Below are 144,179 nucleotides of genomic sequence, written 5' to 3' on the forward strand. Positions count from 1 at the left end.
GGAGGTGAAGGATATTCCTATGAGAAGAAGGGATGTTTTATGAATATATGAGTATGAGGAGGTTTCTTCAGGAGGAAAATAGCCAAAACTCTTTAGATATTATCCTGCAGTTTCAGAGACTGTGTCAAAATTGAAATTACCTTGGGGGACTGGCTTAGTGGTAAGAGCGCTTGCATAGCATGTGTGAGGCACTGGGTTCAATTCTCAGCCCTGCATATAAATAAATAAAATAAAGATCCATCAATGTCTAAAAATATATATTTAAAAAAATTGGAGTCACCTTGGAACTAAGGATATATACCATTGCATCATTTTTCTAATAGAAAGGTAGAATATTATAGCTGCAAGGGATAAACATTTGAATTTTATAAATGAAAATATCCAGGTACAAGGAGGTGACCTGATTAATTTAAGTTCATACTCATTTCAGAGTGGGCATTAGAATCTGTCTGCCTTTTAAAAAAAAAAAAGTTTAAAGAATTCTCTGCTTGAGGTGTGTAAACATGAGGTCCCTCAGGTCTTATTTACATAATTGAACCAAAAGAAGGAGCACACAGTGGAATTTCTACTTTTACAGATGACAATAAGCTTTTCTGAATTATGAAATATCTAACCAATAGGGATTTGCTCCAGGGAAACTACACTAGGATACATTAGTCATCAGAAGATTTGTAGGTGCATTTCTTTGTGGGCAAATACAAGGTCAAGTATTAAGGGGATATTAGGAAATTCCGTAGGATGGTATTTTGTTGAGAAAACTCGGGGAAGGGCTCTGAAAATACTTTCACAATGTTGTCTCAACTTGTTGAGGAGAAAATGGACAGGAAATGCTAATCTTCACCAAAAAGATTTGGAAAAAACATAAAACATAGTCTAATTCAGTTTCCATTGTACTGTGTTCAAAGTCATGGGCATTTCAGCTTAGGAAAGACTAATGTAATACCTTGAAGATTTGGATGTTCCTGCTGGAATGTAAGCTCCACAGGACAAGATCCATGCCCGTGTATTTCTCAGATAAAAACATTAGCATTTCCAATATCTGGAAGTAGTCAGCTAAGATGATATTGCCCCTGAAACTGCCAGGTTAGGGACACAGGAAGCCTTCTTGATTGTTCACTGAATTCCAGTAAACCTGAATTATGGCATTTTAATTGCCTGCCTCCTTGTCTCCATGTTCTTAATACTCTTGTCAGTGTGGTGAAGGTAGGGACCTATCTGTCTTTTTCTCCTCTGGTTTTCTAATGCCACACACGGTACTCTCTCCCTTAGTATCTGTTACCTAAATAAATGAAAATGTTTATTTTAAAGCTTTGTAAGACATGAATTCAGGATGAATGCAATTGGTACCATATTGGTACCAATTCTTGTGAACAATGGGTGGTGTCAAACTCAGTCTGGGGATTGTTTTTAAAATATATATGTCCAGACCCTTCCCCATGCCTGTGAAATCAGAATGAATCTCTGGAGATTCTGAAATTCTGGAGGCAGAGTTTTGTTTTGAAAAAAGTCCTTTCTCTTTCCAAATGATTCTGATATCCATCTAAAGCTGAAAACCAACATCTTTATGTTGTTGTGCCAAAAGGCTACACAGTGACTGAAAACACCTTTTAAAAGGTGTTGAGACACTTGTGTCTGACAGTCCCATGAAGGGTTATTAAGACAAACAAGGAGTTTGAAGGAGGCATCAGATTCCTTAGAGGATGCTGATTATGATAGCAGGTGGTCCACAGTATGGCCCTTGGTGCCTCCATGAGATAGTGCGGGCTTGATGGGATGGCAATTCTCAGTCCGTTCTTGAGTTTGTGACCATAGGGAAATCTTCAGAGCACTGGAAATTCTAACTTTTGATTTCATAGGCCAGTAAAATTTTAGAAGAGAGACTGTCATAAAATTGCCAGGTTAAAACTTGACCAAGAAATAACACCAAAAATAACACCAAACCCACCCACAGTGAGCCCATGAGGATAGTTTCACCAGCCTGTGGAATAATGAGAATAATAAATATGATGCAACAAGCTTTTCAGTTTAAATTTCAGTGCTAAGTTTATTCAATTTAAAGGGTCTTTTTTGTTTGTTTCTTTTTTTTTTTTAATATTGGATTGTCCTTTCTACTTTGAGGGTTTTTTTTTTTTTCTTTTGTGAAAGGATGGTGATTGTTTGATTTTTGGTGTTGTTTCTTGGTCAAGTTTTAACCTGGCAATTTTATGACAGTCTCTTTTCTAAAATTTTTCTGGCCTATGAAATCAGAAGTTTGAGAATTTCCACTGCTGTGAGGATTTCAAGATGTTTATTTCCTCCCTTGACACCTGCTATTGGAAGAGGCTCACAGATATGGTGCTGGATTCCATTAAAAGCATTTCTTTTCATAAAGAGGTCCCCCCACCCCAGCCCTCTGTTTGCTGGCAAGAGTTAGGAACATTGTCAGAGGAGGCTTCATTCTCCCAGCAATGCACAAATCCTATTGCTGAATGTTAACATCAACAGACATCAAGAACTGCAGTGAATTCTACAGAGCAGGGAGAAGAGAATGTGCCAGACACCCTTCTCTCTCTGCTGGTGGCCAGAAAGCCACCTCTAGTTCTCACTCTGAAGATGGAACAGAAGGCATCAGTCAACGTTCTTTTCACTGATTGTTCCCAACCCAATTCTAAGAAATGTTAGAAAATTGGTTCACGGCAAAATGACCCTCTTGATGCCTATTGAATGAGCTTTGAAAATCAGTTTATACTCAACTATAACTGAGAAAACTTATATGATCGAGAAGTAGTTGTACAATTTATAGGACACCCAAAGTTCTCAGTAATAACAAATAATTCATTTATTGTCTTAACCTATGCCTTGTAATATACATTCATTCTCATTTAATCCTTAAAACAATCCTAAGTGAAAGGAGAACTTATTCCCTCTGTATAGATGTAATGGTGAGGCTGGGGAGGTTATGTAATTTGCAAAAATATCACATACACATGGTGGAGGTAGAAGTTGAAACCAGCTTGTTTTATTTAAAAGCCTGTTCTCATATGCACTGTACTTTGCCTTTTCAATTCTTCACTATGTCTCTGTATTTATTTTATAATTCTGATACTATTTCTGCTAAATAAAAAAGTGATCAGATTTTGAAGTGGAAAGGAACTGCAAAGCTCATGTAGTTCCTGCTTCTTATTTGAAGGGTGTGGTGGTACTGGTGCCCCGGTGTTCAGGTCTCCAGGCCACTGTTGTTTTCGTCCCACAGTGGCTTTAGAAAACACAACACTTGGGTGACTTGAGAGCTAGTTTTAAATCACTTAATTGTTTTGGTGTTTTCTATAACCTTTTTTTTTTTTTAAATCATGTACTGATGATAGAAATGCCACAGTAGTACACATTAAGCACCTTTCTCCTAGTTAGATTGACCCTATAGCAACTAAATATACTATGTAAATATATAGCTGTTTGCTAAGGAGTCAAAGCTGAATGCATGCTATAATAAATATATGTAATAAAACAATCATTTCCTGTATCCTCAAAGTAAAAAAATGAATGAATGAATAAATATTCATATATCATATTCAGAGTGTTCATTTATGTATTTATTATACTCTAATAATTTCAGTGCAATAAATTCATTTGGTTGAATTTTCTACTTTTAACAGTTCTATTTTTCACATTAATATTTAGCTAATAATAAAGTGTAAGCTGAGAAGTTGTAGGTTCAAATCTTTGCGTACATACACTCCCGTTCTATACACACACACACACACACACACATTGTGTGTGTGTGTGTGTGTATAGAGAGAGAAATTTTTCTTGGTACTGGGGATTGAGCACAGGAGCTCTATACTTCTGCAATAGATCCCCACCCCTTTTTATTTTTTTTCTATGACAGAATCTCTAAGTTGCTCAATGTGGCCTTGAACTTGGCCGTACTCTTACCTTAGCCTCCTGAATAACTGGGATTACAGGTGTGTGCCATTGCACCTGGCCCTTTAACTTAATTCTTTTTTTTTTTTTAAGTGCTGTTTCTTTTTTTTTAATATTTTTTTTTTTTAGTTGTAGTTGGACACGATACCTTGATTTCACTTATTTATTTTTATGTGGTGCTGAGGATTGAACCCAGGGTCTCACACATTCGAGGCGAGTGCTCTACCACTGAGTCACAACCCCAGCCCCTAACTTAATTCTTTTGAAATAATTTTCTGTCATAAAATAAGTTCCTTTTTTGCTTAGTTCTAAATTATTTTCCATAAAATTGTACCTGGAAAATTCTAAATGAAGAAGAGATTTTATTGCATCTGTAATCTTTGTTTTAACTAGAGAGAAAAATGGATAGTAGCTATATCCTTGAGGTCTCAGAAAATACAAACATTGCCTGAAGTGGGCTTCACATAAGATTATTTATGGCAGCTGGTAGTCCAGCCCAGGGCAGGGTAATCAGGAGGGAGTTGAGTGGGGGCTGGGCTGAAGTAGAAGATGGAGGTCCTGTCTATAGAGGGTCTGTTGAGCAGCTGGTTGTTGCCCTGTGGGAATATGGGCCAGATATTCTGATTTTTCATTGTCAGCCAAGAATCTAGATGATTATGTAAAATCTGATTTTAAAAGGTTGGCTAAATTCAACATTTTAAATAAGAACTTCCTTTCGACTAAATAAAATAGCTTTGTGGGCTGGATACACCTTGTGAGATTAGGCTTTTAAAGATAGATAGCCCTTTAGTGGCCAGATAAATGGAAGTATAGGATTTGAATAAAATCATACTACACTTTAAAAAGTCAACGTAGACTGGGCGGGGTGACTTGAGAGACTGAGGGAGGAGCATCACAAGTTTGAGGTCAGCCTTAGCAATTTAGTTAGACCCTGCCTCAGAATAAAAAAGGGCTGGAGGTGAAGCTCAGTGGTAAAGTGCCTCTGGGTTCAATCCCCAGTACTGGAAAAAAAAAAATGTCAATTTAAATAAATCAAATCAAAATTTGATTTGAGGGCTGGGATGTAGCTCAGCATTTGCCTAGAACTTGTGTGTAAGGCCTTGGGGTCAATCTGTAATACCATAGAAACAGAATAAAATTGGATTTGATTCTTTTGTGATTCCCTCCCATACACAAAAAGCAGAACAAAACCCCATATTTACAAATATGACAATTTCTGACCTTTTAAATTTGGAATGTTACATCTGGAGTGGATGCATTTGAAGAGTCTGTCCTCCCTGAGGAGTAATAGGTTCAGGGAGAAATAGGTAGGGAGTGAGGGCAAAGGGCACCCGAGAGATGGGCCCAGTGCTAGGGAGACAGGTAGGAGCCATCAGGAGTTGAGTGGAAATCAGCTCCTCAGGAGGTAAGAGAAGATTTGCTCCTACCTTAAAATTGATTTAGGGGTAAATGGAGACAGAAGAGAGAGAGAGAGAGGAATAAGGAATCTTTACACAAGAAAGGGAAAATTGGGACTCTGGAATTTAGAATCCATGTAGGAAGGGCAAAGAGTACTATTCTTTTTCTATATAATAGTGCATTTGTGTTAATTTGTGTGGCTTCTGCAGAGGGGCATTGGAATGAAATGGAAGGGATAGGATTTGGGGCAGAAAGGAGAATATGGAGTGAGAATAAGAGAAGGGGTCCATAGAGCAGGCAATGCCAAAAAGTAAACCAAGAAAGCTGGAAAAGGTTTGCATGTGGAGAGTTTGTTATGTTAGAGTACAAACCAACCTCCACCCCAACAGAACCGAATGACACTATTGGTTGAGAGTCTGTTTACAGCGGTCCCCAAGGAAGTGATGGTTCAGAACATCATTTTGTTCTGTTTGTGGAGGGCCGGTGTGCTCAGAACCATGGTCCAGCCCACATATTATGTCTTGTGTGACATAATGTCAGCGAGGCTGCATCTCTTTTGTTGAGTACACTGCTGGGGGAGCAATGTCCCATGAGTTTTAACCCCTCGCACCCGATGGCTGACCCTGTGCACAGGACACAGCCTTGCCCCAGTCATTAGTTTTATCTGCTTTGGGAAAATCTTAAATGTGGTTGAAGTGTGATTTGTTATACATATGCCCTCTCTGAAAGAGAGGAGGGTGATAGTATTTTAGCAGATTTCTGTATAGCTAAGTCTAGAATCCTAGTATAAGAGTATAACAGTTTTGAAAAAAATATACATATATGCACAAACACATACATACATTTTTCCCCTTTCCCCAACCATCACAAGTACCTAGTCATTTTTTTTTAGGAATTTCAGCATCTTCTGGAAAAGTAGTTTTTGGTTCATCAGCAGGTTTTATCCAAGTCTGTAGGATAGACTTCATGCTGTGAGCTGAGCTGAGTTTTTCCCAAGAGGTATAACTAAATTTTTAACACTTTAGTTGCTTTTTGAAGAAATGCATTTAAAAATATGTCAGTACATTAGTTTATACAGTAAGGATCTTGTTTTTTTTTTTCCCCCCTCATTATGGGAACTCATTTGTGGTATTGGGTAAAATGGTACAGGTTTCCTTGCACTGTTGAGAAGAAGGAAAATTCTTCAGATTCCATTAATTGGCCTTCCAGGGACTGTGGTCCATGGATGGAAATCCTGGAAGATCCTATCAGGAAGTGAAACTTAAAAATAATCTTTGGACTGTGTTTTGTACAGTATGAATTAGCAAGTTATATAAGAAATGTTCTTCAACTTTCTTATAAAGTATACTTAAAAAAGAACTCAATTCTAATGACTAATCTGGAAGTAATAACAGGAAATGCTTATGGAGTGCTCCCTCTGTGCCAGGCATGGCTTGAACCCTTTACATATGCATTAGCTCAGATTTTCTCCTCACAACAGTCCCATTCTGTAGAAGAGGAAACCAAGGCTGGCTGTCCAGTCTGGCTGCTCCTCCCAAGCACGAAGAACAACCAGGTGATTCAAGGTCACATAGCTTGACGTGTAGTTAAGTGGCAGAGCTGTGATTGGAACCCAAGCAGCCTTGGCTTCAGGATCTCTGCATTACTGGTCCTTGAATCTTCATAACTGTAATCACAAATTTGCTTTAGAAATTTCTTTTGCTTCCACATTACTTGAGTCTCAAAGTCAGCATCAAAGTTTGATTTACAAAAGAAAATTTTACTCCCTCCCTAATACTTTCTCCCCAAACCAATAAGCAAATAAAATTGTGGCAACAGTGTGCATCCTGGAACAGAGGGCTGATATAGGGACCTTTCTGGAACACTGCACTAAGATACTGGACTGATCCTTATGAAAGCTGTTGTGAAAGCCTTGTGACAACCCTCATCCTTGGCACCAGGATTGTTTTCAAGAAGACAAAACCTGCCTTGTTTTACCTTTACCTTTACAAGTAGTGCATTTGGTGAGCTTCCAAGAGCGTTCTTTAAATTGCCATTTACAGTTGATACATTGCTGTGGGAGAGACCTGGGATTTGGAGCTTAGAGAACATGAATTCTGGTCCTGGCTTCTCTTCTCAGTCTTGTTTGCATTTCTCAAGACTTGGGTTTCATGTCCTGAGATTGGGGGAGGGGATAATAACTGCAGTGTGATTGGTTCGGTGAGTATAAGGAGCTATTCTATTTGATAATATATTAATATTTTATTAACAACAAAAGCCGCATGCATTAGGCACCAAGCTGACCAGCATGTCCTTTGTGTGTCTTGGAACGCATTTCCCATGGGTGGGCAGGGAGGTAGATGGGTGGGATGGGTGGTGCTGGTCTGAACTCTCTTTCTTGCGCTTTTCTTACCTGTGTTATAGCATGGGCCATAGTGTGGGTGTCAATTCAGTTTTTTGGCTGAAACTTCCTTTCCTTGTTTTTTCCCCCTCCTACTTTGGGCTTGCCTCCAATTTCCTGACAAAGTGCTATTTGTTGTAAGGGAGAAGCAGGCGATTCTCTGGGCAGCAACACTGGCTGCAGGGAGTCACTGTAGTTCAAAGCAGAAAGGCAGGCTGGAGTAGGAGGGACACTGACAGGGCTTGTTCCTTAGAATTTTGTACATTGATTTTTGAGGGAAAGAAAGGAACGTAAGAGATCACTTTTCAATAGAAATATTATGAAATGTCCTTCATTACAGAACAAAATTGAATAAGGATAAAGGGCTTTTAAGAAGTCACTGTTTATTACATTGAAATTAAAATGCTTGTTTTTGTTTTTTTTTTTCGAAAAAGCAAACACTTCTTAAGCATCGACTATGTCTGCAGTGCACTCCAGTAGGATGGGAAGCAGAAATTGATAATAAATAATAACAACAACATTAGCAGTCGTGTTGGTGCATTTCAGGTGGTACACAGTGGGCCACTGCTCACGTCTTGTTCTCATCTTAATCTTGAAGATTGGTGTCATTAGTGTCCTGTTTCAAGGATTACAAATGGAGGCTCAGTGTGCCTAGGGTTAGAGGGCTAGTAAGTAACTGGAAGAACTGAACTTTGAGCCTGAGTCTGTCTCAACCACGGTACAAAAGATGAGTCTGATATGCCCCTGGTCTGAAGGCGTGGCCAGCACGTAAGCAGTGTGGGGTGATTCAGCACACTGTGCGGTATGTGCTACGTTCTCATGTGAACTAAATTGTTTGGACATTTTCTCAAAGGAAAGAGAGGCAGATTTTGACAAGAAAGATCAGAGATAACTTGATCAGAGCCTTGAAGGATGAGAAAGATGGTGGCAGAGAACTGGGGACAGTTGAGGGGACATTGGAGCAGCAAGGTATGCAGACCCAAAAGTAGGAAATGAATTTGGGAAATGTTGTGACAGACTGAGGGCTATAGGAGAAAGGGGGGCCAGAGGAGCAGTTTGGGACAGAGTACAAAGGACCTAGCGTCCTGCTCAGGAATTTGGACTTCATTCCATTGCCTTTGAACAAAGGTTATTCCATTGGAAGTTCTTGAGAAAGGAAATAATTCATTCCAATCTCTGACTTCAGGGATTCTGGTCAGGGGTGGACAATGGAGAAGGACATCTGCAGCAGGGGTTCCCTCACCTGAGGGTTTCTTGAATGTACAGATTCCAGGAGCACATCCTATGTCACTACTGTGGTGCTGCAGATCTTGGATAGGCCTGGGAAAGTGTATTTAAAGCCCACAAATGTCTCTGTGAAGCCTGGGGAGGGAAGGGTTCCTGAGGGTATTCGGATATGGGGAGAAAAGTCTGGACTGAGTCTGATTTGGGGTCTGTCATTGTATGGATGCTTTTAGATCACGAGAGGGAGCCAATTATCAAACCTTGGTGAAATATCTACTTAGGTTTTATGGTTTGCTTTTTATTCCCCCTGAATAAACAGTAGTCTCAGAGCATTGTCATTTGACTGAAGTTTTTTATACCCATTTTCCCCTTCATATCTAAAATGTAGTATGGCTGATCCTTATGCCTCTGTGCCTGTTTATGCCTCTTTTTTGTTTATTTAGAAGGAAATGGGATGTATAAGATTTCATTGTTGGCTGTCTTCCTTGACAGTCTTCATAAAGCATGAGGTTTGGAGTCTGCTGCCTGGATTTTAATCCAGTTCTGCCACTTGCTAGCCATGGTACCATGGGAAAGTTAGTTCATTTTCTACAAAAGGAAGAAAGAGTAGTGTTTACCCACTAGAGTTAGTTGTGAGGATGGTTTGTATAACAGGCATAGAATGGTTTCTGGCACACAGTTGACATTCAGAAGGGAGTTGCTGCTCTGGTTGTGGTCAGTAATTCTGCAGATGCCCAGGGATCCTCCTTGCCTACACTGCTCGCACATAAAGAGCTTCACTTTAAAATGTAACCATGCAAATTGCTGTGGGGAGTAATAAGGATGACACATTAGGAAGCTTTGATTACTCAGTGTTCCTCTTTCCTTTCAGGGCTTTTTATTTTCTAGAAATGTGCTTTTCTCTCATAAACAAGCCTGGTAAGATGCAATGGGAGCCCATCACTGGGAAAGAACCTTTCCATACATGTTGACCACAGAGGTATTAGTTGCTTTCTTTACTTTCTTAGGAGTTGCTTGATGCTCACTTGCACATTTCCTTGGACCCAGCCTGAATACAGACCCGCTTGTGTCAGATGTTTCCGCCCTGTCTTAGCTCCCATTTCTTGAGTTCTACTACTAACTTTTAAAAGTATAATTTTTTTTTTTTTTTTTTGCTGGAAAGATAAACACTTCTACCAAGGGAGCGGCTATTTCTCAACATTAAAGAAATTAGAAATTACAATTTATGCTTAGAAAAATAACGCTGGTCCAAGTTTGAGCTCCCTACTGTCCCCCTTCCCTGCCGCTCTTTATCCTGCCATGAGCTTGCAGAGCATTCTCATGACCTTCTGCCTGTGTGGCATATTTGTAGTGGGGCCAGATTATACATACACCACTGACTTGTTCAACTGACTTGGTCATCAGCCTTTGAGCCCCAGCCCCTTTTTTTCCTTTGGGTTTTGCTAACCAAGTCCTTTACTTGAAAGGAATATTATTTCCCATGGAACCTTATTTGTAACATTTGGATTAATGGGATCATACCTTGTGAAGTTCAGACTGTAGGTCCTAAAATTTTAAACATATCCAATTTGCTTTTGCTTAGTTCAGTCTTGGCATTTCAGGTCTAGAAGTGGTTTCCACCTAAGCCCTTCACTGCAAATTAAAGGGAACACAGAAATGCAACTGAACTTCTTGTTTTCCTTTACCTCTCTGTTAACAACTAAGTCCACTGGCTTGTCCTCATTTGCCCTTTTCATACCTCACAAATTAATGTTATGTGCAGATTTGATTATAACAGTGTGAATAATTTCTAAATTACTTTCGAATGCAGATTGAGTACTCTTCCTTGTGGCTCTTTCTCCATCACACTAACAATGTATCCAGTGTTTTTCTTTCTAGTCTGCGAGAAACTGCTGTGTGATTCTTGTAGCCACGTTTCGGTTGATTTAGCGATCCTGACTCCACAGGGCACTGTATCAACTGTTTCACCAAGATCAAAGTACATAGGGTTCGCTGCACTCCCTTCCGTTGCTAATTCAGTTGTGTGGTAGCCAGGCAATCCGGGAGCCTTGAAATCTAGGATTCTGGTCAAGGTGAGGAAGCAGCTCATCTTCCTGAATTTTCCATTCTGCATTCTTTTTTTTTCAGTTCAGTAGTAAGTTTTCTGTCTAGTGCCCCTGTGACCAGTGAACATTAGATTTATTAATGAACATTCGATTTATATATTCTTGCTATAAAAAGGGAAATATTAGAGCCTTTCACCTCACTTCTTTCTTTCAGCCACATCCATGGCACCATACCATATTCACTTCTACACTAAATAAAGCAAATCCCATTCAGGTTGTGGTTCTGTTGATTAAAAGTAGACTCTGACCATCCAGGCCACCTGAGTACTGGGATTTACTAGCAGTGTAACATTTTTTTTTTTTAATAGTAGTGTAACTTTGGGCAAATCACCTAACATCTCTGTTTCCTGATCTATACTATCAAGATAACCTCATAGGGTTGTTGTCAGCAGTGAGTGAATTAATACCCATAATTCACCACATAATTGTATATTCATGAGGATTTCATGCATCCTAATCTTTTCACCAAAGATAGTTTAATAATAAATTAGATTTAAGTAATAGACAATTAAAATACAAAAACTTCACGAAATGGTTGTATTCCACTTTTTTTGCAAAAAAAAAAAAATTGGCGTAAAGTCTGTGGTGATTATGCAGTGAAATATGGTACATGTGAAGTGATTAGCATTTATGAATTAGGATTAGTTTAAAAAATGATGAATAAGCTTTCAAAAGTTAATAACAAAAGTTTTGGATTTTCCAGGCATTTTATTTTCCTTTCGTGCTATCTGCCATGACTGTTCCTCTGCAGAGCAAAGAAGGAATCTAAAAAAAATCAAACAATCCAGTTTTGCAACCTTAAATAAGTCATGAATTGTATTTTTTCTTTGTGACTGTGTTATATGGATAATAGAGAATTGATGTACTCAAGATGGTGACATATGTGACTTATTCCCTATCAACTCCTATATTTTACTACTTCCAGATGTATGTCCTTACGTGTGTGTGTGTGTGTGTGTTAATTTTCTGGTATTAGAGATTGAACCCAAGTTCTCATACTGAACACATGTTCTGCCACTCAGTGACACCCCCAGCGCTAAAGTCATTTTAAGAGCATTTTTTTCTTAGAAATGAACATTAGATTTATTATTTATTTTTAATTTGTTAGGACCAATTCTTTGAATTGCTACACTTTTAAATATACTATTTTAAAAAATAAAATTGACCAAATAGGATTAAAACAATTCTTTAAAGAAGAAGGCAGAGATAGGTACCGCAGAAGATGGGCAGACAAAAAAAAAAAAAAAAATGCCTTTCAAAGAGAAAGATCCTATTCAGTCCACACACTACACATGATCAGGGACATTTTGGCCACTCTTTTCTCTGTATACAGATATTTAGCCCAACTTTTGTGGTATCCTACTCTTCTCTCATGTTATACTCACATAATCACACAGTTCATCAGCCAGCATGGTCTACTTTCCGTGCATAGTTGCATATTAACTGAAAAATGAGAGGGGAAACTTAAAAGACATGTAGCACAGAATAATAAATCCTCAGCCAAAATGCACCCACTCATTCTTCTCCAATTAAAAGGAGGAAGAACAGACCAGAGTGGATTTTAACTCTATTACCCATTGCTTTGAGAAAATCACTTCACATCTGTGAGCCCCCCTGCTTGTGCTGTTACATGGTGATAATGGCTTCTCCCTGTGAAGGCAGAACTCTGAGGCAGAGTGGGTGCAAGGCAGTAGGTTCCTGATGTGTGTGTCTGGAAGCTAAGGACTCTGAGGCCCTGAGCTTTTAGGGAGATGCCCTCTCGGCCCTCAGCCACCTTGGTGCTATGCTTCTTGTGGCTACCTCTTCCAGGTTGTGCTGGGATGCTCTGAGCAGTGCTTTTCCTTTGCTCAAAACTAGGAAACTGTGCCCAAGAGGGAGCCCAGGCCCTCGTGGTACAGGCAGATATTTTAAAAAGATGATTGGCAACCGTTGCTGCATGGGAAAAGGCACTTGCTCTGGCTCCCTGAAGATGGCTAATGATCCTGTTTGGGAAATGCCAGTCAAGCCAGCCAGTTGGCTCTGAGAAAAGCTTCCTTGAAAGCCATGGCCAAGGTTTTACAGAGACCAGGAGGTGAGCTTGAGTGCCAGAGACCTCCTTTCCAAAAAATCCTGTTGTGTGTGGGGCATTAGGTGATGGCCGAGACAGGAACATTATGCTGTGAAGCCTGCTAGTGCAGAGAGGCCATCTCTTAGGTAACCAGACAGATGGTTATCTTTCATTTTCTTGTTTGTAAAAATCTATAATAACCAGGAGTACATGTGATATTCACACAGAAATTTTGTGACATTTTTAACCTGCAAAGTAAGATCTTCCTCTTTTAAGATGAAGAAAGATAAGCAGCATTGCTTGTGGAGATGAGTTGTATCATCTTATAACTTAATATGGAGCCTCTACAATGGCTTTCACAATGTTGCTATCTAAGTACCACGGATTGTGATACTTAAGGAGTGGAGACTTTCAAAGAAATCTCCCAAATGCTTCCAAAATCACTTTTATTGTTCATAGAATCATTTGTGCCTTCCTGGGAGCATATTGCTTTCTTTCCTGATGAGATTATGATTTTAATTTTTTTCTGCTCAGCAGCAGTAAGGAAGAAACGCTGTTCCACGAATCAAAGAAGGAGCAGGTTTGCCAGACCATGGGGACAGATGATGTGGTGCTGAGGCCTTCTGGTTGTTGGGATTAGGAAACATCATGGACTGTGTTGTGCTTTCCAAACTATAAACTTTGGGATCCATATACAGGATGAATGCTAATAAATATTTTTTGATAAGGAAGAGGATTTTAGTTATGGAAAGCCTAAGAAGGAAATGGGGTTGTGTTCACCCACTTCAAGGGCAAGGGCCTTCAAGTACAGCAGGGCCTGAGAAAGGGGCCAGAAAAATCATTTACTTGCATTTCTATCCTTCAAGCACTAAGCATAGAAATTATTTGTTATTCAAAACCTTCGGAGGGGTCTTAGCATCCTGTAAGGTCCTGTTGTGCCCCCATTTCCTTCTCTCAGTCCCTTGCTTACTATGGCCCTGTCAGTTCTTCATGTGTATTTTGTTACTTACTAAATTGTATAAACTTTGTATCAGAAAATTATCACTCAGCACAGTGTGAGGACAAAATAGGAATGGTTTAGTATTGACTGTTTTTTACATAATGACTTTGAAGTTTTCAGAACTAAGGGAGATTTTTAAAATTTTTTAATTAGTCTAATCCGTCACAGAGACCTGAAGTTCTCAAAGACAGAAAGAAACTCAGGATCTGCAGGTTAATTTAAACACATTACCTTTTAACTCTTCTTAAAAGAGTTTTATTTTTCTTCAGAGGTTTTCCTTCTGAACACTTAGAATTATAATGAGTAGCAGAAATGAAGGTAGGGATATCAAAAGATACTCTAAAATAGAAGTTTATGTTTTTACAATATGATTGTTAGCAGAGCTTTTAAAATGAGCATGTTTTGAGCTAAATGCCCTCCTTCAAGCTGCCCCTCTCACTGGGTACTTTCTGGGAAAGGAATGGTAGCTCTTTGGGAAAAAAGCATTAAGTTTGTGAAAAGACTTGAAGAACTGACCGGGCCTTGGTAAGCAAGGGACTGAGAGAAGGAAATGGGTGGCAGAGGAGTACCTTAAAGGATGCTGAGTTCCCTTAGGAAGTTTTGAATAACAAGGCCTTCTTAGTGCTTGACGGATAGGAATGCAAGTTACTGGTTTTTCTGGCCCCTTTGTTCAGGCCCTGCTTTACTTGAAGGCCTTGCCCTTGCAGTTCAACTGTGTGCTCCATAACTGGAGTCTGTGCTGCTTTTATTAGGGTGATGGGGAAGGGCAGGTGAGATGCAGTTCATGTCTCCTTACTCTGAGCAAGGGTCTAGAGGTATTGCCGTTGTCAAGACTCCTATCCACCTTTTTATACAGGCTATTTCTTTGCCTGCTTTAGGAGGTCACTATAGCCAGCATGCTACTCACAAGTCACTGTAAACCAAGTCCTAAGGCAAAAGCAAATGGAAAATGAGAAATTGTCAACAGTTTTACTAGAAGTTGAAGCCATGTGTTTGTTTTTGTAAATAGCATTTACCTTCTTAAAACAGCCTGTTAGGGGAAAAAAGTTTTTTTAGGGAACAAATATTAGCTGATTAGGTCCTGAACTGGATAGACTTTGTACCTTGACATGTGAGTGGCTGTCCCAGCACCTTTTGAACTTTTACCACCAAGTAATTCTGAAAAGGCTGACAGCCAATAATAGATAACCAAAAGAGCACAGTGTCCTCTGATTCAGTCATCAAGGTATCAATGGTGAAGAACCCAGCTACCTCAACAGTGGTAGCTTGTAAATTGCAGGATCATTCTCAGGTGGAGGGGATCTCAGATAGTCTCTGTGCTTGACTTTTCCCCTAGAATTCACTATTGTTTTAGGAATTTAGAGTGTAGAGGAAATAGCCTTGATATTTTCCTTCACAAAGACCTGTACTTGATTCTCCATTTGATCACTTTCCAGCTGAGACATTGGGACAGTTACTTGACTTTTGTGAACTTATTTTCTCATTTGGGAACATGGGAATAGGATTTGTGTGAATCTCCTGAGAAATGCTTCTAAGCAAGAGGAGATTAAAATGAGATGTTGTCTAACACTTCTGTAGGAGCTTAATATGCATAAATTTCTGTTTCAAAGTTTAGCTTTTTACGTAGAATGAGTCATTCTTTATATTCTGTTCTCCATTTTGAGCTTAGAAACAAGGATGACTTTTCTTTAAGCCAATAATTTGATGATAAAAGGAGTGGTTTGTCAGACAGTCCTGTTAAGTGCCTGTAACTTGATAGATTCTGGGTGCAAAGTCAGGCAGGTTACAAATTCCAACTCATGGGGCAGGCACCCTCTCTCTTTACACACAGCAGATTCTTAAACTATCATCTGTTTACGTTTGTTTCATTTTTCAATGCTGGGCATTTACTATTTTTTAATACTACTCTGAAAATTCACTAAGTCAGAGTTCAGCAAATTGAAGGTAATCCTAGAACTTGAGAATTTCTCTGTGATTCACACGCAGAGAAATACAGAATCGTTTTTTTTTTTTTTTTTGGAAGAATGCACTCAGAGATTATGTTCCCTGAAGATTCAGTATATGTAAATGTTGGTGGATTGAGGCTGAGGCTGTTCCGAGTAGAGACCCTAGTAGGAACCCATAGTACTGGGTAATTGGTGGTCTCTCCCCACCCCCCCCAGTTCCTGACAACTCAGTTTGTGGTAGCGTGCACGCTTTCTCTTTTGAGTCAGCAGGGCACAAGACAAGTAATTTCCCATTCTGAAGCTTTCTCCCGCTTAGCTGTAGTGGATGTACTGGGATGTGGCTATTAACTTTTAAAATTTGCATAAATCCAGCCTTTCCGCTACGCTGGAAAGGCTGAGTCTTGTCTTTACACCTTCCCGGAGGTGATTCTTTTCAGCGGGCGAGGGCGGGGGTGGGGAGATGAGAAAAGGAGGAAAAGGAAGGCCGATTACTGGGGTGCCTACAGGGGTGCCCACCGGGAGGAGGCGCGGAGTCCACGGATGTAGGTACTCGTGGGGAGCGGAGAGGCCAGATGGGCTGGGGACGGAAGGGCTGTGCGCGGGGCAGTGGGCGCTAGGCGGCCGGCAGGGGGAGGCCGGCTGAGGTGGTGCTGGAGCCGGAGCCGGTGTGGCCGGGTCTGGCCGGCGCGGGAGAGGGCGGACCATGGCGAGGCGAGCAGCAGCTGGGGCCCCTGGTCTTCCCTCCGCACTGCTCTGCGTCCTTCCCTCCATGCCGCTAACCCTCGGATCTCTCGCTGTTTCTCTCCCCTGTGTTTTCAAACAGGAAGTGCACGGCTGTCTGTAACGTGCTGCCTGGTCCCAGGATGGAGGAGTGAAGTCCTGCCTCGCCGCGGTTCCAGCCTCCGGAGCCCGCCGAAGCCGAGTCCCCGGAGAGAGTACCCTGAGGGAGCAGGGTGACCTCCTGGTCCAGGTGCGCGGGGCCGGGCCAGGGTGGGGACCCCGTTGGGGGGAAGCGCCGGACTGGCCCTGCAGCCCCTGCAGCCCCGGAGAGCCTTTGAGCCGGCTCTCCAGCTTGGCACTGCAGCTGCACTTGGGTGGATTTTCTTGATCGCCTGCCCCTACTACAGCTTTCTCATCCAAGGGTTTCTGCTAAACTCTCGATGCCACCGCCCAGGTGTCACACGGGCTGGATGGCTTTGGGCATCGCTGAGCCAGAGCTAGAACCTTCAGTGGCGCTGTCCTAGGCAGGCGCTTTCCCTGCTGGGTTGCCCCAGGGCAGGGTTGCTCGCGTACTGCCTGTGGCCGCTTCCTAGTCCTCAGCAGCCCTGGCCGCACTTTCCTCCTCTGGCTGCTGCCTGGAGCAGCTGCTTTTTGTTCCTCACTGCTGACCTGGGGTTGTCTACATAAATGTTCTGGGAGGCTTGAGACAGTAGGGGTGTTAATGAGGTTGGTGTGGGAGCAAGTGTAGGGACCTGGGGAGAAACAAAAGGATGAGTTGTGGGTGAAGAGTAGGTGGAAAGAGGAGTCTTTGTGTCCAGGCCCTGAAACTGAGGGTCCTGGTTTCTTGCGTTTTTATTTTGGAAGAGCCATGCCATCACTGGCTGAGAGAATTGGTGATGCAGACACACACCGGAAAGGTAGAGACCAGAAGTGAGGGAGAGCAGTGAGTTCGGAGGTGTTTAGTCTGGTGTCTGGCTTGTTAACTCCACTGTGGTTTCCACTGTGCTGAGACAGAGGGTGCTTTAGAAGTATGAACCAGCCGTCTTCATTTATTAAATTCTGTTTGTCACCAAAGTAAAATTGAGAATGACTTTTCTCAAATTTATTAGGTGGATTATAATTTTATATCCATATCTCGTTCCACCTCAGATGTTCATAGGAGAAGAAAACACTAGGGAAAGGTTGGTTTATGCTGCAGACTTTTTGCTTTTTCATTTCCCTGGCTGCTCTTCACTCTGCAGACTAAGTCAAATTGACTTCTCCTTCAGTGAAGTCCTGGCCTTATTATAATGCCTGTATTTATCCACCTGGTGAAATACTAGTCTTGGGGAGGGAAACTAAGGGAGGGATGCTAGAGAAGATACAGTTTTTTGGCATGATTATATGAGGACAGATTAAGTGTTTGGACAATATGCAAGTCAATAACATTTTCTTAGGCTATTTATTTTGGAGAAAGTGATAAAAACAAGCGACTAGAGGGAGGAAAGTGAGACTTTGAAAAAGGGGATCTTTTTCTATAACAGGGAGAGTGTGTAATCACAGTAATACACATATCCACTCATTCACCTCATTGGGTGGTCAAGCCTTCTCAAGAGGCAGGCTTAGTTGTAGAATTCATGATGTGCAATGTTTATTAAACCATTCTGATACTGAAAAAGTTATAATAAAATATATTTCTATGTAATTAATTTGCTTTGAAATTAATTTTATCTTTTGTACTCAGGTAGACTGATACATTTATATTACCCCCTAACCTTCCTTTGTTTCTGCATACATAGTATGGAGATAATTTGAATTATAAGATTCTATTGTACCAATATTCCTTCAGAACTTTAATCTCTTTTAAGATGTAGCTGCTTTGAGCATTGTGATATGAGTAATTGGCATAATCATATTAGCAGTAAGTAGCCAAGACATAGTATAAAAACTGAAGCAGTTAATCTCATCCTTACTGAATAGGTAGGTGGACTTAAGTATGATTTAAATTGTTAGATGTCTGTATTATGTCTCTTGCCAAATACATCACAAGCTGACAAGTGAAAACAAGTCATCAAGAGAGTTTTTTGTTTTGTTCTGTTTTGTTTTGCAGTGCAGGGGGTTGAAGCAGGGCCTTGCACATGCTAGGGAAGCTCTCTACCACTAAGCTATATTCCCATCCAGCGTCAAGAGAAATTCTTTGATTTATATATTCATTCATTCATTCTAATTTGTTATACACGATGCATAATGCAGTTCATTTCATATTACACATAGAGCACAAATTTTCAAGTCACTGGTTGTACACAAAGTATTTTCACACAATTCCGTCTTCATACATGTACTTAGGGTCCAAGAGAAATTCTTGAAAGACCTTTATAGCCTTATTGTCTTGCCTCTGTCTTTATACCCAGATATATTCCTTGTACTCTGGTTTATTAGTTTACTTAGGAACTTTCTTCAGCATCTGTCACTCTGCTCTAAGATACAGTAGGATGGTTTCTTTGACCCTCCAAACCTGTTCCCTCTTTAGGAACAGGATCTACTCCCACTTTATTAGGATTTAAATTCAGGAATTATAATACAGGCCTTTAAATTGTTATAGTAATAGGCCTTTAAATTGTCATATTCTATTTGCAGAGTATATTTTCTATATCTTGTTTACAGTTGTAAGAGAGTGGTAAAACAGAATTCATTTACTTTTACTCTAGTTTATGGAGAGATTCCCCCATGTCCAGGTCTTTTCCCATTCCTCTCTTCTTGGCTTTGGCCCAGAGCTTTGGGTTTTGTTGTTTTTTGACTTGCATGCTTGTCATTTACACCTTCTCTACATCTGTGTCTAGATTTAAATGTGTTTGCGTCAGTGTGATTTGTATTCTGTTGCCAAAGTTCTAATGGTATATTTTCATTTACAGATATACCATTTTTGGGGGGTGTGTGTGGTAGTGTCTTTTGTGGTGTCTCAGTGAGCAAGTATCTTTTTGTGGATACTTTAACATTTTAGAATTAACAAAAAATATCACTGGTTTACCCCTTTTATAATAGGTGATATATATGGCTCTTCCCATATCCCACCAACACCGTGACCATACATATCCACTACTTTCCTGCCCCAGTACAGGATAACCAACTAAGAAATTCACATTACTGGGAAGTGTGAGCAAATCCACATGACTTTAAGTTATATAGTAAATATTTTTGTAATATTGCCTCTATAGAAATAGATTTATTTTCTTGTCTTTGCAGTACTTAAAGTTGAGGCTCTCTTTAGTTATAATTTTAATTTTGCATTTTAAAGAATATAAATTAAAATTGGGTATATTTTCACTGGAAAATGCTGAATAAAGTATTTATTTTCTCTTCAATAATTGGAGTATCTTTAGTGGTCTGTAATTCCTCCTCTATAATATTATGTCAAAATGTAAAGGGTAGGAGAAGATAGGAAAGGGAGGTAAAATGAGGGCTCTTTCTTTTATATGGTAGGAGTGAAATGATTTCATGTATGTTTCCTTAATACACAACTCACTGGCCGTTTCTGTCTCTCCTGGTGAGTTTCAATGGCTTATGAAGTAGCTGCGTGTCTCTTCCAACAGAGAGGCTAAGAATTAAAGGGTAACTAGCTTTGATGTTAAATGCCAAGGAAAAGTTAATGGTCAAGAGAGAGTGGAAAAGAGGGGAGTGGAAATAAAATCAAGTTAAGCTTTTCCTTTTTTCAAAACCTTCTTTTTTCTTCATGTATATTATAAAATAAAAATTGCCATCTCAGTCAGAAATTGTAAGCAATTTTTAAACTATAAAGCAATGTTTCTCAGCCCTTGAAAACTGAGAAAATGTGTAATACTAAAAGATTTTAAAACTCTTGTCTTTAGAGTTTTACTTTTTATCTCTGAGGACTGCAAATATTTTATAGAAAAGCTACTTAATACCACTCTACTGGGTATATGTTAGTGATAATAGCATTTTCTGCATTTGTAAGTAGTAGTGCATGTCCACGTGAGATGGGTTCTGTATTTAGACTTCTCCCAGTACCTCTAGTCCACAGGTTGCAAATCAGGGCCAAAATAAAACAACTGCTCCAGACCAGAAATGCTGAAATGGTGATTAACATATATAGTATGTTACCCTTCCGGTCATAAACACTTCCAGGTGGAATTTTTCCACTTTGTTGTACATTAAATGAGTGGTATGTGAAGTTCTGACTTTGGATCTAATCTTTTTTCCAGGCTAATTGTTTTTCATGGTCAACTTTGCAATCTTTTCAGTTACTCAATCATGGATAACAGGATTTCTTCTAAGAACATTTCTGTGAACATCCTTTCCTTATGTTTGCCAGGACTCTGACACCAATCTCAGAATCACCAGTGTCATAGCAGTTACCACATCCTTGTATTTGTTTCCCAGAAGCTCAGAGAAGCTTCCCACCTTTAACCTTGATAGTTTGCAGTAAGTATATGGAAGGGAAGATATATTGTTTGTCCCTGTTCTGCGGTGGGAAAAAACATAGTTCATATGGAGCCAGTCTCTGTTTTTTTTTTTTTTTTTAATATTTACTTTTTTTAGTTTTCGGCAGACACAATATCTTTGTTTGTATGTGGTGCTGAGGATCGAACCCGGGCCGCACGCATGCCAGGCAAGCGCTCCGCTTGAGCCACATTCCCAGCCCCCAGTCTCTGGTTTTTACACCTACCGTTAAAACTGTTCAGTCTGTATTCTGCTTAAGATGGGTTAATCAGAGCAACAGAATAGTTCTTTTATCTGGTAAAAAAGAAAAAAATGACTTCCTATTTTTCTTATTTGTCAGACTTTTATGTGGATTATGTTTAATTTTCTTGATATTGTGCAGGGTGGGTTATAACCTTGTTTTATGTGAAGACACCGAGGCAGGCAGAGATGACTTACTCAAGTCTCAGGGACAAGGCCTTGATTCATGCCCAGATATGTGCCACCCCCAAGCTTAACATTTCCTTTGCTGTGTTTCCTGTGTTCTGTATCCTTAGCCTAATGTATGAAAAGAAGTGATCTTGGTTTAGTCTTATCTACCTTTTCAGCAAAGGTTAACTTAATCCCATAGAGAAAATGCAGATGTTAGGAACATTAAAGAGTCAACTTTTTAAAAAATTTGTTCTTTTTAGATGTACATGACAGAAGAATGAGTTTTGACATATGGAGTATAATATAATTATTCCTATTCTTACATTTGTACATGATGTGGAGTTACACTGGTTGTGTATTCATATATGAGCACAGGAAAAAGTCAAAAATAGTAAATATTTTTTACTTTCATGTGATACATTTTCATTTTTTTCCCGAAGAAATTTAGGTGTATGGAATTTATTACCCCTCATGAGAGATTCTTGAGATAGTTGCCTACATGCATAATTAATTGCTGGATTATAGAATATATACATACTAATTTCACTAGGAATTGTTGGCAAGTTTATACTTCCACCAATATTTCATAATGATTTCTTTTTTCCTGGTGTAACCAACTGGATAGATGCTAATTGTACCTCATAGTTTTTTTTTTATTTTTTAAATTTTGTTTAATTTGTTCTCAGTTTAATTTTGCTTTTTTCAGATTACTGGTGCAGTTGAGAGATATTTTCATTTATTCAGTTTTCCTTTTCTGTGAATTGTTTTCATATCTTTATTCCCCTGCTTTTCTGTTGGCACTCCTGCCCTTATTGCAAGAAGTTTCTGGAGAGTTTTTGTGGAGTTCCCTGACTAATCTAGATATTAATTCTTTGTTGTCTTTAGATATTACGAATACTTGCTTCTGGTATGTCACTTCTCTGATAACTTTGTCTGGGGTGCCTTTCAGTAACAACAAAAATCTTTAGCTTTAATGGAGTTGATTCCATTAAAAACATTCTTTTTTCTTTCTTTTTTTTTTTTCTTTTTGGCAGTGCTGGGATGGGACCTAGGGCTTCACACATGCTAGGCAAGTGCTGTACCACTGAGCCACATCCTCAACCCTGAACTCAGCAGTTTTTAATATTACTGTGGTCTGTGCATTTTGAGTCATTTAAGTCATTCCCTGTGACTGGTTTCACTTTCTTTCATTAACTTTATAGGTTTAATCTTATCCTTTATCTTGTAAAGTTATTTGGGATTTGAGTATCTCAAATTTCAAATAAATAGTACAAGTACTATTCCAATTTTTAATCTTAAGAAACTGGTCATATTTTGAGTCATTTTCCCAGCATTGTCAAATAATTCATTCTTTATAGATTTTTAGCACTACTGTTAGCATGTAAGTGGTATGTTGTTCAGTTGATTAGTTTGTGTGCTCCTGGGCGTTTGATACACTGCCATATTAATAAATATTATAAATAATGGTATATTAAGGTATAAATTTTATAAATTTACAGATATATTTATATAATTTTTAGCATGATTTCATATTACATGTGCCATTTATATACAAATCCTATTAACATGATTGAGATACTAATGTATATTAAAAAGTTCAAAAATGTTTAAATTTGGGAAGTTTTTTCTGGGGGGTGGGTGTCGAGTACTGGAGATTGAACTGAGGAGCACTCAGCCAGTGAGCCACATCCCCAGTCCTATTTTTTTTTTGTATTTTATTTAGAGACAGGGTCTCACTGACTTGTTTAGTGCCTTGCTTTTTGCTGAGGCTGGCTTTAAACTTTCCATCCTCCTGTCTTGGCCTCCTAAGCCACTAGGATTACAGGAGGGTGCCACTGAGTCTGGCTTAGTGTTAAGTTTTGTGTTTTGTGTTTTTTTGTTTTGTGATGCTGGGGATAGGACCCCCCCTTTTTTTTTTTCTTTTTCTGTTTTTTAGTGGTTATGGCTCCTCTTCACACATAGTTCTCTATGTAGGGCAGTGTTGTCTCACTTCAAAGACTTCACTTTCTTTTTTCAGTGCTCCATATGGGCTTATATAGCTATGGGTACATTCTGGGTATGGCTTTGAATGAATGTTTTATGAGGTGTGGTGCTCTAATACGTGGGTGCATACTCTTGAAAGCCTGTTAATTATAGATGTCTTTTTATTATTGGGAAAGCTTCATCAGTTTCAGCCTAGTTTTGTCCAAGTGTACTTTGCTCCAATTTGTTCTCAGTTCACTGGGTCTCATTCTTCCTCCTGTCTCCACTGAATGCGATGTTACTTTATTTGGTACTAGGTATTTGCATGCCTGTGCAAAGTACAATGTATATAACATGACTTTTTATCAAAATAAATTAGAAATCACTATGAGAAACAAATTACAGTCTCAAAATAGATGGCTTGACAAGATTTGTGTAGGCCAAAGATGTTACCCTTAGCTATCAGTTTTAGGATCATGTGACTGATAGACTGTATTTTTATTTCTTCTTTTATCTGCTTTATAGATATAGGAGAGAGTTTTAGTGTTTTTCATTAACTACTGAGATTTACTTGCATTAAATTAAGTATGATAAAATTATAATGTAGGAATGTTGCGGAGTCCAAAATCTGCTTATGCAGGTAAGATAGATACCTTTGGGCTATGGAAATGGTTCTGTTTGTGCTTTAGATACAGTTTAGTAGGTATTCACCTGAGTTTGATTATAACAGCCTAAGCTAGTGATTTGATTGAACTTAAATACTTATTAAGGACTTTGTAGCATGGATGTTTCCCAGTTCTCATCCAGATTCTTCTGTGCTACCCTAACTAGCTGTGAGATCCACCTGTCCTACCAACTTCCTCTCTTATTCAACTCTTCTACTATAATTGACAGCCAAACTACTTATCCAAATTGTTAAATCTTAGTTTCTCCTACCTCCTGTGTCCCAGGCATTGTTTTAAGTTCAGAGGATACAAAGTAAATATCATAAGGTGGCTGACCTCAGAAAATACAGGCATAAACCATTAACTGGAATTTAGAATACAAGACATTTTTCCAGAAATATATTCTGATAAGCAGTAAAGAGTGGGACACAAAGGAAAGAGTGGTATGTTCTTATTTGTGAGGAGAGAATTCCTAAAGGAGGTGATATTGGTGCCGTTAAAGGGTTAGGATTATTTACCAAGTTAAGCAGAAGAAAAGTAGCCCAGATAGAATAAACAGCTCAGATTCAAAGCCCAAAAGAGCTCAGTGTGTGAGAAACATGAAATATGAGTGATTGGATCAGAGAGGTTGTGGTGCAGAGAGAAGAAGTTGGAGGCACCTCTGGGTTTGAATTCTTGGTCCACACCTGCATCTGGGACCATGCATTACACTTCTGGAAATGTGAACTTTATCCTTACAGCATTGTGGCTTCATCAGAGGTAAAATAAATGCCCAAATCATTGTCTTAAGATATGTGGAAAAGCTGAGAACAAATTGGAGCAAAGTACACTTGGACAAAACTAGGCTGAAACTGATGAAGCTTTCCCAATATCAGGGAAGTCCAGGGTCAGCCCCAATAATCTAGGCAGAATTAATGAGGACCAAAACCGAAGCTTCAGTTGTGAAAAAGGAGAGGAGAGGATGGACTTAAGAGATGTTTAGGAGAAAGAATTGGCTCCTAACTACATAGAAAGTGGGAGAAGAATAAGAGGAAAGAAGAAGTAGGATGACTGTTGGGTTTTCTGGTTGGAAGATTCACTGTCTAAGGGTGTAGCTAGTGAGGATAAAAACTTAAAAGGAACAAGATTGGAGAGAATAGTGGGTCCAACTTGAGGTGAAGTTGGGGCATCTGTGGGGTATTCTGTTGAGTTTCAGAAGTCTGGGTCTCAGGAGAGAAAGTCAGGTTTAGATGTGAGTTGGGAAGTGACTGAGAGTCCTGAATGTGGTTGAGAAAAACTAAAGGATCAAAGACTTTGATCTTTGTAGGGACCACTAAAGGATCAAAGACTGAGCAGACACATGGAGACGAGTTAGCAAGAATCAAGAAAATCTAGAAATAAAAATAATATTCAGCACCCTATATTTTAAATTTTGTTCCCATATTTTATGTCGTCATTCCCCCCTGAAGTAATCATTGTTACTGTCTTTTACGGACCCAGTATCTAAGCTCAAGTAAGCAACTTAACAAGTCACCCAGGTAGAAGTAAATAGGGAGCAATTGCCACATTTGTCAGAGGACTCAGAGAGGTCAGTTAGAGCGAATAGAATAAAGGACATTGGATCTGGCAATCAGGTATTCAGTTGCTAGTTAGGTGAGGTCTAAAGTCTAAAGCTGGATTGTCGGGTGATGAAAGTAGGAGATGAGAAGGGGGATCAGAGAGTGTGTACGTTTCCGCATGTGCATGTTTGTGAAGAGAGATTGGTGTGTTGGGTGAGATGGTGACTGGAGCTTACACTTTGGTTGAAAAGAGTGAAGAGGAGGTGACCACAGGTAGAAGAGGGAATAACTAATAGAGGACTTTTAGAAAGATAAGGAGGCCAGGTTCAGGAGCACAGACATGCTCAAAAGGGGTTGTCTCGGGAATTGGGACATTTACTCCTTTGGAACGGTTGAGGAGAAAGAGTCTGCATGACTATAGATGAGGGTACAGATAGTGAGTGGGAAGGAAGTTGCAAGAGTTCATATCCCGAAGGCTGGGTGTTCTCAGTAAAGGTGGAGATGAAATGAGCTGAGGATGAGGTAGGTGCCTTGAGGAGGCTGCTGAAAGTTAGTAACAGTTAACTTAGGAAAAAGGAGGCTACAGATGGAGGATGAGAGTTGTGTATAGCTGAGGGCCCCTTGGAGCTCTGTCAGTGGGAATAGATGTTGATGGTGGATTTTTTTTTTCCTGCTTGATAGAGTAATATGATTAATATGAATGAACTTTTAAAATAGAACACACGGGCCTTGCCTGAAACATCAAGTTTAAGTCAGCAATTCAAGGAAGCTTAAAGTTCTGGGGGGAAGGGAGGAGAAGGAGGACAGAGGAACAGGAGGTTGAACATTAGAAAACTTGAGTTCTAGTCTTAGGAAGGTGATCTAATCTTTTGGGCCTCAGTTTTCCCATGTTTCAATGGAAAAAAAATTACACTTCGTGTCCTTTCAAGTCTCCTATAGCTCTCAGAACTTCTGTGAGATGTGTATATCATTAGACAAAAAGAGTGCATAAAAAAGATGAGCTAGATTGCTATCATTTATTTCCCAGGGGTTCTTCCGATAGCAGCTCTTGGGTCAGTTTCAGCTGTCAGATAATGGTGCCCAGGTGGATGCTTTGTGGCTGCATGTGGCAGTTGGAGAGAGGTCAGAAAAGGAGACAGACAAGAGTGGGAAGCTGTGGTAAGAGCTGCACTTGAGGTGAATGAGTAGATCTGCCCTGCACCCCACCTGCTGTGTGTCACGTGGTTCCCTGATAAATCACTGGTCACAGGTGACATTTTGTAAGGGAGGGGATAGTTTTACTTTCATCTTGGTCTTGTTTTCCTCTCACGGGCTCCATTTTCCCTCTCCATTAAAAGTGTGCTGTTGTGAAGATAATTGACCTATTATTGCAGAAGCCTGAGTATGTTCAGCACCTTCCTTAAATCACACACCTAGAGTTTCTTTGCCCATAGAGAAATCAGAAAAGTTGGCAAGACTTCCTCTCTCTGTTGAGTTGGGTCTGCTCTGCTCCTTTAGAGGGTGTACTCTTCAAGCTGTTTAACCATTTACTGCTCTTCAAAGAATAGGAATAACACTTTAAAAACCCCAGAGGTGTGGCTGGCATTAAAAGGTAAATCCAGGTCAGGTTAAGTGGCTCCCGAGATCCCTGTAATAATTTAACAAGCCTAGGCAGGTGAAAGGGCACTCTTTTAAACAGTGGGCCTCGAATCTTTGTCCATACTCTCACAGATTCTGAGAAGCCTCAGCATTTCCTTTTTCCCTCATTCCGGCTATGATACAACTTAATGCTTGGAAAAATTTTCACAGGAAGTAACAGGGTGTCATAATTTTTGTGAGACATTTTCTACAGAATTCACCCTCTTCCATCTGAGAATACTATTCTCTCTTCACCCACCTGCTCTATTTTCTTTCTGAAAGTCTTAATTTCTCCACATAATTCGATATTCTTCAAAGTAAAACATAGTTTAAAAATTAAAACCCTTTAAACTTGAAGTTAAAATGTAGTCTATAAATGTGTTCTTCCATTTCCTGAGAAACAACAGGAAGGATTTGCTTTCTCAAAATAAACGAAGTAGCCTGACTATGAACTCAGAGCAGTAGAGATCAAAGATTCCAGCATGATCACATAATGGGAAATTTTCAGTCATTTTTCTAACCCAGAAAACCAAGTCTAATGTAGTTTTGTTGTTGTTGTTTTTTGGGTATTAGGCATCAGAAAGTATATGTACAACTCAGAAATGCACCTTGAGCATATTTAAAATGGACTTAGCATAAATGTTGGCTATTTAGTCTTAAATTCCAAGAATCTGTTGCCAAGGTGTATTTGATTTGTATGAACATGAAGCAATGGAAAATACCCTTCTTGAGCATTAAATTTAGGAAGAACAGAGGACAACCAACTGATTTCCTACATCCATTCACCACCTAAACTTTAAATTCACTAGTTCAGTAAATTATTTCATAGCTGTGCTAGTAGGAGAAGTTTAGCAGCTCAGACACTGAACTGCATTGAAAATAGAATCTGCTACAGGAATTCTGTTTGTGTGTGTGTGTGTGTGTGTGTGTGTAGAAATGTGCACATTAATATTCATCTATTTCTAGAAACATGATAGGAGAGCCTGTTTTAAAGAAAGGAAGTCAATTCTGTTATAGTTGGCAGATTCATATTTGTAAGGAACAGGCAAGATGAGGGAGAAATACATGCATTCATTTTTCATCTGTCATTAATTTGTGCCAAACAATATGTGATTCTTTTTTTCCCAAATGGTGTAAAATAGGTCAACATTTTGAAATATTGGACAGTGTTTATGTTGGGAAGATTCTGAATACATTGAGAACTTTTAGAATTTCTTGTTAGAATATTTTTTTTTTTTTTAACTAGTCTTTCTAGAAAAGGTAGAGAGCTGGGAGTGTAGCTCAGTGGTAGAGTATATGCTTAGCATGCATGAAGCCCTGTGTTTGATCCTCAGCAAAAGAGGGATGGGGGTAGGGGAACAAGGAGAGAAAGAGGGGAAGGAAGGGAAGAGGGAAGGGAGATTAAAGGCAAGAGAGCAGATTTAATGCAGTGTAAGCATGAAGTTTAGGATCTGTGTCTTTCTCAGTCCCTTTATTTTAACCTAAGTCTTTATATTCAAAGTGGGTCTCTTGTACACATCACATATTTGAGTCTTTTTATCCTGCCCAACAGTCTGTGCTTTTGGTTGATGTATTTAGATGATTTGTATTTGAAGTGACTTGATATAAATGAATTAATATCTACTGTGTCTGTAGTTGTTTTCTGTTTATTTATTGCATTTGTTCTTTGTTTCCATTCCCACACCCCCATCTTCTTCTGCCTTCTGTGATTTTTAAGTGAATAGTTTATATAATTCCATTTTATCTCAGCATACCAATTATACTTACTTTAAAAAAAGTTTTAGCTCAGTGGTAGAGCACTTATCTCAAATGTATGAAACCCTGGGTTCAATCCCCTGCACCAAAATAAAAAAAAAAGCCAAAAAACAAACTTTTAATGGTTGCCCCAGAGTTTTCAGCTGATTTCAGTTTTTCAAAGGAAAAAAAATAGTAATGTTTGTATATATATTGCATAGAAAAAAATTGGAAGTATGTACACGAAGATATTAAGGGTGGTTATCAATGATTGGTAGAATAATAGCTGATTTTTGCTTTATGTTTTTATAGTCTTCTGTATTATCTGATTTTAAAAATGTAAGTGTTATCTGATTTTAAAAGCAGGCCTTACTTTTGTAATCAGAAACAATAGAGCTCTTTTCGTTTTGAAAAAGAACCAAGAGGCAGATTACAGCAAAACAAACTGAAAATGTCCTCTGAATCTAAACTTTACACCCTGATTCTTTCTAACTTGGAGTAAGCACATAGTCTCTCAATAGCCTCCAATCCCCGGCAGGGAAGAGAGATTTGGCTGCTTTGCACCTTCCACTGGAAAGACTGTCAACCCTCTCCTGTTCTTCTGAGCATACAGAGCAGTGAATCCTGACAATGACCTGGGAAACAGTTCACTCTGGGCTTGGCATAAAACTTGTTAATACAGAGTGCTTCAAACCCCTCTGTCTTCATAACTAAGGTTTTCCCTCATGTGGAACTTCTTTATGTTTCTTCACTATCTTTCAAAAAACTAATGAACTGAAGAAGAACACTTGAAAACTAGTGTAAAGTAAAGCTTTTAAACAACTTGTGGTAGGTTTTGTTTTGCTGTTCTTTGTGGCAGGGTGGGGAGGAGATGCTGCGGGAGATGAGAACAATTGGTGAAGAGATGCTTCATGTGCGGCTGTTGGTCCAGCTCAATATTGAGGCACCTGGGCCTCTTGTAGGCTACAAGAAAAAATTACCTTTACTGTTTTTGCCATGTGACTTATATCTTTTGAATTTATTTGGGTTTACATTGTGTTTGAATGAGGTTTTGCGTGACTGTGAGCAGAATACTCAACAAGAACAACTAAGAGTAGTTTATTTGGGGCTCACAGTTTCAGAGGTCTCAGTCCATAAATGACTGACTCCATTGCTCTGGGCCCAAGGTGACACAGCACATTGCAGAAGGACATGGCAGAGAAAAGCTGCTCAGCTCATAGAGGAGTCAGGAGGGGGTGTCAGTCAGGCCCCAAAGTATGCCCAGGTGATCCACCTGCCTACTGTTACCACCCAATTAGTCCATTCAAACTAGGATGGATTGATTAGAGTATAGCTGTCACTATCTAGATAATTATTTTACCTCTGAATATTCCTGTTAACACAGTGATTTTTAGGGGCTGCCTCATATCTAAACATTGGCATGGTATAAACCAAACCCAAACGAAGGTTTAAGAAAGTAGCAAACCAGTGAAACAGTGTTTTTGATTTTTAAAAAATATGGTTTTAGTACTAAGTAACTTCCATTGTGTTATCAAGAAAGTCATAAATTTTATAAATACTAGATTGTTAGCCTGTAAAATTAGGACTATTATGTTTTGCTGCTTGCCTGTGGCATTGAAATAAACAAATTACAAGTGACTTTAAGTCTTCTGAAAGAAAGGAGTCTATAAAAGCAAATGCCTTTTTCTTCCTGTATTTCTAGATGGAAAATTATAGATCTCCATTTTAATGTATTTTATTATTGGAGCAAGGGCGTTTCACTGATGCTAAGCGATGAGTAATAGTCATTCTTTTTTTGTTGTTAATTTTTTTTGTAGTTGTAGATGGACAGAATGCCTTTATTTTATTTGTTAATTTTTATGTGGTGCTGAGAATTGAACCCAGTGAGTGCCTCATGCATGCTAGGCAAGCACTTTGCCACTGAGCTACAGAAGTTAACATTTTGATATAAATAAAAACAATCAGAAGAATGTATGAAATAAATATAAAAAGTATTTATTCACCCTACACTGATTATTGCAACTATGTTAAAGTTCATACAAATTTTGAAGGGAACACAAAAATATAAACAATTGCTACTTAAGGGATATGAGTAAAATTTAATTCTCGCTTTTGATGTTATTTTACAAGAATTACAGCAGTCAAAAGTCAAGTGTCTAAGATACTTATGAAGATAGATAATCTTAAGATGTTACTGAATTTTTATTATTTATAGTACAAGTTCTATTTGTAGTATTCAGTAGAGTGTTCAGTAGGTGTAGCAAGTAAGAGTAGGTAATTTGACTTCTTTTTCTTACTTATTTCTAAATGAGGGACTTGACATGGAGGGTGGTATCAGCAGAGGGATAGTGATGACAGTGTAGAGACTGTTACTATCTTAGCTCCTGTCTCCAAGCATTTACCTGTGACAGCCTTGGTGCCTTCAGTCTCTTCCTCTGTTTTTAACTTGCTGAAATTTGAAGTGTAGAATTCTGTTTGCCTCTTGCTCCTCAGGTGCAGCTGTGAAAATTACTTGAGTGAGAATGGTTCGGGGCTAAGGACTGTGAATGGAGGAAAGAAATAATCCTCTCATTATTTTAAATACGGGGAAACAGGATTATGTACAACCCTGCGCTTTCACCCGAAAAGAACAGGTAGCATAATAGGTTATCTTTGCTTTTATAATGTAAACCATAATGCTTTAATAGCTACTCTTAGGAAAAGATTGGCAGGCTCTAATTTCTACTTGCCTTTTCATCCATTTATTTCATGATGATTCCTCTGCGTGTTCAATCATTTGCTCATTGGAAAAACAGAGAGCTTGTGGTTAGCTTTGCCACAAATGCCCAGTGTGAGATCTAGATATTACAGCACTGCATTATAAACAGTGAAGTGAAGATTTTTAAATGACAAAAATTACTTTGAAAGTACCCTGTAAAAATATTGAGCACTAAAAATGTACAGTTTTTAATAGTTACATGTGATATATAAAATATATAAGATATTTTATTTGTTTGCATAAATGAATTTCCCAATTTAAGTCTTTAATTCTATATGAATAGCGTATTTTGTGGGACAATAAGGCCAAAAAGTAACATTTTATAATAATATCAAAATATTTTTGGCCAAGTATTATTCCAGTTTGTGTCTGGAGCCTAAAAGTCAAGTAGTTAGTTTGAGTTGAAGGTCATTCGGATCACTTGGTAGGTGAAGGATCTCCTAAATATCTTCCATATAAAGAAAATAGCTATTTAAGTTTTCTGGAAGACATAGAAACCTATGCACTCTCTGATATGTCTTAAATCAATAACTCTTTATATTAACACTTTTATGATAAAACCTAATTATTTTTTTTTCTTTTTTTTTTTTAAATATATATCATCCTCCATGAAATAACTAACCAAAGACAGGCCCATCTTCATCTTTCTCCTTAGTAAGTTTACCAATCCTAGAGCTCTTAACTATATCACTAAGTTCATTTTTTTTAAAAAAAGGGATACTTTTGAGATTTTTCTTAATTCTTTTAATACTCTCCATTTTATCTTTTGAAATTATTGAAAATGGCTTTGACAAGAAACCTTGTTAGCCACCATGTGATGATGATCCTGAGTGCAGGCAGCGGATGTTGTTGGGAGACAGATATTTGCTTTATCTAAGGAATAAAGTCCTTCAAAATGATAGAATTGGGAGGTTGACAAGAGCCCCCAGGCACTTTGGAAAAGTTCGAAAGTTCCATGAAAGGCTGGGCCAGCAGCGGCCTCAGAGGTCACAGGGAGTATATATACCATTCATTGAGGAGCAGTGTATGGGGAAAACTCATGTAAAATACCATCTCTTCCCTGTCCTTCCTCTGTGACCCTAGGTGAATAAGCTGACTTCTCCCCCCTCTTTAAAAGAAGGGCAAGGGGCTGAGGTTGTGGCTCAGCGATAGAGCAATCACCTAGCATGTGCGAGGCCCTGGGTTCCATCCTCAACACCACATAAAAATAAATAAAATAAAAGTATTGTGTTCAACTACAACTAAAAAATAAATATTTAAAAAAAATAAAAGGAAAAAATGATGTGAGGACTCTTGTGTGAATTTAACACATGCAAAGAAAGCGCTGTGTAGTTCTCCTTCCAGATGATGGTGATTCTGTGGTTTTTCATTTTGTGCCCTTTTTCTTTCCCTCTGTCCTCCCTTTTTCTGTCTTCTCATTCTTGTAGCACTTTTAATAATTCTTGATTTTCTCACTTTTTGTTGTCCTCTTCTCAGTCTATGCCTTAGGTCTACCCCGTGGTGCAAGACACCTTCAGTGTCTTGTACCCGAGCAAGTCAGTGGTCAGGGATTGATTCTCTGTGACCCTTTGATGACTCTGAAGACATGCACTGCTGTGTTAGCTTCCTGTGGGCTTCTGCTGTACCACTTTCTGCCCCATAGATGAGGGGTCATGAAAGTATCAGTTTGGAGTTGGATATGTTTAGGGAAAAATCTTTTTATACAAGGATTTATGGAATAGAAATCTACGTTGGTAATGCTTTAGTTTTTTCTTTTTTCACTCTAAGTTTCTGTTTTGGAGCCAGGATTGTAATTGCAAATGTTGTATTTGAGAAAGAAGAATATCAGGTCCAGGAGGGCCAGAAGCATTCATTTTCTTTAAGAGGAACATTTAACATAACTTTGTGGAGTAGCTAAAAGTACTACAGAAGCAACATAGAATTTTAGTCATTATGAACTCTTTGAAGATCCACTTATTGGCAGAGTGATATCTTTTAGAAGTATGATAGAATCTCATTAGTACATACTTTATGACTGAAAGAGAACTGGTTATGTCATTAGAGAAATACAAATTATTAGAGCTGGAAGGAATTTTTGGTGTCATGCAATGCAATGATTTCCATAATGAAATGGAGAATCAGAGCAATGAAGAGATTTGTTTTTTATAACTCTTGATGTTAGAAAGGGCAAGTCAGGGACCTGCAGCTAACACTAGTTATTTTCTTATTTCCCTGTGCAGCACCAACATTCTAGCTACTAAGCCTAGGAGTCATTTTTCTGTGGCTCAAGAATGTTCTCTATCCTAAGACTAACAGCTTACTAAGGCATTAATGGAAACTTTCTTTATTTTTACATTCTTTCTTTTGTCCACATTTGATGACTTCATGAAAAGTTTGGTTTATTTGGTTGCCGAAGCCCAGGAATATCTACATAAGCAAGTATTTATTTGGACAATTTCTTTCTTCAATGATCATCACTTTTTGACCTCTTACTCTATGCTGGACACTGTTGTGTATGTGTTTTTTTTATTATTATTATACATGGACACGCTATCTTTATTTTTTAATGTGCTGAGAATCAAATCCAGTGCCCTACACATGCTAGGCAAGTACTCTTCCACTGAGTCACAACCCCAGTCCCCCACCACTGTTGTATTTTTAAGGCTTCATGTGTCTCCTCTAGCAGACTGGTCTAACTGTACCCATTTGTCAGGGGAGAAAACAGGCTGGCAAAACTAAAGCAACTTGTTCTAGGTTATACAGCTTGTAAAGGGAAATTGGATCCAGGGTGTGTTCTCCAGAGCACATGTAGTAATTGCTGCCCTTCACTGTGTTCTCCACTCCCCTTGCTGCCTGTGTGCTGGGAGAGCAAAGGCGTGGAATTGAAGATCTTATGTGACAAATGAGCCAGTGGTCATCTGGTCTAGTCTCTTGGCTTTTAGCAGATCAGACATATTTTCCCTGTGATTTCATGGATGAAATATTTAAGACCTTTGATTCTATTTATTTTTTGTTTTGCTTTTTCAAAATAAAAGTGGTCTTTTAGTTCTTTGTTATTAGAAAAGTCACAGATCCTCAATTAAAGAAAGTGTAAGAATATAGGAGATGAAAAAGATCATTTAAATAACTTCAGAAGCTCCATAGTCAGATGATGGAGTGGGTTCAGACATCAGCTGTATCGTATCGCTTACTAGCTGCTTGACTCTGGGCAAGTTGTACAGCCTTACCATGCTTCAGTTGCCTGTGTGTAAAAGAAGAGTAATAATAGTGCCTGCCTTGTAGGGTTGTTATGAGGATTCAGTGGGTTATTTCTAAAGCATTTAGAACTTTGCATAGTAACTGCCACACAGGTATGGCATAAATGAAATACGTCATCACTTGTGTAAGTAGTCTTCCTGTCTGTGGCCCCTGAAGGAAGAGGAGAGACCCAGAAAGGAGATCATGGAAACAGGACAGGGAAGGGTTCCCAGGACTCTCTGCCCCTGTTTGCCTTGTTCATAATCCTAACAACCTGGAATATTACTAAAGTTCTCCTGTCTCATTTTCCTCATGCCAAAAATTATTGGGCTTCTCCTTTTTCTACTTCTTGTTTTTAGGAAGCCCATGTAGACGAAGCCTGTTTATTTGAGATCTTACTGTTGCAGGCTAGGCCAGACATGAATTTCCTTTCATGTGATATTTTCTGTGGTCTGTGTTAGTTTAGTTCTTCCTTTGTTTTCTTGTGCTTTAGTGTGAAGAAGATGCCCTGTTTATAAAGAAAGCCTTGGTGTCTTTCATGTATAATGCATTCTTAAACTAATTCCAGTTGCTCTGACCCTTTGAGATTTTAAAATTGCTTTGTTCCGGTTTTTTAAGCATTTTTGAAATATTAAAAATGATCCTGAGGGGGAGGGGTCATGGGAAAATTTTCCCAGAGTTGTTTGTTTTTTAGGAAATTATGAATTTGCATGGAGAGGTTTTATGCTGGGTTAAATTTCACCAGGTGCGCCCTGTCACTTGAACTTAAGTGGGTTCTTTTGATATTTAAATCCCTGTTCCTATGGTAGAAGTGCAGAGGTTGAATCTCTTAAATTTAAATGCCTGTTAGCCTTGAGCTCTTGCCATTGTCCCATCAAAGAAAGGTCTTTTTTTTTTTTTTTTTTTTTTTTTTTAGGTCTTAAGTAGTGCCTGGGTTTGCAGTGAAGCACCATGTCAGTAGTGAGGATCAAAAGATTTGTCTGTTCTCTGTTTTTTGTCTTTGAACCAAGACTTTCCAGAGAGAACACAGACTTGTTTTGAATATTGCCGCCTCTGGGTGTGAGTGATTATGCAAGTCTGTAGTGTTTTTGTTTGTTTTTTTTTTTTTTAAAAAAAACTTTATAATGGATGCAGAGATATGAACTAGCAAGGAAAACAAAAGTATTTCTTTCAAACAACTTGTACAAAGCTGTCTTTGAACGTAGGTGGTCCTCAATATCCAAGGATTTGTATACTTCCAACTTGTGAAAGATACCACTGTCCACAGGCTAACTACTGGAGCGTTTTCCATAACTCCCACCTGTACTGAATTGCCAAGTCTTCTAAATTTTTGTCTTAAACTTAATTTCTTCACTTTATCTGATAATCCCTTGAATTTTCCCAATATGCTTCCTCCAGTTGTGACCCTGGAATCTGGCCTGGACTACTTGGCAACTGACTGCCGCTGCCTTCCTTGCCTCTGAGCTCTGGGGCCCTCTATACATTGAAGCCTCAGGTTGGTATGGAGCAAAAAATGCAAGAGGCCATGAACTGTGTAAAGCCCTTAGTGACAACTCCATATCCTCAAGATTCCTTTATAAAGCATTAAAAACCAGACTCCTTAAGAAAATCTCAGAACCCTCCTAGAGGAAGTCCATGCCACCATCTCCATTCTAGAGCTGTCGCCTCCCCCCTCCCCCACTGTTCACTTACAGCCACTCAGAACCTCTTTCTGTGCCTCTGATCTGCTTTGTGACCACAAGCCTTTGCACAGGGTGTGTCTCCTGCTTAGCACTCTCTCTCCCCTTCTGCTGCTCTGTCTGGCCAACTCCTTCTCTTTTGTCTTAATTTAAATGTCATATCCTTCAAGTTTTCTTTGACCCCTAAGCTGGATCAGGTCCGTCTGTTATACCCATGAACAACAGGACACATGTTATATTTATTTGCCTTTTCTAGTAGATTTAAGTCCCACAAGAGCTTTAATATGTCTGTTTCGTTCCCCACTCACCCTGGCACACGGTAGGATCTCAAATGTTTTTTGAACAAATGAACATGAACCAAATCACTTCCATATTATTACTTGTAGTAATAATTATCAAACAGCCTGTGAATGAATTTCTTGCCATTAAAGGAGTTTACAGGAAACCCCTTTTGTTGATGTACATTAGTTTTGCTTAGTTGTACCTAATATGTACAGACATGAAATAGATAACATGTGTACTTACAGCAGTTATTAAGTCATTTGAAACATCACAAGTAAGTACAAACAATACTTTAAAATTCACATGAATATTTATATGATGAGTGCTGTTTTGCCAAAGCCAAATCACGTATGGTAATTTTTTTGACAAAAATGTAAAGATGTTGCCTTGCCTGTGTAAAGCCATGGGTTCAATCCCCAGCACAGTAAAAATTTAAAAAAATAATAATGTTATTAATTGGGGTCCAAGCATAGATTGAGTTCATGATAATTAATGGTACATTATATTAATTATCAATAAAGTGGTTAAATATGTATATATAAAAAGTTTAAGTGTCTTACAGGTTCCATAGGATAAAGCCCCAAAGTTAAGTTTGACTTGGATAATAATAATGCACAGAATACTTGCTTGCATAAATATGTTATTTAGAAGCACATTATGGATTGGAAGGCCCTGCATTTCTAACTCAGGACTTTCAGACCCCATCAGACCACAGCTCCGTGCCAAAGAGCAGTCCTTGAGTTACAGATTTTAACGATTTTAATGACTGATGATTTTCTTGCTAGAGATTTAACCATCTTGTTCATTCAAAGGTTAACATTTCGGAGTTACTAAAATCAACATAAAATATATATATCTAATTCAGCTGTCACCAGAATTAGGGACAAATATAATGTTTGTTCATTTTTGTTCAGTGTGCAATTTTACGTGTCAGACTGTTGAAAGAAATCAATAGAAACAACTCATTCACACTACTTTAAAAATAACTTGAACACAACCTTTCTTATCATTGGCCCTCTTTGTAATTTTGAAGTGTTAACATGAAGCCTTCATTCGGCAGTACCTTTACGCATAGAACATGCCTTCATGTCATTTGACCTTTGCTTGGTAGTACTGTGTAGACCGTGTGTCCCACCTGCCCCTCTCCTTTTCCCATTACTCTGTAGCAGTTAGGGTGGTACGGTGCTCCACCTCTGTCATTTTATGCCGGCATGAAATCAAAGTCTTGCTTGATGAAAGTGTCTTAATTTATACTTCATTGTCACCATGTGTGCGCTTACCAGTGTGCCTTGAGTAGCATTGCAGGTGAGGGACACTTGGTGCTACTGCAGTCATAAATCCAACCTGGGCACAATATTGATAACAATGGATTGTTAACACTCCAGTTTGTATTTATATCAGTTTCTTTTTGATTAACATTGAAATAAAAAGACAAAATGGAAAGATTACTCTGGAGAAGTCATAGGCTCCTGAATGTGTCTGTGTCCTCTTGAGAGATCCTTGTTCCCGTATTTGAGAACACTTGCATCTAGTGCTCAGAGCAGATGGTGCACACACATACAGCCAGAGCATTGCATTTCTGGAAGTGTTCTAATTACTGGTTCATTCCTTTCTTTACGTTTTAGCCTCTTATGTTATTTCTGCATCTTACAAAACCCTTTCTTAGAGGGATGGTGAAACTGTTGTCTGGTCTTACTAAGCCAGACAGGCCCTATACTGGAGTCTGTCTCTGGTCATTTCTGATTACCTTGGTCAGTCTGCAGCCCTGCCCTTCAGGAGCATGGAATACCTGTTGAGAGGGGTGTGGTCTGCGCCCACAGAACAGCCAGAGGAGTTAAGGGAGGTAGTGAGGATTTTAAGTATATCAGATTCTTTCACATTAAAGGGAGACATTAGTGCTAATGTAAATTCCAAACGTGAAGGCATTTTGTTAAGCCAAGTTTAACTTTGGGGCTTTAGTCTAAGGACCCAACAAGGCGCTTAACTTTATTTGTATATATTTTAAACCACTTTATTGATAATTAATGTACTATACAATTGGCTCATTTAAAGCATGCAATTCACTGGTATTTAGTGCATTCACAGAGTTGTGTAGCCATCATCACAGTTAATTTTATCACTCAAAAAGAAACTTTGTACCCACTGGAAATCATTCTCTTTTTTCTTTTCTTTTTTTTTAAAGATAGTTGTAGATGGACACAATGCCTTTATTTTATTTATTTATTTTTAAGTGGTACTGAGGATTGCATCCAGTGCCTCACATGTGCTAGGCAAGCACTTTACCACGGAGCCACAGTCCTTGCTCCTCCCTATTCTTAATCTTTTTTTTTTTTTTTTTAAGAGGGGGTGGGTACCGGGGATTGAATTCAGGGACACTTGACCACTGACTGAGCCCCATCCCCTGCCTTGTTTTGTATTTTATTTAGAGACAGGGTCTCACTGAGTTGCTTAGGGCCTAACTGTTGCTGAATCTGATTTTGAACTCGCCATGCTCCTGCCTCAGTCTCCCAAACTGCTGGGATTATGGTCTTGCACCTCCATGCCTGTGGTCCTGTTATTCTTTATTCCACTAATTCCTAGCAACCACTAATCTTTGTAGATTTGCCTATTCTGTATATTTAGCATAAAATGGAATTATACAATTTGTGTGCCTGTCTTCTTTCACTGAGCATGTTTTTAAGGTTCAATCATGTTGTAGCTCCTGTCAGTATTTTATTTCTTTTTGTTGCCAAATAATATTCCATTGTATAAATGTGCCATACTTTTTAAAGTGTACCATTCAATATTGTTACTTGTATTCAAATTTCAGTATTGTTACTTGTATTCAAATTGTTGTGAAACAGATATTCAGAACTTTTTCATTTCATAAAACTAGAATGAAATGTATCTTGTTTTATTTACCTATTTTTACTGGTTAATGGACATTTGTGTGATTTTCTATATTTTGGCAATTGTGAATAATGCTGCTAATTAATATTTGCATACAAGGTTTTGGGTGGAGAGATGTTTTCATTTTTCTTGGGTGTATGCTTAGTGGAATTGATAGAGCATATGGTAACTAATTCTTTTATTTAACATTTTGAGGAACTGCCAAAGTATTTTCCAAAATGATCGTGCCATTTTACATTCCCACTGGCAACATATGAAGATTTCAGTTTTATCACATCTGCCTAACATTTGTTATTATCATTTTGATGGTAGCCATTTTAGCGACTATGAAGAGGTATTTTGTTGTAAATTTCAATTTGCATTTCTCCAATGTCTGAGGATGCAGAGCATCTTTTCATGTGAAGACTAAAAATTTAACTGGGATTTATTTTCTTTTCTTGAAATTTTCTTTTTTCTCAGGGTTATAATTTAAGAAAATACATCCTTTGGGATTTTTTCCCCCCTGTACTGGGAATCTCATGCATGGTAGGCAAGCTCTCTACCGCTAAACTGTATCCCTCTCCCGCATTTTTTTAGAGACAAGGTCTTGCTGAGTTGCACAGGCTGGGCTGGAATTTGAGATCCTCCTGCCTCAGCCTCTCACCTTTCTAGCAGCTGTGACAAAGGCATGCATCACAGTGCTTGGCTTCCTTTGAGAATTCTTGAGGATGTAAATTTTGACACAGATAACAAGGAATGGAAGAGAGAAGGCAGATCAGAATATAAGTAGAAGCAGTTTAACAATCTTTCATTTTTAGGAAGCTACTAAAGTCCTTGTTTGTAATACACAAAGAAAGGAAGAGAAGGTGGATGATAGGCCAGAATGTAAGAGATTCCCTTTCAGGATGCCCAGTTACCAGCATAGCCAAGCCAAAGAGTGACCTTAAAAGGTGGGAAAATTGAAGCCAGGCACTGTGGCATATATCTGTAATCCCAGCAACTCCGGAGGCTGAGTCAGGAAGATATTAAGTTCAAGTTCAGCCTCAGCAACTTAGTGAGACTCTGTCTCAAAATAAAATAAAAGGGCTAGGGATGTAGCTCAGTAGTAGCACACTCACCTATCATGTTCAAGGCCCTGGTTTCAGTCTATCAGGAAAAAAAAAATTTTAAAAGCCATCTTTATCATCCCACTATGTCATTTGGTGTTTTGGGCAAAAAGTATTCATTTTTATTATAAAAATATAACTTTGAATGTAGCCAGCACACTAAGAGTTTAGAATCATGAAATGTAAGATTGAAGCTAATGATTTCATTGAGATTGAATAAAAAGGGTTTGCCAAATAAAGCATCCCTGCATTCACGTCTTTATAAACTGCTGGGAACATCCTCTGATTTTTTCAGGTTTTTTCAAGACTCTCTGCCTGCTCTGCCTACTCTGCTTGTCTCTGCTGTGACTGACTACCACACCACATATGCATGAAAGGCATTTGTGAATTTGATGATACCAAGGATTTATGTAACTATATCTCACCTTATTCCCCCTTAAAAAAGACAGATCAGTTCTTATAGTAACAAAGAACTAATTGTTAAATTCAGTTATATAATAGGTATCATTATAAGCAATGTGTTTTGGGGAGAAGGGGGTACTGAGGATTGAATCCAGGGATAATTTACCACTGAGCAACATTTATTTTATTTTTTTTGAGGGTTGTACCAGGGATTGAACTCAGGGGCACTTGATTACTGAGCACACACTTGGAAAGTTGGACTTGCTCCTAGATGAAGCAGAGGATTTTCCCCCTGAGGAGAGTCAAGATTTGCTTCTTTTGTGCGTGTGGCATTGAGGAGGATGGGGATGGAAGTGGGTGGAGATGGAGTTCAGTTTGAGTTGGTGTCTAGATGTGGGGAAGGGAGGACAGCAGGAAAGATTTCTGTGGGAAACGATTAGGTCTTGGTAACCTGCTTGTGAGTTAGAGGGCTTGAAAGTAGCCTCAAAAATTCTAGCTTGGAGAAATGGAAGAACTACCCTCCTTGATGTGGAGATGGGTTGAGGTGTGTAAAAGCCAGTGGTAGACTTAGGTTCCAGGCTATCTGGGAACCACGTGGCTCTCTTGATCTTGAATGGTTTTGTCAACTTAATTAGAAGGTAAACGAAGTTAAATTGCATCTGCCTGCCTTTTAGTTTTTCTAGAAAAATGCTGAACACTGAAGTGTCTACTGGCCTCAGGTAAATTTTTTTTTTAAAAAGCCAAAGAAGGGTTTAATTAAACGATGAGTATTTTTACCATAGTTTTTTCTTTGGGGAAATATTTCTCTGAAGTAGGTGCAGTTAGAAGGGAAGCTCAAAGCATTTTATCTCTGAAGAGGCTAGGGTCATTTTACACCTCTCTCCCCCTTCCCAAGGGAATTCACCCTGGTCATACCGATGCTTGCATGGCCATCCAGTACCAGCCTCGTCTTAAGATTCTTCAAGACCAAACTTCAGTGTAAGGAAAACAGACTCTGTAGGAACCAGTGACAGCCTGAAACCAGGAATCCCTCCCATAAATGTTGGTGAACGTTTGTTCAGTTTGGGAATTTTCTGAGTGAACTAATAGTATTCTGGGAAGATTTAAATTTGGTAATTTCTATAGGCTACTCCGTACCTTCAACCTGGACATACAATTCAACTTTAAATAATTCTACAGCAGAGTCTATTTCTGGGATGAGGTACTTAATTAATAATATAGCATTGGAGTGATAGATGATGAAATTACTTCCTAGGTCATTTCATTCATGCCTCAAGGTTGCAGTTATGTAAGTTGTTTTCAGTAAAATGCTAGTGAAGAAATGTTCGTTTGCTGTTGCTAGAAGGTACAGACCTCAAGCATTTAGTGTGATGGCTATCTGGATTTTTCTCGCAGCTGTTTTATGTTTATAGAGTCAAATTATCTTACGTCTATCTGGGGTTAAATGTGACCGTCTCAAGGGTAATACGGTGCAACAGTTTGTTTTTTTGGGCTTTGTTAAGTAAAGTGAGTAGATGATTACCTGAGGTTGAGTTGGTATTTGGAGGCTCATTAATGATTAATTGAAAACACACAGAAATTCTTTTCTTATAAGGACCCTGTGGGTAGTGGTCTTTGAGGTTCCAGTATTCAGGAGAGACCCACTTATCGGTTGTAAAAATATATATTTACTTAAATATATTTGAGCAGAATACAAAATCTATCATTCTTAGAGTATTTGTATTTACATTAATTTACACAGGGAATAATTACTCTTAAGGTCTCTGATGACTGTTAATAGAGTTCCTTGTTTTCTCATTCTCATTGTTTCTGCTACCTGTAGGAATATTTACAAGGTAGCTAAACTATTATCTCAAGAGCTGATGTTTCATACTAATGAAATTTTACTAAAAAACTTCTCAGTGATTTATAAAAATTAAAAAATGTTGGTAACCCATAATGAGTGCTTTGTTACATATGGTTTAGTACAGGTGATAGATTTATTTCAATACCTTCAGTTCTCTCTTCTGTAGTAAAAATTTGATGAAATTGTTATGAAGTAGGGTTGGGGGTGTAGCCAGGTGGTTGAGCATGCTCTTGGCCCTGGGTTTTATCCCTAGCACTGGGTAGGGGGCAGGGAGTATATTTTTTCGTACTTTTACCATCACTTTTTGCTTGTTTGCTTTCAGATGCTACCTCATGTTTCTGTTTTGCTTTTGAGCACTTATAGCTTTTGCCTTCATTTGGCACCAGGGGTCAAGGTATTTCTATTGACCTAGTATTACTCAGTTCCTTGTATGACTCTTTCTCAGTGCTGGGTTGTCTCTTACAGAATTTGAAATTTATATTTCATAAATTGGGATATCATTTTCCTGAGTGTATCTATCTCTAACTTGTTACAAGTTTTGGGTGCTTTTTCAGTAAACGTGCACTGAATTGAACTGCCCTGGGTGCATAATGGACAGTCTTATCTGGAAGTGCAACATAGGGAGTGTTCTGCTGTTTTCATAGATGTTACTCATCCATTTCAGGCCATACCACTCATGCCAAGATATAGGACCTAAAACTGCCCTGTAGGTGAGGAGTAGAGGTAGTTTGGTGAACTGGACTTACAGGAGTCTTTCTATGGTCGTGACTAGGACTTTGCTCTTTTGTTTGTTAGAGAGAACACAGGACATGAACAACCCAGTTGTACTCTGAACAATACATTCGTGGTCTGTTCTACTTTCTACAACTTTGGTTTCATCATTCCGTATCTCCAGGAAAATTCCCTTAAGGATTAAGGAATTTGTTAGAAATCTATCTTAATTGATGTCAAGTGTCTGTATTTAGATATTTAACTTTCCTCTGAGTTCTGTCTGCCTACCAAATGCAACTTCATTTCCCTGAAGTGAAATTTATAAAACATAACAAAACCTAATCTCTTGCACAATTTAAAATTTATCTCTCCCCAACTTTGAACCTCCCCTTTTAGGCAGATGTACACAACCAAAAGCCTGCACCATTGTGTCTCTTACATGGCACCATAGACAATAGGTGCTTAGTGATGTGTTCAAAGCTTGTGTGAATTAATACTTTTAAGAAGTTTAACTTTTAGGGTCTGGGGTATAGCTTGGTGGATAGAGTGCTTGCCTTGCATGCACAATGCCCTGGGTTCGATCCCCAGCACCACAAAAAAAAAAAAAGTTTAACTTTTAATGTTTTGCTTAATTTCCAAATTTGGGAGCAGAGTAGAATTTAATTGGAGTAGAATATTAGATTTTTAGGTGGGAATAATTTGTCACCCAAGATGAATAATACAGATTGATTTTTAATAAAGACTCGTTTTAGACTAGAAGCTTTAAAAGGTTTACTTTTTCTGTCCAGACTGAACAGTTGTCTTGTTCTCACCAAAGGCAATTTTGTTGAAATGTTCTTAGAAACAGTGTGTACAGGCTTCTGCAGTTGAACAGGGAAGAGATCATAGAGATCCAAGGAACATGGAGATACTAATTCAACCTGTCCTCTTTGAAAAAATATGTGACTCCTCCCCTCTAAATCAGCAACCCCCAAAACTGTCAGTACAAATGCTGTGCTACTGCCTTCTGTGTTTCTTAATAGGTGATTGCATGTATATCCTTCACAGGTTCTTCCTTGTTTGTTTTGTGGTGCTGGGGATTGAATCCATGGCTTTGTGCATGGGAGGCAAGCACTCTACCAGCTGAGCCATATCCCCAGCCCCTCTTCCTGTATTTTTATTTTTATTTTTATTTTATTTTTTGTAGTTGTAGATGGACAGAATGCCTTTGTTTTGTTTGTTTATTTTTATGTGGTGCTGAGGATCGGACCTAGTGCCTCATGCATGCTAGGCAAGTGCTCTGCCACTGAGCTACAGCCCCAGCCCTCTCTTCCTGTATTTTTAGTGACCTAATACTTTGAACATTTTGATAAGTCTCGCTCTAACAGAAACACTAAGCTGCCAAAAAATGAAAGCCAGCTGGAGGTGGTGAGGGTCTAGCTGGGTTTTCTCTCAGTGGCTCCTTCTTTGCCACAGCACCACATTTATGGCCACAGTGGACTGACGGGATTGGTACGTTACAAGTGCGCTCTGGAAACAGAAGAAGGATGCTACTGCCAGAAAAAAATAGGACCTTTCTGTAAATGTAAAGCTAATAGACGAAGAAATAAAATACAAAGTACATCTTTGCCATCAAGTAGGATTGAATGATCCTATAATTTAAACTATGGAATCAAATTTGTAGCATGAGTCTCACTATCCTAAAATGTATTATCCTCTTAAGTTTGTTAATAAAGCCCAGGTGTTTTTCTTATATTTCTGAAATGAATTTTGAAGGACAGGATATCAACCATACCATAGGCAAATGTAGAGTGCCTTTCAATGCTAAATGACCTAATCGGTGATTAATCTTTCCTATGGGGAGTGTGTGTGTGTGTGTGTGTGTGTGTGTGTGTGTGTGTGTGTTTCCATCAGCTGTCTGAAATATTTGGGAAATTATATCTTGTGGGAGTTGCCATTCATCAGGAAATGCTTGTTCATAGATGTAAGCCAGACCACATGTAGCAGTAAGTGTTATTTATCACTATGGAAACCAAAAATCACAAATGGGATAGTCGTATTGAGTATTCTGCTTCTTATGGGAATAAGTCATGTCCAGATTCAGTTCAGTTCACTCAGATATTTATGGGGAACTTATGATGCATAAGTCAGTGGGTACTTCATTTAGTGACTAAATTTCTTCTATATGAAACCCAAAAGAGTATTAAAGGGAAAAACTAGGAGGAAAAAGTGCCAGTTTACATGGGTTATCCAGCTCCTAAATGCGGATCTCCCTATTGGGAGACAGAAGTCTAGGGTCTAACTCTGGTGCTGTCAGAAACTAGCCATGTGGCTTTGGACACATCTTTTAACTTCCCTGTACCTCAGTTTTTTCATCTCTAACAAGATGGGTTTGAACTCTATGACTCCAAAGTATTGAATCTGTTTTTTTATATTGAAGAAAAATAGTAACTTTTTGTGTGTTTTGAGAGAGGTGTAGTACTTGGATGTTTCTCCTTATATCAAAAGAAATGAGGATTGCTGCTCATTAATTCAGTGACTTTACCCCCTTAATAAAAGCAGGAACCTGAGCTCAGTTAGAATTTGTGTCACACATTGCCTTTTGTCTGTGGATCCTGCCCTCCTCTCCACTCCATATACATTGACAAAGGATGCCAGAATTTGAATTGTAGCTGGTTAATTTGACTTGTGGCAAAGAGGTGGCATTTAAAAAGTATAATTGCTATTCGTAGATAAAAGTAAAAATGGTGTCTTCAGCAATGGTCCAAAGATGTTAAGAGGCTGGTAGAAAAGCTGGCTGATTGACTAGTGGGGGTGCTATTCATATATCCGTTGAGTTTTTAGTTCTGAGACTTGGCCATGACTGTCATTTTAGTAGTTCCTACAATGGGAATATCTCATTATTGGAATCACTCTGCTCTGCCTAGTCAGCAGAGCTGCTGGGAGGGGACAGGTGCCTGGTTTCCTGCTTCGTGATTGAACAGGTTGTGTTTGGAAAAGGCAACCCTCTCTTGCCTGTTTTCTCATTATTATAAATGGAGGAAATATCTATCCCATCCTTGCCCCTCAGGAACACTATGAGGATAAATAAAATATATAAATTAAGCTATAAACTAAGACAGGTCAAGCAACCAGTTAGAATCTTTTGGGACTTGATTCAAAATACAAATTCCCCTTTTCAGACTCAGATATTACTCTTGGATCTTTCTAATATGGGGAAAGTTTACCAAGTTATAAGTTTTAAAATATAATGTGATTAAAAAGTCAGAACCCGGTGTGGTGGTGCACTCTTATAATTCCAGTGGCTCAGGAGGCTGAGGCAGGAGGATCATGATTTCAATGGTAGCCTCAGCAACTTAAGCAACTTAGAGAGACCTTGTTTCTAAATAAAATAGAAAAAAGGGCTGGGAATGTGGCTTAGTGGTTGAGTGCCCCTGGGTTCAATCTATGGTCACACCACACACACACACACACACACACACGCACACACACACATGCACACACACATACAAAGTTGACAACCTAGCCTTTGTAAAATATCATTGTAGGGATCCATTAAATGTTCTTCATTCATTCACTGATTCATTTCGTGAGCAGTCTCTGACCATTTAGAAGAAAAGTTTTAGAAGCTAGAGATACTGTCATGGTATAACATTTTGTGGATGAGCCTAAAAAGCATAAATTTCTTGTATATTTATCAGATGTCCAACAATAAATGTCCACAAGAAAAAGAAATCAGGATAAGGCAACGAGGAAGTGGAAAAGGGGGGGTTAGGCAGTCAAAGAAGGCCTTTCACGTAGAACCATATTTTAACTTCCATCTTTCTAGAGGTTCTCTTTATTTCTACTGTCTTCTCTTTATTCTATGTGCACATAGCAGGTGCTTATTAAATGTTAAATATCATTTTTATTTACTTAACAAATACAAAGAACTTTTCTAAGCCAAGCAGTGTTTTTGGTGCTTTGGAAATATTAATTCACTTGATTTTTCATGAGTACCCTTTGGGTACTGTTTCATTTTATGAGGAAACTGAGGCACTAAAGTTGTTCTTATCCAAAATGTCACCAAAACTGGTTGCAGCAAATAATGAATGTTGTCCAGAAAAAAATAATGGGAAGAAACGAAGACTCTTGAAGATTCTTTTGCCACCTCCTGGGTTGCAGGAGGGTGGGACTCGACATGCTAGGGGAAGAGCAAGTCAGCCCTGTTTACAAAGCTCACTTTTTCCCCTGCCTGCCAGGCTGGACAGATGTCACTTGCTCTTCCCCAGGCCTCCTTCCCCTGCTTTCCTGATGAACCCATTCAAAGCATCAGTTGCATCCTCTTTCCTGGGGCTGCTGAGGTAAAGTGATAGCTTTTTCCTCTCTGGTTAGGGGATCACAGCTCCTGTGGGGATTTATCACCTGCTTTTCTATCCTTCTGTCATCTACTACGTAAAAAGGAAGCAGTGTTTTTCACACTATGATCTACAGACCACCAGGATTAAAACCACCAGGTGGCTCATTTACCATGCAGATTCCTGAGCTGTACCTCAGACCCACTGTATCAGTCCTTGCCAATTAGGCCCCCCAATCTGTATTTTATGCTTCTTAAAAACTACTGGACTAGAGGATATATACTTACCCTTGGGAGAGGAAGGGGATGAAATGAGGAAAGAGTTACATGAAAGAAGTTAATCTCCATGAGTTCAGGGTGATTCTATAGTCCTGTGCAATTCTTTCCTCTGCTAGCTAGGGAAGAGAGGTTGTAGGGGAATGGAAAATCAAATACTAAGGGAAAAATCCAAGTAGAAACTCCAGTGTTACCTAGAATAGGAGTCGGTGAGCTGTGGCCCATGAGACTTGGGGAACATGACTCTTGTTTAATGCACTGTCTGTGAATGCTTTACATGACAGCAGTTTCCTAATTGCTACAAAGACCATATTGCCTGCAAAACCTGAAATATCTACTATTTTACTGTCACAGAAAAAGTTTGCCAGGTAACTAAGCTATCTAATAGATCTTCCAAGACAGAACTATATCTATCTGCTCTTTCCAATATGGTCACTACCAGCATTTGAAATTTGAGTATTGAGTACTTGAAGGGTGAGTAATATGACTTATAGAAAATTTCTATTACTTGGTTTTAATTAATTTTATTTTTTAAACATAAATAGTCACATTTGGCTAGTTAATATATTGAATAACACAGGTATGCATAGAAGGTTTCAGATTAGGTTTGACTGTATGTAAGGTGTTAAGTATTTTTTTATTATTATTGGTTGTTCAAAACATTACAAAGCTCTTGACATATCATATTTCATACATTTGATTCAAGTGGGTTATGAACTCCAATTTTTACCCCATATACAGATTGTAGACTCACATCGGTTACACATCCACGTTTTTACATATTGCCATTCGTAGGGTGTTAAGTATTGACAAAGGTCTACTTCAGACTTCTGGGAAGACAAAGATTAGGGAAAGGAATATCTAGAAAGGATGCATCCTAGAGGAAATTTAAAACAGTTTCTCTCTCTCTCCCTCTCTCTCCTTCTCTCCTTCTCTGCCAGGTTTCTGTTCTCGTGACTAAAAGGCTCAGGGGTCACTCCAGTTGAACTGGGCTAACTGGGCTGCGCAAAATAACCACACAAGAGACACAAATACCTTTTTCTTTGGGGTCGCTGTGACGGCCCCTCTGGCCTTAAGGGTCCGCTGAAAGAGAGAGCGAGAGCACATGCTGACCCCTTTTATTGAGGAGAAGCTATTCAAATGAGGCAAGGGGTCAGGTTTCAGGGGGCTGAGTCTATCTTCATGATGTCCACTGTCAGCAGGTTGACTGACACCTGGGCAGGCCACACCCAAGGGCGCAGTAAGAGGAGGGGACACACACAAGGCACTTCCATGGAAGATTCTATCCTAAACAGGGCAAGGGGTTATATTACAAAGGAACAGGTGAGCATAGCTCCACCCATGGGGCTGTAGCAAGACACACCCATGCATGAGACACTGACCCTCGAACCCAAGAAGGGTGGGGAAAGCTCTGCCACATTTCTGTGACTGAGCGCCTCAGCACCCAGCTGGGGAGTGTGACTCAGTCACGTGCAAGGTTGGTCTCCCTCACTTCTCTCCCTCTCTCCCTCTCCCCCTCTCCCCCTCTCCCCTCTCCCCTCTCTCCCCCCTGTGGTTATTAAGAGTTATTTGTGCTAAGATCTAGCTTTGGCACTTACCAGATTTTTTTACATTGGTCAAATTAGCTTTCTCTGCATCAGTTTCCTCATTTATAAAACAAACATGGTACCTACCTGATAAGAATGCTGTGAGGTTTATGTATTTAAGTGCTTAAAAAGGGCCTTGCTTATAATAAAAACTGCATAAATGCATGCTTCTTTTATTATTCCAGAAGCACTTTGAGGCATGGTCGAGAAGAATAACCCTCATGTATTTACCCCAGTCCTTTTCTTCTTGTGTTAAGGAAAGAGGATTCTAAATTTCAGGGTGATGGGTACAGTAACTGGGCTAATGTATTCTGTTCCCAGTTCGGAGATCAGCTGTGCCTAGTATTCTTTTCTGTAGCTTCATTACATTTAAGCTAGTTAGGTAGAGCATGTGACACAGACAATGTGGTATTGTCTGGGTTACTGGTGGTTACTCTATACATTGATAGGCAACTAGATTATTCTGTAGAAACTCTTCAAAAAATAAACTAGGCATTTTTAATTGAAAGCAGAACATTTCTTAGTGTGAGCACTTGTTCTTAAGCTGAAAAAAATACTAGTAATAGTTGAAAGGAAGCATGTTTCTATTTTATCTTGAAATATGTCAGAGTCTCCTAACATGAGTAAGCTTGATGTCTTCCCTTTTATAGAAATATAAGCAGGGCCGGCAGGAACACACTGGGAGTTGGGTGGTACAATTGTTTGTATAAATGATAACGTAGATACAAATGGAAAAGTGAAAAAATGTCTTTGGAATCATACTATGAGTTATTTAATTGAATGATTATTTGTTAACGTTCTCATCTTCAGTATTATCTACTAATAATCCAATGCTGGGTACTTACAATAGATAAACAAGAATCATTTAAAGACATCCCAGAAATCAATGAATGTAGGCCCTTGAAAGTCTGCTTTGAGGTTTTCTGAGACATTAGTAATGTAACATTACTTTTTAGTTCTTAGGTCTGTTTTCTGAAGCTGGAATAAATGTCCAGCAGTCTGTGTCCAACAGTCGCTCTCCAAGGCTGCCTTTTTGATCTGTAAGACCTTGTTGCTACACTCCTTGATAAGCAAATAATGCTGAGAAGAAAGCTTTGCTTCTGTGGCAAGGGCTTTTTAAAATGCAAACAGCCCCATTTTTTAAGACATGGTATTCTATTTGTTTTCTATTTTCCAGTTCTTGAATGTATCTGGGATGCATGGAACATGCTGAGAGTTTTCATGGGCTTATTTCGCATTGAGTAGGAAGAATGAGGAAATGGTCAACTGTTAATATCTTATGGCTTAAAACCCTGAAGAGCCTGAAACTTGGGTCATATTAAGGAAGAAGGATATGGAAGTATGGAAGTCTCTGATGTGATGTAGCCCCTGAGGGATTTGGTTGTCAGTAAGCACAGCTGTTTGGCTGCAGGCTCTGTTTTTCCTTGCACATCCCTGTACCTCCCCACTTGGTATTCCTTGGCTGCCTCTGCCTGCTAGATATTATCAATTGCTTTTCTAGCACACTTATCTATAGCTATTGGCACTCATTTGCATCACTTCAGCTCAAAGAGAGTTAGCAATAAAAGCCATTTCTCCTGCTCCAGATTCATTATTTTTTTTTTCTTATGTTTGAACTGTAGAGAAGAGGTATAGCTTACAGTTTAGAAGACTGTACTTCCAATTATTATTTTTTTTGGAGAAGGGGTAAACCTTATTAATATAAATTGCAACGCTAGAATTAATCAGAAGAAGTTTACAAGAAACCTGACTTGAGCTGAATATAAAGAAACATTTGTTAACGATGAGGGCTGTGGAAAGACCTTGGACACATCAAACACTCGGTTAGGAAGCTGAATGTATAGAAAGCTGTCAGGATGGTCTCGTGTGCTTCAATGTTGTACACTTTGAAGGTCTTATAATAGTAACCATTTTCCCATTAAATATGTGATATTATTTTATTTGTAATTTTGTGTACAAATAACTATTTCTTTTTTACTAAATTATAGGTAAATGGGACTAACTCTAGTATCGATCATTGTTTTAATGTGTTATATAATCATTACATTCATTTTTTAAAGTATTTTTTTAGTTGTAGTTGGACAGAATATTTTTTATTTTATTTATTTATTTTTTATGTGGTGCTGAGGATCAAACCCAGCGCTTCACACAGGCTAGGCAAGCGTTCTACCGCTAAGCCACAACCCCAGCCCCATTAAATTCATTTTTTAATTAATTAATGACTTACTGATTACAGTATACTTGACAATATTCAGCAGTTATTTATTTGGGACTTCTGTATTCCATCACTCTGCTGGCATGATGGGGGATAAAATATAAAGGAAATACTGCTTTTGCATTCTAATTGGAGAAATAGACACATGCACATGAGCTAGAATATAAATAGCACCATGAAAAACATTAAATTAAAAAAACAATAAGGTAGAAATGATTTAATGTAATTTTTTTCTGGAGAAATCTAGAGGTGGTTTGGACTGAAACTTTAAAAGACAAGGTTGGAAGGGGAAAGAATAAAAACAATTTAAATTTATTTGGTATTTACTATGTATGAAACATTTTTCTATGTGTTTTGCATGTCCCTAAGAGATTTGGTACTATTATCCTCCTTTTATAGATGAGGAATTTGGTTAGGGATAAGGAGGGAATGTGGTTAGAATGTATAAGGAAAGGAATACCAAGTAGTCTAGTGTGGCTGACTGTCGTATTTGTCGGGACAGTGAGTTAGAAAAGAGATGAGAAGGGTAGAGGTCAGATTATCTAATCTAAGTGAATACATTGACTTCTCAGTGTTATTTCTAAGACCATAAGAGGCAGAGTTTAAAGCAAAATACTTTGTAGAGAAGGGGTACTTCCTTCTTCCTTCTTGCCTCACATGCTAGGTAACCTCATATTTATATTATATTTCCTTTCTACCATTTGAGTTTACTACCATATTTCTTTATGCATGGACTATTACAGTAGTCTCTGAACTGATCTGTGCACTGCGGTACTGAATGTAGACTGTCAGGTTAATTTTTTCAAGTATACATATCATGTTACTGCCCTGCTAAGGATCTTCAGTGGTACTCTATTTCCCATAGAATGAAGAGCAGGTTCTTAGCTATTTGCTTTAGCTTTTCCAGTGTTAACCTCACCTTCCCATTTCCAGCTCCATTTTTCTCCCTAATCCAAGTGTAAGTATTTCTCCTCCCTCTATTGCTCTGTTCCTCTAGTGATATTTTTCATCCAGTCATCTGTTCAGCCAACACTTAAACACACCGCAGGATCACATACTCACCTTATTCACTGGGTGTTATAGGTGTGCATATTGTATTCCTTCTAGACCATAAGTTCTTTTTTAAAAAATATATATTTATCTACTTGTTTTTAGTTATAGGTAGACATGATACTTTTATTTAATTTTTTTTATGTGGTGCTGAGGATGGAACCTAGCACCTCACACATGCCAGGCAAGCACTCTACCTCTGAGCCTCAACCCCAGCCCTAGACCATAAGTTATTAGAGGACTAGAACTATGAATTCATACCTTTCAATGTAGCACTAGAAACCTTACATTTGTGACATCTAAATGGATGTTGAACCCATGGTTGAAATCTTGCTAGTTTTATACAATTATCCCAACTTGTATAAAATTCTGGATGTACTGTGGAATTTGCATAAGACAGTGAACCACTTAACTGTCTTTGCATTAATGAAATGAGTATTGTTCTCTGATAATGAAAGTATCATGGACTGTCAAGAAAACAGCTACTCTTTGATTTCTTCACACAAAAAGAAGTATTGGTAGGTATTTTTATATGTAATTCAGTCAATTATAGAGGTAACATTTTAGATATCTGTTGCTTTCTCTCTATATATTTAAGTCATGACTTTTTTAAACAAATCTAAATTGCTTGGAAATTAAAACACAGCCACCAAGTACAGAATATTGTCTCAAACTATTAAAAGAGGAAGTTGAGTGACCGGGGACTGACCCAGATCTCAAGATGCAGTAGTGTGCAAAATAGAGTATGCAGTTGAGCCTTTTTGGTGTATGAACACGTGTAAAAATTGTCTCTATTTTTTTAATTTAAAATTTTAGTTAGGTATCTAAAGTATAAATGCAGTATGATAAATTTTGGAAAGTTAATGAAAAAGCACCCTTACATAATCACTATTAGTATGTAATCTCTGTTTCCAAAAAATATGGTTAAAGCTGTAGAATACAAAGCATTTAAGTCACTACATTTTCATATCAATATATAGCATGCACTATTACAGGTTTGTATAATATTCCATTTAGTGGGCCCGTTTTCTTATAGTTGGAAAACTCAGGTTGTTAGCAGTATTTTACTGCTTGCACAATGCTCTAACTTGTAAGACAGATGATTATGTGCCTGGAGCTCTTCCTGAACTTTAATGTATTTACAAAATGACTGTTCTTCTCCTAAGGTAATAGCAGAACCTTTTGATGGAATAGTTTTTTTTTTTTCCAAAATATGATACTTGTTTCTCTTTCAACTTATTCCCTCCCTGGACAATCAGTGAAGAAAGATGGCATCACTTTATCCAGACTCTTATTATAGTTTGAATACTTAAAAAAAAAAATTATGCCTTTGTTCACCAAGTGATTTGAGCATTGGAGTGATTGTGAAATAATCTTGAAAATGTCATTGACAAGCAGCTGATCAGTTTTATGTTCAGTACAAATTTTTTTGTAATTTGGTAAGTGGCAATTTTACGTGTGACCCATCGCATCAGGATTTGTGAAGGACTGTGTTTAGTTCTCGTTTACCTCGTTGGAGTGGCACACCTGAAATGCTTCCTAGAGCTTTCACAGCTGCAGGCATGTGTCCTACAGAAAGGCCCATTCCCTTCATGGCCAGGATTAAGAGGTCCCAATATTCCCCTCAAGGGTACACGCAATGACCTAAAAACCTCCTGTGAGGTCCCACCTCTTAATGTTTCCACCCCCTCTCAATAGTACCAAGTTAGGGACTCAGCATTTAATAATGAGATCCTCGGACCTGTTCTAGATCCAACTAATAACAGTAAGGTGAAGAAGAGAAGAGTCAATGTGAGCTGCAGTGGGGTTGGGGGCTTGTAATGCTAGAGTAGGAGGAGAGCATATAAGGGGGCTGAAGAATGGTGCAAATATATGGGATGAGTGGAATTTAGTTCCAGTGAGAGTAACAGATCATGAGAGTCAATACCGGAGCAAGTGCTTTGAACAACTGAAGTGTGTCTGAGATGTTTAAAAGGTAAGTAACCCTTAGTAATTAATTTATTGTGAGGACTGAGGAAGAGCAAAGTCAGGGATGATGCTCAGACTCTACCTTAAATTGACTAGGTCACTATGGTTTTTATTTTTTATTTGTTTTTAAAAATAATAATTTTATTTTTAGTTGTAGATGGTCATAATGCCTTTATCTTATTTATTTATTTATTTTTATGTGGTGCTGAGGATCAAACCCAGTGCCTTTACATGTGCCAGGCAAGTGCACCACCACTGAGCCACAACCCAGCCCTATCATTGTGGTTTTTATACTCAAATTTTCATAGGGCCTATCTAGTCAGAACACCAGAGAATAAGGAGTAGGTGAGGTGTGGTGAACTGGCAGGTACGTGATCCTTCTGAAAGGAGCAGCTCAGCAGTAATTGTCATTGTCATGGGGCATGTGGATTCCAGACCGCAAGATCTTTTTTTTTTTTTTTAAATTGTGGTTGTAGATAGACACAATACCATTATTTTATGTGGTGCTGAGGATCGAACACAGGGCCTCACACTTGACTTGCTAGGCAAGCTCTCTACCACTAAGCCACAACCCCAGCCCAAGATCTTTCTGTATTTAAAAATAGTCAGGATTTTTATGTGCAATCTTCACATTTATGATTAGTTTTTTAAAAAGGTAAACACAATGGCGATTTGTGTTTAGACCCCCGGCTACAACTTTTTTCCCTTGAGGTTATTCCTCTCTGTCAGGGAAATGAGCTTTATATTTAGGGAACTTCACCCTACTTCACCTTCAGGAAAGAATTTGAAACCTCATGATAGAGGCAAAGCAGGGACTGAGTTGTGTTGGCCAGGCTACAGACACTGAGTGGTTCTAGGAAGGAACACATGGGAAGTTACAAGTGCTGCCAGCATGTGCCATCCCAGGACCACTGGCCTTGTTCTCAGGCATGGATTCATTGTGGTTTCCATTCCATTGACCTTGAATGATTTCACTAAACTTTATTTTTAGCATCTGCTTTTCATTTCCAAATTGATAGCTGAGCAAAATGGTCATGGGCCTGGTAACCCTTGGCCCAGAGCAGTAAGGCCATGCTGAGAGTGCTCCTGGTGTGAACGAGGAGAGGGAGTTGGTGGTGCTAACTTCAAGCCTTTCAATGAGCTGTTCATGAATCTTCACCTGGACACAGCTCCTCCCTGTCCCTGGCCTTGGTGATAGTTCAGTGTGTTGGGAGGGGTTGCAAATCAAAGGCCCTGGTTCTTTCCATAGACCTTTTTTTTTTTTTTTTTTTTGGACATGTATTAGGACTAGAAACTAGATATTCTGACCATTGATTGAGAGAAAAATCCCTCTAGAATAGTGACTGTGGCTGTTTGCCATGCTGGATAGGTCCCTACTATTTGCCAATTCTGCTGGGCCCACGGACACAAAAGTGCACAAAGCTCTATTTGTCATGGTGGTTTGTGTCTTCCTTCCTTCCTTCCATTCATTCATCTGATTTACTGTATGACTATTTTGTGCCATGCACTGGACCGACTGTTTGAAATTTTAAGTGTTAATTGAGTCCACTCAAGTATAAGCAGGTAAATTACAACATCTTTATGTTTCTTCTGTAACTGAGATATCCTGAAAGTTCTGTGCATCCACAGATGGTAAGTGCTACATGGGAGATATTAAACAAAAGGGCCCAGTCTCTGCCCTCAGGAAGTTACAGTTTATGTGGGAGAAAGGAACACATATGCTCAAGTACCTCCAGAAGTACAGACTGCCATGTAAATTCTCCATTTTTTGGTCATTTATATTTCAGACTCCAAATGTCTTTGTATCTTCAGCAGAGTACTGGTGCCCAAATGCTTAATAAATGTTTATTGAATTAATGGACAAATAACTGTTTATTGCAAGACAGAAATTGACATGCTACTATAATAGTGATTCTTAGGCAGGCATAGTGGTACATGCCTGTAATCCCAGTGACTTGGGAGCTGAGGCAGGAGGATTGTGGGTTCAAAGCCAGCCTCAGCAATTTAGTGAGGTCCTAAGCAACTCGGCGAGACCCTGCCTCTAATAAAATATAAAAAAGGACTGGGGATACGGCTCGGTGGTTAAGCGCCACTGGGTTCAATCCCTGGTACCACACACACACACACACACACACACACACACTTTTTTTTTGGTGTGTGTGTGTGTGTGTGTGTGTGTTTCTTACAAGAAGGGTGACATTTGAGCCATGCCTGGAAAAATAGGGAGAAATCCACATAAGAAAGGAGGAGAATGCCGTGTATCAGAAGTGGCACAAGGCAGCCACTCATAAAACCCAGGAAGCTACACAGAACTCTGCACAGGGCAAATGGAGAAATGGGGGAAAATAGGAGAAGGAATGGGGTCAGGTAATGGGTAAGACTTTGCCAGCAAGTAGTTTTTATTTTCAAAGTAGTAGAGTTTTTAAAGGACTATTTGCAGCAGCGGGGGTGGGGGTGGAGGGGTACTTGCAGAAGCTGCTGTGGATGGAATGTGGTGGGCAGATCTGAGAGGTTGTAGAATCAAAATGGGGTTTCACTTTTTAGAATGGGAGAGTCTAAAGCAGGAGTGGAGGCTCAGGGAAGAGACCAGTGGACTTCTGTGATGGTGCAAGATTACTTGGAGTTGGTTAAAAAAGAGGTGTGGGACACTCGCAGCAAAGTCCCCACTGAGGAGAGATGCCCTGAAGGAGCTGATCCATGCATGCCCTGACTCTGGGCCTTTGAGACCACTGTGAAAATGCCTCATCATGGTGTTTCTCCTGGGGGAAAAAGAGGACAGGAAACCAAGAAGAAGCTAGTGGCAGACCCCTTATGTACTCCACAGCATCTAACACTTAGTACAAGTGGTGTAGCTGGAATATTGATAGTTGGGCAGAAAACACAGAACTGTTCATCTCTTGGGACCTTAATTACCTCATTAGTAAAATAATCCTTCAGATCCTGTTCGGCACTAGCAGTCTGTGAATGTCATTGGAGACACAGGGACTTTGGAAAAGCTGGGTGCTTCCTGAAAGCCCAGACAACCACCAGCTGCCAGCATCCGGCTCGGGGAGGGCATAGGGTCCCTGAAGAGGGTGGGCCTGCCATCCATTTCTTGCTTACTTATTATTGCTACTACTTTGTAGGTAAGGTTTGTAGAAAAACAAGTCAGCTAGTTGAGAGTTTCATGTTAACCTTTTTTCTTCTTTCTCACTGTTGAGGAAAGTAGGGCACGGTGTTTGAATAGCATCTGTCGTGCTAAAGCCTGTACCTAAAATTGCAGATGGGCCTTTCTGCAAGAATCCCAAAGCGTGAACACAGATTCTTCATTTGGTCTATACATCTTGGTATAAAGGAAAATGATCTCACAGTAAGCCTTAATAAGTTCATCTTTAGGGTGGGCTGTAGACGAGGTAGACTGTTCGATGGGCCCCTTTCTATTTCCTGACATTAGTCACTGAAGGAAAACGCCCACCCAATAATAAAAATAATACCTAACATCTGTTCAGCACTTCAGAGCTCCTAAATGCCATATATATTCACGTCCAAGTATCAGAAATCGTGTATGTGATGTTAATACTCTAATGAAAGCAGGATCGGGTCTCAGGCACCTGGGGAGTGTACTTAATTTGGGGGTGGCTTTGGAGTGGAGAGCAGTCTGCTGTGTTTCTCTTCTGCAGGCCTTGATGCTGGGGAAGCAAGGGGAGAGCAAGAGTCACAGAGGTCTACAAAATGAGCTCACAGCCCATCGTTTTCAGCAGGGTGACCTGCTGCTGCTTAATATTTCTGAGTCCCAGGTTCCTTCTTATAAACTATAGTGATAATTACCCTCAGAATTGACATGCCAATTAAAAGAAGTTAGGTTTATGAAAATTCTCAAACAGGGCCTACCCCAGAAAAGTGCTCATAACTGGTAAGAACTTACTTACTTGGATCCTGGCTTACTTACTGTCAAATCTTGGCATCCATGGCCTGTTTCCACCCAGCCTATCAGAGTTCCCACCCACATTGCTCCATTTAAAACATTACATTTATTCTCTCTGCCTCAGTCCCACCAATACCAGCTGGACCTCCTCTCTAGCTAATTATGGCAACACCTCCCAGACAATCCCTAGTGTCTCTCATTCTCCCATTTCTGCCCACCCCTATCCCATCTCATATGGCATGGTGTGACTTTGCTTTCTAAAGCTCTTCAATACTATTTTGAGTCGCCACTGTCTCTGTTGCTTACACCTTTTGGATCTTGGTGTCTTCTGAAATCTGGCTAAAACTTTCCTTTTGACTTTATTTCTTAGGACTAATCAGCACCAGTTCTTTCCCCAGTCACACCATGCGTTGTGTGTGTGTGTGTTATTTTTAAAAATAATTAATTAATTTTAATTAGGTATATATGACAGCAGAATGCATTTTGATTCATTTGTAAACAATTGCAGCACAACTTTTCATTTCTTTGGCTGTACACAATGTAGCATCGCACCATATGTATACTCATACATGTACCTAGGGTAATGATGTCCATCTACACCATGCATCTTAACCTCAAACATAGAATGAGCTCAGTGGTAATAGTTTTGGGTGGTAATAGCAATTGAACCCTCACCTCATGTATACTAGGCAAGAACTCTACCACTAAGCTATATCCCCAGCCCTTAAAGTAAGTTTAATTTATTTATTCATTCCTTTCTTGCTTCCTTTCTTTCCATTCTAGGAATTGAAACCAGGGCCTCATGCATGCTAGGCAAGCAGTTTACCAGTGAGTTACATCCCCAGCCTGCTCATGCTGTTAGTCCTTTGTAAAATACTGTGTATAGTATTGATTACAATTAAAACATACATGTATGTATGTCTATGTTTAGTCATGAAAGAAGCATGAGGGCCCAAAAACATGTCTTCTTTTTAAGTAATGGTGGGGAAACTCATATCTTGAAACCCTCTGCCTTCCTTTTTTTTTTTTTTTTTTTTTTTTGATAGTTGTGCTGGTGGGATGGAACCTAGGATCTTAAGCACGCTAGGCAAATGCTTTACCACTGAGCAGCCGCCCCAGCCCTGCTTTACATTTTATTTCTGCCTTGACGATTAATTTCCTGACACTGTTGGGATATATTAATTTCATAATGACTTAGTACATCCTGGTGAAGTTAGTGCCAGAGTGTTTAACTGCAGGGAGGAAGATGTTATTGTGTTGGGATATTTGAGAAGAACAAGAAGCAATGAGTTTCCCATTTGTGTGTACTAAGAAATGTTTTTCTAGACCCATTAGAGAATCCTTATTTTGCTATTGCTGGTATTTAATGTCTTCTCTCAACTCTGTTTACTTAGATGGAATAAGTACCTTGTGCTGAGGCCCTAGTGAGGACCTGGCATGCAGAGCCTCATGTCAGAAAGTGACCTGCTGCCTGTCTTCTCCCAGGAATTTCCTTCCACAGACCACTGGCTGTGGAGGAAGAATAGGCAAAAAGTCATTTTAAATTTGCTCCCCAGGTTTCCTTTACATCAGTTTTCTGAAGGTGTAGCCAGATGTTTCTTGGACATATAGACAAATGCTATTTAGCTTGATCTTCAAAATGTAAAGTTATTCTGGTTTGTTGAGTGTTGTCGTCAGCTATTTCACTGCTCTGACTGAAAGACCTAACAAGAACAATTTTAGAGTAGGAAAAGTTTATTTGGGGGTTCACAGTGTCAGGGGTCTCAGTCCATAGACAGCCAGCTCCATTCCTCAGGGCTTGAGGTGAGGCTGCATATCACGACATAGGAGTATGGCTGAAGAAAGCTGCAGGAAACATGGCACCCAAGAAGCAAAGAGAGCTCTGCTAAAGGAGGACAAGATATGAACCCAAAGGCACGCCCCAGGGACAGCCACACCCTACCTGCCTAGAGTCACCAACAAGTGATTCCCTATCAGGGGATTAACACACTGATTAGTTAAACCTCTCATAACCCAATCATTTCACCTCAAATCCTTCTTTCATTGTCTCACACTTGAGCTTTTCTGGGACACCTAATAACTCAACCATAACATTGAGGTGCTTACCTCACTGACCTACATTTTTCCTTATATTCTTTCATCTCATTAAAGATAGGTTAAAGAGGTGGAGCAAGGGAAGGAGTAGTAATGAGAGAATTTGTTCCCTCTCACATGTCATCCGTGTGAATTCCATTGATCTCTTAAATTCTCTTTCATTTTCCAGAGTACGGTGTCTCATTCCTGGCAGTTCATAGATTTCCCTTCGTGCCAGTTCTCTAGACCTCCGGAGATGGGAGGGAATACCTTAGACCTGGGGCACAGCCCTTCTTCAAAGGCATCGTCAGGGGCAAGAATTTGTAACTGCCTCAAAAATGGAAGTCACACTTGGAATTTTCTCTCTCTTCCAAAATGTCTTAGAAGTCTAAATCATGGAAAGATTGGGTAGCTTTTGTAATCTAACTCACTCAGAAAAACGTCTCCTTATCTTAGGTAAGTGCTCATTGTCACAGTAGCAATTAAGAGACTACCTTTCTTTTTCTGTGAGCATTCATTTATGAGGACAAGGACGTCTTTTAGAAACCTTAGAAGACCTAGTAATAAGTGATTAAAATGGGTGAGTGTGGCAGGAAGCATCTTCCTTGGTTTTAATCTGAAAACATATGTTATATTCACAACCCATGAATTGATGCTTAGACAGCCTATTTAATAATAGGGAATATCAAGTTCACCAGGTCAAATAAAAATATGCATATGCAGTACAACTTTCATTATAAAATGAAGATCACAAGTTTATTCATAGCAAAAATGTTACCAATAATCATAAACTTTTATGTGATTTGTTTACTTCTGTGTCTCTTCAAATATTTTTGTTGGATGTTATCTTTATAATTAAAAAACTTTTTTAAAAAGTACTTTTTAGATATCAATACCGAGTGATGAACATTAATAATAATAAATAAAATTAATAATAATAGACTACCAAGTGATTTGGTGGTTATTATTATTATTACAATTATTATATTTTTATTATTGTTATTTTGGGGTTTTTTTGGTACTGGAGATTGAGTCGAGAGGTGCTTTACCACTGAGCTACATCCTCAGCCCTTTTGAGAGATGGTCTCAATAAGTTGCTTAGGGCCTGGCTAAGTTGCTGAGACTGGTCTTGAACTCAATTCTCCTGCCTCAGCCTCCTGAGACACTGGGATTACAGGTGTGCCCCTCCATGCCTGGCTTGGTAATTTATTATTTAAATTTTACTTTTTAAAAGAAGAAAACTTAGGAAAAAAGCATGTAAGATATGGGAAAATAAGTGGTTAGATACAACATGTTGAACATAGTCGTCATTCTCATGTGCAGAAATCTGGAAACTTTAATATATGGGAGAATCACCAAGAAGTAATTTGTCTGATTAAATTAATACATAAATGTGAAGTGCTTTGAGCAGTTGTTGGATATGATAAGCTAGTTTATTATTTTCATCATTATCATCCCTGGATACTAGCACATCTTATAATACCTTATACAATTGTAGTATTCACCAACTGCTTTTGAATTAATTTTTCCAGCCCCTTTACATCTCTGGCTCATCTCATTATGTCAGTTAGGGCTTCCATTTTCAAAACTGAATAAACCATCAGGGACAGACATGATCTGACAAATGCAAAAATTGTGGGACCCTCATTTGTTCAATCCTGGTCATTGTCCTGGTAATGGTTTTTTGTGACCAAGTTAATCTCTCTTTGCCTCATCAAACTCAAAATCTGTGAAAACACGAAATCTTTATCAGAGATAAAGCAGCAGCTTTTAAACCAGTCCTCTGACCCTTATCTGAACTCTGCAGTTTTGAAAATCAAATTATTTAATTTGATCCCTGCTAATCTAACCATTCTTATTTTGGCCTATTTTTCAATCTGTTCAGGTGTTTTTCTTGCTAATTCTCTTTCTATTCCATTTGCTGTCCTCTTAAACTTTGTGTAATCAAAACTCTTCCTGCAATAGTATCCTGGATTTAGAATGTAGGACAGGTCAGAGAGCCCCGTGGCTTGGCATTTAAGGCGTTCCCATAGGCTGGCATATTTGTAATATTAACAGAACTCATTTATTTAGTTTATTGGCTAATGACAGATTAGAGAACAACAGGGAACGAGATTTCTTGAGACAAGGGTGGAGATTATAAAACTAAATGCAAAGAAAGTATATATAAGCACTGTACCCTACTTGATAAAGGTGTTTCCCAGGGGTGCAGGTTAATAATTCTGAAATCACTACATGTGTATACTGGAAGTGAATAATTAAGTAAATGGATGATGGGTGGTGGGAGCCTAGTTTCTTTGAAATAGCAAGTTATAGATAAGCAAGGGGTGGAATGACCCATGTGATGGATTACTTTGAGTTATTGGTATGAGTTCATGGTTAGCTTAATGGATGCATACAGAAATACAGATGTGTGGATGTACATGAGTTAGCACACAGACGTACATGTCAGCTAACAAGGCTTAGAAGCAACAATGCCCCAATAGCAACAATCTCCTTTTGTATCCAGATCTTGGTTTCTAATACCATTTTTCTATAAAGGAACCATTATTCTTGGCAGAATGGCTGATTCTAGTTTCTAGAGCTGGGGCAGAGAATGTAAAAATAAGAATAAGATGAACCTGGCATATCTTGCCTTGCTGGAAACAGGAAGTACTCAAAAAAAAAAAAAAAAAACACGCAGTGAGGGAGGTTTGTCAAAGTGACACAGAACCTTATAGTTTGATCCCAAAATAAACTAGCAATGATCTATAGTCCAAATTATGGAATAAATATTAATTCATACTAAGGTAAATAAATGATTGAATAAATAAATGAGGAAGAATAGGCTATGCAGAAAAGAAGTCCAACTGATTTATGTAGGTGTTTCACCCTCAAGGAGATGAATCATAATTTGCCACTCCTTAAGAGTGAGCTGTGTCTAGTGACTTCCGTCCAGCAGGTGAGCATGGAAAGGGCAAGAACCCTGACAAGTACTACCTCAGCCAGGTGGTCAACATCAACAGCAAAAAGTCATGTTAATATTTCCCCCCTTGATGTGGTAAGAATAGCGCTTTACTTCTAAGATATTGTTCCCCCAAAGTCCATAATTCCAGGTTAATCCTGAGAAAAACATGAGACAAATCCCAACGGAGGGCCCTGCTATAAAATACCTGACGAGTACCCCTCAAAACTGTCAAGGTCATCAAAAACAAGGAAGGTATAAGAAACTGCTAAACCAAGAGGAGCCTAGGGAGACCTGACTGATAAATGTAGTGTGGTCTCCTGGATGGGATCCTGGAACAGAAACAGAGCATTAGGAAATCTTCCAAAAACATGGACCCTAGTGGTTGGTACTGTACTCATAAAATAACAGGAAACTGAGTGTGAGGTAAATTGTAACTCCTAATGGTAGCCTCACACTTTTGTGTAAATCTAAATCCATATTTTAAAGACATGTATTTTATTTCATTTTTTTTTTTTTTTTTTTTAAGAAAAAGCACCAAGACTCTAGCAGCATTGCAGGAGAGGGGCTGTACACCACACCCAGGAGCCCTGAGGCCTCCACATTATAAAACCATGTTGATTAATGCTCTTGATACTGGAGCTGAGTCATCAAGAATGCGTTTGGCTATACCCTGAGAACCAGTTCTCTTCTACTCAGAGCAGTTCTCTCTACATTCTTTTAGTTAGAGCCAATTTTTTGGTATTTATAGCCCCAGGCTCTGTACACTCCATCATCTGCTCAGTGTTCTTCCTGACATAGTTTAGCCTGGTAGTCCCAGTAACTAAAATTTAGGTCTGAGTCAGCCTCTCCGCCTTCCCTTTATCTCCTGTCAGAATCTCTGGTTTCCTGGCTCAGGTGTATCCAGTTTTTTTGTTTTTTTTTTTTAATGTTTTATCTTGAAATATTTTTTAGATTCAAGGAAAGGTCACAAAAATAATACAGAATTTTTTAAAACTACCTTTCACCTGGCTTCCCTGAGGTTAACATCGTACATGTTGAAGGGTGATAATAGAATATAGGAAATCAATCTTCTCATACAACACTGTTACCTAATGTAGAGGCCTTACTCAAATTTTCCTACCGATGTCCTTTTTCTGTTGTAGGATCCAATTCAAGATCCCTTATAGTCTGTGTCAGTCTGTGGTAGCTCCTCAGGGTGTCCTCCATGACATTAACATTTTGGTGGAAGCACACTGGTTGGTTATTTTGTTCACCATCACTTTGGGTTTTCTGGTATTTTCTCATGGTTAGACTGGGATTATGCATTCTTAGCAAGAATACCACAGAAGTGACACGCTCTTCCCAGTTAATCATACCAAGATGAACATGATGTTGCTGTGTCTTATCCCTGGGGATATTAACTGAGCTCTTGGTCAGGGTGGTGTCAGTGTTTTCCCCCTTTTGTAATAAGTTGCTTGTGGAAAGATATTTTGAGACATTGCAAATGTCTTGTTTCTCATACTTTTGTCCATTAATTTTAGCATCCATCAGTGAGTCTCGGACTCTAGTGATTATTACTAAAATATTTGCCTAATGGTTGATTTTTGTGTTTCCATCATTTCCTCTACATATATTAGTTGGAATTCTACTCTAAGAGCTGTCAAGGAGAATTCATTCTTAATAATTACTCTAACAACAGCAACAGTATTGATGATAATGATAGTCGTACCCAACATTGTTCTTGTGATTTGCTGTGTGCCTGGCACTGTGCTGAGCTCTTGATTTCACTTACTTTCTCCTCACTCTCTGAGTTAAATCTTCTGTTTCCAAAAGTCATTTTTTCTGGAGAACTTTCCCCAGCCCATCCATGTGGATTGGACAACTCTGCTCCCATGACTTAGAGTTTGCCCCTATTCCATTGTCCTCCCTACCCAAATTCTGTCCCCCACACTGGACCTTCAGTCTCTTATGCCTTCAGCTCCTGTCCTGTCTGTAATGCCTGTCACATCAGGAGTGCTCAGAAACTATTACTGAATGAAATCAAACATGAAGTTTGTATTTAGAATTTTTATAACTCTGGTTCATCCTCCCAAAGCATGTTTTAGATTCCTATAATGGTTCTTTGGTAGCCACATCATGTGGGTGACCCACGGGAAGCTCACAATGATAACACTAGGACTTTTCATGGGTGCTACTGCTGGTTCAGTCAGGTGTCCAAAAATTCCATCTCTCTAATCTTAGAATTTTAAATGATATGCAAATCTTTAGGATGATTCCTATTAAATATCCTTGTTTGTTTCAACCTGTAGAGGTGTTTTTGATAATATCTGATTCTGTTCTCCCATCCATTTGCTATCCTTTTCGGCTTTGTGCAGTTTAAATTTTTCACCTCACAGACTTTTGATAACAGTGTAGGGTCAGGCAGGACCAGGTACACAGAGACACCCTCCTACTCCATTTTTCAGCTCCCTTGATACAGTGGTTCAGCCTGTAAGGAATCTGTAGACCTGTCACTAGATTGCTATTTCTGTCAAATTTACAAGGTTATTATTTAGACTTTGTTAAATACTTTCCTGAAATCAATGTAGATTGTCTCTAGTGTTCCTGCCAGCTACAGCATACAGAGGTAAGTTTTGATCAAACAAATTTATTTGCAATTACATGTTCATATGACCTCTCATTGACTTCTAGTTAATTTAATTCATTCATTCAACATACAGTTATTGAATACCTACATGACAGGCACTGTTCTGGGTGCTAAGAATATAGTGTGAGCAAGATAGACCAGGTCCTGGCTTATGGATATACAAGCAAACAAATCATAAACAGGATGATTTCAGATAGTTATAAATGCAATGGAGACAGTGAATAGGGGTGGAGATTGTCAGGAAAGCCTCCGTGGGGAGGTGACAGGGGATCTGCCGCATGCATGATGAGAAGAGGAGCAGTGAGAAGATCTGAGGAAGAGCAGTCCTGCAGAAGGATAAGCAGGTGCAGAGTTGTCACGGCACATGTGAGCTCGGCATACCCAGATAACAGAGGGGCAATCAGCGGGCCAGAACATGATGCAGCTTCCAAGTATACTTGATGAGTATACTTAATGTTTTTTTTCTAGAAAACATGTAATTTTATGATGAAAATTTCACCGTGTTTGCTAAGATAGCTAGAAGAAAAGGTAAACTAGAATTGTAGGATGAGAATTAGTACCTTTACCTGGTAACAAAAGTATCATCTGAAAATAAAACAAAATACTGTAAATTACAGATTCCCAAGGATTGCTAAGAACGTTCCTGTGTCCCCAGGTGTAAATTCTTCCCTAACAGTCATACTCCTTAGTAGAAAACCCATCTATCTGTACTGTAATGGGTTATGTTATCATTTTGGGTGCTTCAGTGTCTAGTGTAAAATACTGCCTCGGGATGTGCCCTTGGTCTTCAGACTTAAAGACCTTTTACAGACTTGATCTTTTTTTCAGTAGAGCATAGTAGAAAATGAGAGTTTCATTGCATGCATATCTGGAGTAATTTAATCGTTAGTTTGGCTTGTTCTGCCTTGGTATTTGCAAATAATTGGTGTTTTGAGTTTTTGACTGCTTTTTTTCCCCCAATTTAAGATTTAAATGTGCTAAATCCTTGCCTTATGACTCTCATTGGAACAATGTATGCTGAAAGCAAAGGGCTCCTGTTATGGTATGAATGTTTATGTCCCCCACAAAATACACATGTTGAAATCCTAAACCTTACATCATGGTATTAGGAGTTGGGGCTGTTTGCTGATAATTAGGTCATGAGGGATCTGTCCTCACAATGGGATTATTGCCCTTAAAAAAGGGACTCCAGAGAGCTCTTCTGCCCTTTGTTCACCATGTGAGGGAAGTCAGCTCTCCACAGCGTGGGAAAGGTCACTGCCCAAAACTCAACCATGCTGCCACCCTGAGTTCAGACTTCTCGCCTCCAGAACCATGAGAAATGAATGCTTGTTTAAGCCACCTGGGCTTTGTCATTTGTTATAACAGCTCATATCTCCTTGTGTCTCTCACTTTGTACTTTCTCAGAGTGGGCCAAGTGCATAGCTTTCTTGGCATCAGAGCACGAGGGTTTGAGAGGAAATACTTGGCAGGTAATTGGAATGTAAAGTAAAAGTGTGATCCTTGTTTATCTCTGTGTGTTACATTTTAGAACATAGGAAATTCTGATGGTTCCTTATCTCAAACATTCTTTTAGATAGCACTTTAGACAGGTAAACTTTAATCATTTAGTAAATCAGACAGGATCGCATTCTGGTGGATTTAGAGGTAATTGGTGTAATCAAGGCTGGTGACATGAATTGGCTAACAGTGAATTGAGAACAGAGTAAAACCAATAAGTGTAGTGTACATTATGAGTTCAATATTAGGTAAAGTGGATTATAGAAAAATAACATATATTTACCACTATTTGCATGTGAGCAGCATGAGTGTATTCATAAAGGCAGTATAAGTAGTCACTCAAGTATTTGTCTCTTTTCCTAAGAATATAAGTGTTCTGTATCTTACAGTTGAGGAAAGGTATTGGCTTACACAGTATGGGAAGTTCTGTCAAGTTCAAAAAGAACCATATAGTAAAAGGTAAAAAGCTGTATTCTCTGCAACAGGCTTATATTCTTTCATTGTCAGCCTAAGACCCAAATCTGCCTACCGACCAAGGTCTTCCATTCCCATTCCACCCAGGCATCATGCAGTGAGCATATGGTTTCAGGGACAGCAGTGACCTGTGTTAATTGACCTCTATACTTGCTTATCTGAGGACAGATAGGAGCTGAGTAAATGATAATACTATAGTGAGCATGTTTGAGAAATGAAATTAAAGTCTGTGAGGTAGAATTTTAGTTTTTTTTTTTTCTTATTTGACATGAGTTTTAAATTCTTAAAATTTTTCAAGCCATTATTGTAAACAAACAAACAACTTAGAAAAATTTTCAACTGTGTATCTGCTTAATTTCAGAAGCAACTCAAGCTGGCTCTAACCAGGCTCCCAAAACTGTGTATAAATGTATGTGTAATAAATTTTTTTCTGTGTAGTACATGTATCGTCTAAGTAGCATAATGTTGATTTGAAAGTTTTATATAAAGATGTATATATTCATTCCTCTTTTTGCTTATCTTTAGTTTCCAATTTTCTCTGTGAACAGATTTGACTTATATAATCCTTAAATTACTAAAATATCTTCATATCTACATATTTCTATTCATATATTTTATACAACACTTGAGCTTCTGAAAAATTGTTAAGACCTTGAACTTTTGTTAGCTAAATTATTTTTAGATGTCTTAAAAGAGCTCTGAGAAAATGAATAATCACATCTCATTCTTTTATGATTCTAGTGATCTCTTTATCGTTTTTTCTTAAAGCAGTGTGCATCTGTGTATAATTTGTAAGGCTCAGGACAGAATGACTGAGCCCCAAACTCCAGAATATTATACCCAGCTCTTTGGGATAGGAAAAGAAAGGTATGACAGCAGATATGTACTGAACATTTTACATAGTGTAAAGCTCTAACAGGCAAGTGTTTTAACCATTGTTAGATACTGTGGTCTTATATAATCTCTGTGTCATTTATAGGTACACTAAGTCAGCTCTTTATCTCTGTGACAAAATACCTGAGATTTTCAACTTAAAGGAACAAAGGTTTATTTTATTCAGGGTTTATTTATTCAGGGTTTCAGAGATTTCAATTCATGGTCCTTGGCCCTGATACTTTGAGCCTGTGGTGGCAGAGTTCATCATAGTTGGGGTGCTCAGAAGATTCCTGTTCACCTCATGACAGCCAGGAAGCAAAATGGAGAGAAAAAGGAAGGGCTGGGTTCCTAATCTGTTCTTCAAGGACATGCCCCCAATGACCTAACTTAAGTGGCTGTTTACCTAAGTGTCTTAAACACTAGTGGATATAGGATAAAGAAAGTTTCAAATGGTGTTACTGTTGTGCTTGTCATTTTAATTTTGGACCAACCAGGTGAACTATTTTGAAAACACCCAGGCCTTTAGTACTGGCTGCATGTGAGAATTGCAGAGGAGCTTGTAATCAACTCAAATGCCCATACAAGGGCCACCCTAGGCCAACTAATGCAACAGCTAGCTTTGGGTGCTTTTAAGAGGCTACTCCATGCCATTACAGGGTACAGCTGTGCTAAAAACCACTTTCCTAAGCTGAGGAGAAGCTCAAGTGCTCCACAGGGTCACAAAGAGTCAAGACCCACACCCGCCCCGCCTGCCTGTTAGCTGCCTGCATTTCCTGCCCCTTGTTGCTTCCTGAGCCTAATGGGGAATCAGCCACATCCACGTTACTTCTACTTTGGCAGCTTGCAGCTGTCCCATGAGCAGCTCTTTCAAGATGTCTGAGGCAGTGTTGGCAGTTCACCAGAGACAGTTTGTTTCATGACCTTATAACCAGATAAACTTTGTTTGTATCTAATTCATGTGTACCCAGACATTTCTGCAGAGCTCTAGGACCAAAAGGTCCTTGAGAAAAGAATTGATGTAAACTCCGTCTCCATATCTGATCAGCATTCCTGCTTTCAGAACAGTTATTCTGCCCATATTAGAATGTTTTGTATGTTTGTACTTCACTTGTGTGGGTCTCTAGCATACGCCCACATCAGAGGATCAGTGCTTTCCCCTTTGTCTTCTATATTTGTACAGTCAGCTGATTAGAATGTGGTCCTGTGAAAATCGAACCTAGGAGCCATAGGTGTCAGAACTGAAGGCTCAGAGAGTCTATAAAAAAAAAAACCCTCTGAGCAACAGTTTCTTTGTAAAAGGAGACCAGTGATTCCTGCCTTACAGTGTCACTCTTAAGAATCCAGCTAAAGACTGTGGTAAGCCTTACAACTGTGTATTTATTGCACTCCTTCCTTGTGCTGGGTGCTGTACTAGGCCCTGGAAAAAGCAAACGTAGGTTATAATCCCTGTCCTGCACAAATTTACAGTTCAGTGACAGATACACAAAAGCAGGCAATTGTTGAAAAGTTTGGAAGGGCAGAAATGCAGAGGATGCTCTGGGAGAATCAAGGAAGGATTAGCAGGGTTACTGCCATGGAGATATCAAGAATACCTCCAACAGGCACTGATGCAGACAGAGATAAAACCAAAAAGGAGAACCGGAAAACCGGATGTTCCCGGCAGAGAAAGCAGTGAGCAAAGAGAACCCAGAAGGGGGACATTGTGATGCTGATGCTAACCCTGTTTTATTCAATTATTGCTTTCCCTTGGGAGAAATAAGTGTTTGTTGGGTAAAGGCTTCATTGGAGAGAATTCAGAAGGTAAAGAAGGTGAGAGATGTAGATTAAAACCATCATCAGGTGTATCCTTTTTTGCCTGATTTTGTGTAGATATTTGGGGGTATGGAAGAGGAATGAAGTTGAGTGATTTTTATACATCATCAAAAATCCACGGTTAAAAATAGGCCTGTTCAGGTCAGGTGTAGTGTATGCTTAACATTTGAGGCCGACCTTGAAATATAGTGACACAGAATTTCCAAAGCAAAGCGAGGAAGGCTGTTCTCAAGAAAGTCTTTACAGGGGCTGGGGATGTGGCTCAAGTGGTAGCGCGCTTGCCTGGCATGCGTGCGGCCCGGGTTCGATCCTCAGCACCACAAACAAAGATGTTGTGTATGCCGAGAACTAAAAAATAAATGTTAATAAATTCTCTCTCTGTCTCTCTCTTTAAAAAAAGAAAAAGAAAGTCTTTACAGCTCTGGAGGTCTGAATTATAATTTAAATCAAAAAGTTTATCTACAAACTGCAGGGAGCACCAAACTGGAGCTTCTCTTTAGCCCCACAGTCATTTTTTGTGCCTGTCCCAGTTTTCCAACCATCAAAGCTACAACAGCATCCCTTCGAGACTACCCAACCTTAGCAGCTTAGGTGTCTTGTCAGTGTAGGCCTTAGTCGGTGTAGGTGTCTTGTCTTCTCCCTGTTTGCTTCACAATTGCACCCACCATCTTAGCAATCAAGAATCACGAAGCCAGATATCCAGTGGTGATTTCTGTCCTTCTGGTGAGTGGAGGCAGAAAGGGGACAGGAAGGATAAGGGGTACCTAATTCTTGTGCTGTGGGCTTTTGTGCCGTGGGCTTTTGTGCCATGAATTTTCACATGTTCTGATAACAGCCAGACTTCCTGCAGGATGGGGAACAGACTGTGCCTCATACGTTTTTAGCCCAGTGAATCCTGGCAGAAAACCGAATGGCTTCATCATAAAGTGTGATACGAAGGGGTCCATTCTCCCACTGAGCACAGCACTGAGCAGCCTGGTACAGTAAGAATGAAAGGGTGGGGCAGCACCGAGGACAGCTGGGGATCAGCAGTGATGCATTACAGTAAGCTTAGAAACTGATTCCTGCCAGCCTAAATCTAGAGAGAACTTCAGAAATGGTCTGAGCCCAGTCTTCTCCTTCCACAGGGTAGAAACTAGAGCCCTGTGGTGAGAACTGGCCTAAGGTCCAGCTGCCAGCTGGAGACAGGGCATCAACGGAAATCCAGCTCCCCCTCTACCTCACCTGCCCATGCTAGCTTTCCTGCTTCAGTGGACCTGGAGGGAATCCTTGGTGCAATCAGGACTAGATCACCAGGTAGCCAGACTCGACATGTATTCAGGGCACCTGGAGATTGGTGCCCAGTAGGAAATATTTTTAAAAGAATTTGATATTCAGTACTTATCCAAAACACCCCAAATGGGTTGCCATGGGTAAAAGCAGACCTTCACTGACTTCCGTAAAGTTATTTTATGGTTTATCATTTCAATTTCAACTTCGATTTGGAGAAACACTGTGATGTTTTTGGTGCTTGGGAACTTTGGCTTCATCTTCTTCCTCACTGTAAACTTCTTGGACTCAGCCCCTTCACCAAAGCCTCTCAGAGGCAGGGACAAGCCAGCCCAGTCCCATCCATCTATATGGCATGGCTCTACTTCATTATGTACTTTCCAGGTGAATATCTCTGCTGAAAGCTCTGTCCTATCCCCATGCCAATCCAATCACGAGGACACTGTTTTGAGAAAAAAGAAAAAGGTTTATTGCTTTGCTAGCAGAGGAGAAACACAGGGGAGTCCTTTGCAAAAGCTGTGATTCTGCCCATCCGCAGGAACAGGGGGCTTTTATAGAAGTAATTCAAAGAAAATGAGATTAGGGAGAGATCAGGGAGAGGTTTAGGGAAAAGAATATCAAAGGAGATCAGAGAGGAGATCAGGTAGGAGAAGATTAAGAAAACAAGATCAGGGAGTAGAAGTTTAGGGAAAAGAAGATTGGGAAAAAGAAAAAATATATGTAAGTTTCAAAGCCACAAGAGAGATAGTCAAAGCATCAAATGAACCCCTGTTAATCTCTATGCAGGGGATTGGTCCAAGGGCACAGGAAGGCCAAGAGTGTGGGGCACAGTTGTCCTTCTGTAACCGAAAGCTCCATCCTCATCCTCAATGCCAATCCAATAACGAAGGCAAGGTCTTGAGAAAAAGGAAAAAGAAGGTTTATTGATTGGCTAGCAAAGGAGAAACCAAGGGGCTTCTGTCCCAAAGACTGTGATTCTGCCCATCAACAGGAATGATGGTCTTTTAAAGAGGTGATTCAAAGGCTACATTGCTCCTGTTCTCTGTTGAAGTTGTAATTTACTCGTTAATTTGGGAGATAAGCGTTTCTGAGATCTTCTAGTACCATCCCCAAAGTCTGGATTTCTTCATTCCTATGGTGGGTGTGTGCTTAAGGACCGAAAAATCTATCTAAAACTGGGAAGAAAGGTAATCCTATTTCCCCTGAGATTAGAGAGGGGGACAGATTAGGGAGGAGCAAGGAGAGAGGAAGAGAAAGAAACTTGTCCATTTTAAAAACAAATTGCATTGGCTGAGCAGCAAGAAATATCCAAAGCATAAAAAGAACCAGTGTTATACACTGAGCTAAATGGGTGTTTATGTGGACTCACTAAATCCTCCCCAGGACTACTCAGGTGAGTGCTGTCATTTCTCTTTTATTGAAAGGAACATGGAGGACAGAGATAAGTAATCTAAATGGCAGATCCAAGATTGTCACTCTGGATTGATGTAAGTACTGAGCCCTTCCTCTTAATATGACATTGTGCTGTGAGTTCAAAGAGGAAGAGGAGGGGAGGTGTAGTGGGCTGGAGACAGTGTGGGGAAAGTAGTAACTTACCTTGAGTAGATGAAGAGCTAATTAATTCTGGGTTTCTTTCCATTACAATCAAAGTTGTGTTTTGTTGTTTGTTTTTTGTTTTTTGAATTGTTAACAAGAGGAAGTTTCAGAAAATGCTTTCCCTTGAATATATTAGGTAATATCTTCTCCATGGTGCCATCTTTTCAATTCTCTTCCTCACTTTTCTTACCCAGTATTCGTGGTCTGTCATGGATGCCTTTTCAACGAGGTTCCCAGTAAAACATTGCTGCGTGTAATTTCCACTCTGGTGATACTTTCTCACAGCTGAGAGAAATGGCAGGATTAGCAGAAAGAGGGGTGTTAGGTGTTTTATCTCAGTCACCTTCAAGTAAGCATAGTTACACACAGGATGTGTCTTTTCAGGATTCGGGGTGCAGTTGGTTGGTCTTAAGGAGGATTTTTCCTTTGGAAAGTTAAGCATTATTTCTGTGGCTGCTTCCCCACACTTAACTGAAGTACAATAACTATGACTCATAAGAAGGAATCTCTTATGAACATTTCAATCTGCTATTTCTCCTGAATGAAGTTCTTAAGACTAATTGGGTGTCTTGAGTTGAGCCCAGAAATTTGACAATCGGGTTTCACTGAATTGATTTCCAAAACAAGGATGCCTTTAAGATTCACTTAATAGGGCTGGGGTTGTGGCTCAGAGGTAGAGCACTCACCTAGCGTGCATGAGGTACTGGGTTCGATCCTCAGTACCACATAAAATAAAATGTATTATGTCCACCTATAACTAAAAGATAAATATTTTTTTAATTCACTTAGTAACTCTGGTATACAATATCCAGATGCCATTTTATTTAATGATTCTAGTGGTTTGGGAAGCTCCTTTTACACATTGTTTTTGTCCTTGATAATTGTTATTATCACTGGATTCCCAGTTTGCCTTGAGACCACTCAAGCTCCCCCTGCTCAGGACTCAGCCTTTTGCTGTGCCTTCGAAAATTAATCAGAGAAGGTGGGCCTGAAGAATGCAGGTGGGCGGAGCAGGATGCAGAACTACTACTAGAAACCTGCTTTCCCAGCACTCAAGGCTCTCCCTCCCTCGTTTCCCATAGTGCTGTCAAAGCCAATGCCTTTCATCTGTAGCTTGGCTCCTTCAAGAACCCCGTGCCAGCTGCTGCTTTCGTGGCAGCTGTAGGTGAGCATCTGAACACTGGTGAGTTCAAGAAAGCTGAACCGTCAGGTTCTTCTTGGAGTTAAGGGGGCATCCTGTAGTTAGCAGATGGGAGACTGTTTCCTATCAGCTCTCCATTGGTCAGGTTCCTGGGATGTACCTTCTCAGGTCAGGCCAGGGACAAAGAAGGAAGGAAATAAAGTGAAAGACTTCACTCACTTTTCTTCCTTAAAAGGAGCCTGCAGGAATAGAGAAAGGTTGGAGGAATCTGAAGGCAGTGAATTAACTAGCACTTCTGTATGCTCCTGCTTATTTTATTCGGGTCTTGCTTAAGTGTCCAGGTCTCAGGACCAGAGACTGTAAAGCTGCAGGGGAAAGTGTGAACGTCTTAGCATCCTTATTCCAGAATCATGACTGAATGGAACGGATAGCAACTAAGTTTTAGAAGACCTGGGTTTCTGTCTCAATGCCATTATTGTTAATCAGCTGATAATCTTGGTCAAGGAGTTGAACTTCTTGAACACAAGTTTCTCCCCTGACTTGGGGTTGATAACATCACTAGTTTTCACAGGCTCCTTGTGCATTTGTGAGGGTGAATTAAAATGGTAACACCTTAAAGTCACTGTGGAAGCTGGTCAGGTCCCTTTGCTATTATGATTCTACACACAGTTCCCTTTTTCAACTGCAGGCAGATGGCTAGTTGTATGAATTTTTACATGGAAGCAGTTCATTTTGAATGTTTTTTAATAACTCATAAAGGAATAATAGCTTAAATATTTGGTTGTAAAAATGGGGAAGAACTTGTGAAACAGTGTCATGGTGCCCTTCAAGTTTATTTTGGTACATATAAAAGAAGAGTCCTTCGTCTTAGGTTTTCATTTGGCCTATAAAATATCTGGGAAAAACTTTCTATGTTCTACATGGTTGAAAAACCAGTTTCCATATGCTAAGTCCTTTTTATTTTGAAAACAGGGTCTCACTAAGTTTCTTAGAGCTTTGCTAAATTGCTGAGGCTGGCCTTGAACTTGTGATCCTCCTGCCTTGGCTCCCCAAGTCCCTAGGATTATAGGCATGGGCCACTGTGCCTGACTTGAATATAGTTTAGATTACTTTGCTCTGAGAATTCATATAGAAATTTCTGCATATCATGTTTTGGACTGTTTCTCAAAAATTAGATGGGGTCAGATATGGTCAAATATCCACTCATGAAGAAATAAGATCATATATTTTATTGTTTGTTTCCTTCTTATCACGTTTTTGCTTTTTGAACTTCTTGAACACAAGTTTCTCCTGTGACTTGGGGTCTATAACAACACTAATTTCATAGGATTGTTATGTACATTTACACATTTTCTTTTGTTAAGAAGTTTTCTTATAACATTTTTGCATATATATCTTCAGTAAATATTCACTGAAACTATAAGATATACAAGGCAACTCCTAACCACTCTTGAGATTTGAGGACCCAGTAAATAACTCCTCTTTCATTCCCAAATTCAAAACCAGTTAGAAAGAAAGAAGTAAGGCTGATAGATACAAAAATGCCATCTTTAGTGCTGATGATGCTTTTTAAAGAATGTGGCTTTGGGTCTGCAGCCAAGGGAGCCTTCTGAAATTTTATCCATTAATTATTAGGTAGACTTACCCACCCTTTCCCTAGCACAGCATGACAACAGAAGCCAGGAAGCTGCAGGGAAAGCCATCTACACCCATAGGAGAGGGATCCAGAATTCATCATCTCTGTAGGCAGGCAGACCCCAGAGAGATGAAAAAGCAAGGTTCGAATTTTCAGGGGGAGAGAGAGGCCAGATGAATTCTTTTAGGGAATTCCCTCCAGGTGATGTAACCTGAGGAGGCCCTCTGGCCCCTGCTCAGTAAGTGCATTCAGTGGGGAAGGAAGCCAGGCATTATTACTGGGAGGACTGAACCTCAGTTTGCCCTCTGCGCATCTTTAAGAGTGGGAGCACATTTTGTGAGGCAGCCGATCCCCGATGTTTTAACTGGACTATTACTTTTCACTTCTAACCCCCATCCTATCTCTGAAGCTTACTTATGGATTATGTGTGGATTCCTGTATTTATTTATGGTTCTGGGGCCTCATACATGCTAAGCAAGCACTTGACCACTGAACTACCCTCCCATCCTCTCTGGAGCTGAAAGACCCCAGCCCAACAACGTCAGGCCTAGTTGCAAAACCACCGAGGCATGTCACAAACCTATGCAGGCACCAGAGGTATTTTTCAAATAATTAGTTAGGTGTAACTGGTTGGGAAAGGACAAAGGACCAGGTCCCTAGGCATGCCTGAATGAGCAGGAGCAGGAAGACCGGAGTGCAAATATGTAGCTTTTATGTGGTTCTTTTTAGTAACATACAGTGAAAAACAACTTTGCCCTTTAGGTAATCTATATGCTGGGTTTAAAATTAACCAATAAGAAACCTATTGTTTCCCCCGCGCGAAAACAGCCCCTTTACCCTATAAAAATCTCTGTATCCCCAAGCCCGGTGTGCCAGCTCACCAAAGCTCCGGCTGAGGTTCTGCTGGGCACCCGCAGGCGCCTGTGTCCCCCAATAAATCCCTCTTGCTTTTTGCAGCCAGTGTTTCGTGTGATTCTCCTTGGACAGGGAAACGGGGGTCTTTTCATTTGGAGGTCCCACCGAGATCCCCATTCCGTCCGGATCCCTGCCCAAGGACCACCTGGCATCACTGGGAGGTAAGCTGGCCAGCTCATGTTGTGTTTGTCGTGTTGTCTGGTGTCACTTCTTTATTTGTAACCTTTGACTGGTACTTGGTTTCTATGCGCTGCATTTGTACGATTACGCGTAGTCGCTTTGTATTTTGGGCAGCTTGAGAAGGAGTTGACGAACTCAGACTTCTCCCCTGCCACCCCGGGAGACGTCCCGGGGATCACTTTGTAGGCAACGGTGGAGCTCCTGCTCCGCCTAAGCCATTTGGTCTTTGTAGGCAGCGGCGAAGCTTGTGCTTCGCCTAAGCCATTTGTTTTGTAGGCAGCGGCGGGGCTTCTGCTCCGCCTAAGCCATTTGGTTTTGTAGGCAGCGGCGGGGCTTCTGCTCCGCCTAAGCCATTTGTTTTGAATTTGCGCAGCGCTCTTTCTCTTTGGTCTGATTTCAGTGTTATTGTGGTTATTGTGTTATTGTTTCTGTCTCTGTATTCAATCCCTTCATCTGAAACTAACATGGGGCAATCAATTAGGATCCCTTTGGGTCTCACCCTCGACCATTGGCAAGAGAATCTCCCAATCTGGTATTGTCAGACCCAATCTGAGGGGGATGCTCCCCCAATTCGCTTGTCTGAAGGGAAGGCCCCAGTCGGCTTGGGGCCAGCACCCACTTTCATTTTTTTGACAATCTGAAAAGGGAATCTATGTCTTTGTGTGTGTCTCTGTGTGTCTTTTTGTCTGTGTCTGTTAAGTGTGATGGCATTGTTTTAGTTTGACCAATGCAGAGTCCCAAATTCCAATCTGCCTTAGAGGTGTGGAAATAACTTTAGCTAGATTTTAACCTAAATTGTGAGCAAGATTAGGGATGCAGTGTTTTCTTTTCTTCCTGTAGTTGGCCTGAGTGCACCTGCTGCAATTAAGAAATGCCTGCTGGGGATCAAAGAACTTTGATATCTCGCTTTAACTTTTCTCAAAACCCTGTCCTCATTATTAAATTAGCATTAATTGGCTTCGGGGATGGGAGCCAAACTTTCAGTCATAAATTCTGTCCCAGACTGAGATTCTACACTGAGGTAAGTGCATGCACCCCATGTCTGTTTGAGGTGCATCTTTCTCTCTCTTTCTTTTTGGAGGATAAGGTGGGCACCCGTCGGCTACTTAAACGCAATTAGTGCAGCCGCCACTCTACAAGACTCGGGTGAGAGGTTTCTCGGCCTAGGCAGCTCTCAATCACCTGTTCAGTACAGAGCAGGCATGTTGGGTTCTGCCAAAGCTGTTTCCAACTTTTCTGTCTGGGCCTGGAGAGCAATTGGCGTGAGTACACAGTGTCCGGAATCCTGATCTGCCTTGGATGCGTGGAGGTGGAGGAAAGAGTTTGGAACAACTGAGGAATTCCGGTCTGGGCTACTCTCAGACGAATTCTTAAGGTTCCTTTCTCTTGAGCCCCCTTCCGACAGCCCCCAGGGGTATCTAGGGTGATCGGTAGATGAATGGCACTGAGGGAAAGCCCCAATCACATTTGCCTCCGTATGGGCCATGCAACACTCCCAGCCCCGCATCCATTCCTCCTGGATGCTTCCCTTCCTTCGCAGGTCAGAAATGTTAGCAATTCAGGTTGTAGGACTAAGAAAGACATGAGATAATTAATAAAATCTGCCCAGGTTCTCTAAGGTACATAGGTAACTTTCAATAGTCTGTTTTAGCCACTAATAAAAGTCATGATTAAATGGAAGTTCAAAACCTAGGAGAGATTTTTTTTTCCTTATCTGGTCTGTTTTAAGGTTATTATAGATTGTTTCTTGGGGATAATCTAAGTTAAATGTGTGTCTAACAAAAATTAATTTTTTTATTGTAACAATCTGGTATCTGAATGGGTTTCTAAAGTATTTCACTATCTTGCAGTTAAAAGTTAGGGTTAGGTAATTGTTTAGTTTGTGATTTCAGATAATTCATGCCAGAGAACTTAAATACTTAAAATAGAAAATTAAAAGAACTCTACTTCCAAGTTGGCAAGTGACTCCCAATCATTCAGTTTTATTTTTTATCAGTTTTTAAATTGGGTAGTCTAAGGAGATTTCACTAGGTATACAGTGCATTGATTTGGGTAAAGATAGTAAATATTGATTTGGTATCTGTTTCTCTCTGTGTAAAATTTTTTAAAAAAGTGTTAAATTAAAACGTTGGTCTGGCTTATTGGAATGACATTAATTAGCAACAGTCTTGGAAATTTTCAAAGCTTAATTTTGATATACATGGTGGTGTATGGTTCTCTTTTAAAATTTTTCAGGCGATTTAATGTAACTTAATATTACTTTAAAAACTTCAGAACAAAGAAAGTAGCTTAATGATCCTGAAGAAACTCCTTCTGATGGTGTCTTTTATATTATCAAGAAAGATCCTATTTTCAGTTTTGTGTGAGCAAATTTTTCTAGTGTAAAAAGATAAATTGTGACTTATGGTTAAAATACCTTAGGCATAAAGTTTCTGCTCAGAATTCCGGTTTTCCCAGTTCCTTCCAGACCTCAGCCAGGGTTTAAGCTGATATGCAAACAGAAGCAGCTTGGAGCTCAGGCCCAAGGGAAAAAAAAAAGAGTAAAAGTGTCCTTTTACCCAAACTCAAACTAGATTAAACCAAAGAGTAAATTGTATGACATTTACTAATTACTGGCCGGTCAATTTTTCTAGGACTTTTTTGCCTTTTCTTAGATTCTATATTTTTTTTGAGCTCATGATTTTGTTCCTACAGACAAGTTAATGTTTTTCTGATAAGTTCTATTTTTGATCAACTGGAGTTTTTTGAAACATTGCAATGGAGATCTCATCTGCGAAAAGCTACAAGGCCTTCACTATTATGTGTGCACACTCTTGTTATGTGTTGTATGTCAGTATGTCTGTATGTGTGTATGTCCATATATCCTGCAGTGATATGACAAATTGACAAATGAGGAGCGCTCATGAAAAAAATTTAAAAATGGATCCAAATATCTTTGATTCACGTGATTCAAATGGTTCAATTTAAATTGGGTAAACAGATGAAAGTAAAGATGTCTTTAAAATTAAGCTTATAAGTTTTCCTAGGTGTTCAAAAAGGCCCTAATAAAATGTTGATGTCTATGAAATAATCTGCTTAGATTCAAAGGTTTACAGGTATTGTTTCAAAATGTGAACAAAAGGAGGATAACAGATGGAAAAAAAAACTGAAAGGTTCTAAAAATTGTGTTTCTAGATAGGAAAGTCTATGTGACTAAGTAATCAAAAAGGTTTAAGTGAAAAAAATAAAGGAGGTTTATGTAAATTTAAGTTACACAACTATGGTTAAACAACAACTGTTATTTTTCAATACTTTTCTTGTACTCTTTTGCTCTGCATAATGAAGTTCCTTCAAATCCGATTGCAGAAAGTCTCAAATTAAACTTCCAACCAGCTTCTGCTTAGGCACTACCAGCCTCTGATGACCGATGAACCCCCAACATCTTCAAGAGAACAGTTCACTCAGTGCTGAAGCTCACTACCAGGCATGAACTTCTGCCAGAAATTGATTTTTGCTCTAATTTTTATCTTTATTCTGTTTTTTATTCGCTCTGATCTTCTTCAGGTGCTGGTGATGATATCTGAAAGAACTTGCCAATAGACAGGTTGCCTGCCATTTATCTAAGCCCTGCCATATCCCCCTTAGTCATTTCTTTAAAAGCTAAACATGGTTAACATAAAATCATCAACGTAATTATGGTAATTTTAATGTGTTCATGTCTTCCAGGTACACAAGTTTGTGAGGTAAAAGCTTTATTATTTGTGTTCTATAACTAGACTTGATATCAGTAAAATATGTAAAGTTCTATGTTACTTTTTACACTGAGATACAGTTTAAATGTATTTTTAAGTTAATGAGAGCCTAATCTATGTAAAGGTTTTATTGCAAAACACAAAAGTACTTTGCTACTTCTCTACAAAAAGTTAAAAGCTTTCAGCCTTTCTTTAATTCATGTTTTAGATGTGATACTATGTTGTGTTAGCTAATGTTCATGTAAATTTGAGCAACAATTTATGTAGACTTTGTAAAATGATGTCTAAAAAGCAGAGATTAGCTTCAGAACTATAGTATTTAAGATTTATAAAGAGCCCCACCTTACTTGAGATAAGGCTCTATGTCCCATCTCATAAGTGACTATGAAAGAAGTAGGCCAGATTTCAGTGCATTTAAGGTTGTGTCCAAAAGTTGGTTTTTGTCACGATTGCCAGGACCTCAAACAGGGAATTATAATGTATAACTCTGCCAGAATTCAGGGTAGCTATTACATAAACTAAATATGTTTTTATCTTAGTTAGTTTTGTTTTGTAGTTTGCTTTTAGATGGTCTAAAGATTGCCTGTTAATGTTTTAAAGAGGTACTGCTTTGAGAACTCACAACCTGGGTTAACCTAAGATAAGGAGTTATCACCTACAGGATAGAGAGATAGGTACTAAAGCCCAGTACTTAGTATAAGGCTGTTGAAACTTATTTGCTGGATGTTTAAGATTAAGTTTTAAAATTAAAGTTAAATTAAAAAGGGCCAAGAAAACCAATATTTGGCTCTTGCCCTCTGAGTCAGTCTGAATCAGGGGATAGGGGACTTCTCCAAAGAGCTCTGCAACTCTAGGCCACATAACCTCCTGATCAGGGAGATTAATGAGACCAGTGGAGGACAGAAGCCAATCAGTGCATTTGCTGTGAAGAGGAGGGTCATCAGAAGAGGGAGACATCCCTGATGCTTCCGAGGGAAGCCACGTGGTCAAGCAAGGCCTGGACCCATCCTAGCGCAAATGACACTAGCAGAACTAAGAAGCTGCTGTGAAGTTCCCGAGGACTCCCAGTAGACTCAGATGACTGTTATAGAAACAGAAGTCAGTTTGACTTACTTCATCTTAAACACTTAGCAAAGACAGTGAAAGCCAAAGCACAGCTGTTCCTGGACATCTTAAATGATAATAATAGTTAAATATAACTTCCATAAATAGGTAAACTAGAGGTTGCAAAAAATTCTTAGGTAAGAATGCCTGATAACTATCAAAAGAAACTGCCAGAGTAATTTTTAGTTTAAGGCCCACAGATATTTCTAACCTACACAGCTAGGCTTGGTGTTTGCTAGTGTGAGTATCCAGCCCTAAGTAACAGAATTAGATTTCTCTATTAGACACAGGTCATACTAGTAAAAAGATTTTGCAAGATCAGATGACATTAAATTATTAAACTATATCTTAAGGGAAGGATAACTGTAACCCTAAAAGTTAAATGTTGTGTTTACATCCCTGACAATTCTGGCAATGTGACAAATATCCTTAAAGATTTAGATGCTCAGATGGAAGCCATGTCCTCAGCAACTTTAACATGGAAACGGTATCTTAGCTTTTGGTTCTTGGTACTTCCTGGCGGAAAACATTGTTAGTCTTTATCTTTGTCATCATACTCTTTGGCATATTCCTGTGCCATGGCATTTATTGCTGCATCAATATGGTTCCAGTACTAATAAATTCTTGTTTCTCTTATAGACCACCCATCACTCAAATGGCCCTCCAGCCTATCATGGACCACTCGATTGACCCGATTTTTTAAAAAAGGGGGGACTCTAAACTGCTTGCCCCAACATCGCCCCTTTTGTCAGCCTGAAGAAGTCAGAAAGATCTTCGCCCCCTTTCCTTACAGCAGTAAGGAGTTCCCAAATTAGAGGGGGGAACAAAGCCAGATTTAAAGTTAGGCAGTCAGTGTAGTTAGGTAAATTGGGTCTAATACCGAGTGAAATCTAAAATGGAGGCCATGCTGGGAATGACTCAGGAAAAACACAGGACAATGGATATAAGATTCTATCCATGATCAAGAAAAAGGGGGGAATGAAAGACCCCAGCCCAACAACGTCAGGCCTAGTTGCAAAACCACCGAGGCATGTCACAAACCTATGCAGGCACCAGAGGTATTTTTCAAATAATTAGTTAGGTGTAACTGGTTGGGAAAGGACAAAGGACCAGGTCCCTAGGCATGCCTGAATGAGCAGGAGCAGGAAGACCGGAGTGCAAATATGTAGCTTTTATGTGGTTCTTTTTAGTAACATACAGTGAAAAACAACTTTGCCCTTTAGGTAATCTATATGCTGGGTTTAAAATTAACCAATAAGAAACCTATTGTTTCCCCCGCGCGAAAACAGCCCCTTTACCCTATAAAAATCTCTGTATCCCCAAGCCCGGTGTGCCAGCTCACCAAAGCTCCGGCTGAGGTTCTGCTGGGCACCCGCAGGCGCCTGTGTCCCCCAATAAATCCCTCTTGCTTTTTGCAGCCAGTGTTTCGTGTGATTCTCCTTGGACAGGGAAACGGGGGTCTTTTCAGAGCTTCTTTAAAAAGTGCCTTTCAAAAATGAATCCTTATTTGACTAAAAAATGAAAGGAAGGATTCCTCTTCATAAAGTACCAGATACCTGGTGGTGAATGCACGTAGCCCAGAGGTGGATTTTATCTGAAGCTTGAGCAGAGTGTTATGCATGGCAGCTATCTGCTCTGGGGCGTCTCAGCTGCTGAAGAGTAAAGCCACTGCTGTCACTGAAGGGAGTTCATCATTACTGCAATTACTGATTGCTCAGCCTTGGAAGGTGATTTGTGATGCATCAGCCAGAACCCCATAGTTCCATCCCACCCTGTCTGTTCTTTTCTACATTCTCCAACTCCTATGCCTGTCTAGGGGAACACTTTTACAGGATTTCAGGTAGACTGTGATTGCTAGGTGTCTGCTCTGTCCTTTATGTTGGTGTTCTCAGCCAAACTTTGGGAGTTGATGTTACCCAGAACCTGGGGATTGACCTTCTTCAGAGAAGCCTACCTATGTGTTGTGCCAAGTTGTGTTAGCCACTGCATGTTGTTCTCAGATAGGCTCTGGAGTAAGACCAGTTCGTGTGCATGCATTTGTAGCAGCACTGGGTAAAGACTCCGGAAGTGAAGGGTCACAGCTCTACCCTGCTGAGTCATCTGGGCTCCGGCTTGCTGGCAAGGGCTCCCAAACTGCATTTAGTTTGCTTTTCCTACTGGTTGCATTCCAATGGCTGTCAATGGCTCTTTTTGCAGGTCTGTGAGGGCTCAAGTAGAGCTGGAATAAGTCTGGGTACAGCCCAGCAATCTCAGTTTGCTATATCTAACCCAACTCATCTGAATTCAGCTGTTACTTCTTGAGGAATATTTTATTTTTTGTGGTGCTAGGGATTGAACCCAGGGCCTTGTGCACACCAGGCAAGCACTCTACTACTGAGCTACACCTCCAGCCCCAGCTGTTACTTCTTAATAAACACTAGAATGGGTAAATCAACCTCCTTTAGACCAACCTGTCAGCCTTTACTCATGCAGGGAGGCTATTGTGATTTGTCATTGTGAGAACACAGAGGGTCCCAAAGGACTCCCCATCCATCTTCCAGGTGCTGGGCTTCCTGTCTTCCACTGTGCCTTTATGCATGAGTGACAGCTGCCATTACTCCCTTTTGTTCCTGATTGCCAGGGGTGTGCATGAACAAGGAAAATAAATGCCAAAGAATAGACAAACAGTACATGAAATTTTGTTTTGGAACTTGAAAGCTAAGCACCTCAGGCAAAAAAATATACATCTTTTCTTTTCTCTCCCTGGCCTTATGTAACCTCACTCTTAATTCACACCACTTCATTAAAAATTTTTGTTAACCTTTTCTAAACTTTTTTTTTCTTTTTCCTTCCCTTGAAGTCTTTTCCAGCTCTGAATCAGTCTCTCCCCTTAAGAGATCACTTTTTCTTCTCAACAGTTGAATCTTTAAAAATAAGCATGCTGTAGCAGGGCATGGTGACACAAGCCTGTAATCCCAGTGACTGGTAAGGCAAATTCAAGGACAGCCTTAGCAATTTATCAAGCCCCTATCTTAAAATTAAAAAATTAAAAAAAAAAAAACTGAGGATGTAGCTCAATGGTAAAGCTTGCTGGGTTCAACCCACTGTATCTCCCCTCAAAAAAAGCAATTCATCCCCATAATATGGAAGAAGGGGGAAAAAAAGTTAATAGCTTTACAAGGTGAATCACAAGACAGGAAAGCATCAAAGAATCTTCAACTGTTGAGATCTTAAACTCCTGGAGTATGTTTTTCCTTAAACTTATTACAAATATTTTTTATTGGTTGTTCAAAACATTACAAAGCTCTTGACATATCATATTTCATACATTTGATTCAAGTGGGTTATGAACTCCCATTTTTACCCCGTACACAGATTGCAGAATCACATTGGTTACACATCCACGTTTTTACATTATGCCATACTAGTGACTGTTGTATTCTGCTGCCTTTCCTATCCCTCTGCTGTCCCCCCTCCCCTCCCCTCCCATCTTCTCTCTCTACCCCATCTGCTGTAACTTATTACAAATTTAAAACTTACTTTTTAAAATGTGCTAAATTTAAACTTGTAGTATTATAGTCTCACCTGTTTGTCCTGTTTTCCACCACCACCCCGCCCCCACCCCGCGCACCTTTTTTCCCCCCTCCTATTCTGGGGATTGAGCCCAAGGGGTGCTCTACCACTGAACTACATCCCCAGACCTTTTTATTTTGGGGGTTAATTTTTTTTTTTTTTTTTTTTTTTTTTTTTTTTACTAAGTTACCAAGGTTGGTCTTAAAACTTGTGATCCTCCTACCTCAGCTCCCTGAGTTTCTGGGATTACAGATGTGAGCCCAGGGGCCCTGTTTCTTAATTGAAAATACTTTATGGATGAGAAAACTAGTGTGTCTTAAGAATATAGCCAAGGGCCCCTGAAAAGACAAATACCAAATGGATGCTTGATAGTGTGATTACAAGAGTTTATCCCATAAATATTTGTTACTTGTCTCTTGTGTACCAGGCAGCTAGAATGTGTTAGATGACACATATACAAAGATGAATAAGACAGTCTCTCCTGAAATCATGTATAGTCTAGCCTATTGAGTATACAGAAATTATCTGTTGGTGATTATCCTAATAAACTGTGAAGAAACTAGGATGGAATGTCAAGAAAGGCCCAGATAACCCTGCCTTGGAGTGGGATGGAAGGTGGCTTTTCTTAAGGACACATTTGAGTTTGAATTTATTTGTTGTGGTGCTGGGGATTGAAACCAGGGCCTTGTGCATGTGAGGCAAGCACTCTACCAACTGAGCTATATCCCCAGCCCTTGACTTTGAATTTCAAGGGAACCAAATTTTAGAATTTTAGGTCAGGAAGGGGCCCAAAGACGATCTTAATATAGTCTTTTATAGATAGACAAGGAGTCTGGGACCTAGAAATGTTGATTGTCCTTGGTGGGATCCAGCAGCTCATCAATGTCTGTCAGAGCTAGAGTTCTCCTAGAACTCTCCTGCATCTGCTGGAAATAGAGCTTGGGCCGTTTTATATGTTCTTTATATGGGCCGTTTTATATGTTATTTATATGTTCTTCCCATATAAATAATTGTTTTGGGGAAATAAAATCAACATTCTATTGAATATAATTTCTCATAGAACTGCCCGGTGTGTATAGAGTTACCTTTATCATAAATCTGAGAAGGATTACCTTTTAAATTTTCTTTTGTAGAAACCTAAAGTAACAACTCTTCTGGTACCTACACTACCTACATGTACATTAATAGTTCATTACAAAGACAGTAAAATACAGGACAGACTAAAATAACCTGTTGATTGGTTAGTTTGGTTTGGGTTTTTTTGCTTGTTTATTTGTTTGTTTTGTTTGGTACTGACTGGAGGATTGAACCCAGAGGTACTTAATTACTTATTTAAATCCTCAGCCCTTTTTATTGTGACAGGATCTTGCTAAATTATTGAAGCTGGCCTTGAACTTTCAATCTTCCTGCCTCAGCCTTCTGAGTTGCTGGGATTATAGGCATTCAACACTGTGCCCAACTAGAACCTCTTAATTGGAATAGTTTTGAGGCCCCAGGTAATCTAAGAACTATAAATCAGAGCATCACACAATATCATTAGGCAGATAAAAGAAAAAAAATGAAAGAATTTTATTCATCTGTTGCTAAGTAGAGATCCTGGTACCCAATAAAAAGTTTATAGCATTGAATTATTTGAATGTTGAACCTTTTGTCCTAGATCAGCCTTTTCTATAAACTATTACAGTGTCATCAAACTTTTGTTCTTAATTCTGATTATAGAGATTGGTTAAATAATAGTGATATAAACTTTTGACCTTACACAGGTACCTAAAAGGTCAGTTCCTACAAGTTCATGCTAAGTTTCTTGCCTTATACCCACCAAACACTTAAAATTTATTTTATCTTATCATTGTAATTCCTGATTTGTAGAATTAAATGAACTAGTTGAATACCCTCAGGCAGAACCACTTAAATGATTTCCTTTCTTTTATTTTTTCTTATATGATTATGTGGACAACCTACAAAACAATTGGTGTTTTTTAAAAGGATAGCAAATGCTGGGTGTGGTGGTGCACACCTGTAATCCCAGCAAGTTGGAGGCCTGAGGCAGCCTGGGCAGCTTAGTAAAATCTAAGGATATAGCTCTTGCCAAGCTCCCCTGGGTTCAAGCCCCGCCCGGTACCATAAATAAATAGGAGATGGATAGGAAGGAAAGAAGGGGAAATAAAGAGTTGTTGGAAAGGACAATTACTTAAATTTAAGGTTTCTTTTTTTGTTGTTTGTTTGTTTTAGTTTTATAGAACTTTTGTTCTAGCTCTGTAGGCTGAGATAGGAGGAGTTCAAAGCCAGCCCCAGCAAAAGCAAGGTTTTAAGCAACTCAGTGAGACCCTGTCTCTAATAAAATACAAAACAGGGCTGGGGATGTGGCTCAGTGGTGGAGTGCCCCTGAGTTCGATCCCCAGTATGGGAGGGGGAGACTTGTTCTAAGCAATGTCTTTCTTGATGCCTGAAATAGATCTAAAGTAGGTTAGGGCCTGTCTGGAGCCAGCTCCAGTTCATCAGGTATCATTCATTCTTACCAGTTTAAAAAACAAACAAACAAAAAATTGGGGCTGGGGTATAGCTCAGTGGCAGAGCTCTTGCCTGGCATTCTTAGCACTGGAGGGGGGGGGGACCCGAAAACTCTTATGTGTATATACCCATGTATTTTTTGTTTTGGTTTGATTGATTGATTGATTGATTGATTTGTAGTACAAGGATTGAACATAGGGCCTCACACATGCCAGGCAAGCAAGCATTCTACCTCTGAACCAGAGGTAGAATCCCACATATTTAATTTTGCTTGTGTTTTGTTTTATTCTGTTTTGGTACTGGAGATTGAACCAGGGGCAGTTAACTCTGAGCCACATCTCTAGTCTTTTTCTTTCTTTCTTTTTTTTTTAATATATATATTTTATTTAGACAGAGTCTTGCTGAGTTGCTTAGGACCTTGCTAAATTGATGAGGCTGACCTTGAACTCTCATCCTCCAGCCTCAGCCTCCTGAGCTGCTGGATTATAGTCTTGTGCCACACTTACTGTTCTTGAGCTCCCCCCCCACACACACACACACTTGAAAAATTGAGGAAATAATTTATTTAAATGAAATGATCTTATAACCCCCCACCCCTGTGTGCCCACATATTTCAATCTCAGTAAAATTATAGTTTGAATTATTTTGCTTCATTTCCTGTGGATATGTTGTAAAGCATTAAGAGTCACAAAGCAAACCTTTCGTATTGAGAAACAATATCCGGTTCTTTCCAGACATAACAAGGGTATGATAAATATCTTCCACCCCACCCCCACCCGCCTCTCTTTCTCTTTACTCTTTGGAGGCTCTGGAAAGCACTCTTCCAGCAGCAGGTCTTAGTGATTAATTTCAAGGCCTGAACCTAAGCATTATCGACTATAATAAAAACCACAGGTCCCAAGAGTCAGTAAGTATTGATGTTGGTTTAAAGCCAGTAGATAAATGATGTTTAATGTATTAAATATTAAAGGCAGAAACATGGTTTGGTGAGTGCTGCTGAAGCTGCCAATTAAAACATCCAGTTTGATTTACAGAAATTTAATTTTATCTAGATACAATCTATTTCAACTGACAGTCACTATATAATAATGATAAAATACTATTAAAGGCCCAAAAGATTTCCTAAAATTATATGTGAATGAAATGAGAAAAAAAATGAAAATAACTTTAATATTTAATGGTCTATATTTTCTGATAGGTTGCCAAATTTGCATCTTTTTAAAATATTTTTAGTTGTAGATGGACACAATACCTATATTTTGTTTAGTTTTTTTTTTAATGTGGTGCTGGGGATCAAACCCAGTGTCCCACGCGTGCTAGGCAAGTGCTGTACCACTGAGCCACAACCTCAGCCCCCAATTTGCATCTTTAATGTTACATTGAATTCTTACAATTTTGGAATACTATAAACTATATCTTTTTTAAAGATAATACTATGACAGTGGAACAAAAGAAATCTCGAGGGAATATATAAATACCCTCCTCCCTTTGTTTTTTGCTTTTCTGTAATTTCCAAAATATTATTCAGAGCCCTGATATAGTTACTTTAAAGGTGGATCATTTTTTTAAATAAAAAGATCTCTGATTACACCACCTTAAACTTGCATTAGTGTGTTGGCTTCAATTCTGACCCTTGAAGTAAGTTTTTAAAATCATACTTGATGTATAACGTTCCCCCCAATTCTGCTTAAAGTATAGGTTGTTGAAGCCAACAGCCTATATTTCACCACTGATTATTGGAACATTCTATAAATTTCTGAAAAGTGAAACTTTCCATCCTAAGAGTAATTTTTTGAATAGCAATCCAAAGATCCCAGTTACTGCACTTTGGAAATGTACAGCTAACTCAGGTCACCTTCAGTTTGTGCCAGGAAACACTTCTGTATACGAACTCATTAAATCCTCACATTGGTCGTATATGGCAGGTGACCATTACTATTCTTATTATCACAGCACTGCCACATTTCATAAGTGAGGAAACTGAAGCACAGAGAGATAAAGTAAATTGCCCCAATTCCTATAGTTAGTAACTAGCGAAGTCAAAATTTGAACCCACGCAGTCTGGCTCTAGGATTCAGTCTCATAAATTATTGTACCTAGGGCTAAACCTAGACCCTGTTTCCACAGACTTTCACAGACTTGCAAGTATAATGTATATTTGAGTAATATTCTTTAAAAAAAAAAAGTGATTTTTTTTTAGAATTTTGTATCCTACAGTTTTCCCTTACTTAAAGATATCTAGGTTATTTCAAATAATCTATGCATTGACTGTGAGCAAGCAAATAAGAGGAATCATGCTGTGTTGAGATTATTGCCAGTCTAAAACTAGTTTTCTCAGGATTTTAGCCCTCAAAGATGATTAATTTGTTGTTTGATTCCCTTCTTTCCCAGTTTACAAATTAGAGGAATTCTTCCATGAGTCCCCCAGACAAAGTTAGTCATTTCCTGCCCTCTGATCCCACAGCATTTTGTTCATACTTCATATTTTAAGTAAATACTGTTTTGTAATTAATCTGTTTATATGTCACGTCTTTCCACCCCCACCCTTGCTTCCAAGAGTTCTTCAAGAGCTGGAACCAGGTCTAATTTATTTTTGTCTGCCACTAGCCTGTTGACAAGTGAATGAATCATATTGCCAGAGAAGTGAAGGGACTTGCCCAGAGCCACAAGCCTGAGATGTGAGCACCTTTCGAAACTCCTCACCTCATACTTGTCACTAAGTGCCAGAAATGTTTTTAAGGGATTTGAACACTTGCAGAGGAGTTTCCCTGGGTTCCTCTAGAACAAAGATTTGTAAAACAGTAAGGATGACCACAATGATGATGATGATGAGGAGGAGGACCACCATAGTTTCATTGTCCCTGATCCTGCTGTTATCATTTAGAGCATCAAATGCAATGTTTGTGAAAGCTTTGACACTGGTAAAGCCCCTTAGATAAGTATGTGTATCCTGTGACTCTGACCTGTTACTATTCACATGTGACTGGCAAGTACTTCATAGTCATTGTCTCGTTAACTTTTCATGACACCTCTGTGAGGTAGGCGATCTGTTTGCTGTTTCACAGAGGAGAGAACTGAGCCTGAGAGACACCAGGTACTTCAGCTGTTATCACAGATGGCTGAAAGGGGACTAGAATCCACCCAGGACACTGGCTTGTATCCAGTAAGCCACCAGAAAAAGGCTATAGGGTCCCTCAGGGTATGTCCTGGTCATCTTCTGATGTCCTGGGGCTCTGGAAACCTCTGGAATGAGCCCAGGAAGGAAATACAATGAGAGATGAGAGTCAGGCTCCTCTGGGGCCAATTATATATGTGTGTTTAGATGTTAGTCAGATTTTTCATTTTATCAAAGTGCAGGGCTTGGACACCAAATGCTCCATAAGATAAAATGAGCAGTTTGGTTTTGAAGTGGCCAACCACCATCTGCTGTTGTAACTGTCAGCAGCGAGTGGGGATCCTGTAGGTCTGGAGGGAGGGGCTAACCTCTGCATTGCTTTTGTCTCAATGGGGAGTTCCTTACTTTGACTCTCAGAGGAAATGAAGGCTGATAAATCCAGCTGCTGCTTCCTGTTCCTATAATTCTGAGATTTATTTATTTTATTTTATTTTTTTTTACTAGCAGAATGCTTTATTTTTAAACCAGTGGAAAATACCCTCAACCTGTTTGTTATTAGTATTTCCTTAAAAAAATGGATGTATTCACTTGAGCTTGAGAGAGAGAGAGAGAGAGAGTGTGTGTGTGTGTGTGTGTGTGTGTGTGTGTGAGAGAGAGAGAGAGAGAGAGAGAGAGACCCATAATGCTGCCTGAGATGGCTCAGTTTTCTGTTTTTCAACGGCAACAGGATGAAAACCAATTAAGGCAGACTTGACTGTGCAGAAAGCTCTATGTGAGGTTGATGACAGAGTTTGATTTAGGGGAGGTCTGTAATTTATATCTGTGGCCTTACTATCTTTCAGCCTGTGCTTGTCTAATTCAGGTCTGGTTTTTCTTCTGCTTGATTGTGACATTAGTGAATAAATACCTGCATCCTCTAAGAAATGCACTACCTCCTCAAATTCCATCATATACACAAAGCAGCCATTAGATATAGGTTGCTAGGATGCAATTTGGTGCCTTGGATTGTGTAAGTGATGATTTCATAACTAAAAGTAGTACGTAGAAATATTTTCTCTAATGCCACATTTTTTTTTTCATTTCCTAGTTTAAGAGACAGCGAAGAAGGCATATGGGGTCCAATGGTGCATCTTTCAGAAGCACTAAAGGAAATTTATTTGGCAAAGTAGAATTCTAAGAATGTAGTAAAAATACCAAACCCCTTCACAGAGTAAGAATCTTAGGTCTGAATTAAGCCTTTTAGCCCTTTCCTTAATATTTGTGAAATCATCGCTAAGGTACGACTATTCACAGGGGGTAAGAGTACATATTTTACTCTTTGAGAGTTACAGTTAATATTAAATGATTTCAGAATAAAAGGAAATCTTCATAACATAGGTTTAAAGAAGGGCTTACCCTGAATATTTGGTCTGAATTTGTTAAGCTTCTGATAGTGATGAGTAAAGAATTGAGCAAGACTTGACGCTCATTGGAGCCAATCTAGCACACTTAAAGTCAGAGGTGTCTTTCCAGTTGTAATCTCTATTCTGCCATCTTCTTGTGTAGCCGTTTCTTGCTATAAAACAAAGTTCACATTATTTCTTTGTCTCTTAGTAGTTAGTAAGGATCGGGTTCTTTGGACTCCATGAATGGGCTATTAAAAAACCAGAATGATGATAAAGGTGTGAAGTGATGTTGTCATTAAATAGCAGTTAGGTTGTAAGTTGTAGCTGCATTTTTTTAGACTGTGTTCCAGGTGTCCTGGGGAAGCCTTTGAACACTAAGCGTTGTCTCCTTCATGTAAAGGTTCCTTCTAATGGTTGGTAAATTTGGGGATTTAATTTAATTTGGGCTCATCTCTAATGTAAAGCAAGAGAACAGGGCAGCTGTGGGCTTAGTCGAGTCAGTCAGATCTGGGTTTGAATCCTAGTCCACTGTACATTAGCTGTGTGACCTTTGGGCAAATTACTCAAGCTTTCTATCCCTCAGTTTCCTCTTAGTAGAACTGAAAACATAATCCTACTGCTCAGATGGACAATTTAATGAGCCAAGTATGTGAGTACTTGGTCTCATAGGATACTTTTCTTCCCACCTTCCCTGTGTGTTTTCAGTAGCCTTGGGGTTGCGTGGAAGGCACTGCCCAAGATTGCCCTGTGAGGACATCAGTACACCCTGCACCTCCCACCTCTCCGCCCATTACTTGATCATACCCAGAGCTGCTCTCCTCTGTGGCCATGTACTATGTCGTACAGGTAGGGTGAATTACATAGGATGTGGAACCATTTTGCAAGGTATCTTTTTTCCTTTAGTCTTTCCCCAGAAAGGACCCTATTATGTTGGTGTTTACCAACTTACTAAAGGGAAAAGCAAACACTATATATCCAAACTTCTATCAGAATTAGAATTCCGTGGTCTTTAGTCCTTTCTGAAGGTGTGAATATTAAGCATCCTATATATATGTGAGTTCTAGGTCCTAGTAGAAATGTTTATAGTATGTGACTTACCTTTATGCTCAAAAACGTCTCTACATCTCTCAACTTTTTTACTTTTTTTGTCTGTGTGTGTGTGTGTGTGTATAGTAGTACTGGGATTTGAACGAGGGGCACTCCACCACTCAGCTACATTGCCAGCCACCCTACCCACAACCTACTTTTTTAAATTTTGAGACAGGGTCTAAATTGCTAAGGCTCAAACTTTCAGTCCTCCTGCTTCAGCCTGGGATTATAGACAAGTACCACCGTGCCTAGCCTCACCCTGCTATTTTCAATTTCTACCTCCCTACTCCTTTCCCATCCTAAAAAGTATATTCTTCCATCAGTCTTGCTGTTGACCTAGCCTTTGTTTCTTTGTGTCCCCCACCCCAGGTAGGTTTTGAGAAGGGAACATTCAGTATTCACTTTCTCACTTGAGCCTTGCTCTCTGTGGGCCCAGACTTCACTGAAAGGGCTCCATAGGAATCTCTGGAGGCTCCAGCACTGGAGGCACTTTGATTCCTGACTTCAGCACTAGCTTGTGATGGCGGTTGCTGCTCACCACTCTCTTCCTGAAATGCTTCCCTGCTGTGGCTCCCAGGACAAGCCTCTCTCCCTAGTTCCTGTGTGTGCTCTCTTTGGGTGATCTCACTTTCCATACACTGATTAGTCATAAGTCTAGTTGTATTCCAGATCCTTCTTCTGAGATTTAGCTCAACCATCTCTACTTAAAAATTATTACACCAGTCCTCATTATCAAAACTGAAAAATCGCTGGGCGCAGTGGTGCACATCTGTAATCCAGCAACCCAGGAGCTGAGGGAAGAGGATGGTGAGTTCAAAGCCACCCTCAGCAGATTAATGAGGCACAGCCAGACTCTGTCTCTAAATAAATACAAAATAGTGCTGGGGATGTGGCTCAGTGGTTGAGTGCCCCTGAGTTCAATCTCCAGTAAACTGCCCCCATGCACCACACCCCCCCCCCAAAAAAAAATAGCAGGTGCTTAAGTATGAGTTTGCAAAACAGTTTTTCAAAATATTACATTGAGGGTTGGATATTCCTCAGTGGCAGAGTGTTCACATAGCCTGTGCAAAGCCTCAGTGAGCTCTCTATCACTAACCAAAATACCTGAGAATAATTTATAAAGGGGGAAAAGTTAATTTGGGGCTCAAGGTTTCAGAGCTCTCAATCCATGGTCAGCCAGCTTCATTGCTCTAGGCCTGCTGTGCTGCAGAAAATCATGGCAGAAGGGTTTGGGGGAAGAAAGCTGCTCAGCTCCTGGCAGCTGGGAAACAGAGAGAGCAAGGAACCAGGCGCTAGATATAGTCCTCCAAAGCACCAACCCCCAGGGATGTACCTTCTCCAGCCATGCCACCTACCAGCAGTTACCAACCAGTAATCGTCTCACCTCTGATCATTCCTCCATTGCCTAACACACGAGCTTTTCAGGGGACATTAAAGAATCAAACCATAACACCTTAAGAACCCCACAGTTAAAGCCTATTATTTTTCAGACTATTCAGGCTAATGGAATCTGGTTCTGGAATAATTGAAAAACTAGTGAAACAAACAAAACACACACACCAAAAAAAAAAGATTTTCTAGGGAGACAAGGAAAAGTAGCATAGTTTTTCATTCATCAATGGGTTTTTTTTTAGGCTAATATTAAAATGATTTACACTTCATAAGTAAATGATAGCCAAGAAGTAGGGTAACAGTAAAGGAGGGCTCAAAGATACAAGGATGTAGAATGAGGACAAAACCAAATACTCTAAACCTGTACAAGATAATCAACACAACAAATATCATAATATGTACATAAGTAGCCTACAGTACCTTTTGTTGAATTAACTTAAAATAGAATTTCAATTTTAAATTGCTCGAATGGTATATAAGAATGTGACTTAAGGAGTTTCACTTGCCTGAGTTTTCATTTTATCTCTACCTTTTATGAGTTCATCTGAAAAATGAAAATAGTTGATGTCTCACATTACTCACTGAGTAAACTCGGATCTTCATTTTCCTTATCGATGAAATGGGTTAAAACACGGTTGTAATGAAGCACACATATTAAATGTTCTCATGACTAGGGCTCCCTGGAATTGGATTTAGAGGGCAGGGGCAACCCGAGAAGAAAACCCAGAATTTGGAATATGATGGTGATAGGAAAATAAAGGGTCATGAAGGCTTTGAGAGGAAAAAAAAAAATCAATAAAGAAAAGAAAGGAGAATAGAAAAATGAAAACCAGGAGGGGACTTGAGAGAGAGTAAAGGGATAAATCAGTCAAATAATGCACAAATTAAGGACAACCCAAACACTTAAAAATTGTTAATGACCTTCAAAAGAATAATCTCTGTTGTGGTGGGATTTATTATTAACATTAGAAAATGTCTTAGAATTAACTAAAAATTCCCCCCCCCATGGGTTGACCTTTTAAAGTAACACAAATAGAGCCTGATTTTAGAATTAGTGATAAATTAGTAAACTTGATAAATATTACTTTTGTCCTATTTTGAAGGATTTGATAAAACAAAGACATGTTTTATTCATATTTAATCTTGTTTCTAAGTACTTAGCATCTATTTATTTGTGTCACTCTTGTGAAAATTACAAATAATCCAGAGAGGGAGTTCTGAGAGGACATTTAGCAGGAAGCCTTTCATTAGCTAAGGTGTGCTGTAATTAATGGTCATTTCCCTGTCCCCAAATTATTTGAACAAGTGGAGTTTTAATGGAGAGCCATAGTTAGGACATTATAACACTTCTCCCAATTATAAAGAATTAGTGGAGTTATAATACTGAATCAGAATTGAGTGGCCTGTGGTTTATTTAAAAAACCAAAAACAAAAAAACTCCTAAACCTTCATGTGGTGGGAAGGTACAAAATACGACAAATCTAATTTTTAATTCAGTATGTTTTTCTTATTTTAGATGAGTTGCTTCTTTGAAAACTCATGAAGATCTTTGACTATGGATCATTTTGAATATTTACTTTCTGATAAAGCACATCTATTTAACTCTGGGAAAATGGTCCAAGATAGTATTTTTGCTTTTGTGGTGCTGGGGCTCAAACTCAAGTATTATGATTTGGATTTGCAACGTTCCCCAAAAAACACATGTGAAGCAACGCAGAAATGTTCATGGGTACAAAGATTAGATTGTGAGGGCTATATTCTTTTTGTTTTTCTTTTTAATATTTTTAGTTGTAGATGGACATAATACCTTTATTTTTATTTATATATTTTTATGTGGTGCTGAGGATCAAACCCAGTGCCTCTCACATGCTAGGCGAGTGCTCTACCACTGAGCCATAATCCCAGCCCTTGAGAGCTGTATTCTTTTTTTTTTTAATATTTATTTGTTAGTTTTGGTGGACACAACATCTATTTCTATGTGGTGCTGAGGATCGAGCCCAATGCCTCACACCTGTGAGGCAGGTGCTGTATCACTGAGCTACAGCCCCAGCCCTGGATTAATGATTTTAGTAGACTATTGGGTGAGCAGGTGGAACATGGCTGGATGAATAGGTCACTGTAGGTATGTCCTTGGGCTTTATCTTGTCCCTGGCTCCTTGCTCTCACTGTTTCCCAGCTGCTACAAGCTGAGCAGCTTTCTTCCACCACCCTACCCTACTATGATCACTGACCATGGCCTGAGACCTGTGAAACCATAGGCCTAAAATAAATGTGTCATCTTCAAAATTATTCTCATCAGGTATTTTGGTAATAGCAAGGAAAAGCTAACTGATATAAGGCAAGTTGACCCCTTCTGATTGTTTTGCACACAATGGTTATACTTTTTAAATATAGGTAAAGACAAAATTAAATATTTTTAGTTTTCAAAGTATGCTTCACTCCAGAAATATTGCAAAAGAGTAGTTATCAATTACCTTTACATTGATAACACATTATATTCCAACTAAGCTGGTAGATTTCATGGTCTATTTCTTGTCCAAGAATATGAGGGTTTATAGTTTTCATTTATTATATATAATCTTAACTTTTCAAAGAGATTTGAAGGCATGTGAAAAAATTAATTTATAATAAAACCATGTGAATCAGAGTAAAAGAACAAATAGTGGAACAATGAAATGGAGGATTAAAAGAAATCTGGGAGTCACATCTTTTCCTCTTTCCCTTCCCCATACAATCAGTTGTTAAGTTCTGCTTTCCCCCACCCCCTAACTTTTATAAGACTTGCTTATTACTCATTTTCCTCTCTATCACTCACAGCCTGGTCATAACTACCACATATGTCATTTGACCAGAGTAATGCAACATTTGCCTTATTTTTTTTTTAATTTTTAGTTGTAGTTGGACATAATACCTTTATTTTTTATTTTTTTATGTGGTGCTGAGATTTGAACCCAGGGCCTCACACCAGGCAAGCACTGTACCGCTGAGCCACAACCCCAGCCCCAGCAGCTGCCTTCTTGAGCTCTCATCTTCCCTACTAACCTGGATGTTAAGCCCAGAGTATTCTTTTGATAAAGATACATAAAACTGATTTTCACTTGTCTTCAACAAAAAACCTCCACATTGACTTGCCATTACCCTTAGTTTGATGATCTCAAATCTTCTAGGGTCCTGCGTCATCTCACGCTGTCCTCACTCCCTGAGCTCTGGGCTCTGGCTCTTTCTTCATACTTCACTTGTCATAACTTCAGAAAATTCCTCCCTGATCTGTTGACCGAGGAAACTCTCATCATCCACTTTCATCTCGCCATGCAATCAGGGAAAGGTCCATGCTTTCTAGGACCAGAAATTTATGAAATTTGGGGAGCTCAGAGAAAAGAGTAAACAATTAAAGGTAACAGAAGTAGTGCTGGCCTTGAAAGGGCCCTGTGCAAAGGTGACATGCTGGTGCATAAGCTGCTTTTTTTCTGCATGGCACATCTGCCTCTGCCCATTCCTCTTCTTGGCAGCTCTTCCCAGTTGACAGTTTGATTTATGTGTCCAACTAGATGGGTATTTCCTTCCTCTACACTCAGTGAGAGAGAAAATATGGCTGAATTTGATCACCAATTTTCTCCAGCAATTTGCATAGCTTTAACACTTCAGTGTACAGTATGTGCTTGAATGTTTAGCATGTGCCTAGGCACTATAACATCCTGCGCCATTGCCTGTGCAGAAGTGAAGAAAACCCCATGTGTGAGGAAATCTGAGGCTCTGGCAGCTTCATAACTCAAAGAGACTCCCTCTCTGGAGCTCCTTCATCCCTGGCCTTTTCTATTACCTGCTGTGTGCTAAGACCAGGCTCTAAGCCTCTGCCCTTCATCAGGAATTAGATATTGATCGTCTGTCCTAGTAAGGATATGCTCACCCTCACCTTTGTCTTTCTGTCCCTATAAAACGTTTAGGTGTGAGCTAAACTGCCTGCTTTTTGTTTATTGGAACGAGTTAGGTTCAGAATAACCTGTTACAAAGAGCTATAATGTGTTGTCCATCCAGACGTTGAAAATGATCAGCCTGTCAAAGCCGATCATTTTTACTTTGGAATAATTAATAGTGACCTTTATTAATTAAGTGCCTATCTTGTGCATTGCCCTCCTTGTAGGAGAAGCATTTAAACCCAGCTGAGGGAGAAAGGAAGACAGCCTAAGGGTTGTGCCGGCCTCAGGAGCAGCCATTATTTGACTATACATTCATTTTTATTTCTAGTGACTAGGGCCTCCAATACACTACTAAGAAACCCTTTCAACTAAATAAGCTACCTATCCAAGGATTAGAGTTTGTATTAGTATCTTTCTCTCATACTACCTTTGAGAAGTTTTTGAGGGCTCATAGGATGAGCACGTGTATGTACCAGGTACTTGGGTGCTTTCCAGCAGTCTTCACCACAGCAGAAGTAAGGATTGGCAGGCTCCCAGCTTTCCATGTCCAACATGTGCCAACAGAGGGGCTCTCTATCCCAGAGACAGCTGGAAGAGAGTGCGACAAGCTTCTGGGACCATGCAGAGCTGCTTAGGAGGTCAGGGAATTCCATCCCTAGCATGATTTCCTTAGCTCTGTTTCTGGCCTGTGCCATGCATACTCCAGGAAAAAAAAAAAAACACTCAAAGTGAAGAATAGAATTATCAAATTTTGGTCCAAGATGCCCATGTTACAGGTGGAAAGAAGGGACTTGAAAGATGCAAGCAAAGCTCTCTTAGTAATCCTACTGGCTACATAATAAACTGGGTAAAGTCACGATTATGAAGGTTAGGCTTATGAAGGCTTCACTCTAGGCTTGGGCCAGCTGTCTCTGGAGCTTTAGTTAAGGTCAGGTAGCTGCCAGACTCTAATTGTAGGGGCCAGTTAGACCTTTGCCATTATCTCCTGTTTTATGTTTTCTCTAGGATGCGGTTCTCAATAAGGGCAGCCTCTGGTTTTAAATTATTCCCGTTTACAATCCCCAGAAGCTGTATCAAGCACATAGCAAATAATCTGTAAATATTTGTTAAGTGAAGTTTCTAGCTGAGAGTGTGTTAACTAAGAGGGGTCTGTAGGAACCAAAGCATGGTGACATTCTGTTGTCCAGAGTTTGGGATTTAGGGTATGCCAGTGACAGTGTGTTGAGGATCACCGGGGGTCCTGTGAGTAAAAAAAACGTGGAAGCATGGACTTGGAGACTTCTTTCATTTGACCCATGAATAAGTTCTCCTCTTCAAGCTCTCAGACATGAGCCTGAGTTTTTACAAGTGAGAGCTAGAACAAAAGGCCAGGAATTCACGGTAACATATTAACACATTTTTGTTAATTCTTAAGCTGCTTTGCCTTAGATCCATTACCAAGTATTTAGAGTTTTGTTCCTTAGCTTTGAAGCAAATTTTCTCTGAGAATAGCAGTGCTCTTGGGAGAAACTACTAAAGAGGTACCAAAATATTCCTTGTGTAAAGTTCTTTTTATATTTCACAAGTTCTAAATTTTCTTCAGAACTCATCTTCCAGGTGTTAAATGGATTTTATAAAAAGTTTTTGGTGATTCACAAAATGGGTGGATTTTGCCCAGTGTGAAATCAGATAATAGTAGGTTCTATTTAAAAAGTGTTTCATTGGGCGAGGGATGTCCTTTCGAGGTAGAGCACTTGCCTAACATAAGCAAAGCCTTGGCTGCCCCAAGAAAGTCTTTTTTTTTTTTTTTTTTTTTAATTTAGGGGTTCCCCTGTCCCGTTTTTAAGAAGAAAAAAAATCATCTTATATTTTGAAGCCTTGGTAAGTTGCTGAGGCTTGCCTTAACTCGTGATCCTCGGATCTGCCTCAGCCTCTGAGTACCTGGAATTATAGGCATGTACCACCATTCCGGATATTATTTTCTTAAATTGTAGGGATTTTTGATATCTGACTTGGGTGTTTTGTGAGTCTGTGTACTTGCATGTACATGCTTACATGTATATTGAGTGTTGGGGAAGTTTGTAGTGATGGTAAGATTTATTGTTCTTGAAGTTTTAATTTAGGTGATCATATTTTTCTGTTTGATACTAGAATCTTGCTGATTGCTGGTAATAATCTCATTGATTTTTGTTTTCCAATGTGTAGTTAGTTAACCATTTTACACTTCTATCAAATGTGAACAAAGGACAAGATTTAAACTCAGGTCTCTGGGGCATCAAAGTTGTACCCAATCTAATATAATTTACTCCTTTCTAATATAAGTAATTTTTTTTATATTTATTTGTTTATTTTTAGTGTTCGGCGGACACAACATCTTTGTTGGTATGTGGTGCTGAGGATCGAACCCGGGCCGCACGCATGCCAGGCGAGCGCGCTACCACTTGAGCCACATCCCCAGCCCTATAAGTAATTTTTAAAAAATATTTATTTTTTAGTTGTAGTTGGACACAATACCTTTGTTTTATTTATTTATTTTTATGTGGTGCTGAGGATCGAACCCAGGGCCTCATATGTGCTAGGCAAGTGCTCTACCCCTGAGCCACAACCCCAGCCCATAAGTAATTTTTATTTACATGTTTTTAAAAGAATATGTGATATTGAATAACACATTTTTAAAATTATTATTTGGTTTTTTTTAGTTATACATGACTATAGAACCTATCCTGATATATTTATACATGTATGGAGTATATCTTATTCTAATTAGGGCCCCAGTTTTGTGGATATATATGATGTTAAGATTCACTGTGGTGTATTCATATATGTACACAGAAAAAGTAAGCCAGATTTATTTTACTGCCTTTCTTTTCTTTTTTTTTTTTTTTTTTTTGGTGTTTGGTGCTGGGGATCAAACCCAGGGCTTTGTGCATTCGAGGCAAGCACTCTACCAACTGAGCTATATCCCCAGCCCTTGTTTTTTCTATTCCTATCCCCACTCACTTCACTTGATTCCCCTTTGTCTAATCCACTAAATCTCTATTCTTCCTCCCTACTCCACTCTGTCCCCCTTGCTGTGGGTTAGCATCCACATATCAGTGGAGTATTGGGCCTACATTTTCTTATTCTATATGCAGGGTTTCTGGTCTAATACCTGGGTCTTTGATCCACTTTGAATTGAGTTTTGTGCAGGGTGAGAGAGAGGAGTTAAATTTCATTCTACTATGTATGGATTTCCAGCTTTCCCAGCACCATTTGTTGAAGAGGCTGTCTTTTTCCCAGTGTGTGTTTTTGGTGCCTTTGTCTAATATGAGATAACTATATTTATGTGGATTTGTCTCTGTGTCTTCTATTCCATTGGTCTCCATGCTGTTTTTTACTACTATAGCTTTGTAGTATAATTTAAGGTCTGGTATTGTGATGCCTCCTGCTTCGCTTTTCTCTCTAAGGATGGCTTTGGCTATTCAGGGCCTCTTATTTCTCCAAATGAATTTCATGACTGCTTTTTCTATTTCTATGAAGAATATCATTGGAATTTTAATAGGAATTGCATTAAATCTGTGTAGTGCTTTTGGTAGTATGGCCATTTTGACAATATTTATTCTGCCTATCCAAGAACATGGGAGATCTTTCCATCTTCTAAAGTCTTCAATTTCTTTCTTTTTGTGTTCTGTAGTTTTCACTGTAGAGATTCTTCGCCTCTTTCGTTAGATTGATGACCAATTTTTTTTTGAGGTTGTTATGCATGGGATAGTTTTTATGATTTCTCTTTCAATTGCTTCATCACTCATGAATAGGAACACAATTGATTTATGGGTGTTAATTCTGTTTCACATCATCATCAAATAGTTCGAACTCTTCTTTTCCTATTCATATCCCTTTAATGTCTTTCTTTTGCCTAACTGCTCTGTCTAAAGTTTCAAGAACTGTGTTGAATAGAAGTAAAAGAGGGCATGCCTGTCTTGTTCCAGATTTTAGAGGGAATGCTTTCAGTTTTTCTCCATTTAGAATGATGTCAGCCTTGGATTTAGCATAGATAGCTTTTACAATGTTGAGGTATGTTCCCCCTGTCCCTAGTTTTTCTAGTGCTTTCAACATGAATGGATGCTGTATTTTTATCTAATTTTTTTTTCTGTATCTATTGCGGTAATCTTGATTCTTGTCTTTAAGTCTGTTTATGTGAAGAATTACATTTATTGATTTCCATTTGTTGAACCACTCTTGCATCACTGGGGTGAACCCTGCTTGATTATGGTTCACTATCTTTTTAATGTGGTTTTTGTATGTGATATGCCAGGATTTTAAGAATTTTTGCATCTATGTTCAGCAAGGATATTGGTCTGAAGTTTTCTTTCCTTGATGTGTCTTTGTCTTTTGGTATCAGGGTGATACTGGTTTCATAGAATGAGCTTGGAAGGGGTCACTCCTTTTCTATTTATTTCATGGAATAATTTGAAGATGATTGGTGTTAGTTTCTCTTTAAAGGTTTGGCAGAACTGGGCTGACAATTCACATTGTCCTGGGCTTTTCTTTGTTGGTAGGCTTTGGATGGCACCTTCAATTTAATTTCTTCAAATTGGTCTATTTAAATTTTCTGTATCCTCCTAGTTCTATTAGATCATATGCCTCTCAAAATTTGTCGATTATCTTCCAAGATTTTTTAATTTAATTGGAGTAAAATTTTCAAAAGAGTTTCTTATTATCTTCTGTATTTCAGTAGTGTCTGTTCTGTGGTGATTTTTCCTTTTTCATCATGAGTTTTAATGACTTGATCTTTTTTTCTCTTTTGGTTAGCTTGGCTAACAATTTATCAATTTTGTTTATTTTTTCAAAAAACCAACTTTGGTTTCATTGATTTTTTTTTAATTTTTTAAATTTCAACTTTATTGATTTCAGCTCTGTTTTTAATTATTCCCTGTCTTCTACTGATTTTGGTATTGATTTGTTCTTATTTTTCTAGGAACTTGAGATACAATGTTAGATTATTTATTTGGTGTCTTTCTGTTGTTTTAATTAACGAGCTCAATGCTATGAACTTTCCTCTTAGAACTGCCTTCATAGTGTCCCAGAGATTTTGATTTCTTATATCACTATTCTCATTTACCTCTAAGTGGCTTTTTTATTATTATTATTTCACCACTGATTTCTTCTGCTGGCATTCCTTGTTCAATAATGAATTATTTAATTTCCAGGTGTTAGAGTAGCTTCTATTTTTTATCTTATCATTGATTCCTAATTTCATTCCATTATGATCTGATAGAATGCAAGGTATTGTGTCTACTTTTTGGTCTTTGTTAAGAGTTGCTTTGTGGTCTAAGATATGGTCTGTTTTAGAAAATGATCCATGTGCTGCTGAAAAGAAAATGTATTCAGTCTTTGGATGAAATATTCCATATATGTCTGTTAAGTCTAAATTATTAATTATATTTTTTAGTTCTATAGTTTATTTATTTAGTTTTTTATTAGAAGATCTATCCAGTGATGAGAGAGGCCCCCCGTATTATTGTGTTGTGGTTTATTTGATTCTTGATGTTGAGAAGAGTTTGTTTGATGTGCTTAGATGCTCCATTGTTTGGGGCATAAATATTTACAATTGTTATTTATTGTTGTACATAATTCCCTTAAGCAGCATGAAATGACCTTCTTTGTCTCTTCTGATTAACTTTGGTTTAAAGTCCACTTTATCTGATATGAGAATAGAAAACCTGATTGTTTACGAGATCCATGTGATTGATATGTTTTTCCTAGTCTTTTACCTTCAGTCTGTGGATGTCTTTGCCTGTGAGGTGAGTCTTTTGGAGATAGCATATTGAATTTTTTAATTCAGTCTTCCAGCCAGCCTATGCCTTTTGATTAATGAATTTAGGCCATTTACATTCACTGTTCTTATTGAGAGATGATTTTTATTCCCTGTCATTTTGATTTATTTCTAGTTTTTAATTTGTATTAATTTCTCCTTTGATTGACTAATCTTCTAGTGTAATTTCTCCTTCTGCAGGTTTTCACTTTTAATTTTTATTTTTTCTTTGTGAAATAACTTAGTGATTATATTTTGTAGTACAGGCTTTCTAGTTGTGAAATTTTTTTTAACAAAAATTTGATTTTCCATTTCATCCTTACGGTTTGGGAAATTTTCTGATTTTATTTCATTGAAAAGATTGTACATTCCTTTACTTTGTGTTTTAAAAGCCTTCATCTGTCCCAAAGAATTTTAAATTTGGCCTTTTTACATCCCATATTTCTTGAAAGTTCTCTTCATGATCTTTTAACATCTTTTCTCTGTGGTCAACTTTTTTTTTTTTTTTTTTTTTTTAGGATTATATACATTTGTCTTCATTGCCTAGAACTCTGTCTTCCAAGTTGTCTAATCAGCTGGTGACGCCGGCCATTGGATTTTTAATTGGGTTTATTGATTCCTTCATTTCAAGTATTTCCGTTTGGTTCTTTTTCATTCCTTCTCTTTATTGAAGTAATCTTTCATTTCCTATATTTTCTCTGATTTCACTCCTTACATCACCTTTTACCTCACAGATCAGTTTAACTATAAACTTTCTTAACTCCTTCTCTGACATTTTCTCCACTGCGATGTCAGAGGATTCTATTATTGAGGTATTTTGGTTTGTTTGTGATGGTTTGTTTCCTCACTTCTTCGTATTGTTTGTGTGTCTACCCACTTATCAGTATGAATGTGAAGCAGTGGAGTTTCTACCCTATGACTTACAACGTGCCTGAAGTTTCTGGTACTTTACAGTTTAGGGGGAGACAAATAATAACAACAACCAATGCATTTGACTAAATACTTAGATCCTGTTATAACATCTACAGCATTAATCGGCACAATAAACAAAAACGGTGTGATAAGCAATTGCCAACAGTAATAACATTAACTTTGACAAAGCATTTTTTATTTCAAAAGGTGAACAGGGATAATGCAGAAGAGATGAAGAGAGAATCAAAGAGAAATAGATAAGTGTAAAACAATACAAAACTACAATATACCAATCAAAAACCCTATCCCTCAAAAGACAGAATCATGAAAAATAACTGTCTTCAGAAAATACAGGAAATGAGAAAAGAGGCAAATATGTACAAAGGTTCATGAACCATTCAGCACACAGGCAAACAATCAAAAAAAAAAGAAAGAAAAGGATGAGAGGGGGAAAAAAAACGTTTCTTGATAAAAAATTAAGGAATTGTTTCCTTATGGTGGTCAAAAATTGTCAGAGTATAGGTTCATTGCTCCCCAATGTCTTTCTGTTTTTTCTTGAGGCATGTACTGCACATGAGAGTAGTAGCCTCAGGCTGTCAAGTTCTTTCTCTTTATGTTGCTCCTCAAATTACCAGTTGGAGTTCAAATTCTTGGTTTCCCTTCTCAGCCACGTGGCATGGAGTGGGTTAGAGTATATTGGTCTGCTCCCTTCTCAGGATGAGGTCGCTATAGAGTTCTCTGAGCAGAGTTCCTCTAGGTGGAGCTCCTGAAGGCAAGGTGTAGATCCAGGTAGGTCACAGATTCTTTAGCTGAATAGCAGTTAGTCTGAAGATTTAAAAATCGGCGCACCTCCAGGGCCCAGCAGCTGCCAATCTACACTGGGAGACTGCACTTCAAGACCCTGGGTTTGACTTGAGTGGTGGAGAAGCCAATCCTTTCTTTAGTTATAAAGACTGAAATTCGCTTGCTTATCTCCTAGTAAGTCTTTTTTTACATTTGGATTCAATGAATATCTTCGGAGGCTTATTTTGTGCCAAACTGTGAACTGGGTGTTCCTGATACATTACCCTGTGAGGTCCTTATGAAGATTTTATAAATGAGGTATAGATATCATAGAGGAAGGAGTGCATGCTAAAGATTTTTCTCCAGAACCAGTTCTATGTAATAATGATAACATGTAGCAATCATCTTAACATTTGTACTTGAATTAGACTGTGGCCTAGCATGAATAACTACAGTAGGCTGTAGCCATACCTACTTTCACTATACTTTTTCTGTTGAAAGATGGTATAGTTTCAGTTGCTCTCATATCCTCACCAGCACTTAGTATTATCTGTCTTTTTCAGTTTAGGGATTTGGGTGGATTTTATAATACTTTATAGTATTTTGGAAATGGAGCCATTTACTTTGCCATCAAAACCTTAAACTCTAAATTTTTCATACGTTCATTTTCAGGAATGCATTCTGTACAAACACAGGGATGGTGTCAGATATAAAGCTCCTGAGATAGTGCATGGTATTTGGCAGGAAGGTGACAAGCAATAACTATTATTATTATTATTATTATTATTATTATTATTATTACTAACTGCTTTCTGTACTCTTTCGGGAGTAGATGTGGGGCAAAAGGTAGTGCTTCCACGGTAATTAAAGAGAAAATAAAACTCGACAGAAGGGAAGTAGACTGAAGGAAATGCAGGGGCACAGAACCTCCAGTGGGGTGGCAGAGTAGACAGTGTGCTAGAGAAGAGCTCAGCTGAGGTTGGAGTTTCTGTGCTAGTAACTATCCAAAGAACATTGGTGACTTGTCTTTTACATTTTGATTATTTCAAACTATTCCCCCTCTCTATTTCCTTTTCCAGGAAGCCATTCAGTGAAAGAATTCAGCTTAATAAAATGCTCCTCTGCCTAATACCATAGGTAGACAGTCACCAAGTGTTCCTGGAACTTTTATGCAGATGAAGGTGATGATCAGAATCGTATACATTCTGTTACTGATTGAGCACTGTTGTGTATCCAGCATTGGATATATAGGACACAGAAGGAAGATGGCCACAGCCCGTATTCTTACCAAATTGATAATCTAGTGGGAGATCAGACAGGCAGTGTGATTGGGTCATGATGGGGAGAGCTGCAGAGTCATGTGGGAGCCCCTGACAGACACCTGACAGCCTAGTGTCAAAAGGGGGAGGAAGTAGTCTAGAAAGAGGAAACAACAAGGGGCTGAACTCAGGGAGAATAGCTTGTTAGAGAAACTGAAGTTACTGACTTAAGAGTGTGGGGAGGGGAGGAATTGGCCAAAGGACCTGCAGTAGGGTGGAAGACTGACAGGTTGGAGGAGGTCAAGAGTGGAGGTGGGGATACCAGCTGAAATAATCAAGATGCAAAAGACAGCTAATGTTCTTAGGACAGTCACTGTCGACATTCACTTCTCAATTCAATCCTCCAACCCTAACCTGATAGAAAAATATATATATATATATATATATTTTTTCCTGTTATCCACACAAATGGCCCTTTAAAATTATGGTCCTAGGTGGACCATCAATTTTTTTTTACCAAGAATAAACTTGTGCAAGGCATAGTATCCATGTACTTGAAGTAAAAGCTTCTTTGTAGCCTGTGAGTCAGTGCTGTTTTGTGATCTCTAGATTGGGACTGAAATACTCATGGCATGAGATAGAGTTGTTTATCTTTTAGTTTGGCGTACTATGATTCCAGAGTATCAACTATATGTTGATAAATCCTAAGTATGTATTCTATGTCTTCTCTTCAAGTCTGGAACTTTTATTTCAACTGTTCGTGGACACTTCCAGCACAATAATAAGAACTAATATAAACAGATAACAAGTACTTGGGACCAGAGGGTATGCTAAGGGCATTTGCATTCTTTCCTTATGAAGCCTTTCTGATAGTCTTTAGAAGTTGCAGATGGGAAATACAAGGCTTAGAGAATCACACCTTTGGTAAATGGCAGGATCAAGTCTGGGATACATGACTGTCCAGAATTGGATAGTACATGCAGACCCTTCCACTTGGGTTTTTTACAATAGAAGTCATCCCATGCTCCTGCCCTGAATTTAAGTCTGAACCTTAAATCAGTCCAATCCATAACAAATTCATCCCGCTGTCCTATCCTCCTCCACATCCGGTCATCACTAGACTTCGAGCAGGCTGACATCATTCATACCATGCAATCCTTGTTTTTGTTTCCTTTTTCTCTTGCAGTCAGGGAGAAACAGCCATAAACAAATGACCGTTTGCTTCATATATATTCCTCTTTGTTTATTTTTACTATGCTTATCTTGGATGAAAAGACTCTTTAGTTTGGAGCAAGCATGGGGTTTTTTCTCATTTACCGTTGTCACTTGCATTTCTATAATAATGTCCTCTTTCTCTCTCTTTCGTTTTCTAGGAATGTTTACCCTTGCGGAAGTTGCTTCACTTAATGACATTCAGCCAACTTACCGAATCCTGAAACCATGGTGGGACGTGTTTATGGATTACCTGGCTGTTGTAATGTTGATGGTAGCCATCTTTGCCGGAACCATGCAACTTACCAAAGATCAGGTGGTCTGCTTGCCAGTGCTGCCATCTCCTGTAAGTTCAAAGACACATACATCACCAGGAAACACTGACATCACCACCGAAATCCCGAAGATGGAAACAGCCACTCACCAAGACCAAGATGGGCGGACAACGAACGACGTTTCCTTTGGCACATCTCCTGTGACACCTGACATACCTCTCAGAGCCACGTATCCTCACATGGATTCCACAGTTCCAAGCCAGGAGGAAAAGAAAGAGAAGAGAGATCCCACGGGCCGAAAAACAAACTTGGATTTTCAGCAATATGTATTTATTAATCAGATGTGTTACCATCTGGCCCTTCCTTGGTATTCTAAGTACTTTCCATACCTTGCTCTTATACATACTATTATTCTCATGGTCAGTAGCAACTTTTGGTTCAAATATCCCAAAACATGCTCAAAAGTAGAGCATTTTGTTTCAATACTAGGAAAGTGCTTTGAATCTCCTTGGACTACTAAAGCGCTGTCTGAGACAGCCTGTGAAGACTCAGAGGAAAACAAGCAGAGGATAACAGGGGCCCAGACTCTACCAAAGCATGTGTCCACCAGCAGCGATGAAGGGAGCCCCAGCGCCAGCACCCCAATGATCAACAAAACTGGCTTCAAATTCTCAGCTGAAAAGCCTGTGATCGAAGTTCCCAGCATGACCATCCTGGATAAAAAAGATGGGGAACAGGCGAAAGCCCTGTTCGAGAAAGTGAGGAAATTCCGTGCCCACGTAGAAGACAGTGACTTGATCTATAAACTGTATGTGGTCCAAACAGTTATCAAAACAGCCAAGTTCATTTTTATTCTCTGCTACACTGCAAATTTTGTTAATGCCATCAGCTTTGAGCATGTCTGCAAGCCGAAAGTCGAGCACCTGACTGGTTATGAGGTGTTTGAGTGCACCCACAATATGGCTTATATGTTGAAGAAGCTTCTCATCAGTTACATATCCATTATTTGTGTTTATGGTTTTATCTGCCTCTACACTCTCTTCTGGTTATTCAGGATACCTTTGAAGGAATATTCTTTCGAAAAAGTTAGAGAAGAGAGCAGTTTCAGTGACATTCCAGACGTCAAAAACGATTTTGCGTTCCTCCTGCACATGGTAGACCAGTACGACCAGCTCTATTCCAAGCGTTTTGGTGTGTTCTTATCGGAAGTCAGTGAGAACAAACTGAGGGAAATCAGTCTGAACCATGAATGGACATTTGAGAAGCTCAGACAGCACGTGTCCCGCAATGCCCAGGACAAGCAGGAGCTGCACTTGTTCATGCTGTCAGGGGTGCCCGATGCCGTCTTTGACCTCACAGACCTGGACGTGCTAAAACTTGAACTGATTCCAGAAGCTAAAATTCCTGCTAAGATTTCTCAAATGACCAACCTCCAAGAGCTCCACCTCTGCCACTGCCCTGCGAAAGTGGAACAGACTGCTTTTAGCTTTCTCCGCGATCACTTGAGATGCCTTCACGTGAAGTTCACAGATGTGGCTGAAATTCCTGCCTGGGTGTATTTGCTCAAAAACCTTCGAGAGTTGTACTTGATAGGCAATTTGAACTCAGAAAACAACAAGATGATAGGACTTGAATCTCTCCGAGAGTTGCGGCACCTTAAGATTCTCCACGTGAAGAGCAATTTGACCAAAGTTCCCTCCAACATTACAGATGTGGCTCCACATCTTACGAAGTTAGTCATTCATAATGACGGCACTAAACTCTTGGTACTGAACAGCCTTAAGAAAATGATGAATGTCGCTGAGCTGGAGCTCCAGAACTGTGAACTAGAGAGAATTCCACATGCTATTTTCAGCCTCTCTAATTTACAGGAACTGGATTTAAAGTCAAATAACATACGCACAATCGAGGAGATCATCAGTTTCCAGCATTTAAAACGACTGACTTGTTTAAAATTATGGCATAATAAAATTGTTACCATTCCTCCCTCCATTACCCATGTCAAAAACTTGGAGTCACTTTATTTCTCCAACAACAAGCTCGAGTCTTTACCAGTGGCAGTATTTAGTTTACAGAAACTCAGATGCTTAGATGTAAGCTACAACAACATTTCAATGATTCCCATAGAAATAGGATTGCTTCAGAACTTGCAGCATTTGCATATCACTGGGAACAAAGTAGACATTCTGCCAAAACAATTGTTTAAATGTGTGAAGTTGAGGACTTTGAATCTGGGACAGAACTGCATCACCTCCCTCCCAGAAAAAATTGGTCAGCTGTCCCAGCTCACTCAGCTGGAGCTGAAGGGGAACTGCTTGGACCGCCTGCCAGCCCAGCTGGGCCAGTGTCGAATGCTCAAGAAAAGCGGGCTTGCTGTGGAAGATCACCTTTTTGACACTCTGCCATTAGAAGTCAAAGAAGCGTTGAATCAAGACATAAATGTTCCCTTTGCAAATGGGATTTAAACTGAGATACTACATGCACATCCATGTGCAGGAACAACTTCCTAGATTGCAAATGCTAATGTACAAGTTATTGCAAGATAATGCATTTTAGGAGTAGATACATCTTTTAAAATAAAACATGAGAGGGTGCATAGAAGGCTGATAGAAGACATAATTGAATGTTCAATGTTTGTAGTGTTTTAAGTCATTCATTTCCAAATCTTTTCTTTTTTCTCTTCTTATTTTTTTTTAATTTTTTCTCCTTGGGAAAGAGAAGGAAAAATCATAATCACTAATCTTGGTTCTTTTTAATTGTTTGTAACTTGGATGCTGCCGCTACTGAATGTTTACAAATTGCTTGCCTGCTAAAGTAAATGATTAAATTGACTTTTTCTTACTCTACTACCTTTTTTGAGGTGTTTGATTTGTTTTGCTTAGCTGGTGCAATATTGCTTTACTCAGATTGCTTAAGACACATCAGGTCCAAACCTATAAATTTAGATTTGCTGACATTGATTTCTTTCCTATTTTAATTTAAATAGCACCTCAAATAAGCACTTCTTTTAATATTTGCTAAATGCTGCTGCTTTGTAGAATCCCCTATGGATTTTACCCTCTTGAAGGCCTGAGATGTAGTAAAGGGGTATAGATTGTTGGGCCTTTTTGTTTTTCTTAAAAATAAATAATAACAAGGAAAAAAAATACATCCTTTAATAGTAACTTTTTTCCCATGGACTAGATTTCTGATTATATGAGACACTTTTGTACTGATACTATAATATTACCAATAAATAGAAAATGTTTTTTAAAAATAAATGTGTAATTACAGCCACAATAATTTTAGTGACTTTGGTGACTCACAACTTTATAAAATAACCATTCGGAAGATAACACAAAACCAAAGTAAGTATCACTTAATTTCCTACTCTTTTGATGGAGGTAGTGGTTATAAAATAAGACCCGTAGTTTACTGAGTTGGAAAACTTTTGACTTCCTATTCATCTTAGTGACAAACTGTATTTCCTGTGTTTGTCTCAAGCTAGGATAGGTCATGTCCAGGGACATTCTAGCAGAATACACTTTTTAGATTATGATTTTCCTACTTTATCTAGCTTACGGATTGTCTAAATCTTGTCTCAAAAAAAAAAAGAAAAGAAAAACTTCCTGACCCCCATCTAGGTATTTATTGGCAAGTGTTTCATGGGCCTTCCCTGGGAGTGCTTTTTCAAGGGAAAGAACTTTTTGGTGCTCTGAGCGACAAAGTACTGTTCTCTCTCTACAAGCCTGAACTCACTCAGTGAAACACAGGACATCCTTTGGACCCTAAATACAGCTTAAATGATTATGCACAGACTATGGAAAGATGGACTTATTTCCTTGTTGTCTTCCCCAAAATTAAATTCTAGGACTCTCATCTAGATACTGGAGGTGAGTCAGCTTTCTGGAGAACTTGTAAATTCTCTTGGGTTGAGAAGTATTGTCACTAATAGGAAAGGCTACAGTCACTGTCATTGAATTAGGAACTCCCACATCCTGGCCATTCCTTTATATTCCTAAAAGGTTTGAGATGGGAGACCACCATATAAAAGACCAAGTTTGGAGAATCAGAGGTGAATGGTAAATTTTTTATTCAAATACATTATCCCCCATATATACTCTTCTATTTCTCTCAGCCTTCATTAATATAATTCACCAGTGTTGATTATGCACCAGCATTGTGCCTAGCCAGTGTGAGGAACTGAGAATTCAAATACTAGAATCAGTCACAGGGCTACATAGAGATTGTCAGCCAGGTAGGGGGCATTAATATTAATATGCAAGTGATAGAAATGATTAATTACAGTTGTAATATATCAAAGCCTTTAAACACTCCTTGCGTTTCCCTCCCATCAGCCACATGGCACTGTTCTCCCCACTGAGCAATTGCCATCACCTGAAATTGTTACAGCATTTTTAAAAGAATGCCACAGCATCTTAATTATGAAATCAACAGACCAAATATTATGATCTTTGTTCTGCAGTCCAAAAATTTATCTTCCTTTTTTTATTTTGAAACTAGGTCTCAATAAGTTTCCCAGGATAACTTTGAACTTGAGATCTTCCTGTCTCAGACTCCCAGTCTCTGGGATTACAGGAGTGTGCCACCACTCCCAGTGATAAATCTCTTTATGCTGGGTGCAAAGGGATGTAACTCAGTGGTAAAGCATGTGCTTAGAATGCATAATGCCCTGGGTTCAGTCCCTCAACACCAGAAATAAATTAAAAATTATTTTATTAAAGTTTAATTGGCATATAAAAAGCTGTACATACTGAACATATATACCTTATGAAGAGTTGTTTTAAAACAAGCTTTTGGGGTTGCTTGCTTTTGATTTTTGTGGAACTGCGGATTGAACCCAGGGCCTCCAAATGCTAAACAAGTACTCTACCATTGAGCTACATCCCCATCCCTTTTAAAAAATTTATTTTGAGAGGGTCTTGATGAATTTCCCAGGCTGATCTTGAATTTGTGATCCTCTTCCCTCAGCCTCCTGAGTTGCTGGGATTACAGGTGTATGCCATCACACCTGCCTAGCATTTGGTTTTGGGGGTGTTTTTGGTTTGTTTTATTTTTTGTGTGTGTGTGTGTGTGGTACGGGGGATGGAATCCAGGAGCATTCTTCCTCTAAGCTATATCCCAGGCCCTTTTTAAAATATTTTGAGACAAGGTACCCAGAGTAGCCTTGAACTTGCACTCCTCTAGCTTCAGCCTCCTGAATAGCTGGGATTACAGACATGCACAAAGGGCAAGCATGTCATTTTTGTAGGGGAGAAGTGGCAAGATGCCATGCTCATCTTGCTTTTCAGAGAACAGCCATTCTACAGGGCCTAGAATCTGAAATACTCCCAAAGCTTGGCCACTGGCAGCTCTCCCCCCAGGCAGCCTATTTTCTATTTAGTAATTGGGGTTCAGTCACTTAGAACTGAGTGGCATGAGATGCCTCCAAACAATATCAAAGGATACCATTCCTCTTACCCACTTTTTGTTGACTTTATCAGCCCTTTGTAGTGTCCTTGAATGTTGAAGAGTTCATGGTCAGTTGATTTAAATGCCACATTCCATGCTGCTGTTTGCAAGTAGCACTGTTCTAAGAGAAGTTTCCTGATAAATGCTGATTAATTCAAAATACCTGGGTGTTGGAGTCTCAGCACATAACAGATGAGGGATTTATGGGCCTGTTTTGTCTACCCATGTATCCATAAATTTATGTTGATCTTATACACATCAGACATGGGGTGATACAAATTAGAATGTATAAGTCTTGGCTCAATATTTTCATATCTTTCTCCAAAGTTTTTGAGCACCTATCTGAAGAAAATTATTGTAAACAATCTAAATATTCCATGTTTTGGTGAATCTCATGCAGTCAGAACCTAGTTTTCTTGTGGCTTTTTTTTTTTTTTTTTTAATTCCACCATTGTTTAGTTGGCTTGGCAAAGAAGACTCGCTTTCTTAAGGGTTCAGAAAAATGAGCTGAAATCATTACAGAGACTCCATTCTTAGTGGCGATTTAGCAATTTAATAATAGAGTTCATTCTGTATAACTCCTGGCCAGTGGATTCTGACTGACTGACATTTTTTATGTATAAAGGGAAGTCATATTTTATAAATATCCCTAGTAGTTTCTGTGACTGTCTCTCCGGCTTTGTACATCAACCAGGAACAAACTCTTTTCAAATTGCTAATGACAGCAAACTCCAAAGTGCCCTTGAGACCAACGCCCAACAGTTGTTTCCATTCACCTTGCTGAATGAAAGCCAGAGTGCTGTCCTCTCGCAAAGATTTCTGGCGGTGATTACGTCAGTAATTCATTCTGATAAAATGGTCCCTTTATTAACTGAGTCCCCAAACAAAGGCTGTGGTTAACAAAAAGCCCCTTTCATGAAAAGAAAGGGGAAATGAGCAAACCCCTAGAAACAAGTTTTCAAATGTCTTCTAACTTATGACTGTGGCACAAAGTGACCCCATCTGGTCCTGACCAGCTGTGGCTCTCCTAGGCAAGGGTACCAGCCTTTTAGGGTAATGTTTGCTGGAGACAGGAAGAGATGGAAGCCAGAGAAGAAGAGCAGGAAAGCACAAACCAGGCACCTCTCAAGTCTGTCTGAGAGGTGGGGATGGGTCATGCTCTGCAATGGGGAAAGCCACTTCACTCACAAATCTTAAAACTTACAGACTAGCTTGTTCTTTCTTCAATGTTGGGGGCGGGGGGGGGGCGGGGGCAGAGGGGTTATTCTGTTTTGTGTTTTGTGTAGTGGGATCTTTCCCAGGGCCTTGTCCCTGCTAGGTGTGCTCTACCACTGAACCATACCTCCAACCCCTCTTGAACTTTTTGGAAACTCAAATGCATATCACCTGTCTATTTGGGTTCCAGAATTTGGGCTTGTGTGTGACAATTGAATAAGGTGATTCTTTAGAGGTAGTGTGCCTAGCAAACAGTACATACTCAGTAATACTTATATTACTTTTGTCTCTAATTTACAATTGTGAGTCTTTCTAATACGTATTCTCTCGAGAGTGAAATTTTCAGTGGGCATGTGGAACACAGAATAAAATTATAAAAATATTTCTCAGCCTTACTGGGAACTTGATGTGGCCATGTGATTGAATTCTAGCAAAATGAGTGGGAAGAGAAAAGCAATGCACTATTTCTGAATTGGGCCCTTAAAGAGAAGGGCATGCCACCTCCTTGCCATATTCCTGCTGCTTAAACTGCAGTTATAGAAATGGGTCTAATTTAGACTGTGCAAAGCAGAGCAACAAATCAGACATGGCACAGCAATGCAACAATGGTCTGGTCCCCTGATGACTTCAAGGAGCAGGGTTGCACAAAGGAGAAATAAACCTCTCTTATGTAAGCCTCTATTAAATAAGCACTCTGGTGCACGCAGTAAGTTCTGAAGACCTTGCTACTCAAAACAGCTGTGTACGTCACGAGGCTGAGGCAGGACAATTGCAGGCTCAAAGCCAACCTCAGCAACTTAGACCCTATCTCAAAATTAAAAAGTGGCCTGGCTCAGTGATCAAGGGCTCCTGGGTTCACTCCCCTAATTCTCGGTAACAAAACAAAAAATCAAAACAGCTGTTTATAGACAGCAGCAGCAAGAGCATGATTCGGGAATTTGTTAGAAGTGCACAATCTATAGAGAATGAATCAGCTGGTCATCCTCAGCTGAAAAGAGGATGGTGCTAGCTAGTTTTCCAGCACCACTGGGTTCTGCCTCTCCCATCAGCCTCCGGAGAGAAATTTGGAATTTGGCTGGTGCTTGTGACTTACACCAATTCCCACACCCCCATTTGCTCCTGCAGGCAGCATGCTGTTCATATCACCATAGCAACTATAAGAAAGATGGGTAGTAAACTGCTGCTGTGGGCTGCTTGCCAAGGTGGTAGCAATATATGTCCTCTTCCCAGGGGTGTGAGGTCTAGAAGTGCCTATAATTGCCCCAGTAGCTCATGCACTTGGGCTATACCCTTCATCCATTGACACCGTTCACACGCCCAGGTAGCTAAATGCCCCCATTCCTTTGTTTAACCTTAGACTGGTCTGGGTTAGCAGCAAAAGCTCAGCCAACCATGAGATAATTTGCCCATTTTAACCTTTTTAGAGTGCCCCTGGGAAACTGCCAGGTAGTCCACTGTGAAACCTGGCAGGAGTAATATCAGGGTAAGATCTACTCAAAGGAAACACATGGGTATTAAACTATGTCACATAGATAATATAAAGAAATATATTTTTGCCAAGTGCGGTAGCATACGTCTGTAATCCCATTGACTCGGAAGACAGGAGGATATTCAGTTTGAGGCCAGCCTAAGTAACTTAGGGAGGCCCAAAGCAACTGAGTGAGGTCCTGTCTCAAAAAATAAAAAGTATTGGAGATATGGCTCGGTGGGTTCAATTGTGGATACCAAAAAGAAAAGAAATATATTGTTTTTAGTTTGCCACTGAAAAACTATATGTAGTAGCCACATAATTCAGCATTTTGAAATGAGGCACTGCTTGGAAGGAAATCTCTTCAAGATACATTTCCAAAAATTTCATCCAGATTTTTCCTACAGCTTAGGCCTACTGACTATCTGGCTTTGGTTATAGTGGAAACATCTGGTCACCTTCCTAACCCCCTTCCTCATCTTGATAATGATGATTAGATTACTCATCATTTCATCTTTCCCAGGATATTGTGAAGATAATGTCAGCACAGTGCCTACTACTCCCTGGAGATAAACCCTGCATAATAACAGTTTGCCATTAATTTATCATCGTAGAAGGCAGGAAGTTCAGTTGAAGACAGCTTGTTCATCTTAGTTGGAGAAGTAGCTGACACATAATCAAGCCCACACCTTCCACTGATCAGTTGTAAGTAACTGCTATTCAGGGGATTATGTGCATTCAGCACATAATCTATTTCAAAAAGTGGAAGAAGATATTAGGAAGTGAACTGGACAACGCAGGTAAGTAGCAATAGCTCCAACTCAGTGCCCGATGGGCACTTGACTCGCTCATCCCAGAAGATCAGGGAATTGAGAATGTCCCTGTTTCACAGATGAAGAAACTGTGAGGTTAAGCTATCTGTCGAAGGTCACCCTTTCTGGCAGAAGAGGAGCACTGCTAAATCAGGCACCAGAACTTGTGTTCTCCCACTCAACTAACTGGTGTTTGTCAGCAATTTCAGAAGATGTTTTGAAATCACTGTTGACATCCAGTTACATAAATATGCCCCAAGCTAGGAGTTTCTTTCATTCTTTAGCATTATTAGAGTGAAGTTTTTGATGTGTCTCAGCATCTGTCCTTAGCGTTACAACTTGTTTCCTCAGTTGGGCTGTTGACAGTCATGAAAGGGCAATCCACCCCAGGTAATGTAATTATTTTTCCTTGCTAAATGTTAAAGGCATGACCGTCTTTACTCATGGTCACTTACTCAGAAATGAGAAAGCTCTGTCACCGCTATTTGATGCAGAGTCAATGCGGTAGAGAGTGACATTCAACAGATCCAAAAAGGTGGGTGCAGGAAAACAACTAACATTTGCTGGGCCCTCCAGGCAGATGTGACTTTTCTTTCCAGCTTGGCATTTCAAACGGGGACTCTCAGGCTGTTACCAACCCAGGCGGCACCAGGCGCCTGCATCATCCTGACCTTTATTTTCTCTGGATCTCTCTCTCTCTCTCTCTGTCAACGGTCACTGTACTCCACCATCTGGGCTAAGACAAGAAATCGGATATTTGTGGTCTGTGGGGAGGAAGGACCCAGTTTCACACAGAAGAAACTGCTTATGATAGAGAAAGAAGGAAGAGAAGTGAGAAACTGATAATCCCACCTCTATTGTAATGCACTACACTAACAGGTTTACCTTTCAAAGCCTCTAAAATGTTCCGATTTTATTTATTTATTTGTTTGTGAGTGTGTGTGTGTGTTTGTGTTGTTTGTTTCATATTTTTGGCCTTTCTTCTTACCCACTGTGACTTGTTCTAAAACTTCACCTCAAATGAGCTCAGCTTGGCTGTAGCTCTGTGATAGGACTCTTGCCTAGCATTCAGGAGAACCTGGGTTCAATCCCTAGCACCAGGAAAAAAACATACAGATCAACAAAAAACTCATTTTGGTAAGTGAATTTTAACCAAGACACGAGTTGTCATTTGAGACAATTTGTGTATGTTTTATATCCTCAACCTCTTGTAAAACTGAGCAGACTTTTTTTTAAGATAATACAATTCATATACAGTCAATATTACCAAGAGAATCTTCTCATTCACCAGGACTAAAATTAGAGTCCGTGGTGACCAAAAAAAGTCTGCTGACAGAGGACTGAGAAAGAACTTGGAGGAAGCCAGGAAAGGGGTGGGAATGTTTTAAAATATTGTAAACAGTTATTCTGTTATTTACAGAATAAAATTAGCCTGATGACACATTCTAAGTATGGCCTCAGTTCTTCCACCACCAGCGAGAGCTGAAGGCAGAACAAATAACATGTGCTCAGTTGCAATAAACTGGGAACTCTTGCAGTTTGCTTTTGAGAAGATTAGGAGAGGAAACAAGTTAACTGTACTCATACTGAATTCCTTTTGCTACAATCCTCCTAATTGCATGAAGTTAAATTAATTTTCTTGGCCTAAGACTTAACTCCCTGTGAATAAACAGAGCCTCCTGCCAGCAGCTTAACCACCTGCTCTCTGTCATTGGAACTGAGAAACTGCAGAGTACAGCGGCTAGGGCTTAAGCTACTGGAACTGCCTCCTGGAAGGCGAATTACTTAACATGGTGTGATTTTGCTTCCTCATCTGTGAAATGGGGTTAATGATAGTCTTCACCTGAGTTGATTAAATTGGCCAACACATACGAAGCCCTTAGGACAGTGTCTGGCACATTGAATGTTTAATATGTGGAAGTGGTCTTCATTACTAATGGTTCTGAGAGTTTGGGGAGATGTGTCCATTAGCAAATATAAAATAAAACCTGGGAAACAAGGCTATGCAAATGTAAGATTATAGTAGAGGTAAGGAACTGGACGCTATCCCAGTAAGAATTAATTTGCCTTCCTCTCATTTCAAAAGACATCAAGGACCAGTGCTTAGTGACTTGATACACAAACAGCTCTTCGTACACTTATTAATTTGTTTATTTTGCTAAGCAAATCAGGGTAATCAGACTTTGTAATGTTAAGAACCCTCTTTGGTTGGTTATGATGATTTCTAAGTAGTTCTTTAAACTTGGGACAGACCCAGTGATCTATCTAGCAAAAGGCTCAGCTTGCTGGGAGACAGATTTCAGATTTCTAAAGAATAGCAGCAAGGAGCTCTCTCTTAGACTGAGCTATTGGGTCCACAATAAAGTATGTGATCTGCTTTTGTGGTACAGGGGATAAGGAATTTGCTGCTTGGCTAAACAGCATTTTATATTTCTTGTTGGTTAACTTGAAACTTATAACTCAGACTGGGTTATTGAAAAGTCATCTCTCCATGACCACAAACAGTGGGTGATTTTATTTCCTTTGAAAAATGTGTTTCATTCATATATAGATTCATTCATATATAGAGAGATATATACATCTGTGTGTATTGAAAAATACTAGATCTATAAAAGCCCATGTTAACAGATCATTAAGGGGATGATCATTTACAACATAAAAAGAATGTTTTCTTCTATTCATCAGGGTTAGCTCCTCTAGAATTCAGAAAAAAAGATAGATTATTCATGTTTTGGCAATGTTTCTGTTGATTGCAGCAAAGCACATTTGCACTTTGGACAGGCTGGCACTGAGCGTCTTTGTCCACTGAGCATCCCTTTACCAAAGAAGAGGAAGAAAAAGCAGATAACACTTTCACAAAGGTACAACAACTCCTACAACATTCCCATTGTGCTTTTAACAATTTCAGTTCCAATCACACACTTACACATAAATGGATTGATGAGATGTAAAGGGTTATCCAAGGACCTGTGAGATTTCAAAGTTTACTTGAAGGTTCAGCTCAATTTGCTACATTTTAAAAACTAGAAACAGACCATGAGGTATGCAGGGCTTAAGTACAGTAGACTTTGCTATTTTATTATATGAAATATCAACCTCTACTCCATCAACTCTTTTTGTAAAGACCTTCTGTAGAATTCAGTTGTACTGTCAAAGAAAGGGGATGGGAATGGAGAAAGTGATGGACAGAGTCCTTTAAGGAGACTGGTCAGGCCAGTTCATTCATTTCTTAAAGAAATATTAACTGAAGATGGGTGCTATAATCTCAGCAATTTGGGAGGCTGAGGCAGGAGGATTGCAAGTTGGAGGCCAGTCTTAGCAACTGAATGAGACTATCAGCAACTTAGTGAGACCCTGTCTCAAAATATAAAGTTAAGGGCTAGGGTTGTGGCTCAGCAGTAGGGTGCTTGCCTAGCACGTGTGAGGCCCTGGGTTGGATCCTGAGCACCACATAAAAATAAAATAAAGATATTGTGTCCATCTATAACTAAAAAATAAATATTTAAAAAAAAATAAAGAGGGGCTGGGGTTGTGGCTCAGAGGTAGAGTGCTCGCCTAGCATGCACAAGGCACTGGGTTCAATCCTCAGCACCACGTAAATGTAAAAGAAAGATATTGTGTCCACCTAAAACTTAAGAATAAATATTAAAAATAAATAAATAAAGAGTAAAAAGGGATGGGGTTGTAGCTCAGTAGTAAAACACCACTGGGTTAAAACCCCAGTCCAAAAAAAAAAAAAAAAAAGGAAAAAAGAAAGAAATGTTCACTGAAAGATAGTCTCTGTGATATTCACCTGCAGTCCCAGCAACTCGGAAGCCTAAGGCAGAAGGATCGCTTAACTTCAAGAGTTCAAGACCAGCCAGGGCAACATCATGAGATCCTGTCTCCAAATCCAATAAGGAAGGAAGTTAGGAAGGGAATAGAAACAAATATTAATTGAGCTCCTACCCCACATAAGCCAGGCAATGTGCTAAGTGCTCGAGTAAAACAGATGTACTTGATCCCCAGCAAGGAAGGACTCAATCTATGCTTTGTTTTCTCTTCTGGCCCATTCACCCTCTGCTCCCAGCCTCCTCTCCACAAGGGTGTAATTAAGAGCAGGAGCCCAGTGCAAGCATCTAAGTTTCATAGAACCCAAGGATAGTAGCCTGGTGGAACTGGTCTTCTAATCAGCTTCAATCTCTCCCCACCTACTCTCTTTCTCTGCACCTCCTGGGCTGGCATTAAAGGGCATCACTTGTTTTGTTTACTTATGTAGCCTTCTAAGTGCTTTGGTCCCTTTTTTTCCTGATTACAAAACTAACTTATATGTCAAATATTACAGAAATCCATGCCCTTTGGAAACATGTCATTCCATCCTTCAAAACTCTGTCCCAATCTTTCTTCTAAGCCAGAGTAAAAGGCAAAGGCCTTAAATGGCCTACTGGCCTGCATTCCACTCCCCAGGCTCTCAGACCTCATCCTCCCATCCTTCCTTCCTCTGCTGGGCTCTGGTTTCCCAACATTCCACCTTCCCTGGGCTTCAGGGCCTCTGTATCAGCTCATCCTTCTGACTGGAGAGCACCCTCCTGACATCTGCGTGGTTTCAGTGTTAGTCATCCCAGGCTCTGACGAACTACCAGAGACAGATGAGGTGTTTCGAACCACAAAAATTTGTTTCCTCACTGTTCTGGGGGATCGATGTTCAAGTCAAGTTTCTGACCAATTTGGTTTCTGGTGAGGGCTCTCTTCCTGACTTGTAGTCAGCCACTGTCGTCATCACCTTCTCCCCCTTCTCTTCCTCCTCTTCCCTCTTCTCCCCTCAGTTCTGGGGATTGAACTCAGGAACACTCTACTACTGAGCTACATACCCAGGACTTTTATTTTTAGTTTGAAACAGAGTCTTGTTAAGTGGCTAAGGCTGGTCTTGAACTTGCCTTCCAAGTAACTGGGATGACCGGTATGCGCCACCTGGCCCAGTGTCAGCCAACTTCTTACTCTGTCCCCACATGTGCCTTTCTCAGTGCTCTATGGCTCTCTTCCCATCAGATCAAGTCCCCTTCCTTACCTCCTCATTAACCTTAATACTCCCTTAGAGGCCCTTTTACAACCACTCTGGGGGTTAGGGCTTCAAAATGTGAATTTGGGGGGTGGAGACACAAACATTCAATCCATAATGCCTCCCTTCAAGTTTTTGTTTAAATATCACCTTCTAAGAGAGGCCTCTTAAAAACATCAGTTTATTATTTCTCACAATTTGGTGGGTACCTACGTTCACCAGGGTTCTCTAGCAGCTCGACTTGGACCAGAGGGAGTAAGATGGCCTCACTCCTGTGTCTGGGCCTCACTGCTGTGGTTGGCAGGGTCTCTCTCTCTTCCTGGGGTATCTCATTCTTCTAGAGTCCAGTCCTGGCTTCCTTAAATATTCATTTTGAAACATGAATATTTCAAAAGCAAAGAGTGGACATTTCAAGGCCTCTCAGGGCCTTGGCCTCTGGCCAGTCAGGAATAGCAGAATCTATTGCAAGAGAGTGTGGGCTTATTTATGTGTGATTTATCAGGGGCCATGATGGTAACAATCTGCCACAACATCCTACTTAAAATAACAGCCCCACTCTTACTTTTCTGCGTAGTTTTTATCCTTGATTAACAAACTATAAACTCTATACAAGTAGAAATATGTGTTTTTATGCCCTGATTTTTCTCCACCACCTATAATAGAACTTGGCCTATGGGAAATGCTTATATCTGTTAAATGTTGAATATAATAATTTGAAAATGTTTCCAGAATGTTTTGTTTTTAGTCACATTGTGACTTTGGGTATGCTTTTACTGTAAAAAAAAAAAAAAAAAAGATCTTATTTTGTCTCACTAGACAGGTAAGGCAAATATCAACACCTCTACCTTAGGAATGAGAAAACAAGGCCCACACAGGGAGAGTGACTAGCTCAAGGTCACACAGCCCATAAGAAGTAAGCTTCTGACTTTTTGACCCACATTTTCTACCGGCCATCACGAAATCCCCCAAGCAAAACGCCCCGGCAGCTTCTTCTGTTTTCCTCCCCAGGGGATTGAGCCTGGGAAGCTCTGTAAATATTTCTGGTTAGCCAACTGGCTTCAGGCCAGCGGCCAGGAGGAAATGGAAACATTTATTTTTCTGATACTTCCCCATGGAGGACATAATCTGAAGGTGTTCATGATCCAGAGCCATGAAGACACTAAACAGTAAAGGTGTCAGGTCCTTTCTTTATGGACCTTGCCCCTGGACAGCACTGTGCTATTTGTCTAAATTTACACTCTGAAGTCATGTGTCTAACCTGTGATTGCCAGGTCATTCTGGTCTGAGCAGAGAACAATTTTCACTCAAGCTCGGACTGCTTTTCTACACTGAGAAGGTTTGGTTAATGAGCCAATCTTAATATTAACAGGAAATGATAACCAGACTTGAGAAAGTGCTCAACTGAGTATATTCAAAATGTGCCTTTATGATTTGGGGGCTGAAGAAGAAGGCTTGGCCCCTTCAAGAAAATCCTTTTGAGTTATCTACAGACTATATTGTGGCTAACAGCAAGTTAGAGATGAGTCATTTTTCCAAATATGATATTTTATTCTTTCTCTCAACTTAAGTGCTTTTAGTTTCTTACTTACTGTCATCCTATGTAAAAACAAAAATATAAAATTTTAAATTATTAGATTAAACTTTATCATTCATCTATTTATTTATTTATTTATTTATTTATTGGGGGATTACCAGGGATTGAACTCAGGGGGACTCAACCACTGAACCACATCCTCAGCCCTACTTTGTATTTTATTTAGAGACACCATTTAGCATGTGACACCATTTCCTGAGATGTGAAACCCAAAAGACTTGCTTTTGCTGAGGCTGGCTTTGAACTCGTGATCCTTCTGTCTCACCCTCCTGGTTGCTGGGATTACAAACATGTGCCACCAAGCCCAACTCACCTATCTATTGTACTATGTTTATTTTAAATGCAAATGCAAATATAAGAGCTTAAATTTGTATGTAGAATTAGTCAAACACAATTTACATTTTCTAGCTCAAACATGCATATGAACTTTTCTTTCTTTCTTTTTTTTTTTTTTTTTTAGTAATGGGGATTAAACCCAGGGGTGCTTAACCACTGAGCAACATCCCCAGCCCTTTTTATTTTTCTTTTGAGAAGGGTCTCACTAAGTTGCTTAGGGCCTTACTAAGTTGCTGAGGTTGGCTTTGAACTTGTGATCCTCCTGCTTCAGACTCCTGAGTCGGGATTGCAGGCCTGTGCACTGCACCTGGCAGATATTGTTTTTAGCAGAACAATGAAAATGCTATATAAATGTAACTCAACTGTTTGTACTTCCCCTGTTGATATAGACACATTCTACCAACACTCCCTCTGGTTTACTGATGAGTAAGGAATGAGATTTTCATGTGTTATGGTTTAGATATGAGGTGTCCCCCAAATGCTCATGTGAGAGATAAAGCAAGAAAAATTAGAGGTGAAATGATTAGGTTATGAAAGCCTTAACATAATCAGTGCATTAATCCACTTGAATGGATTAACGGGATGATAACTGTAGGCAGGTAGAATGTGGCTGGTGGGTCACTAGAGATGTGCCTTTGGGGTATATAATTTGTCCCTGGTGAGCCAAGCTTAGTCTCTCTCTGCTTCCTGATGGCCATGTCCTGAGCTGCTTGCCTCTTCCATCATGATGTTCTGCCTCAGCTTGGCCCAAAGCAATGGAGTTGGCTGTCTGTGGACTGAGATCTCTGAAACTCTGAGTGCCAAATACAAATTTCCCCCTAGGAAATTGTTCTTGTCATGTCTTTTGGTCACAGCAGTGAAAAAGCCGACCAAAACATCATATGAGTAATTTTATTAATTGGAGATTATTAACATACTTTTCCTTCTTAATAGCTATTAATTGATGATGTACTCCATGTAAACAATAGGAAATGTAAAGCTTCAATCTTCAGTGTTCCACAAGCTCTATAAGACAAGAAACTAGCATCATTTACACCTTTCTGGGGAGACCTGTGATATTATTTTACATCTCTCAGCATTCCAAGCTTTTGTAAATTCCATGTCATTATTACCACCTCATCTTCTGGTGTCAGGCTTCTTTCTGTCCTTTCTTCTTTTATTAAATATGATTAGCATACAGCAAGCAATTTGTGCCAAAATAACTTACATGACTACTACTTTTTCTGACTGGTAACTTGGTTAGAAAAAGCTAGAATAAACAGAAATCAAAAATTTGTTCTATTCCACCATCTCCTTGATCATGAAGATTAAATGTGTGTTGGAATATTCATTCTTCTATCAAGTAAACATGGTTCTAGCCTTCATGAAACCTTGACTGTAGTGGAGAAAAAAACAGCAAGCAGGTTACTTAACAAATAAAATGTTTTTGTCTAAAGTTAATTGCCATGAGAAAAATCAAGTAAGTGGAATAATAGAAAATTATTGGGGAAACTAATTTAGATTGGGAGTTTGCTAAGTCTTTCTGAGGAGGCAGCAACTAAGTTGAGGTTTAAAATTTGCATAGGAAATAACCGGGGATCTTATAAAAATGTAGATCATGATTTAATACATGAGGATTCTGGCCTGAGATTCTGCATTTTTAATAAGGACCCAGGTGATGTTTATGCTACTTGGTTTATGGACTACACATTGGGCAGAAAAGACAATGAAAGAATCTAGAGAGGAGAGTTTCAGAAAGAGGAAACACCATTTAGTCAGCTTTCCATTACTATGACAAAATAACCAGGTAATCACTTAAAAAGAGGAAATGTTTTGGATCACAGTTTTAGAGGTATCATCCAAGGTCAGTTGACCCCACTGCTTTGGGGCCTGAGGTGAAGCAGCATGTAATGGCAGGGAGAGTGTGGAAGAGCAAATTGCTTACCTTGAGGAAGCCAGGAAGTGAAAGAGAGGAAGAGAAGGGGGTTAGAGTCCCAAAGTCTCCTTCCAAGGTGTGCCCCAGTAACCTAACTTCCTCCCACTAGATCCCACCTCTTAGAAGTTCCACCATCCCTCAGCAGCATCATAGACTGAGGACCAAGCCTCTAAGACATAGGCCTTTGAAAGGTGCTGAGTTTACAACAAGTTGGATGTTTGGGTTAGAGAAGCACAAGGGTTATATTGAAGCCAGGAAGTAAGTGAAGAATACTGGGTATGAGACGAGGTCAAAGAAGCAGGTCAAATATGTGGGGTCTTCTAGACAGTGGCATGATGTTTGTATTCTATTTTAGTGTGATGAAAGACACTGGAAGATTTCAAGAGGGTCAGAAACCAAATGAATAAATTTAAGTTCTCAAAGCTTAACCTAGCAGCAATAAAAAGGATGGGTTTTAGGGGAGCAGGGGTCGAAAGAGGATAAATTTTAGGAGACTAGAGTAATAATGTTCCTTCTGCAAGATGCTGATGGCTTGGACCAGAACAATAGCAATAGAGATAGAAGAGGAAGACTTGGATTCTGACTCAGTGGTAGAGCCATCAGGACAAATGAATTGATTGGATCTAGGGGAAGTAAGAAAGAGAAATCAAGGATGTCAGCTAGATTTATGCCTTGATCAAAAATTAGCAAGTGGGGCTGTTGTTGTAGCTCAGTGGTAAAGTACTTGCCTAGCATGTGTGAGGCACTAGGTTCCATCTTCAGCACCACATAACAATAAATAAAAATACTGTGTGTTCATCTACAACTAAAAAAAATTTTTAAATACAATAACATTAAAAAAATTAACAGGGTATTTTTTTTGAAAAAAAGTAGCATGTGATACCATTTCCTGAGAAGTGAAACCCAAAGCAAACCATCCCAACCAATTTGAATTTTAAGTAAATGGAGAAGGAGAATTCATCAAGAATGGCTTACCACTAAAGCATCTGTCTGTTATGTTTGGTGATGCAAATTCCATTTAGGATCTGACATTAAAACGAAGGTAGAAGGACAAATGCATCTGAGAACTTAGAATGTTTGGTAATAATTTGCCATATAAAAAGGCTACTCTAGCCAGGAGTGGTGGCACACACCTGTAATCCTAGCAACTCAGGAGTACTGCAGATTCAAGGTCAGCCTGGGCAACTTAGTGAGACCTGTATCAAAATGAACATAAAAAAGGGCTGGAGGTATAGCTCAGTGGTAGAGCACCTTGGCTATACTGTCTAGTAGGTGGCAGCGGGGTTGGGGGTATTCTGGAAAAATAATGTTTTATGTTATAATGCAGGTTAATTTGTCTATGCCCAGAATTTTCTAGTGGAGGTAGATGATTTCTTAGGACAGTATGTGTGGTAAACTAAGGTATTTCTGAATACCCAAGAGTAAAATAGCAGTGTTTATCCCTTAGAAATTGTTCCCTTTTAGATTCTCATGAATGATTTCTCTCACTTGAAATAGTTTGAGGAAAAGTGATATTTTTTCCAACAACTCTTCTAACACATTTTTCTTGGCACTGTTTATGTGCTCATATTTCTAGTTGAAATATGGTTGAGACTCAATTATTGTTCAAATTCTTTTTTTTTCTTTCAATTTTATTTTTCCTTGAAGAAGTTTCTTTGTCACTGTCCAGGTTAAATGAAGTCACTACTGAGAGAAAAACGAGAAATTTGGAACGATTTCCATAAACTTTTGAACCCCAACAAGCTACCTACCGCATGAAAATCCTCAGTAGGGCTTATAGATTTTAGGATAAACCATTTTGGAAAAATGTTTTCTTCCTTTGCCGTCAGGTTGACATGGCAAAAGAAATAGTACTTTTTTGTATGGGCTTTTGTTCTGGGATATTATTTCTCAAAGCAAGGGTGTAGAAACCATGAGAATTTTTCCCTGAGGGAGACAAAATTGCATTTTCACCTCTCAATCCTGCCCATAGCAGAGATTCACTAGACATTAGGTGAATGACACTGGATTCCAAGAATCTGCTTGAAATCTTTGATCAGTTCCTTTCATCTTGCAAATAGTGAACTGGAAGAAGAGGTCTTTAGATTCCAGACAAAAAGGCACATGTTAATTAGGAATCTCACTATTTCCCTTGAAATTGAAGAATATGAAGAATATAAAGTTTCTTTAAGGACACTTTACAACTCAAGGCACTGAATGAACAAACAGAACCGTTGCAATTATCTTGCTAATTCTATATACAAACTTCTAAATTCCTATTTATTCTTGTAGCAGGATAAGCTAGATCCTTCCCATTACTGCCCCATATGGGAAGAGATGTGGGGATGAAAAAATTCTGTGGTAGGCTGGGCACCATGGTGCATGGGTGGAATACCAGCTTCTCGGGAGAACGAGACAGGAGGTTCTCAAGTTTGAGGCCAGCCTGGGCAATTTAGCAAGATTCTGTCTCAGAGTAAAATTTTAAAAGGGGCTGGAGAAATAGCTCAGTGGTAGAACATTTGCCCAGCATGTGAGAAGCCCTGGGTTCAATGCCCAGGACTATCACCAAATAAAAAACATACAAAAATCAATAAATCTCAACTCATGAGGGACCTTTTCAATGAAATAGATTCAAAATGGAAACAAAAACTCCTTCACCACAATAAAATGCCAAAATTTTAATAATAGGAATAGATGAAGATCATATTAATTGGCTGAAAATTTCTTTTGTGCCTGTTCTACTGACCTGCATTGTTTTTGAAAGATAGTAATAATGGTCTTGGGGAGAGATACTTGTCTTTGGGTAGTTCATAAGGAAAGTTGTCTGGGCCAACAGTCTTCACTGTCCCAGAGTTAACAAATTTGAACATTCTACTCTAGGACCAATCCACCTTCCTCCTACCTCTGAGTGGCTGAGGCTGGCAGAGGGAAGTACTTTTAAAATCCATCATTAATCTTTGGATTTAACAAGAAAAGACAGCAGCAATGAGGGAGGGCCACTTTCTTTTATGGGAATAGGGCAGAGTGGAGCAGATTTCTATGGCAAAGATATAGGAACACTAAAAATGGGATCATGGAGGAGGACCTAAGAGGAAGACAGCAGAGGCCTGGGAAGATTGAATTAGCCAGAAACCTGTGATTTGAGGAACCCCCCAAAAGCCTAAATTGTGAGTCCTTGTCCTGTCCACTTGCCTCCACCTTTCCCCATGTAGAAGAAGTGGGGAGATTACTCCGATCAGGTTACAACTGTTGGTCCTTCTCCTGTGAATTATTTTGTAATGCTGACCTAAATATTTTGAAAAAAAAAAAAAAGTCCAGATACTCCTTTATCAGTGTTCAGGAGGTATGGGTATGTGAACTTGGGAAAAATATGTGTGGATATATTTAGAAAACAAAAATTCTGATCCCTTGATGGGAAGATGGTCTGAGAAGGGCATAGGCCAGATTCTCCTCCCATAACTAAAAAAAAAAAGAAGTTAACAGGTGCTGGGGCTCAGAACACTATATCCTACAGTGTGGTGCTATGGCATGCAGAGTATTTTGAACTGAAGAACATTGAAGGGTCTCAGAGGCAAGGTGCTTCTTACCTTCTCCACCCTCCTGTCTCCTGTCCTTTCTTCCGCAAAGCAAGTCATAAAACCTAGAAACGTCACTCTCTGACCTTCTCTCTTTTCCCCTGAAGCTTCTCATGTAACAGGTGTTCTACCTATACTGAGAAGTAGGAAGGCTTCACAGAGAGGCTAGAAGAATCTGAGCAGACAAGCCTTGCTGTGTTCCCCCTTTGGTTTATGACCACCGAATCACACTTTTTTTTTTTTTAGTACTGGGAATTTAACTCAAGGCCCTCAACCACTGAACCATACCCCCAGCCTTATTCTATATTTTATTTAGAGACAGGGTCTCACTGAGTTGCTTAGTGCCTGCCTCACTAAGTTGCTAAGGCTGATTTTGAACTTGAGATCCTCCTGTCTCAGCCTCCCGAGCCACTGGGATTACAGGCGTGTGTCACTGCACTCGGCTTCCAATGGTATTTCTTCACAGCTGTCCATTCTTCATGAAATCAAACTAAAAAATACATCATTTTACCTGGGTCTTTGGGTTTCAATTTTGGAGGTTCTCATGCCACATAAAATTCATTAACTTAATTTGTAATGGTAACCTCTTGCTAGCCTCTTTTTTGCTGTATAAATGTTGGTGATGACCCTTGCTATGGGTGACAAAAAAAAATACTACATCTTTTTACCCCTACACAGGCCTGCAGAGGACCGCTTTTCATGGGAGACAAGATGCCTGCTTTGTCTTCATCACATCTGGAGGACTAGCAAAGCCTAGCCACTCTGCGGGTCAGGAGGGGGTTTCTGGCACACCTGGGTCATGTGAGATTAAATTGCTTTTATTAAAGGGCTTTCATTAGGGATTTTCAGGCAGTGGAAAAGTATGGCAGCAATGTTCTTCCATGAGTGCTAATGAAATGTCTTTAGATGGAGGACTCTGTGCTGGGTTCTGGGAAAATTACTTCTTTTCTGTCTCTGGCTTTCAGGTCAGGATATCCTAATCTGCTGGGGAAGACAACCATGAAGAGATAACTCAATTCAATGAGATGGAAGGAAGACTGAGAAATTAGAGGCTAAGAAACATTTAAGCAGATTAAAATAGATTTGATAGGCAGTTGGATATAGTAGGATGAGGTGTCGGAGAAGAAGATTTTGGACTCCTGCTTGGTAAGTCTGATCTCATTTAGTTAAAAAAAAATGGAACCAGAGATGTAGCTTATGGGTAGAGTGTTTGCCTGGCATGTAGGAGGCCTAGGGTTCTAGCTCCAGTGCCACAAATAATAACAATAATAATAGGAATAATGATGAGGAGGAGGAGGAGGATGAATTCAGGTATGGTAGCACACACTTGTAATCCTGGTCAAAAGGGAGGCTGAAATAGGAGAATGGCAAGCTGGAGGCTAGCCTGGGCAACTTAGTAAGACCTTGTCACAAAGTTAAAGAATTTTGAAAAAGGTGCTGGAGATACAGCTCAATGGTAGAGCAATCTGGTTTCAATCCCCAGTCTCTCTCTCTCTCTCTCTCTCTCTTTCTCTCTCTTTCTCACACACACACAAAGAAAGTGAAGTCCAAAAGTCAATACTGTCAAAGGGAAAGGAAGTCCTGAGAAGCTGCTCTAACTTGATTTGTCCTCTACTGCCCCACAAGATGATACTTATTCAAATGGACAGGTGAAGTATTTTAAACCTGGGAGCTTTGGTGTGGGTTCTAAAAAAAGCCACAAAGTGGAATTCAGTTCCTGGGAGTGTCAGAGCCGCCCCTGGATGTCAATGCCCAGACATCACCACGAGGACAGACTCAGCCCAGGTCAGGTGAGACCAGGGTCAAGGAGAGGCGGCAGTTGTGGCGTCAGGGCTTTAAATCTTCTGTCATGAAGGAGGGTGTTGTTTTGCCTTTTTGGATGAATCCATGTGTGTGTTGGAGACTTTGTAGACTCTGGCAGTCCTCGGAAAGGGTGGGGCAGGGCACTCACCTCAGGGAAGGGCAGGGAACAAAGAACATAGGCAGGCTGAGTTGTCCAACACCAACAGCAGATGTACCCTTTCCTCTTGCAAAAAAACGAAACAAATGTCAAGACCAGGGAGATACTTTCAGTAGGACAGTGAAGCAGTTGAGAGCCGCAGTCAGATTAGCTGGATTGACCCCTACCAGCCCTGAAATTCTGGGCTGCTTACCCAAGCTCTTGGAGCTCTTTAACAAGAGCCGGCACCCAGTAAGTACTCAGTAAATATTAGCTTCTACTGTTCTGAGCAATTTGAGGCAGGAAAGAAAAACCAGAACTATTTTTCCAACCCTGAACAAGAAGCTAGGAAAAAAAAAATAGCTCTCAAAACAGCACTAGAGGCTCTGATATAGCTCAGTGGAAGAGCATGTGCTTAGTATTTACAAGGGCCTAGGTTCCATCTCCAATACCACAAAGAAATAAAATAAAATAAAACCAGCACTAAAATATAACTTCAAAAGCAAAGGTAACAATAGGAAAAAAAATAGATAAATTGGACATCCTAAAATTAAAAACTTGGTGCTTCAAAGGACATCATTAAAAAGGGAGAAAAGACGACCCACAAAATAGGAGAAAAATTTGCAAATCATATATTTAAAGTGTATCTAAAACATATGAAGAACTGCTACAATTTAATAAAAAATAAAACATGCACACAAAGCTGGATGTGGTGGTGAACACCTGTAATCCCAGGGACTGTGAAAATTGAAGCAGAAGGATTGCAAATTTAAGGCTAACCTGTGCCACTTAGTAATACTTTTTCTCTAAATTAAAAAAAAATTACAAGGACTGGAATATAGTTTAGTAGTAGAGGGCTCCTGGGTTCAATCTCAAGAACTGCTGTGGGTGGGGTGGGGCGACACATGATTCAATTAAAAAATGAGCCAAGAACCTGGAAAAGATGCTCAACATCTTTACCTATCAAGGAAACGCAAATCAAAACCACAGCAGGATATCCCTTCACACACACTAGTGGTGGCTAAAGATGTGGCTCAGTTGCAGAGTGCTTGCCTGGCATGCATGAGGACCTGAGGAGGGGGGGAAAAAAAAAGAGGGTTGGCCAGGGTATGAGTAGAGAAATTGGAACATTTTCACAGAGCTTGTAGAATTGTAAAATGGTTCTGTCACTTAGAAAAACAATTTGGCAGTTCCTGAAAAGGTTAAAAATAGAGTTACAACCTAGAAATTCCACTTCTAAGTATATACTTAAGAGAAATGAAAACATATGCCCCCGCAGAAGCTTGTACCTAAATTTCATAGCTCCATTATACATTACATAACAGCCCAAAGTGGAAAAACTCAATAATGTGGTATATCCATACACTGGAATATCCCTGATATATGCTGCAATGTGGGTGAATCTGAAAACAATAATCCTTAGTAAAAGATGCTAATAATTCTTACACATGGGCCTTCCAACACCGGATTGGGCATACCAAGCAATTCTCCAGCAGACACCAACTGAATAGACTATGATTTAACTCAATTCTGACCCTGCCTACCTGAAGACAGTGTCATATCCCATAGGTCAAGGACGCAGTTCCACAAAATTACCTCTACCCCCTTTTGATGCCAATTACAAGCCCCAAGTTGTGACTTGTACATCCGACCCTCCAGCTGTACATAAGAGGTTCCCACAATTACAGTATACAGTGGACACATACAATGATTTATACACTGCAATGAGCGAATTCCATTTCAAGAAATCTGGGGGGAAAAGCACTAGAAGAAAGAGGCATCAGTGTGTTAAGAATATAGAATAATTTTCTTGGTTATGATATATCATATGAACGGCATGTTTTAAATTAATAGATCAATGAGTAGACTATACAATTTCTAGTGTTGTGCTGAAGATCTCCATCTATGGTCTTGAATGTTCTACGTTATAATTAATGACCTGGAAAAGTTCATGTGGTCCCCTAGATCCACTCTCCATCCTGCTCTAGGAAGGGAGGAAGACTTGTGTCAATTGTGTGCCAAGTGGCCTCGGGGTCTATTTGGGTCTGGACCTGAGGAGCTCCAGCGGGAGATCCAAATGGAAAGAGAGAATAGAGGACTGCTCCCTCCCTGCAGGCCAGCACAGGACTCTCTCATCCAGAGACAAAAGACATTTCTGTTGCCTAGGCGATCACCCTTCCCTTGTGGCTTCTGTAAAGTTACTAGCCCTGCACCACCCCTTGGGATTTCTCTGAATTCTGGTCAGTTTCCCGTTGGGACACTAACTCACATATCCTCAATGCATAAGTGACATAAGCAGGATCCACAGACCTGGGCAGAGGGGAACAATGGGATTAATTTAATATGATGATGCTTAGTGTAAGGTATAGGTGTTCAACTCCACGACTGCAAATGCCCCAAGCACACTGTTCAACAATCAACAATAAAGAACTTGGAGGACTCAAGGGAGAGGGTTTGGACATTTTATCATTCACATATTCCTTGGCAGCAGTAGGCTGGGATACATGGGAGGGCGGCAATGCACCTACAAGCAGGGGGAAAATATATATATATATATATATATGAATGATGGGTTGCATGCCCGCTGTGTAGAATTTCTTAAGGTGCTTATGAATATATTCTCTTACTTTACAACTAGGGTCCTCTGCTTTGATTTTCACCCGAAGATTGGAGATGAGGGAAGTGGCTAGCATCTTCCCCTTCCCATTTCTGCTCTTATCACATTTTTTTCAGAGTTCTTCTGATCTCACAGCAAGTGTTCCCAGGCTCCAATTAGAGTTTAACCCAACAAAAGGTGTGAAAATGTAGTGACTACACTCTGTGGAGCTCTGATTATTACCAGCTTATAAGAATCAAGAGTTGACATGACACAGCCTCTCCAAAGAAAATTCTAGTCATGTTTGTTCACAGTACTTGGAATTAAAACCATGGCTGTGTGTGGACTAAGCATGTGCTCTACCACTGAACTACATCGCCAGTGCCCCCTCCCATTCTGATTTCACAGCTTCCCAAATAAAACAGTGCTGGAGGGGCTGGATTGTGGCTCAGTGATATTGTGCTTGCCTAGCATTCATGAGGCACTGGGTTCCATCCTCAGCACCACATAAAAATAAAAAATAAAACTGAAAAAAAAATTTAAAAAAATAATAAAACAGTATTGGAATTCTCTTCCTCTTGGGATAGACCACGCTCAATGCACTGCATTCCTCTATAGGTGACAAGAAAAAAATCTGTGTCATTACTGCACATGTTAATGCACCCATTTCACTTTTAGCCCCATCTCTGGGGCTCTCAGGAGCAAATGGGGTCTGTGAACATTATGGGTGGGCATGGAGCTATTTTTAAAAATTGCCTTTCTCTTCTAATTCTTCAGACATTGTTTTTGAACCAAACTCTCACTTACATTGAAATAAACCTTTTTTCTAGGAGGGTTCTCAAATCTTCATACACATAGACTCAGTGATTCACACCATAGACCTTAAATAAACCCAGCCCTATGCATGCACTGTAGCCTCAAATCTGGTACACATAGAAAAACTCTCAAATAAATACAGTAGATCAGAAATAGTTTCTTTTAAGGCTAGTTTTTTATGGTAAAATTCAAGTTGAGGTCAAATAATGTTCATGCTAGAAGTGCTTTTGATATCATTTAATCTAAACCTATGTTTAAAAAAAAATTAGTTGTAAATGGACACAATATCTTTATTTATTCATTTATTTTTATGTGGTGCTGAGCATCAAACCCAGTGCCTCACACTTGTGAGGCAAGTGCTCTACCACTGAGCTACAGCCCCAGCCCTAAACCTGTTTTATAAGTAGGGAAACTGAGGCCCAGGCAGGCGAAGTGAATTGCCCAAATTCATTGAGCTAAGGTGGTAGAACAAGAAAAAAAATCTCAGTTCTTCTGAGTTTATTTACTGTGTCACATTACCTCTATGATGAGATCAGACTATTTTCTTGAGGTACTAGGGATTAAACTCAGAGGTGTGCTGCCACTGAGTGATACCCCAAACATTTATTTTATTTTGAGACAGGGTCTTGCTAAGTTGTGAGACTGACCTTGAGCTTGTGGTCAACCTCCCTCAGCCTCCAGAGTTGCTGGGATCATAGTTGTGCACCACTATGCCCAGCATGAAATCATATGTCAAAAAGTTAATGAATTTGAGCCAATTTGAAGGGAACTCTGTGGATATTACTTTCTCAATGTTTGCTGGGTGTCTACAAAACAAGGCACTGGGTACCACATTTCCAAGGCATTCTTTCTGCCTTATTCAAGCTGCAAAAGCACAATATTTGAAATGTTTTACAAAGAGACGTAAACAAAAGTTTTCCTGATTTTTCTTATCTATTTATTGCAAAAACATTTATTGAGATACTGTCACTTACTAGGTCATGTCCAAAATATAAAGCAGTGAACAAACAGAAAAAAAAAATTCTTGCCTTCAGATAATTTATCTCATTATTCTTGCTTTTTATGTTTGAGGTGGGCTTCAAGTGAAGTGAGAGAATTCCTGCCTTCTTGTAGCCAGCATTCAAAATATTGCCAATGATATCCTTGCCTCCTGGTGACCACATCCCTGTAAGATGCCCTCCCACGCTGCCCTGAGTTAGCAATAGAATACTGTAGAAGTGACAGTGTGTGACTTGGAGTTTCAGTCAAAAAGAACATTGCAGGTCTGTCTTCGCTTTCCTTGGATCACTTCCACAGGAGGAAGGAGCACAACTCAAACAGCACTGCAGAGCAGCCATGTATTGGGAGGAACTAACCCTCCTACTCACCGTCAGCATGAACTTTCCAGCATGCAAGTATGTCATCTTTGGAAGCAGATCTGCCAGCCTTCAGATGACTGCAGCCTCGTGAGAAACCCCGAGCCAAGCCTGCCAGCTAAGCTGCTCCAGAATTCCTGATCCCCCCCCCCGTCAAAAAAAACTGTGAGAAATAGTAATGTCTATTGTTATTCTACATCACTAAATTTTAGGATAATCTGGTAGACAGCAGTAGATAATTGACACACTCCCTAGATTGAAGGAAGGCTCCCTGTCGGGCAGTCTGAGAAGTCCCTGCATAATTAAAATGGGAAAGGTGGCAATATTTTCCTGCACTTCACAGTAACCAGAGACCCAATTTGGTGGGAAAGGTATATTAAAATATTGGTTATTTCAGGGCTGGGGTTGTAGCTCAGTGGTAGAGCTCTTGCCTTGCTTGTTGTGTGAGGCACTGGTTTCCATTTTCAACACCATATATAAGTAAAATAAAGGTCCATTATAAAGTAAAAAAAATTTTTAAATAACAAATATTAGTCATTTCAAACTCATAGTTTCTGATCAAGTATTCTCTGTTTTGGGTGCTGGCAGAAATTTGGGGTTTCAAAATGTGAGTAGTAGGAAGAGATTCAAGGAGGTCTACCTTCCTAACATGGGAGAAGGAAGAGACTCACAGAGGAAAGGAGGCAGCCTTGCTAATAAAGAAGGCTACAGCAATCAACTTCAGGTAGCTATACTTAGCAGTGGGCATGGCAACCAGAAAACATTGCAAAAAAGTACAACAACTCTGCAAGCCTATTTGCTAATAATTTATTTTCATCAAGAAAAGAAAAACATATTCTTGGTAATACGCCAATTCTCAACAAGGTAATTCATGGCAAATCTTTCCCTGGGAAAAGAGATAATTAAATCTTTCTGAAGTCTTTTCTCCCTACATACAGTAGTCATTAGAGCCGTTCACAAATATTCTTGTCCTCTTTCCTTCCTGACCTGTGGTGGATAGTAATTTCTCACCCATTGGGATGGAGTGCCACATGACTTGCTTTGACCAATGAAATGTCCGTGGAAGCTTTAAAAGTCAGAATGCTGTATCATCTTATCTTTTTCCTGTTAGGGCAAACAGTGATGTTCCTAAAAGGGGTTTCTCTGTCAGACTGGGGCCTGAGTACAGATAATAAAGGTGTGGGATAGAGCCTCCAGCTATTATGAAAGAGTATTATGAATAAGAAATTTTATTTTCAAACTTTAGTCACTGAAATTTGGGTGCTACTTATCACCACCGCAGAGCCTAGCTTAGCCCAGCTGAAACACTAATAAGGCCTTGATGTTTATGTTCTTTACTCCTGTCTCTTCAGATACTGGCTTAGCAGCTCTCGGTAGGTTAAGAGTTACTATGAATAAAAGTCTGGCTGGGAGCCAGGTACCTTCCATCCTACGTCTTAGTTCATTTTCACAGTAAATTTGAAAGCCAAGTATTATTCAACCCATTTTATCCTATAAAGAACATGAGAAGTGAAGTGTCTTTGCCCAGCTCACTTGCAAGCAGCAGAACTGGGACAGGAAGCCAGGTTTTCTGAATATAAAACATGCAGAGTCACTGTGCTCTACCAAGGCCTCCTATTACTGATTGTGAACCAAGTTAATTTTAGCCTACTTGATAACTCAGATGTCACCTCTTCCTGAATTAGTCACTTTTGCATCCTCCTCATCACTCCTTTTCTATTTTCTCCAAGAACTAGGCTGTGGGAAGCTTCCCTCATCATGTTCCCCCACTTAGTGGTAATTTTCACTCTCCCACTTAAAGCAAGAAATAAATACTTGGCAGGCAGCCCCTGAAAGGTATGTTAAGCATTTTATATGCATTGCAATCTTGTTTAGTCCTTATAGAAGCTCCATAACAGAAGTATTATAGATGTATTTTTGAAACCGTGGAACTGAAGCACAGGCAAATTATGTGAATGGTTCAAAGTCTTAGTCAATTGTGATTGGTGGGTGGAGTACAAACATGTACCCACCTGACTCCAGACCATGTTCTTTCCAGTACCTCTTCCCACAGTGATATTCATTGTGTCTCATTCCTTTCAGGAGGGAGTGGGGGCTCCCCAACGAAGTGGAGAGGATTCAGGCACCCTGCAGCCAGTTTGATTAGGCTTTTCTTTATGAGAGCTAGCCCAGAGTCTTCAAAGACCCAGAGGTTCAATCATCTTGAGAGGAGGGGGCCCTGCAAGCTCCTCAGGGTCAATGCAGAAGTGAGATCAACAGGAAATGGTCTTTTAATCTCTATCCTTTGCTTTGCATAAAGGAAGTGCCTATTATATACTTGTTCATAAATATCAGTTCTCCAGGGACTTATCAAAGTTAGCAGAAACTGAATAAGGCCTACACAACTTCTGGCTTAGGTAGGCAGTTATGGAAAGCATCTCTGATGAGGGGACTTCTGAGCTTGACTTGAATGATAAGGAGGCAGATTGGGAAAGAACATTCCAAGGGGAGGGAGTGGAAAGTTCTAAGGCTTGCAGATGAGATTACCATTCATTCACTAGCATGGCCTGGGCATTGTATCATGCACTTTTATATTTGATCTCATTTCAATTCTTATAATTCCCTGCAAGGCAGATTATTATTATCTCTCCTTTACAGGTAAGCCTTCGGTTCTATCAGCACTTGGGATTCCCTTATTTCAATGTGGACACTCAGAGAAAAGTTCTCCACTGGAGCCATTTGGAAATATGTGAGTGGGAAAAACTAGCATTTAGTGGTCAGAGACCAGAAGGAAGAGACATGCTGCCATAAGTGAGTTGGCCCATAATGAACCTCTTTAAGTGTGACTTTGAAATGTCCCACCAGATGAGGTTCATGTAGGTAGAAAACCTGTTTATAATCTTCAAACCTAAAATAGAACTGCATTTTACATACATTCTGAATGCAGTCACCAGCTAAAGGGAGGGAAGATTGTACTCAAGTTGGAACTCTTATGAAGAAATGTTCACCATTTCAGCAAGCATATCATTTACTATAATGCCTGCTCATGATAGCTGACTCACAGAATGTTGTGCCTGCATCTGCCTGCATTTGTAGCTTTCATGTGCAAATATGCAACACAGAAGATTCCACACCCCTCTCAATAGGTTTAGAATCAATCTCATTGAGTTTTATGAATAACAGTTGTTTTAAAAATATTTCATATTACCTATCCTGAATTTTAACAAATTTAGGCTGTGATAAAAAATTCATAATATGAAAACAACAAAGTTATTTTGGGGTTATACTGATGCTGTCCTCAGAGCTCTACCGCATAACCTCTATAACTCTTGAGTGACTCTTTTCCAATCTGTACACTTGTCCATTCAAGTGCATGTCCCCAGGGTCTTTTTAAGTACTGTATAAATGCCTCAAAGTGGTGAGGGTTTTCAAGAAAAGAGATGCCACCTTGCCCATGTAATTGTCTATAGTGTCATAGAAAGATTCTATATTAATGGCAAGTCCCACTAGTATGGATTTGGGCATTACACTATGTCTGGGTTTCCACCTACATGAACCTCATCTGGTGGGACATTCGAAAGTCACACATGATGAAGGACAATTCATTACTGGCCAACTCACTTCTTAAGGCAGCTCATCATCATGGATCTCAGATTTGACATTATGTAATTTGTTTTGCATGTTATCCCAGCACTAGTCAAATGAAATGGACACTTTCCCTTCTCTTATATGAATAAATTTAGTCTGTTATTACTTCTTTAAATACTAGATTTTATTCTAGTGTTCTATACACCCTTGTTCTTCATATTTTTGTATTTCTTACTTAGGTTTTATAGTCTAACTCATTCATTGTAAATAAGTATAAGCAACCGATATTTTACTTTGTCTTGTAATAGAGCCCAGCACAAGCGAAGACTTCCAATACTTATTAATTTATTTTAATTTTTCTTTTATTTCTCCTTTATATTGTAGTTAAGGCTTTGTACTAAAAGTCATGTGGCCCAGAAAATTTCTCAATCCCAGGTGAATGAGCACTCATGATCATCCCGAAATGAAGTGGGGTTTTGCTCCCTGAAATCATGTAGATAGTTTATATTATCCATGTGTTTAGTTTTATGATGGTGAAGAGAGTGTTACAAAATATGTTGTTGTAAGAAAAGGGAATTAAAAAAATATATAAAAAGAAAAGGGAATTAAGTCTGATGGGGTGGAGAACCATTGCTCTAGAGAAAAACCTGACTCATGTTGTGTTTTAAGAGTAGGATCTGGGGCTGGAGATGTGGCTCAGCGGTAGCGCGCTCGCCTGGCATGCGTGTGGCCCGGGTTCGATCCCCAGCACCACATACCAACAAAGATGTTGTGTCCGCCGAGAACTAAAAAATAAATATTAAAAATTCTCTCTCTCTCTCTCTCTCTCTCTCCTCTCTCACTCTCTCTTAAAAAAAAAAGAGTAGGATCTGTTTGCACAAGCTTTCCAAAAGGGGGAACACCCAGGGCTGAGCCCCAACCCCTCCTGCATAGATAAGATTTGCATCTGTGAAGCTGGGCAAATGTTTTGGGGTGGGCATTTGACATCCTCCCTTACCACTGACAGCCTCCAGCACACATGTCAAAAGGAATGTACTAGATTTTTCCCCCCAAATGAGAAGTTTGTGTTTGCTCTTCTTTCCTCCTCTTTTCACACTCCTATCCTCATGGTCCCTAAATCCTCATATTGAAAACTTTTCCCCAGTGTAGAAGGAAGACGTGTAGGTTCTGGCTTCAGTCAGACTTTGATTCTGTTCTCTGTTCCAACCTAGTCATTCTGTGTCTAAGCTTTCTTCACTGCAAATGAGGATGATAATATATTTGCCTCATCTTCTTAATGTGAGAAGTAAATATAGGAAGTAGACTAATGTCACCCATTCTTAGCAAAACACATAGGGATTGTCTAAGAAACTTTGTTTGTTACTTTTCCTAGGCGTACCCAGCTTTGTCCTTCAGAGTAGCACTTTGTGAGTTGTAATTACTTTTGATTTCTTGATCACACACCTTAGGCAAGGGCTCTACCACTGAGCTACAACCCCAGCTCCCTGGGGAAGTAATTTTAATCTTCCTATTGCTGAAAGCTCAGTCATTGTCCCTGATGCCAATCCAATAATGAGGACACGAGGACACGGTTTTGAGAAAAAGAAAAAAGAAGGCTTATTGCTTTGCTAGCAAAGGAGAAACACAGAGGACTCTTATCCCAAAGGCTGTGATTCTGCCCATCTGCAGGAACAGGGGGCTTTTATAGAAGTGATTCAGAAAAAAAATGAGATTAGGGAAGAGAGATCAGGAAGAAGATCAGGGAAAAGAAGAGATCAGGGAGGAGAAGTGTGGGGAAAAGAAGATTGGAAAAAAGAAAAAAACATGTAAGCTTCAAAGCCACAAGGGATATAGTTCAAGCATCAAGTGAACCCCTGTTATATTTCTTTTGTGTCAGACAGATTACACGATACAATAAAATTAAATTAAAAGACATATAATTAGCTGGGTGCAGTGGCACACATCTAACTCAAGTAGGTCAGGAGGCTGAGGCAAGAGGATCGCAAGTTCAAAGCCAGTTTCAGCAACTTAGCAAGGCCCTAAGTAACTTGGCAAGACCCTGTCTCAAAATAAGAAATAAAAAGAGCTGGGGAGGGATGGGGCTGTGGCTTAGTGGTATAGCATTTTGCCTAGCACATGTGAGGCACTAGGTTTGATCCTCAGCACCACATAAATAAATAAAGGTATTGTGTCCATCTACAACTAAAACAATATATTCTTATA

General features: G+C 39.4%; 1 protein-coding gene across 2 annotated transcripts; it reads left to right on the plus strand.

Annotated features, from left to right (window-relative positions):
• Positions 1-16,464: 16,464 nt before the first annotated feature.
• On the plus strand, positions 16,465-113,511 carry Lrrc8d (leucine rich repeat containing 8 VRAC subunit D). 2 transcript variants are annotated; one of them, XM_026409972.2, is made up of 3 exons: positions 16,465-16,546; positions 16,824-16,970; positions 110,208-113,511. In XM_026409972.2, the coding sequence occupies exon 3, from the start codon at positions 110,210-110,212 to the stop codon at positions 112,784-112,786; it is 2,577 nt and encodes an 858-aa protein (XP_026265757.2). In that variant the 5' UTR covers positions 16,465-16,546; positions 16,824-16,970; positions 110,208-110,209; the 3' UTR covers positions 112,787-113,511. The 2 variants fall into 2 exon arrangements, with proteins under 2 accessions (XP_026265757.2, XP_026265758.2); XM_026409973.2 differs by lacking the exons at positions 16,465-16,546; positions 16,824-16,970 and adding an exon at positions 108,674-108,756.
• Positions 113,512-144,179: the final 30,668 nt, after the last annotated feature.

This window comes from Urocitellus parryii, chromosome 11 (assembly GCF_045843805.1).
Source record: "Urocitellus parryii isolate mUroPar1 chromosome 11, mUroPar1.hap1, whole genome shotgun sequence".
NCBI lineage: Eukaryota > Metazoa > Chordata > Mammalia > Rodentia > Sciuridae > Urocitellus > Urocitellus parryii.

Coding starts and splice junctions, on each gene's coding strand:
- Lrrc8d (XM_026409972.2), top strand. CDS start 110,210: ATGTTTACCCTTGCGGAAGTTGCTTCACTTAATGACATTCAGCCAACT.